The sequence below is a fragment of the Xyrauchen texanus genome, chromosome 41, assembly GCF_025860055.1.
Source record: "Xyrauchen texanus isolate HMW12.3.18 chromosome 41, RBS_HiC_50CHRs, whole genome shotgun sequence".
Taxonomy (NCBI): domain Eukaryota; kingdom Metazoa; phylum Chordata; class Actinopteri; order Cypriniformes; family Catostomidae; genus Xyrauchen; species Xyrauchen texanus.
In genome coordinates, this window is record NC_068316.1 from 11,978,537 (window position 1) to 12,099,521 (window position 120,985).

General features: G+C 38.1%; 7 protein-coding genes across 10 annotated transcripts; 4 read left to right on the top strand and 3 right to left on the bottom strand.

Annotated features, from left to right (window-relative positions):
* Window positions 1-1,466: 1,466 nt before the first annotated feature.
* Window positions 1,467-10,321, top strand: ptchd1 (patched domain containing 1). Its single transcript, XM_052114189.1, has 3 exons — window positions 1,467-1,960; window positions 4,466-5,129; window positions 7,810-10,321. The coding sequence occupies exons 1-3, from the start codon at window positions 1,535-1,537 to the stop codon at window positions 9,459-9,461; spliced, it is 2,742 nt and encodes a 913-aa protein (XP_051970149.1). The 5' UTR covers window positions 1,467-1,534; the 3' UTR covers window positions 9,462-10,321.
* A 7,492-nt stretch (window positions 10,322-17,813) lies between these two features.
* adgrg2a (adhesion G protein-coupled receptor G2a) lies at window positions 17,814-58,569 on the top strand. The gene is given in 36 exon segments (XM_052114026.1): window positions 17,814-18,035; window positions 25,807-25,907; window positions 29,155-29,744; window positions 31,372-31,428; window positions 33,196-33,243; window positions 33,498-33,554; window positions 35,127-35,576; window positions 35,777-35,824; window positions 35,916-35,983; window positions 39,110-39,202; window positions 39,286-39,323; window positions 39,421-39,551; window positions 39,786-39,903; window positions 40,035-40,099; window positions 40,302-40,346; window positions 40,548-40,615; window positions 41,341-41,384; window positions 47,511-47,553; window positions 47,674-47,708; window positions 47,787-47,914; window positions 48,044-48,158; window positions 49,219-51,125; window positions 51,429-51,651; window positions 51,760-51,916; window positions 52,326-52,487; window positions 52,599-52,721; window positions 52,808-52,853; window positions 52,985-53,091; window positions 53,244-53,368; window positions 54,084-54,355; window positions 54,456-54,555; window positions 56,108-56,322; window positions 56,325-56,390; window positions 56,665-56,766; window positions 56,900-57,034; window positions 57,318-58,569. Coding segments are annotated over 34 exon segments (5,646 nt in total). The 5' UTR covers window positions 17,814-18,035; window positions 25,807-25,907; window positions 29,155-29,593; the 3' UTR covers window positions 57,422-58,569.
* Window positions 58,570-58,592: 23 nt separating this feature from the next.
* LOC127634453 (gamma-aminobutyric acid receptor subunit rho-3) lies at window positions 58,593-69,952 on the bottom strand. The gene is made up of 9 exons (XM_052114027.1): window positions 68,358-69,952; window positions 64,918-65,030; window positions 62,827-62,894; window positions 62,320-62,543; window positions 61,523-61,605; window positions 60,109-60,246; window positions 59,826-59,978; window positions 59,229-59,422; window positions 58,593-58,902 (listed from the first exon to the last, which is right to left on the bottom strand). Exons 1-9 carry the CDS (start codon window positions 68,495-68,497, stop codon window positions 58,600-58,602), a joined length of 1,416 nt encoding a protein of 471 aa, XP_051969987.1. The 5' UTR covers window positions 68,498-69,952; the 3' UTR covers window positions 58,593-58,599.
* A 4,245-nt stretch (window positions 69,953-74,197) lies between these two features.
* hhla2b.1 (HERV-H LTR-associating 2b, tandem duplicate 1) lies at window positions 74,198-85,182 on the top strand. Of its 4 annotated transcripts, none has more exons than XM_052114300.1 (9): window positions 74,198-74,284; window positions 74,878-74,967; window positions 75,885-76,193; window positions 77,731-78,033; window positions 79,371-79,685; window positions 82,731-82,916; window positions 83,636-83,743; window positions 83,839-83,898; window positions 83,981-85,182. In XM_052114300.1, the coding sequence occupies exons 2-9, from the start codon at window positions 74,883-74,885 to the stop codon at window positions 84,052-84,054; spliced, it is 1,440 nt and encodes a 479-aa protein (XP_051970260.1). In that variant the 5' UTR covers window positions 74,198-74,284; window positions 74,878-74,882; the 3' UTR covers window positions 84,055-85,182. The 4 variants fall into 4 exon arrangements, with proteins under 4 accessions (XP_051970260.1, XP_051970261.1, XP_051970262.1 ...); XM_052114301.1 differs by having other exon boundaries at window positions 77,731-78,018; XM_052114302.1 differs by lacking the exon at window positions 82,731-82,916.
* Window positions 85,183-85,732: 550 nt separating this feature from the next.
* On the top strand, window positions 85,733-90,016 carry hhla2b.2 (HERV-H LTR-associating 2b, tandem duplicate 2). Its single transcript, XM_052114304.1, has 6 exons — window positions 85,733-86,097; window positions 86,698-87,003; window positions 87,580-87,846; window positions 88,113-88,385; window positions 88,570-88,673; window positions 88,869-90,016. The coding sequence occupies exons 1-6, from the start codon at window positions 86,037-86,039 to the stop codon at window positions 88,884-88,886; spliced, it is 1,029 nt and encodes a 342-aa protein (XP_051970264.1). The 5' UTR covers window positions 85,733-86,036; the 3' UTR covers window positions 88,887-90,016.
* A 1,030-nt stretch (window positions 90,017-91,046) lies between these two features.
* cip2a (cellular inhibitor of PP2A) lies at window positions 91,047-113,105 on the bottom strand. Its single transcript, XM_052114093.1, has 22 exons — window positions 113,052-113,105; window positions 112,710-112,838; window positions 111,943-112,090; window positions 109,944-110,056; window positions 108,533-108,627; window positions 107,842-107,938; window positions 107,504-107,626; window positions 107,200-107,345; window positions 107,044-107,119; window positions 106,485-106,712; window positions 105,935-106,094; window positions 100,955-101,096; window positions 100,494-100,593; window positions 100,255-100,373; window positions 98,033-98,213; window positions 97,693-97,767; window positions 97,499-97,609; window positions 93,181-93,377; window positions 92,956-93,069; window positions 92,713-92,795; window positions 92,440-92,558; window positions 91,047-92,046 (listed from the first exon to the last, which is right to left on the bottom strand). Exons 2-22 carry the CDS (start codon window positions 112,809-112,811, stop codon window positions 91,894-91,896), a joined length of 2,682 nt encoding a protein of 893 aa, XP_051970053.1. The 5' UTR covers window positions 112,812-112,838; window positions 113,052-113,105; the 3' UTR covers window positions 91,047-91,893.
* An 842-nt stretch (window positions 113,106-113,947) lies between these two features.
* On the bottom strand, window positions 113,948-118,142 carry si:ch73-264p11.1 (uncharacterized protein LOC100000923 homolog). The gene is made up of 4 exons (XM_052114292.1): window positions 117,833-118,142; window positions 115,854-115,917; window positions 115,311-115,491; window positions 113,948-115,092 (listed from the first exon to the last, which is right to left on the bottom strand). Exons 1-4 carry the CDS (start codon window positions 117,964-117,966, stop codon window positions 115,049-115,051), a joined length of 423 nt encoding a protein of 140 aa, XP_051970252.1. The 5' UTR covers window positions 117,967-118,142; the 3' UTR covers window positions 113,948-115,048.
* Between the last annotated feature and the right edge of the window lie 2,843 nt (window positions 118,143-120,985).

A 120,985-nucleotide genomic window follows, 5' to 3' on the forward strand; every position in this document is an offset into this window, starting at 1 on the left:
CCTAAAGCATTTCTGATTCACAATTCAATGCTATGCGTATATGCTGTGACGGTATTTTTGCATGTAGAAATCTACATATATTATTTGGAAACAGTGTCTATAACACTTCTTGTTTATAATAAGGTCATCTCTCTGTCTGTGTTGTATCTCCTACAGTATATGGTCTAACGTTAACAGACCAATCAGAAAAGCTTTCCTCTCGCCTTTTGACCACCCCATTCCCTTGGTGTAATGAGGATGGGAATGGGGAGGGGGTACCTGTGATCCGCACTCGTCCACCGCTCGCGCATAATTTAATAGAGCAACACTGCGCGAGGCGAGGCAGTATTCACAATCACCGGCTTGCTCTCCACGAAACTGGAACTTCAGAATCAGCGCAGTACCTAATTGACCAATTAAGTGCCGCATCGCCTACGATAGTGAATCTTTTATGTGGAGCGATCTTGTGTCTCCCAGGAGCAGAGGGTATATTAACGAATGCCTTAACACCTTGAAACAGCATACTTGACTAAATCGATAAGCAATGCCCACAAGTGGCCGAGCTGGAGCTGCGCGGAGCCGGCGGCACGCATTCTGCACCGCGGGTCGGTGGTGGAGATTCATGTTTCTCGAATGGTAACAGCGGACAGCTGTCGTGCAGGGCGCGGTGCTGAATTTACCCCGCAGATTATTATGGATCAATGACACGCACCTCGTAGATAATGGAATATACAAAACTGTATTTGCGCATTTGTAACTGTGCGCTATAGTAAGTGTGAAGCTGGGCGTGCATGACCAGTTCACTGTTTTTAATAAACCGGTTCGAATCAGTGCTGAAATGAACTTCATGCCTGGTTTCTTAAAACGGTACTCTGAAGATATCCAAAGCGTCAAAGTGATTTGGTTCTGTTAGGCGAACAGAGCATATGATTTCTGACCGCATTCGTGGAAATTGGCGGGTCTGTCAATCTCTCAGATGGCTTGAAACTGTAAAAACGTGACTGGTAATATTTAAGAACCATCCGCTTTTGTCATTCCCCGCTGCTTGTCTTTAAATGTAACCATACCGGATTAGCAAGGCAAGTATATTTAACACATTTCATAGCTACACAATGGTAATTGTAAGTGCTTTACATACAAATGATAAAGTGAATAAAGAACAATTGAGGAATAAAAAAATAAAATATATATATATATATATATATATATATATATATATATATATATATATATATATATATATATATATATATATATATATATATATATATATATATATATATATATATATATATATATATATATATATATATATATTTAAAAATATTTTTAAATGAATACAAATGTAAGAAAATGCATATAAAAAACATATGAGACAATTAAGTGAATATATTAAAAAGATAATGAAGCATTTTCATCCTGACTTATCTGTTTGGTACTTTGTAGAAAAGTAATTGTAGCGGAGCATGCATCTTAGGACCTGAGATTCGACGTAACGCTTCATTATTTCAGTGATCCAGCTGCGTGGGTTGAACATTGATGCTCGATTTCTCTGATGCTGGTGACCAGGCGGTGGGAGAGGCTCGCGACCCGCACATTGTTCCTCGCCCTTGCGCTGTTGCTGCATTCTAGGATGTTGCGACAAGTGTTGCACGAGGGGCTCAGGACGTCATTCCACAAACTGGGCCACTTTGTAGCCAATCACCCGGTGTTTTTCGCCTCCGCACCCGTGTTGATCTCCATCCTGCTCGGCGCGAGCTTCAGCAGATACCGCATAGAGGAAAACGTGGAGTACCTGTTGGCGCCCAAGCACAGCCTTGCGAAGATCGAGGGGAACTTGGTGGATAGTTTGTTCCCCGTGAACCGGTCCAAGCACACTCTCTACTCGGATTTGCAGACACCCGGGAGATATGGCCGGGTCATCGTGACCTCCCGGAGAGGGAGCGTGTTGGACCCTCACCACGTCAATACAGTCCTGAAGGTAAGCGAGATTTTACTGAGAGTAGTTAGTTGCATTGTTTCACTGCTTGAGTTGTTATAATAGTGTTGTCAGGGTTCCACAAATCAATATTTAGTTACTGTAATTTAGCTACTTTTCTGACAAGTGTTGTAACTTTGCAAAAAAGAAACATCCCTTTTTCAGGACACTGTATTTTAAATATAATTTTATAAAAATCCAAATAACTTTACAGATCTTTATTGTAAAGGGTTTAAACAATGATTTCCATGCTCATTTAATGAACCATAAATAATTAATGAACATGACACCTGTGGACACTAACAGCTTACAGATGGTAGGCAATTAAGGTCACAGTTATAAAAACTTAGGACACTAAAGAGTCATTTCTACTGACTCTGAAATTCACCAAAAGAAGTTGTAAGGCAGGCCCTTACCAGACATCACCGGCAACAACGTCACCTATGGGCACAAACCCACCTTCGCTGGACCTGAGAGGACTGGCAAAAAGTGCTCTTTACTGACGAGACACAGTTTTGTCTCACCAGGGGTGATGTCAGACTTCAGTTTATCGTCGAAGGAATGAGGGATACACCGAGTCCTGTACTCTGGAGCGGGATCGATTTGGATGTGGAGGGTCTGTCATGGTCTGGGGCGGTGTGTCACAGCATCATAAGTCTGAGCTTGTTGTCATTGCAGGCAATCTCAATGCTGTGTGTTACAGGGAAGACATCCTCCTCCCTCATGTGGTACCCTTCCTGCAGGCTCATCCTGACATGACCCTCAAGCATGACAATGCCACCAGCCATACTGCTCGTTCTGTGCGTGATTTCCTGCAAGACAGTAATGTCAGTGTTCTGCCATGGACAGCGAAGAGCCCAGATCTCAATCCCATTGAGATGAGCACGTCTGGGACCTGTTAGATCGGAGGGTGAGGGCTAGGGCCATTCCCCCCAGAAATGTCCGGGAACGTGCAAGTGCCTTGGTGGAAGAGTGGGGTAACATCACACAGCAAGAACTTGTGCAGTCCATGATGAGGAGATGCACTGCAGCATTTAATGCAGCTGGTGGTTACACCAGTTACTGACAGATTTTGCCCCCTTTGTTCAGGGACACATTATTCCATTTCTGTCACATGTCTGTGAAAGTTGTTCAGTCTATGTCTTAGTTGTTGAATCTTTTTATGTTCATACAAATAAATATTTCAGGAACAGTGCAGCTTAAGTATTAACATGTGGCCTACTTTATTCTCTTGTAACAGCTTTTCAAATCCAGCTCCAAACTTCACCTCACATATTACCCCAACCTTTCTGGGTGGGTTTCAAATGAAATATGATACTGACAACATGTTCTCATACTGGCTAGAAACCTTACTTTCAAGTGGACACTTCACCTTATTTTGTAGAATGTACATGACATTTTGCCTTCACATCATAGAGATGTTTTGCTGGCAAATTGACTATTTTTGTGAGAAAAGTACTCACTTGTGCTGCCTTCAAACGTATCTTTCTAACATGAAACATTCATTTCTATTTTCTTAAGCTGATTTAACTAAGCCTGAGACATGAGCACCATCCACATCTCATAGACTTCTTATTATTCATATGGCATTGTATTCTCCAGATATAGAAACTCGTTTGTATTCTCTTCGCATCATAACACAACAGGTCTTGGTATAACCTTGTACACTGTATCAAAGTAACAGACCACCTTTGAGAAAGGGTTTAGCTTTCCTCAGTGCTGAGGCATGATTTGATATCTGATCTGGTTCTGAAAAAAGGAAACATCATTGTTTAAAATGATTTTATTTGATTATTTGCAGCATTTCTATGCCTGTTGTTCCCTATGTGTAAAAAGCAGTCAGCCCATAGACACTATCTGTCTAGGTCAGAGACAGTAGGCATGCAGATGTCATGCTTCAGTAGCCAACCAAGGGTTAATTATCAAGCTTGAGCAATTAGAGGCCTGATTGGTGTTTGTCTGACATTTTGTTGCTGCTTGAGGAGGTTGGAGCACTGGAGGAGGCGACTGACTACAGCTTCCCTGGTAATCTGGGTCTGACACGGTCTAATCACTGGCATTAATAAAGTGAAGTGACTGACCTCCGAGGACGATCAATCTACCTCTGACTTAGCTCTAGAAAAAATTCTAAAAAGTTTTCTTTTGTTTTGTTTGCCTTAAAGTGTATTTAAACATGAAGTAAAACTGTTGGCCCACTCCTCCTGCAGTGACATGCTTTCTTGTTGCCTGGCAACAAGGCAGTTGCAACTAACTGCTTGGAAATGTTGACATAATAAAATGCTCAGTTTCAATACACTCAATTTGTGTGTCTGAATGTATTAAGGATATTTACTATTTGTAAAATTTCATGATGAATAAAACATGACACATTTATAACATTACCCAAATGCAATGGCATCCTATATAGCCATCTGTTCATTGAATAAAATGTAGCCTGTTATCCCTGTTAACTTATGTATACTTAATAGTATAATGTTTCTCTTTATCTCCCTACTCCTCAACCCCAAGCTACATAACACAATCACTCAGATCCAGGTCCCTATGCTGGGCTTCAACTACACCTTTGCTCACCTCTGCCTACTGGATGACAGCAAGAGCTGCATCGTAGATGACATCCTGCGTGTTCTGGAGGAGATGAGGTTAGCACGGGCTTCCAACCGGTCCATACCCACTCTGTATTACCCCATCACCAGACTCAAGGATGGGCGAGAAGCCTACATAGGCCACCAGCTGGGAGGTGTCCAGGCAGGTGGAGGGCTAAATGGTGTGCGTTCTGCTCGAGCCCTTCAGCTCACATACTACCTGCAAGTGGCCAGTCCACTGAATGAAGTGGTGGCAGCACGCTGGGAGCTGCTGTTTTGCAGAGAGCTGGATAACTTTGGAAAAGCTCATCCAGAGCTTGGCTTGTACCCCTTCACATCCTCTTCTCTGCAAAGGGACTTCCAAAGGACCAGCCGGGTGTCAGAGCGGCCGCTGCTCTTCAGCCTGGCTGTATGTCTCTCGCTGGCCATGCTGTGCTGCTCGATGCGGGACTGTGTGCGTACTAAGCCCTGGCTGGGTCTGCTGGCTCTGGTGACCGTCAGCCTGGCTACACTCACCTCTGCAGGCATCTTCAACCTTACTGGAGGAAAATACAATTCAACATACCTGGGCATCCCTTTTGTCATGTTGGGTAAGATTATATTTCTCCTTCCAGTCCTTGCCTGATGCATAAAAATTACAATCATTCTGGCAATGATTTATCTACCTGTGCTTTGTGTCTTTTCTTTCTACTCATTTATCGTCACTGTTGTTCTCATATTCATTCAATGTACATTAGCATTTGTGACTGTATTCCTAAAGCTCTGATCAGAGCTCTCAGGTTCAGTGATTGCACCTACTGACTGACCGCCTCAGCTGCACACTGCACTTTTGTCAAGCTATATCATTAAAAATGGAACGCTCCACATCAAAGATATTCCTAATAGAGTCCAACAGAGCAGCTTTAGAGGAATTCCATCTTCTTCTTTTGTGATCTGTTCCTGAGCCAGTCTGGATGAATCAGCTGTGTGAATGCAGAACAGATTCACACTAACAGATTTCTTGCGACTAATTACAAACACACTTGCAGGCATCCTGACATATAACATCCATCTCTCTTACATTCTCTTGGCCATCTCTTACACACAGTAATTAGTGCCATGTGTGGGAGGAGGGGTCTGTTGACTGGAGTACAAAGAGAAAATAACTGGCTGGGTGGAAAGATAGAAGAAATGAGAATAAAATAATGGATAGAGGGAAGGGGTGCTGGGAAAAATAGAACCATTGAAAGATGCATATTTTGTGAGCTGGGAGATAGCATGTTTAGATTGACCCACCTACTCAACACAAAATTACATTTCTATCTCTGACTCAGGCCGTCGTCTGTGTCCTTGTCAAAAAGCTTCTATGCTGTTCAATCTTGTCCTTGTCAATTGTGCCACTCCTCGTTTTAGCAATCCCAGAATTCTCCCCGCTGGTTTCCAATTGCAGCCAGAGAGAGACAGAATCTCCTTGCAGCTCTCCCGCAGAGCAGTTTCCTACAGGGTAAAAACAAAACTTGTTAAAGCCGCCAATGTTGTCACATATAAATGCCTTGCAGGCTACTCTTACAGGGTTGAATAGGGTTCAGAAAAAAGCAGGGATGTCATTCCAGAATTACAGATGTCTGACAAAATATTAGGTCTTATCTCTGTAATCCACCAGCCTCTTATTTAAAACAAATTCCATTACAAGGACATTAGCCCGCATCTAGGATCATGTGACAGTCCTCTGATGATGGTGGAAAGATGTAGGGAGGAGATATCATAGACCATAATTGAAAAGATTAATATAATGTTTATGAAGAGAGAAAGACTGTTGTGTTGTCTTGGGAGATGGGCAAAGATATTTAGGTGATGTGCATATTGAAAATATTTCAGTCTCTATAGAAGTTAAAAGTAGACCAAAATGGTTATTTTATTAAAGACAAAAAATACTGAGAGAGAGAGAGAGAGAGAGAGAGAGAGAGAGAGAATGCACACAGAGAAATTGTGTAAAAACAAAGTATACAAGAAAACTCAAAATAGGAATCTATTAATATATCTCTTTCCCTTTCTCCCTCTATTCATCTCTTTTATTCTTGTTTGTTCAGTTTAGAAGCAGCCTTCTCTTTCTGTCCATTAGTTTTACTTTGAGACCTGTAACCTGGACCAAAATCAGTACACTTGAGCCTAATCATGGAGGCCATGAACTCAGGTCAGCGCTGTCTGGTCATTCTGCTCATTATAGTGCTGGGCATAGTTCCCATGTAAGTGTGAGATGCAGTAGCAGCTACATTGGACCAAGGGAACCTCCATCATGAATGATGAGTCACTGATGCTGTGGCAACCCTGTAGGTGAGAGCCATCTGCTCATTCTGCATGCACAAGAGAGTGATGTGGAAAGTGCAAGAGGAAAAATCAAACTGAAAAAAGAGCAGAAAATGTGATTGCTCATATTCACTCAAATTCAAACAATTCAACATGTTAAAAATATACAGTATGTTGCTGTGTTAATAGTATTAACTCCATCTTCATTTGGACTTTATATTCAGTCGTGGACCCCAGCTCCCTTTATGTCAACCTCTGAAAGTAGGTTAATGTCTTGGGCTTTTGTGTTGTCCCAAGGCTACAGGGGCTGTCAGCTTTTCTCACAACTGTCCTTTCTCTTTTCGTCAGATCAATTTTACATGACATGTGGCTACTGTGTGTGTATGTGTAACTAAAATTTATTTAGCTACAAATTCATCAGCTGTGAAGATGGAGGGGGAGTGAGTAGGCTAGAGTTAGATCACGCTCTGTAAATAGAGGCGGTGTTGGCCAAGAGGCTTCTTTTGCTCTTTTTTCATGACTAGCTCCTTCCTTTATTTTGATTAATTTTCCAGTTAATTGGGCTGGTGATGTATTAGTCTGCTGGAGCTATAGATTAGGAATGGTGTTTTCCTATAGGCTGAAGATTTCAGTGAGTTTTATTAGAGTTGGATTTTAGTGGATGTACAAATGCTGCAGCGTACAGATGCACTAAACACACTCTATATCTAAGCTTATTTGAAACAAGCAGTGCCACAGAAGGATAAAGAGAGCATCTGTTGTTCCCTCACATTCATTGTCCCACATGCAGCTACAGAGCGACAGTCTTGTCACCACTTTATTTAATTATTTATGTTCCCCCTTTTTCCAGCAGCCTTTTGTGTAATTTGAAAGAGACGCCTGCCAAAATCATTCAAAGCTATGGTTAGATCATTTCACTTTACATTTTTCAATTTGGGTTAATAAATCACTGAAAAAAGTATTTTTTCTCATCATCTCTTACAGGTCATGGCTTGTTTGGCACATTTGAAATGCTGTCATCTTGGCGCCGGACTCGCGAGGACCAGCATGTGAAGGAGCGGGTTGCAGCAGTGTTCTCAGACTGTATGCTGCCCTTTACGGCCAGCACGGCCTTGCACGTGGTCACCTTCGGCATTGGGGCCAGTCCGTTCACCAACATCGAGGCTGTACGACTCTTTTGTCGAAATGCCTGTATCTCAGTCCTCTTCAACTACCTCTACATCCTCACCTTCTATGGCTCCAACCTAGTGTTTGCCGGCTACCTGGAAAACAACTACCGTCACAGTCTGTTTTGCAGGCGTGTACCGAAACCAGAGTTACTGCAACAGAAGCCGGCATGGTATCGGCTCCTCATGTACACACATTACAATGAAGAGGCCCCAGATGCTGGACCTCTGCATGCTTATGAAAGTCACCTGCTGTTAGCATTCATGAAGCGGTACTACTGTGACTGGATCACCAACACCTATGTTAAACCCTTTGTGGTTCTTTTTTACTTGGTGTATGTTTCCTTCGCCCTCATGGGCTACCTTCAGGTCAGTGAGGGTTCAGATCTTAGTAATGTGGTTGCCACAGAAACAAGTACTATAGCATATACCCGTGCCCAGCAGCGCTATTTCAGCAGTTACAGCCCTGTGATTGGCTTCTACATCTACGAGTCTATAGAGTACTGGAACACCAGCGTGCAAGAGGACCTACTGGAGTACACCAAAGGGTTTGAACGTATCTCCTGGTTTGAAAGTTACCTCAATTACCTTCATGGGCTGAACATCACTACTAGCCTGTCACGCAGCAATTTCACTGAACGACTGCGATCTGGCTTTTTGCTGCAACCACATTATGTGCACTTCTCGGATGATATCATATTTGCAAAACGTGTAGATGGGGAATTTGATGTGGTGGCTTCACGTATGTTTCTTGTGGCTAAGACAACAGAAAACAAAAGAGAGGAGATGTCAATCCTACTGGACACATTGAGGAAGTTGTCGCTGACCTCAAGGGTAAAGTTTATCATCTTTAATCCCTCCTTTGTGTATATGGACCGCTATGCCTCATCTGTTGGAGCACCGCTGAAGAACTCTTGCATTGCTGCATTGTTTCTGCTGTTTTTTTCAACCTTCTTGGCAGCTGACCCACTGGTAAATGCCTGGCTAACTGTGACAGTAACCTCTGTTGAGTTTGGTCTGGTAGGGTTCATGACTCTGTGGCAGGTAGAGTTGGATTGTGTCTCAGTACTATGTCTGATTTATGGGGTGAACTATGCCATAGATTCCAGTGCTCCTCTGGTGTCTGCATTTGCTCTTGGAAGAGAATCCACCCGTACGCGCTGGGTGAAACTGGCTCTGGAGCGACATGGAGTTCCTGCCCTTCAGAGCTACTTATGTTATGGGGCTGCACTGCTTCCCTTAGCGGCTGTGCCCTCTAACCTCACCCGCACGCTCTTCAGGTGCCTCTTTCTTACTGCCATCATTACCGCCTTCCACTGTTTGGCCATCCTCCCCGTCCTACTCACCTTCCTGCCTCCCTCCAAGAAAAAAAGGAGGGAGAGAAAGAATGCTGCAGAAAACAGTGAAGAGATTGAGTGTGTAGAGATGGTGGACAGCACACGTGTGGTTGATCAGATTACCACTGTCTGACCACATGACCAAAAGAGAGAGGCTGCCTGGAGAATATAATAGAGGGAAAAAAAACACCTCCAGGGGGTGGCAGAGGAAGGCCTGAGATATAAGAGATAAGAGAGCCTGAGTGCAGCTGGACTTCTAGTTTCCATATTTAAAAGCCTCTAGGCTTTGAGGTATGTTGTGGGCATACTTTAGCATAAACAAGTTTGAGCCCACTTTTTAAGTAAGGCTTTGTTGTGATGGTAAAAGCAGTAGATGAGTCTGAGGTTGAGCCATTAAAGCTAGGCCTTTTTTAATGGTAAAAGCCCTGTGCAGGATTTGTTGAAGCTCAATGTCCATCGCTCACAGTGAGGACAGAGAGCCAGATGAACCATGTTGCAGATTATCACAGAGAAGTCTCCTCTTGTCTGCAGTCTTACAGAAGTGGAGGAGATCTCTTGCTTTAACAAGGTATTGATGGAGACATACAATGTCTCTGGTACCATTGTAATGCCCCAGTACCATATCATACTAAGACTTTCATGGGGCACAAAGCTAAAGACCAAGCAACTATATTCATATTTGCTGTTAGCCTTGACTTTACGGCACCTGATATCATCTCTCCCCTGAGACTAGATGTGTTGTTGAAACCATATATTTGTCTCTAAGGATTTAGTGGTATTAAAAACGCACAATTCTTGAAAAGGTTAATATCTCAATCCATTCATTTTTCTCCACTCAAAATCACCTCCCCACCCTTGACCAAATACTGTATGTATCAGAGGCATTGAAGGCTGATCTTCTACAAAGGGATGTACAGTATGAAGGTCCCGGTATACTTCATACCAAACTGAAGAACAAATGGGTGTGATGTCATTTCAAACTAAATCTGGCTAAATAGAAGGTGTTTTTGAGTTTGTTTCAGTGGTTCATAACTTCTTATCTGTGACTTTTGTCTACAAAGTGAATAAAAGTTACTTAAATACTCTTTTTAAAAATTCACTCTGTTGTTTGATATGCTGCTTCACTCATGTGCCGTTTGCAGCCGAAAGCCATTCACACATCTGCCTAAAGTGAGATTTGCATTTTATCATCATTCTTTTGTCTGTATTCTGCCAATTAACACTGTTTTATGCACTCATTATTACAGTGGTATCAGTGTCATTAAAAAAACACTAACAGAGTGTAACCGGCACATATTATGGCCACAAACAGCATGTTAGCATATTAGCGGCATCAGGGCTAGACTGGTAATCTGGCATACCAGGCATTTTTCCAGTGGGCCGACACACTTTAGGGCCGATCGTGGGCGGACTGGCCATCGGGAGAACCGAGCATTCTGGTGGATCAGCCGCTAATCGTGCGTATATAAACGTGCACAATAAGTTAAAATGAGCCGATGCGTTATGCAAAACGAACCACAAAACGCCACCGCGATATGCAGAAAATGACAGCGAACACCGCGAACACCCCCTTCCCAAACAACAACTTTTGGGCAAGTTCCATCCATCCATCCATCGTCAACCGCTTATCCTGTGTACAGGGTCGCGGGGGGCTGGAGCCTATCCCAGCTAACATTGGGCGAAAGGCGGGGGACACCCTGGACAGGTTGCCAGTCTTTTGGGCAAGTTGCTATATAAAATCCTGGGCCGATTTCTCTACACAGTCCAGCCCTGAGCGCCATGAATGCAGAATGTAAACATGATAAATTACACATTATCTGCTGCATATATATTATTTTAAATCATCACTGAGTGGTTAAAACAGCTTCTTTTACTAATCTCATGTGAATTCTACTCAGAATAAGGCATGAAGTTATTGATAACACATTTTCATTTTAGTTATTATTTTACATGTACTGTAGTCTTGTGTGTCCTCGTAGATAAATGCTCCTCTTAAATGCCTCTCCCAGCGGCGTGGCCTGTGTCTGAATGTTTGCAGACAGTATACCATTACTCGACTATTTTGCACTTTTTTTTTGATTCTGAGCGAAGAACGAACTTCGCAGTGAGTATACCGGGGCCTTAAGAGAGAATAAAACATGTTAGGAAAGGATATGGTTGGTTAAGTGGTGGGTTTTGTTGTATTATAAAGAAGCAAGACTCTGCTGATAGGTTGGTATGCAGTTCAATGCTTCAACAGTAACCCTGGTCACAGTTTAGTTGCATTGTGTATGAATAATTTCCTACTCGCTCAAGTTCAATAAGAGCATTGGTTGCCAATTAAGTTACACTGCAGTGTAGAACATAATCTATTAAGGATTTGATCCTGCTGCTCCCTGCTTATTTTGTTTACCTCTAAAAATGCTGAAAATCACCTCATAACAGACAATGCTCCTCATCAATATGCATGAGACAGAGTCCCTTCATTTTCTCCTCCTTTACCCTCTGCGTATGAGAGGCTTAAAAAAAGACATATAGTGAGACCAAAAGCACAGGGGAGAAAGAGAGAATGAGAGCAAAGGAAAGGAGCATCTGGCCAATCAAATCCTTACTTTTCAAATTCTTCACAGTCCCAAGGCAACTGATGTCAAATCAGTCACGAGGTAAAATGGCATCCCTTTTAGCTTAGACTGTCACTGTATCTCTGCAGGTAGTTCTTCAGTGCAGATTGGAGGACTTTAGGTTACTTATGAATTTCTTAAATCTCTATCTGTCAAGCACATGTTTGAAGTTTGAAAGTCATGACTGAGACAATAAACATTTGTGATGTCTGTGGTGTGACTTATAGGAGCAAAATAGAAAGGGTCCATGGTTCCAGATAATATTTGTAAGGAAACGAAAGGGAAAAAGACAGATGATGAACATACAAATGATTGGACAGTTTTGTACAAAAGTGCATTCACACACACACACACACACACACACACACACACACACACACACACACACACACACACACACACACTCATGTTGGTCTACCTATCATTATGAGGACTTTCCATAGACATAATGACTTTTATACTGTACAAACTATAGATTCTATCCTCTAAACCTAACACAACCCCTAAACCTAACCCTCACAGAAAACCTTCTGCATTTTTACATTTTCAATAAAACACTGTTTAGTATGATTTTTAAGCGATTTGAATTATGGGGACACTAGAGATGTCCTCATAAATCACATTTATAGCATAATAACCTTGTAATTACCAGTTTGTAACTTACAAAATTGTCCTCGTAAATCACAAAAACACACACACACACACACACACACACACACACACACACACACACACACACACAAACAAACATGTTGTGTTTCCATGTTTTATGGGGACTTTCCATAGACATAATGGTTTTTATACTGTACAAACTTTATATTCTATCCCCTAAACCTAACCCTACCCCTAAACCTAACCCTCACAGAAAACTTTCTGCATTTTTACATTTTCAAAAAACATAATTTAGTATGATTTATAAGCTGTTTTCCTCATGGGGACCGACAAAATGTCCCCACAAGGTCAACAATTTCGGGTTTTACTATCCTTATGGGGACATTTGGTCCCCACAAAGTGATAAATACATGCTCACACACACACACACACACACACACACACACAGTGTGGCAATTGTACAAGAAGTCACTTTTTGATCAGTAACCACCTACTTGACCATTGGTCCTCAGCTCCTCCATTCTCCAGATCACTAGACAGCCAACGCACACATCTGGAGAAGCACTTTTTTAAAGGCTAAACACACACCTATAAGGCTAATTAAACCTGACCCTATATAGAATGCTGAAGTGTCCTAGTGCAGCAGGCAGTACTCAATACTCTTCTCACTAATCTAAGTGTAGTGCTCTGAATGATGCTTCCAAAGATGACTTTAGAGCGTTTTCCGATGTGATCTTAGACCAAGTAACCAGACTGCAGTTTCCGCTGATCTCAGATCAGTGCTTTAAACAGAGCTCTGACTGATATCAATATAGCAGTCTTAATGTAATCCAAATTCTTCAGTATCTATCAAGTTGGACAGCTTCCTTTATTTAGTAGGAACCAGCTTTGTTGTTTTACTATGGGTAAATCGACCCAGCAACAGTATATCTTTGTAATTAACTGTCCTTGAAAGTGTGTATGTATCCTTTAAGAGAATTGTCATGGACCTAGACAGATCTTCATTTAATAAATGAAACTTAGTAGTTCATGTCTTCATTCCAATCTCTGTCCACACTTTCTATCTTACGAATAATGCTGAACATGAACATTAAATGCAAAGTCATTCACATACATCTGCTTTCATACAGAGACACTCAGGCTTGCATCCTTTCAGTTTGTTTGTACCACTGTAGTCTCTCATTATAAACACTACAATTAGCTGTTACTGTAAGTGCTAGCTCTTTTTCTGTTTAATTCTGTCCAAAAATTATTGCTGTGAAGCAGTTTTGGCACTGGGTCCTTTGAAGATGTCAAAAGCCAGTGGGAAGACAAAAAAATGAATATATAACACCCACACTGGCTTGCGTTCTCACACAAACACACATGCACACACATTTATATTTACATTTATGCATTTGGCAGACGCTTTTATCCAAAGCGACTTACAGTGCACTTATTACAGGGACAATCCCCCCGGAGCAACCTGGAGTTAAGTGCCTTGCTCAAGGACAAAATGGTGGTGGCCGTGGGGTTCGAACCTGCGACCCTCTGATTAACAGCCCTGTGCTTTAGCCACTACGCAACCACCACTCCTTGCCTGCACGCCCCCCACACACACACACACACACACACACACACACACACACACACACACACACACACACACACACACACACACACACACACACACACACACACACACACACACACACACACACACACACACACACACACGTTGGTCTGCCTATCATTATGAGGACTTTCCATAGACATATGACTTTTATACTGTACAAACTATAGATTCTATCCTCTAAACCTAACACAACCCCTAAACCTAACCCTCACAGAAAACCTTCTGCATTTTTACATTTTCAGTAAAACATTGTTTTGTATGATTTTTAAGTGATTTGAATTATGGGGACACTAGAAATGTCCTCATAAATCACATTTATAGCATAATACCCTTGTAATTACTAATTTGTAACTTACAAAATTGTCCTCGTAAATCACAAACCGACACACACACACACACACACACACACACACACACACACACACACACACTCACATTCACTTATTATCCCTCTGGAGAAGTTGATTGTTGTTGTTGTTTTTTATCTGTTTCTATGAACTTCAGAAGAATAAAATGAAAAGAGGGTGAAACTAAAAGAGAACAGCTCTGTTTGTGTTGCATAATTTGTTTGTATTATTATAAAGCCTTTCATATTCTGTCAGTAAACAGTATAAATTGCTATTCTGTTCTTCAATCTTCAATCTTACAGCATGCTGCCATCTAGTGGTCAACTTTATGACATGAAAACGTGAAGTTGCAGATATTGTTACCTGGGGAGCAATGCATGACATTGAGCATGAAATTCGATGACACATTAAACCCTAATATAAGGATTAAGAGTGTTATAGTATAGCAAGAAGAACACACACACACACACACACACACACACACACACTAGAGGACTTCTAAAGTCTTGAGAACTGTGAAAATTGCTAGGTTGTCTTTACCATTAATAAAGGGTTTATTACTGCAGCACTGAGGGCCATCTGAGCAGAAGTACATTTGGTACGTGGGTATGTGTGCAAAAAGACACAAGAACTGCACAAAAATAAATATTACATAAACAGTATTGTATTTCTCATGACATATTTCCTTCTGTTTAATGCCACTGGCAGTCACGCAGATGCTGCAGTGAATCCCAACTGGATTCTAATCAGTACAGAGACTGATAATGAGCAGAGATCATACAAGAGAAAACCAATCTCGATGGGCGTGCCACTAAAACCACAGTAACTTAATACTGTATGGGAAGGTCAGTTATGAAAAGCTACTTTACAATTCCCATGAAATACAAGCCACAGTAGCTGTATAAAGAATGCATCAGATAAGAGAAACACACATTAGGCTAGATGGATACATGAAAAATAGCTCAATCACTCAAATGTAAAGATTTATCAGTGGAAAGATTAAATAATCGAGAGGACAGGGAGGTGTGGGAGAAGAAAAGTGCACCAGCACTCTTTCTGCTTTGCAATTTTTCAGGTGTGATCCGTAACTATAGAAACAAGACCTGTTGAAGAGACAATCTCCATAAGAAGTGATAAAAGGAACACATTTTTCAACATTTATGCCACTCTGGCAAGATACACTCACTGAGCACTTTATTAGGAATACCTGTACACCTACTTATTCATGTGATTATCTAATCAGCGAATCGTGTGGCAGGAGTGGAATGCATAAAATCATGCAGACACGGGACAGCAGCTTCAGTTAATGTTCACATCAACCACCAGAATGGGGAAAAATGTGATCTTAGTGATTTCGATCGTGGCATGATTAGCCAGACGGGCTAATTTGAGTATTTTTGTAACTGATGAATTTTGCTGGGATTTTCACACACAACAGTTTCTAGAGTTTACTCAGAATTGTGCCAAATACAAAGAACATCCATTGAGTTCTGCGGACGGAAATGCCTTGTTCATGAGAAAGGTCAATGGAGAATGGCCAGACTGGTTCAAGCTGACAGAAATTCTATGGTAACTCAGATAACAACTCTGTAGAATTGTAGTGAGCAGAATAGCATCTCAGAATGCACAACATGTCGAACATTGAGGCGGATGGGCTACAACAGCAAAAGACCCTGTTGGACACTTTATTAGGACCATTGTGTTCCTAATAAAGTGATAGGTGAGAGTATATACTAATCACTCTTATTGTAGTGATTATTTTGAAGTGTGCGAAATGTTTTGTCTTAAGCACTATTTCTTATTCTAATCATTAATTTCAAACTGTTTTATTTCTTTTTTTAAAAGCATCCTTTGTGCCAAATACACTAAATATAATTTTACTGCCAACAGTGTCAAATAGTATAAGAATACCACACTTATAGTGGTCAAAATAGTTTTAAAAAGACTTTTGGCCAATTGCTTATAACCCAGCAATGACAATTTGGATGGTATTTAAACAGACAACCCTGATCAATTTGGTTGTCAATTCAGTGTCAATAAAATAAAGTCTAGCACCTGTTAATTCTAAAAGTACATCACAATCCCATGTAAAACAGTTACTCTCAGAGTAGGGCTTATGTCAAGCTTGTTTTAAGAGAACTAGGTTGGAGAGAAAGTTCTCAAAAAGACCTTGGTTAGAGGCCAAGCAAGAAAATTAAATAAATAAATAATATAAAACCAATTATCTTAATCATATTTAGCATATTACACAAGAACACAAAAAGAAAGAGAGATAGAGGGCCCCAGGCACCCACACCCTGCACAAGAGAAAAGGTAATCCGCTGCATGTATGAAAGACATTTTCACAGGTTTCATTGTTTGTCTAATGTGTGTGAGCAGTAAAGAGTGGCGACAAGGAGAGAGATGCCAAACCGGTCTGAACTCCTCTGCACATCATTTATCTCTGTCGTTTTCTCCCACACAGACAAAAACACCATGTTCCTAACATTTCCAGGTCTTATTTTTTCTAACAACTCATATCACAACTCATTCACAGAGATTATGTGAGATGCCAAAGCATATTGAAACCAAAGCAAAAACATCTTTCATATTTGATGCAATCTTTATCCTAAAACTGCCCATGTTTGAAAGAGTTTCTTTCCAGAAAATGTGTGCCTTTACATATGACGCATTATAATCAATTGAAAGGCACACAAATTCATGGAATATTTATGCTGTCTGTGTGACGTTAACGTTGCTCTCAGCGATGAATCCTGAAAACAGCAAGCGTGTTTGACCTCAGAGAAAGCCTGAAAAACCTTAGAGGCCAACACAAGACATGCACAGATGGGTATGCTTTACCTCCGCTGACAGGCTCCTGAGGGTCCAGGAAATGCCTGAATCTGCATCCTGGACCCTGCTGTGTCTAAAAGAAAGACCAGGTGCCACCAGGTCCTTTTCATTGAGTAACCATGGTACTAAGTGAAAAGAGTGGTTATTTAAACACACTTAAAATATCTCCCAAACATTAAGACATTCTATCAAACGAATTCATTACAGTGAGGGCGATTACACTAACAAATACATAAAGAAAATAGTCATATTTAACGATTATTTATGTACATTTTGAAAATAGGCGCTTGGGCCACTTTATAGACTATAGCAGTATAGCGATATAATCTACAGTAGAAATAGATTTCACGTATTGTTTATGGCACAGTTTATGGTTCTTTCACAAAGTGCAGTGAAAGGCGTGTCGTCCTCTTGTTGCAGGCGCTAATGTACTTCGCACAATAATGGGAGTGACACAAAACATTTTTCTAAACCCCAGGAGCTGTCTCTTTTACTTTCTACAGATTTAAAACTTCGTTTGTTTGGTTATTTTCAATACCTGTTTGTGGCAGTTCTGAAAATCTGAAGCGCACCTTGGCTAGCACTCGTTAACGGTTAAAATTATTTAACCGGAGCGATCTAAATGGAGTTATGAGCGGGAAAAGAGCCGCGAATTTAGGATGACTTCACGCGCATCACGCAGCGCAGCGCGACAATACCAGGTGAGCGCGAGTCTTCATCAACATATTCAGACAGCTGCTTTTGCACAATTTAATAGTGTTAGATTTTTATATTTATGGATATTTTTAAATTCACGTGTGCTATCCAAAGTTGAAGCACAAAAGTACAACTGAAACACTTTCAAGTAAAGTTAGGAGTTAGGGAGCCATACTGATTAGTAGACGGACGGACGGACGGACGGACGGACGGACGGACGGACGGACGGACGATAGATAGATAGATAGATAGATAGATAGATAGATAGATAGATAGATAGATAGATAGATAGATAGATAGATTTACATCACTGTACAGTACAGATGTGTGGGTAGGCTATATCAGTACAGTGCCTCTCTAACCAATATAAACAGTTGAAATATGAAACGTCTAGTGCAGTTTTTTATTCTTCTATCAACTGCCTTTGAAGGAAGGAACAGATATTTGGCTGAAAAGTACAAGCATTTCTAAATCCTGTCCAGCCTGACTGCATTCCAAAAACGTCAATAACACAGTGTATTAATTTGACTTCAGTGGCATTCAGTTACATTTTATTCAGTCATTTGTATAAAGGGCTGTTCACCCCAAAATGAAAAATCGAATTTACTCAACTTAATTTTGATCCAAACCAGTGGGTTTGGCAACGGGGCTAAAGGAACATTTGATTTGATTTTCTCCTAAAACACTACAGAGAAACAAACAATAACACAGCACTTTCCTTAACACCTGTTTGTCATGATGCACTGCAAAAATGTTCCTGGTCCATGAGATCATTGCGGACAATGTCTTTAGTTTGAAATTTGGCAAATTTGTGTAGCCTATCTAATGAGAATCCCAGAAATTATTATTTTTTTTTGACAAAATACTTATTTATAATTTTCAGTTTTGTTCCAAGTTATTAATCAAAAGTTTTTTAGTAACTGTCTAATAAGTGAAATTATTTTAATTGGGGTTAAAAAAAAAAATCACTATTAAACGCATTGTTTGTATTAAGTGGTGGGTAGGCTATATATTTGTTTTGAAATTTTTTAAAAGTTGTCTCAACTTGACTGATCCAATTACAATGGAGTTTTATTTGTTTATAAAATACTTTGTATTGTATACTTTATATTTTAAATTATAATATTTGACTATTATATTTACATGATTTCACTTTAAGCCCCCTGTGGGCCTTTTACCCCATGTGGGAGACTTTTACCCCAAGAGTGGAATAATAGGCTCCCTCTCCTCCTTTGTTTTTTAAAATGAATTTTAATCAAAACAACCTTATATTATTATTTATTTTCACATAAATTATGTTTTTCCATCAATATTCAATAAAAAAAAATAATACAATTTTCAATCTTGATACACTTTGTGACTAGAAAAAAAAAAAGCAGATTTTCCTTAAGGTGTGCCTTTAGCCCCATTGTACCTTATCACTTAGTTTCCCCCATGGAACACTAAAGGAGAATTTAGGCAGAATATTAGCCTCAGTCACCTTTCACTTTCATTGTCTGGAGGAAAAAAAACATACAATATAATGAATGGATAATGAGGCTGAAGGTCTGCCAAACATCTCCTTGTGTGTTCCACAGAAGAAAGAAACAACATACAATAGGGTTGGAACAACATGACAGTGAGTAAATGATGACAGAATTATTATTTTTTGGTAAACTATCCCTTTAAGGAATATTTCTGGTTTCTGTGAGACACTTGTAATGAAATGGAATGTGGACAATTTTGTGAGTGTTAAAATGCAGAAATGTGAAGCATATAATTATATAAAAGCACTTACATTAATTCTTCTGTTAAAAATCATGTATTATTTGAGCTGTAAGCTGTTAGTTAGTGATTTTAGCACACTAAAATCATGTTAACATGTAAATTGTTTAGGCTACTTCTTGTGGCTATACTTTTGAAACTGAGTATTTTAACGTTAATGTTTTTTCAGAGTTTTGCTTTTTTTAAAGAACAAGAGGGGCAAGGTGAAATAATTTTTGTGGTACTCAACACTATGCCCAAAAGCTGTCAATTGAGCTTAATTGAACTCAGAATATTCCTTTAAGGCAAACAGGTTCCTTACTTTGATTTTTGACTTTCTTATTGTTTATATTCAAGAGATAAAGAATAGAAATATGTTCGAATTTTGGGGTAAATAAAGACCTGCTCTGAACCATGTAAACATAATGTGTGAATAGGTCAAATGTATTGGAATACAATGGGACACTTGTTTGCATTTTGTCCCCACAGAACTCTGAATATCCACAATCTAGGAATTGATATGCATTGACACGGTTTCTTCCACATAATTAACTTATTTAAACAAAATACTTGCATAATATTCATGCTATATACAGTACAGTGCATTCATACAAGTGTTGATGACTACCAAGAGACACACATAAAGCAACAGAGTAACTTTTAACTGATAACTTTGTTTGATTTGTTTGTTTTTATCTATGTGTAAGAGTTTGCAAGTAAGTGACTGGTTCTCACAAATCAGTGGAATATGAACACTGCCATTGAATCTTGATACTCTTTCATAACAATGAATGGAATTAAAGACATGACCTCATCGCATACAGAATTTGTGTAAAATACATTATGGATAAAACTCTAAAGATTAGCATTTTAGTTTTCCCATGACACACTTCCCAAAATGAAGCTCCATTGTCCCAAAAGCATGCACTGCCCTTTACAAAACCCAGGAATTAAAAACGCTCTCATCCAAAATGTTATTTCATCAATATATCAAACCATGCCTTCTGTAAAAACACAAAGGCCTTAAAATACATAGATATTATGGTGATTGATTATCGATTCACTTATCACAAACTCGGCTGAGAACTGCTTTGCAGTATTACTTTTAAATATTTTCTACATCATGTCTCCATTTAACATTACGTAAATTGCAGGTAATTTAATAAAACTAAACGGTAACACTTTACAATAAGTTTCCATTTGTTAACATTTGTCAACAGCCTACAGAAAACACTTAAACTACAGTGTCTAATTTCCTTAAATTGATTTTAAAGGTTATGTTAAAACTATAGAACATGAGTCCATCCACACGTGCAAATGTTTTAATTAATGGCACTTTTATTTAATTAAAATGCACTTGAGTCTTTGTCTTTGCCTCTTTTGTGTTTGTTTTGTGATTGTGTGATCTAATTTGTTCTGCTATCTTGGCCAGGTCTCTCTTTAAAAAGAGATTTTATATCTCAAAGTGACAAACCTGGCTAAATAAAGGTTAAATAAAAATAAATAAAAACAAATTTAGTTAACATGAACTACAATGAACAATACAGCATTTATTAATCTTAGTTAATGTTAATTTCAACATATACAAATACAATTTTATATCTAAAGTTGTATTTGTTAACATTAGTTAATGCACTATGTGTCAAGGATGAGAACAGTAATCCAAGTGCGGAGGCAAAGGTAACAGAATTTATTGATAACAATACACAGCTGAGCTGGAAATGTGTGTGGGAACCTGGCATTGACTGTAGAATGGAGATAGAGTGGTTTCAATAGGCTTGTGTGCGTTGTGGTAGTGTGGAGTGTATATCTGCGAGGAACCCTCTTTAGGAGAGGCGAGGTGGAGGTGGGACGGGTTTGGAGGGATCTAAATTGGACTGAATTACAGGTTTAATTCTGGAGAATTCAGGTGCCAGGTGCAATAGCACTGTTGAATAAAAGCATGTGCGGAAGGGACCTGGGCGTCGGGTTCTTGGGCAGGGAATAGAAGGGATTGGTAACCAAGGCAACCCTGGAAGGGTGATAGCCCCATATATGATGACGGTAAGGAATTGTGGGTATATTCGACCCAGACAAAATAAGAGCTCCAAGAATACAGATTACGGGAGGCGACGCAACTTAGGGTCTTTTCAAGCTCTTGATTGGCTCGTTCCGCCTGCCTATTCGTCTGGGGGATGAAACACAGAAGACAAATTCACAGTAGCCCCCAGCTGTCATAAGCCAAATCAACCGGGAGGCCATGAATGCGGAAGATGTGATTAATGACATCAACCACTGTCTCCTTTGCTGAAGGTAATTTGGGGAGGGTAATGAAATGAGCCACCTTCGATAACCGGTCCACCACGGTCACGACAACTGTGTTGCCATGGGACGGGGGATGACCAGTGAAAAAATCCATGGATATGGGGGACCAGGGTCTTGAAGAGACTGACAGTGGTTGGAGGAGCTTGGCTGACTGGAGGTCTTACTAGACACACAAATAGGGCAAGCGGACACGAACCAGCAAACATCCTCTACTAGCAAAGGTCACCAGAATCGCTGTCTAATGAATGCCTGGTTATGAGAAGCCCCTGGTTGGCAGGCAACGTTGGACGACTGGCCCCACCGGAGGACTTGTATCTGTACCGATCGCGGATGTGCTGGACATGGTACTTGATATTCTGGGAATATCATCCAAAAAGACAAACAAAAATCTGTTGACCATATCCTGAAGCACGTTATTCACGAGCCCCTGGAAGACAGTGTCTAAGTAAGCCATCCTTCTTCTGCATGAAGAACCCCACCCCTGCAGGAGAAGATGACGGACAGACGGGACCAGTTGCAAGAGAATCATTGAAGTATTTATTCATGGCAGAGAGCGAAAATAACTAGCCTTGTGGGGGGTGGGCAGCATATCAATAGCGCAATCATACAGGCGATGAAGAGGAAGGGTAATGGCGCGTGACCTGAACACCACCCTAAGATAATTAAATGCCACAGGTGCTCCGGAAAAATCTGCCAGTTCATTCTGAATTGAAACACAAGACTGGACAGGAGAGACACCAGAGTTAAGACAATGAGACAATGCGGACTCCAAGCAAGAACAGAATTGGTTGACCAGTCAATGTGAGGATTGTGGATTACCCACCATGGATGCCCTAACATCACTGGTGCTGATGGATACTGGACCAGGAGGAAGGACAGCGGTTCGGAGTGATTGCCAGAGACGAGGGTAAGCGACTTGGTGAAATGAGTAACTATGTCCGCTGATGGTATGAGCCACAATGGGCTCGTCCAACTTGACCACCAGAATCCACCATCTGTAAGCCGTTGTGACATCCAAGAAGTTCCCCTCTGCTTTGGAATCCACCAAAGCAGAGACAGCATGACTGGTCGGTCCATACTGCAGTCGGATCAGGAGAAGAGTCAATAGTGTGGGGGTTTTGCTCAGTGGAGTTGAGCTTGCACGTAACCCCCTTCCTACTGACGAATGTTGTATTTTGCTGGGCAGTTTGCGGAGCATGACTGGAGCCAGCACAGCAGAGGCAGAGTCCCTTGGTGATGGTCCGCTGCTTCTCCTCCTGATCTGCATGTTTTCTGCCTCGGACTGCAGTTCCAATGGCCCGGCAGCAGGAGTGGGGTGGATGTGATGGTCAGCCAGCTCGGGATGTGGGGAATGACGTCCGCTGCGTCGAAGCGCGAGACACCGGTCCACTCTAATGTTCAGATCCACCAGGTCATCAAAAAAGGGAGGCAAGTCCCAGAGCAAATGCTGGATGGTATCGGATAACCCATGCAGGAACTAATCCCACTGCGCTCAATCATTCCATTCGCAGGATGCAGCGATGGTGCGGAACTCGATGGCATAGTTTGCAACTGACCAGTTACCCTAGAACAAACCGGCCAGAACCCTCGCCGCCTCGCGGCCCTTGGAACAATCTTCCAAAGTGGGAGCAGTAATGTCCTCCGCTGGATCCATCCAGGCTAGATTGTTCGGTCAAGGATGAGACCAGAAATCCAAGTGTGGAGGCAAAGTTAACAGAATGTATTATTAATAATACACAGCTGAGCTGGCAATGTGGGTGGGAACCCGGCACACACTGCATTGTGGTGATGGAGAGTGTGTTCCTAGGCTTGTGTGCGTTGTGGTAGTGTGGAGCAAAGATCCACGAGGAACCCTCTGGTGAAGAGTGTGTTCGTACACTTGTGTGCATCATGGTAGTGTGGAGACCAGATCTGCGAGGAATCCTCTGGAAAAGTGTGAAAGTGTGTTCAATGGCGTGAGGGTGTCGTGGTAGTGTAGAGGGATAATCAATGAGGAATCCTCAGGTGAAGAGTTGAGGCGAGTGAAGAAACCAACAGAAGGGTAACCACAATCTGGGCACTACGGCAAAGACTGGCAACCGATAGAGAAAACAAAACTAGGGCAGAGACAGAGCGGTGAGTAACTACACACACACAACAACAAGCTAGCAATGAACATGAAACAGAGTTGGGTAAATACTGTATAGGCAGGCAACAAATAGCAGCACCTGAAACAGCGTAACATAAACACAATAGAATAAACCTGTGGGCTCACCGAGACCATAACACGATGAACTAACAGTGAACAATTGTATTTTTACAATTAAGATTAATAAATGCTGCAAAATATATATTGTTAATTGTTTGTTCATGACATCGAATAACTAATGAAAACAAATGGAACCTTAATGGAACTGTAAAGTGTTAACAAATAAACTATTCTATAATATTCTACTATATATACAACTGGAGGTTCTGGTGTGTGAAAATAAAATAGCTGATTACCATTGATTGGTTGCCTTGCTTTATGAGCTAATTTTTTTGTATGTAGAATTTATCAGAAAAGACTTGTCAAAGCATGCTTATGAGTACGTTATGAGTTTTTCTTTTGGTAGCTAATGTAATGATTGTTTTAGGATAATCATTTTCTCAAGTTTTAGTGAAAATTATAAAGCTTACTATTATCCTTCAAAGTTTTGAAACAGAAATAATGACTAGAGAGAGAGAGGGAGAGAGAGAGATTGTGGAAAGAATGAGAAAACAGACAGACAGATTTGATGAAAGGGACCCTTAACCCTCTACAGAAAACAGAATTACGGTTTCTCCCACACATTTAGTCATGGCGGTCTGCTTCTGTCTACTCAATAAACAAGGAACATTTCATCAGAATCTCTTTCAAACATACACACACAGTCATTCAGTAACCATCTGCACCATCTTATTACTGTAAGCCAACTGCAGATGTTCCATGACCCTCATGTTGTTCAAAAACCTTCCTTTAGTGGAACACAGAGAGATGTTAGGCATGTCAGCCTCAGTCACTATTAACTTTCATTGCATCTTTTTCCATTCAATGAAAGTGAATGGTGATTGAGGGTAATATTCTGTTAAACATCTCCTGTTGTGCCATGGAAGACCGAAAGTCATATGGGTTTCGAACAACATGAGGATGATTAAATAATAACAGATTATTCCTATAAACTATTCCTATGACGTTTTCTGTCCTTTCCATCTCTAAATAAAGTTGGGCCTCTTCTCCCTTGGTTTGTAGTCAGCATGCATGCTCTTACGTCATTATTGGGCTGTAAAAATATTTGCATGTGAATAACCTGAACATAATTTCATAACGAGAGAGAATCGATTACATACTTCTAGCAATAACAAATACTCTTAGACATTAGAGTAACAGGAAGTGTGTTACAATAATACAGTGCAGTATGATAACGTGAGTGTCAGATATTCTCTTTAAACCAAGAGCTGTCCTTTTGCTTTCTTCAGAGAGTTACCCACAAGTAATGCTAAAGAGGAAGTCAATTTCAATGGCTTGCATTCCAGTGGCACCTTTCTTGAAGTCTGTTGCAATGCTCACCATACTACCCTTACAATTTATGCATACTATGTTAGATGAGTTTAGTTAGAAGTTATATGACCTTTAGTAGTCAGGAACTACCTTCTGTAGTGCTCCTCGTTACATCCTGTAATTGTGTTAGCTTTTTATTTTTTTTACAAAATAGTTTTTTTTCTTTTAAGGATGCTTTACAAGCACAGCAAGCACATGAGTGGACGATACAAGAAGTCTGCTCATCACTTTGTCTGGATCCTCTGTCTTTGGGTTCACTTTCTGCCTCAAGGTTTGTATACTTTACAATATACTACAATTTTACCAGCTAAAACCAAACTTACTTTAGTTATACAACATACAGAATAGCAGGAGATAGAATGTGAGGCTGAGAGGCATTTGTGTTTGGCTTGTGATGTTAACATAGATAAATGCTAAGGTTTGTTTCATATACCTCCCCACTCTACATCATTATTCCTATACAGTATATTTGAGCAAAGAACAGAGTGTGAGAGTGATTTGAGAGACAATTTGCTTAATTGATTTGCCAGCACGCTCCTTACAAGTCAATAAAACTTCAAGTTGTAAAAATATTAATAGGAACACAGAAATGGAAATAGCCTTTAAATTATGAACAGGATGGACTGAATCAGCTGTGTTACTCTGAGTTACTCTGAGCAAAATGCAAACTGAGAACATTTGGATGATAAATCCAAATGGAATTCATAATCTCTGAGAACATCCTGATAAAAGAGAGAGAGAAAGGATATATGGAAGAAAAAAATTAGCAAGTGCTGGTGCTGGAGGATTCCAGTGAGCTGCAGCATGATTTCATTTCCCTGCTTTAATGGGAAATTAATTAGTGGTGAACTGAAAACAAAGAGATTTAATACATTTCACTCCTCACTGCCCCAGAGAAAACACCATCACCATGGAAATCACCATCAGCACAGACAAGATGAGAGAAAGAAAAAAGTGGGGATGTAAAGAAACAAAGAATGAAGGAAAGGGGAAGCGCTAGGTTGTTCTGAAATCTAGAGGAATGGGTATGAAATGTTTAGGCCAGGGATTCCCAACCCCTCTGACTTAAAATCCCCCTGAGATTTTAAGCAATGCTAACCTGTCAATAAATTAATTATACAACGTCTTCACATGCTTTCATGACCATTGACATTTAGATTGCAATCTCACAAACCCCTAGTGTTGGGGAAACCCTGGTTTAAATAGTTTACGCTGATAGCTTTAAAATTTTAAAATAGCTTTAGCATTTTTCACCCAATTTGGAATGTCCAGTTCCCAATGCACTCTAAGTTTTCATGGTGGCGTAGTAACTTGCCTCAATCCGGGTGATGGAGGACAAATCCCAGCTGCCTCCTCATCTGAGACCATCAACCCACGCATCTTATCATGTGGCTTGTTGAGCGCATTGCCATGGAGACATAGCGCGTGTGGAGGCTTCACGCCATCCAACGCGGCATCCAAGCTCAACTCACCATGCGGCCCACCGAGAATGAACCACATTATAGCAACCTCAAGGAAGTTACCCCATGTGAGTCTACCCTCCCTCTCAACCGGGCCAATTTTGGCTGCTTGGGAGACCTGGCTGGAGTCACTCAGCACCCCCTGGGATTCGAACTAGCGAACTTCAGGGGTGGTAGCAGCATCTTTTACCACTGAACTACCCAGGCCCCCCCCCCAGATTTAGTTGGTTTAAAAGTGTTTAAAAGAATGTACCTTAGGGTAGACACCATTTAATTTGATGCTAATGAAAATTAAGCTGTGAAGGATAGAAGTACAGTGCATTAATTTAGTTGACTAAACTTTGAAAATAAATCTTTCCAAAAAAAAAAAAAAGAGTTGACAGAAAAATAGAAAACATGATTATTAAAATTTAGATGAACTTAGATGGAATATAAACAACTATCCTTAACAGCCTCGTTTTCATTTGCATCAAATTTAAAATGGGGTCTACCCTAGCTAAGATCAATTACATAATAGCTTAGCACTTAATTACATTATTTTTAGTTTGGACTGTGACACAGTCAAGTGTACTTAACGCCTTTAAAAGCATTCATGGTATGTTTGACTAAAGCATAAACATAATATCAGTCACAGTGTTGTTCTATTCAGGACAAATCTGGGCCAGCCTGTTTTAGCTTGATGTACGTTTGTCAAATTATCATACATAAGGAATGGAAAATTGCGAGCTAAACTAGAGATGTTTTAGAGGATTAGTTGATGTAATGATGTGAAAAGATTTAACAGAGCAGAATAACTTTCAGAGTCTACAAGACAAAAGGAAACACTGTCTTTATACATTTGCTGTCATAGTTGTTAATAGATTACATACATGTCAGTGGCCATACAGATAATCATAGATTTTGACAGAAGCCTCTAGCCTTTTCTTAATAATAACTAATTTAAAGTCAACATGAAATCAAAAGGGAAAGTTCACCCAAAAATGAAAATCTCTCATCATTTACTCCACTTCATGCCATCCCAGATGTGTTTTGACTTTCTTCTCCTGACCACAAACAAAGATTTTTAGAAGAATAACTAAAAATGTGAATGGTGGACAGGATTTTGAAGATCCAAAAAGCACATTAAGGCCAATAAAATTCATCCACACGACTCCAGTGGTTAAATCCATGTCCTCTAAAGTACTATGACGGTATACTGTAGGGGTGGGTGAGAAATAGATTAATATTTAAGCCCTTTTCTACTGTAAATTCTCCTCCCTGCACAGTAGGTGACGATATCCATAAAGAATGCGAATCACCAAAACCAAAAGAAGTGAATGAAAAGTGAAAAGAAGAATGTGAAAGTGAAAATGGAGATTTATAGTAAAAAAAGGACTTAAATATTGATCTTTTTCTCACCCACACCTATCATGTGGTAGTAAGAAGATATGTATTTAACCAATGGAGTCTTATGGATTACTTTTACTTTTTTTGGACCTTCAAAATTATGTTACCATTCACTTTCATTGAATTTTTTTTTTTGTTAATCTTTGTTTGTGTTCGGCAGAGGAAAGAAAGTCATACACATCTGGGATGTCATGAGGGTAAATGTAGAGATTTTTAATTTTTGGGTGAACTATCCCTTTAATACCAATATTGCTGTTATTGTAAACAAATCATCAGTGCACTTATTTACAAATATAAGAAAAATATGAGGCTTTGTAATCTGTAATTATATTGTATTAACTTGCCCTGCCTTCTAAATTACTTTACTTATCAGATGACGTCACAAAGATCTTTTATTTTTCAACCCATCCCCTTCAACCATTTGTCATATAAAGACCACTTGTTATGGTCCAATTAATTCATGGTAGCCCTATTTGTTTTCATTTTTTTATCCAAATGTCTTGGAAACATCTCACATTACGGAAGTAAATGGAGTTGTGAATACTATTTCATGTTCACTTTAACACTGGTCATTATTTTCTTTTCCTTATTGTCCCCATGCTGTCAGCCTTAAGGACTGTCAGCTTTTTCATTTTTAAAATTAACAATCTTTTTATGACCTTCTCTCCAAAGTGGATGGCTACTTTATGTCTGACGCTAAGGCTGTCTTGCAAGGGTGTGAAGACCACTGGACTTTCCAACCTCAGGGGCATAGAATCCCTGTGCTCTTTCAGATGACGGTATGTGTGGACATACAAGTTTTATCCCTGGGTGAGTGGACTGCATTTAGCTACTTCTCGGCCCCTGCACCCCGCTATGAACTGGCCCTGCAGGGAGATGAAAACTCCCTGTATGCCTGGCTGTTGGGTGTGCGCCATCAGTTCCCTGTCCAGTTGACCCTTCGTCGCTGGTACCGATTATGTCTACGATGGGACGCCCCTCACAAAAGCTTCAGCCTGACGATAGGCGGTAGTTCAGAAGTATATCAGCGCACAGCCATCGCTCGTGCAATCCCCCCCTCTGGGCAACTTCTACTGGGCTGCCAGCCAAAGGCGTCCCTCCCGGGGTGAACATGGCCACGGTGGAGCTCTACCTGTTCCGCATATGGGACAACGTAGGGGAACATCGGGCTTGCGAGGATGGCACTGTGGTTGGCTGGGACTCGCGACTTTGGACCATCACACGAGCCCAGGCCAGAATCCAAGATTATAAGCTGCAATGTGGTAAGTACATGAAGAATGTGATAACCACAAAGATTAACAAGAACAGAGCCTGTTTAACCTGTAATGTATGACAGATGCTTAAAACAGCAGTGATACTTGCGTAATCACTTTGAGTGAGCCAGCGTCAGTCAGGTCAACTCAGTAAACCATAACTAGCCTGAAGCAAGTTCTCTCTAAAAATATGAAAATTATTTTTACGTGTAGTACCTTTAAAGATCTCTTGAGTGTAGTGTTGCTGACTGAGTCTTCCTTGTAAAGATGAATGTGTTTAACATGTTGTGCCTAATCTAAAATTGAACACTAAAAGTGTTGTTTATTTGCATGCACCCTCTGCTTTGTTTTAGCACCCGATTCCCTAACATAGTTCCACAAATCAGATAATGGTGCAATGAAATTGTAGATCAGTTCTAAGTATTTGTGATCCAGGCACCTGAATTGGCTTTTGAACTACACGTGTATACCCAGTTGTATGCCCAGTTACAACTTCTCTATCCATGAATTACTGCTGCTATGATCAACATAAAACATACACAAAACGTTTTTCTTTAAGCGCGCAGTACTAGTGCAATGTTAATGGTGCCAGGCATAGAGCACTGAGTTTTGTAAATAAAGCGCAATTTACAAAAAAAAGAGGCATGATTGTGCTGAAAAGTATGAAAATTATGAAATACTCCCATACTGCGTATTTAGAGCCTGGTTAAACTGGATTGCTGGTGATTAGTGATTAAGATGCTGTTTTTTGTGCTAAAATATGGCTCATAAAAAGTGGTGCGACTGTTTAGTGAATTCCTCCTTCTGTGTGTAATGTAGTCATATACATGCATGAAGATGCATGATGCTATTCATGTTGCTTCACTAATACATTTTTCAAGAAAACTCCTCACTTTTATTAAATGCATGTATGCTGTAGATGCCATGTCTGTTCCTTGCATCAAAAGTTTTCCAGCATCTAGTTGTACATTTTTAGTGTGATTTTAGTGGTAAGACGCATCTTTTATGATCAGATCTGGCTTTTTCACCCTTGAGCTGGAGGAGCTTTCTGCCTATAAATAAAAATAAAAAATGAGATCTCTGTAATTTCTCAATTGTTTCTCCAAGACAACAGTAAGATTACAAGTCTACTACTTTTCTCCTGAGAAAGAAAACCCCTAGTGATCTCAAATATATCTCCGCTAGGGTTTCAGAAAATCTCAACAGTGTGTCAAACTGTGCTCAGATTTGCCACAATATTTAAGTCTGCATACATTAATTTCTTAATTTTTACAGCTCTGTGCTCTTCTCATTTTTGTATTTTTATATTTAATTTTAGGAGAAACCTGTGGCATAAAGTTGATACTTGAAATGTAATCATTATGTGTCCTGAGCAGTAAAACAGCAACACCAAATGTGTGTTGCACATGGATTCATACTCCACAGGAAATTGATTCAAATCCATTTGAAATATCCTACAGGATATTTGAAGCATTTCAAAGCACATCCAGGTGCAGAGGGCTGATTGAAACCTTGAATGTCTTGATTAAAACATCATAATCAGGATATACAGATCAGATTTTGATGCAGGGAACAAGAAGGGCAGTAGTATTATAATTTGTGCATGGCTATTCTTTTTCTATATTCTATCTTTTAGGCCTAGGGCATCTGCGTATGAAACGCAATGCACACGGAAGTACAACCCCATCCAACAGTAAGTGCAAGTGTGGATTCACTTCACTGAATACAGTTGTAGTGTGGTGGTGGGTAACTCTGTGTACTGTGTGTGAGTGTGTGTACTGATGAGCGCAGTTCTCACATGTTTACCATATTACCTGGTAACTTCTTACAATATTTATATAATCTGTCAATATGATTGATGCATGAAACCAAGATATAACCTTATATGTGTGTGGTAACCTCATGGTAAAAGATCTGATCTCCAAAAGAAAAGATGAAGGTTTAATCCAAAGTGTAGGTGTTAAAAAAAACACAAAATAAATAATAAAATAAATAAATATAATAAAAATAAAAATGTGCTTTTATTGTTGTGCCCTTAAGGACAAATACAATCATAAAAGAATAACTTGATCAACTAATGATCATGTTGTTCAAACTATTTTTGTGTTGTTGTTTTTTTTCCATGTGGAACACAAAAGATGTTTAGCATAATGTTTATGCTGTTCTTTTAGGTACAACAAAATAAGCAAATATAAGAAAAGAGTATAATAAAAAAAAAGTATACTAAAATTGTCCAAACAACTTTGCACTATTTTCATTAATTTAAGGAAAAGAATATAACCTTTAAAGTGCCTCTCTTTCATGGTGGATAGGAGCAGCCAGGACATTCTGCTAAACATCTCGTGTTCCATGGAATAATAAAAAAAAAATGTTTCACAAAATTTGGGATGAACTATTCAACCAAATATGCACCAAAACCTGCATTTTGTTTTTGTTTTTAAAAAGAAGATAGTTTGATTCAGCAGCCTGACAAAAAAAAAATTAAATAAAAAAAAAAAAGGAGGGGGTGGGGGGGTTGAGTAAAAATGTCAAAACATCTAATAAAATGCTCCAAAGAGATGTTTTAGTCACCAAACCACCCAAGAAGAAATTGAGACCATTTAACTTCATAGAAAATGTGGATAGTTCCTAGGTATCATTATTGTTTTGCAAATGAAAGACACAGGTTATCTTTTATGCTACGCATTATTCTCACTCCTCTGCATAAGTCACACAAAAGGTACATTTGTTCCACAGTAAGTGTGTGACGCAAACAGATGATTTGAATAGCAGATGGGTTGGGTAAACTCACAATCATGTGTTGTTTTTTGTCATATTGGACTGGGTCACGGAGAATAAGGAATGCCTGGCATGAGTCTAAGGAAGGTGTATCTCTGCACATATATATCATCTTAAGAAACAAAGATTGAAAAAAGACATCTGGTTGAGTAAAATATTCAAGACATTCTCAGACAGCTCACAATTTAGATCAATTGACTAATGTGCTGTTTCATGTAGTAAGCAAGCCACAAAAATGTAACATCTCTGTAAACATGTAGTAAACGGTTCTTATCGAATTTTTTTGTTTTGTTTTGTTTTTTGAGGCAATTGCAGAATATACTTTTAAATTCAACAAACATAAAAAATTTGGCAAAGTATATGAAGGACATATTCGACATAACCCCTATATATATAAAGCAATTATTTCTTTTATTTTTTTTAAATGCAAATTATTAAATCAATAAAAGTAATAATTACACACACACACACAGATACATATATATATATATATATTCTGGGTAGGACTAGGGTTTTATATAAAACAATAGTCTATGATATGTCTCTGTTTATGCAGCCAAGTAAACGTATATGGATGACGGTGTCGAAAATTACACTAATGAGCAGACATGGCCTGCTAATTAGTGTAATTTTGGAATTTCAAGGTTTAAATGGTAAATTTGAATATTTTGTTCTCTTTCAGCTTCCCAAGGTGTAGCCGCTGGCCGAGATTTTTCCTTGACATCTCCAAGTAAGTATATGTACAGTACATGTTCCACGTACAGTACATAATGTCACCAACAGAAGCAGAGAACATTTTGTTATCATACACTGCTTCTGTAATTAAGCAGCCTGTAAACTGACATTTTTTATTCATGTGTATTTTAAGAATTAATTATCATATATTTGCATATTGTATTTACCTACAATTTGTTTACAGCTGGATTGAACAAAACATACCTTTTCTTTTATTCCCTTTTCTTCCTCCCTCTCTCCCTTACTAAGGTCCACTCTACTCCACTTTGAACTCCATTATTACCAATGCACAGAAACTCACCCAAGGTCAGTAAGTAGCTTTTAGATGCTGATGAATATCATGAGCTGGAGTGTATGTGAGGAGATGTGCCAGTAAAATAACCTTCATTCAGGGAGTCATTTACTGTGCATTGTATCAATTTTGAATCAGACTTGCAGAGGAATATGTCTTTTACTTTAGTGACTTTTTACTCACCTTAAGTCCAATAGTTAATCTGCAGTCTATGTCCATGTACACATTACAACGTTTTGGTAGTGACCACTTTCTTTGAATACTCAGTAGTATAGAAGACCTTAAGAATACTTATTTATGTTTATTTAAATAGAAATAGCCATTTGTAACATTCTAAATGTCTCTAAATCGTCTCTAAACTACATAATGTGCAATGTGACTCAAACACTTTCCTATATCAGGTTTATTTTCATTCATGTATGTCCAAATATTTTGGCTATTAAGTTAACATAATGTAAAAACTAATATAATGTCATGTAAATTTCCTCCTCTATGATATTTCCAGCAATTATCCAGATATGGAATAGGATTAATAAGCAAACCGAACTCCTACATGCCAAAGGAACAAAATAAGGCAAAAATAAACATGTGTTTAGTGAGAGATATGATTGATTCAAACACTAAAAGTGGATGTTCTGTATACGTATTAATATATTACAGTTGTAATAATAAAGTATTAATTAACATTATGGTTATTTAACATATTGTGATATTATTAAGTAAATTGTAGCATTTGATTATACTATGTTTTGTGATTTCTCAAACCTTCTTTATATAACATCCATCCCTTGCGCACTTTTGGCCTCTTGCGGGTGAGGCTTTTCAGACAGATAAACAGTAGCACTGGGCAGGGAAATACAGTACAGCACCATGAGCAGAACTGTTACCCGCTAGGATGGTTTATTTTGAACAAGAGGGGCGAACGGTTATGGAATTTAACACTGGAGTATAATACCGATCTGATGCGGATTGATAGATGGGTATAGCGATTGTGCGAAGAACCGGGCAGCAGGGGGGAAAATTACATTCAGTGAAAAGTCAAAAGAAGATTGCAATGAATGTAATTGTAACTATATCAGATATTATTCATAAAATAATAAAACACGGAAAATCATTGCATGGGCATTTTCCAGGAACCTCTGAAATAATTTCAGTGGGACCGCAGTCTTCTGTCTGAACGCCTTCAGACAGGCCAGCACCGACTGGGTGCGCTCGTATGTGAGGCGCACTGTCATCGAGACTAAGTCCAACTCCAGACCGAGAAAAGAGATGCTCTGAACCGGGAGGAGCTTGCTCTTTTCCCAGTTGACCCGAAGCCCTAGTCGGCTGAGGTGCGCGAGCACCAGGTCCCTGTGCGCACTAGGATTAGCCATTCGTCAAGGTAGTTGAGAATGCGTATGCATGCTTCCCTTAACGGGGCAAGGGCAGTATCTGCGACGTGAGTAAATGATTATAGATTTAAAAATGTTGTGTAAACTGTTCCTTTTTTCAGCAGAAGAAGAGTGACATCCATGTTTAGCTATAGTGTGTATGTGACCTACAGTAATTGGTGCAGTGATAAAATTCCTTTTGATTCTTTAACACAGGACCGGCCACAAATCCCTCTGGCAGCATGTCTGTTACAACCACCACCCTTCCACATCAGAGTCAGGTCTCAAGCATGACCTCTGCTTCAACCAGAACCATATCAAATTCTTCTTATAGCAGTATACCAAATATCATCACCACACGCCCTGCAGGACTCTCAACACATACTACACCATCAGTAAATCTCACTACACCAACCAAGGCTCCCCTCATAGTAATTACCACATCAAGTGCCACCATCACATCCTCTCCTCAAGCTTTGATTAGTTCAGCTATTACAACAACCAATGCATCTCACACTGGGGGATTGAAGATCTCAGTGCAGCCCACCTCTGAAATAACAGCCAATCACACAGCAGCAAGTTCTCCTGCTGCACCTACCATCATGAGTCAAGCAGCCAATCAGACTGCAGTTCTACTAACAAATACGTCCAATGTATTATTCACAGGTACAGCGACTATCACTGTTCTGATTAGGGTTTTTTTTCTCTTTTTTTGGAAAAAGACAAATGGCTTCTATTTCTGTTATAATTACACGATATTAAATTCCTTACCTTCATTCTCTCATTCTGCCACATATTACATAATTTATACATTATATAATTAATTCTAATGGGTTTTTTGCTTTAATATGCTGTTTCATTTTCAGACCCATTTGTGGTGCAGTGTAACTTTTCCCAGTACTGTGCAAATGAATGTAAGAAAACCTATTTTTTATTATTCTGTGACGTAATTTAGGTTCTATGTGGCGATTCCCAAGGATGTGTAAGATATTTTTGTTTTTACAGCATCATACTACTGGATGCTTGTGGAAGTACATGGCTCTAATATGACTGAGAAAGACATTCAAATTTGGGTATGAATAGTTTTCTTTTTATTATTATTATTATTATTATTATTATTATTAATACAGTGCTTGCACTGTTTTCACATTCCTGAAACATTCTATTAAAATTTCAATTTGTGGATAAAATGAGCATAATTTTTAACCTTAAGGGTTACAAAATCTTGTCACTGGGTTACTTTTTAAATGTATTCCACTACAGATTACAGATTACATGCTGTAAAATGTGATTTGTAACATATTCTGTTAGATTTCTCAAGGTTAGTAATGTATTCTTAATACTTTTGTTTACTTCAGCACTGGAATATTTCTTCACTTGTTTTGACTATAAAAACTCTGCCAGTACAATAAGACAAAATACACATGTTAAAAATACATTCTCTGACAACCCTAAATATCTTATGCAGTGTTGTTTTAAAAATAAGATACATTTAACTGATCTTGTTTTAATGATATTTAGATATTTTTACAGGAAACAATACAAACATTTTTAAGAATATGATTTTTGCCCAAATATTTAAGGTCTGATAAATGTTTTCCATCTGAAAGGACTACATTTTAAATGAAACAAATGACAATAAAATGCAAAGTAATCTCTTCAGTAATCAAAATACTTTTTTAATGTAACTGTATTCTAAATACCAATTATTTAAATTGTAACTGTAGTGGAATACAGTTACTTATATTTAGTATTTTAAATATGTAATCCCGTTACATGTACTTTGTTACTCCCCAACCCTGCCTCTAAGGTACTCCCACTGCACCCTTTATTTCAATCTGAGCTTATTTGTACCTCATCTGTCCCAAAATGGTACATATTAGTTCCTTAAGAGTCTTGTCTGTGCCTAAAGGGAATATATTAGTACTTAAACAATGTCAAAAAGTAGAGAGTGCTGCAAAAGTGGGGTATAAAGTTAAGATGCTCTAATGTCAATGGTTCATATTAGCCTCTCTCCTCCTCCTTTCCATTAAATCCCTTTACATAAGACTAAACCCTTATTTAATTCTGTTCTTTTGCAGACTTGCAAACCATGGCATTTCCTTCTGGAAATGTAAATCTTGTTTTAAGTGTTTTTCTTTTTCATTGTTCTGCATCCAAATAGTCATATGCATGATTAATTGCACAGTTCAGAGAACTATATGGAATGTGCATCTAGGCTAGCTATAGTATACAGTTTTTCCCATTAGCCTATTTATTAGAATAACTTCTGTGTTTGTTTACACTAATGCCTGCTTACACCAAACCAATTTTTTCAGAGCTATTGTTTGTTCTGAACGAGCTTTTGATTGGTAACAATGGATTCCGATGTCGCTATTCACTGTGGGTCTGACAAATCATCTGCCGAAAAGCCTAAGGTTTTTTTTGGACGGAGAGTGGTCAGATATTTTTCCTTCAGACAGCGATGAAAACTGTCTGACCAATGAGATAAGAGCTTTTAATATTTTTTCCAGAATTGCTGCAGCTGCTCAATCCAGCATGTTGGGTGCTCTAATCAACTGGCAAACACTGGCTTTGGACATGCAGCTGATACACACCACCTAAAATTGCATACTTAAAAATAAATAGTTGTTCATGAACCCTTTGTACTGCAAACATCAACCCGGTCTGTTTTTGAAAGACTGCTCATGGTGTTTTGTCTTAATGTACATTAATATGTATATCAATGTCGATGTATATTCTCATGACATTAAAATAGCAGCGAGGTTCGGCCATTTGTTTGCACTAAGCTCCTAGTCAAATAACCCATAATAAGATTCATTACACGCAATGTTTTGGACAAACAATTGCAGATCACACTGCTATTTGTATTGCAAGGACAATATAACAAAGTATTGAGTAACGCTCCTGTTCTATCTGCTCCGTACGGGACTCGAACCAGCGCCAGGCTACAGCCTCTAGCGTCAGTCGCTAGTGCACCTCTTGAGGTCAGAGAGAGTGAGGTTTATACACATTGCACAGCTATCTATCAGCTGGCTCCCATTACAATATGTTGGTCTACCTATCATTATGAGGACTTTCCATAGACATAATGATTTTTATACTGTACAAACTATAGATTCTATCCCCTAACCCTCACAGAAAACTATCTGCAATTTTACATTTTCAATAAAACATTGTTTAATATGTTTTTTAAGCTATTTAAATTATGGGGACACTAGAAATGTCCTCATAAACCACAATCATAGCATAATACCCTTGTAATTACCCATTGTAATTAATGCACGTTAAGATGAGTGAAAGAAGAAAGTTCCCATCCTGCATAAGTATTAATTGCTAATATAGCCTAATCCTTTTTATTTCATTTTGAAGCTTATGATATGTGTTCATGGAAAACAAATAATAATTTCCTTAGTTAAAAAAAAAAAACCCTCAGTGGGTAACTCAGTGAGAATTGACGAATTGATCCAGGGTGTGCTGAGTGACTCCAGCCAGGTCTCCTAAGCAACCAAATTGGCCCGGTTGCTAGGGAGGGTAGAGTTACCTGGGGTAACCTCCTCGTGGTCACTATAATGTATGGTTCTCGCTCTCAGTGCGGCACGTGGTGAGTTGTGAATGGATGCTGCAGAGAATAGCATCGGTCTCCACATGCGCCATGTCACCGCGGTAATGCGCTCAACAAGCCACGTGATAAGATGTGCAGATTGACAGTCTCAGACGCGGAGGCAACTGAGATTCGTCCTCTACCACCCAGATTGAGGCGAGTCACTACACCACCACAGGGACTTAGAGTGCATTAGGAATTGGGCATTACAAATTGGGGAGAAAAATAAATGTATTGATATTTTTGATACAACATCAGTATCGGAAGTATCGATACTTTAGGATCGATCCACCCATCCCTAGTGAAATAGTTTTAGTTAAAAAAAATTATGAATTCAGTGTGAACAGACCTTCCGTCAGAGGCTCGTCTCACAAAATTGTCACGGATTTTGTGTGAACTGGCCTTTAGACTCTTGAAATTACCATGGTTTAGATGGGATTCAAACCCAGATTTTTGCCAAAGAAAGGCAGTGTTGTTTTCCACTGTATTATGTATTATTTTCCACTTTGTATGTTCAAACATATTGCAACTGAGAAACTACCAAAATACTTAAAACTACTTAAATACTTTCTGATGCTTACCCCTCTTGTAACAGTTTTCAGATCATTTTAATAGGAATATCTGCTCTGCTGGAATTTCAATAACAGAAGTCAATAATACAACATGTCAATCCAGCATGGTTTATGTGGTAAGTGTAGTTTGTTTTTAAAAAATAGGTTAGGGCTAAACTTAGCATGGCATCATACTAAACTATATTTTCAAATAATGCAGACCGCAGAGGTTACCTGTCAAGCGAAGGAGAACACTAAGTAAGTCAACCCTAAATCTCAAAGCTACAAAAACAGCATGATAACAATGAAATCAACTCACCATCAACTAATGCTGCTACTGCCCTCTTTCTCTTAGGAGGACTAACTGCACTGTGCTGCTTCAGCTAAGCCAGCCGGTAAATAAATGCATCCTTCGCAGGCTGGTGGAAAATGCTGGTGGAGACCCATCAATCCAGATTTACCTTATGGGAGATATAGAGAGAGTGGGTGAGTGAGAACTTCTGACTTGATCATCACATAACTCTGCGTGGAGAAAATCTTTGAAATGTTGCACACTTTAAAGTCAAATTGACATGCAAATCACAATTCAGAACACTTAATTAGTTTGTTGGAATTATCTTTGTATTTGGAGACATCCTGGTAGAATTATCCAACCGTAGCATTAAAAAGATTATGCACAGTAAATTTTTTTAAGTTTTTCAGAATGGCTTGTGTTTGCAGGAAAAGGCCTATGTGAGGAGCATAATATTTCACCTGCTGGAGATGGCATTGTTCACTGCACATCCCCTATGTCTTATAATGACATCTGCCAGACTCTGGGAGCTGTCAATGTCACATGGTAGGACTTGACTTGCTGCTGAGAACGCTTGCCTTCAAAATAGTACTATGACATAAAATCCTGATGTTTTTTTGTGTTTGTTTAGGTAATAGCTCATCATTAATTTATTGATGTTTTCTCTCTTGCATTAGCTCTTATGTGGAGAAGGATTTTGTTCCAAATGATTTCAATGTGGTTTACAATCAATCCTGCAACGGTAAGTATTGTTTCAAATTATTACACTAAATATCACACCAAAACCTTTTTTAGCACAGCTAAAAAAATGGTTTCCACCAGCTAGCTATTTATGCTAGCTAGATAAACTCACTGTAATGAACCAAATACTATTATGTTGCTGTTTTCTCACTGATACTAGCATCATGTACCAAATGAGCTTTTTCTTTTCTGATTGTTTTTAGTTGAGAGCCAACAGCATTGCGAGTGTCACGTGTCTTACAACAACAGTAAGTATATCAGTAGCACTGCATCATTTATTCAACATCATCGTTCCAAACCTGTATTCTTTCTGAAGCACAAAGGAGTTATTTTAAGGAGTTAAGGAGAATGTTAGGGACTGACAGCCTTGGTCATCTTTTTTAACTTTCATTGTATATAAAAAAAAAAAAAAAGATGCAGTGTATGCATTTGTCTCAAATCTCTTTTAGAGACTTATTATGCTCTTCGTTTGAATATTACGAAGCCAGATGTGAATTTCACCTCTATCCAGAACACAGTGAGTTTGTCATAGAAAATGTTTTTGGGCCTGGTTAACATAAAAGACATGGAGATAAAAATATAGTTACAGTGACAAGAAAAAGTTTTTTTTTTTTTTTTTACCTTATTCAGCATTCTGCAGTGTGCCCTTTGAGTCATCTTGGCTGGACGGCCACTTCTAGGGAGAGTAGCCACAGTACTAAATCATCTGCATTTATAGAAAATTTGTCTAACTGTGGACAGATGAATATTTAAGATCTTCAAGATAACTTTGTATCCCTTTCCAGCTTTATGCATGGCAACAATTCTTGATCATAGGTCTTCTGAAATCTCTTTTTTTGCAAGGCATGGTCAAGGTCAGCAGATGCTTCTTGTGAATAGCTAGCTCAATATATTTGAGTGCTTTTTATAAGTCAAAGAAGCTCCAACCCACACCTCTAATTTCGTTTCATTAATTGGATGCCAGGTTTGCGAACTCCTGACTTCAATTCGATTTTTTCGTCATCTTTAGAGATTCACTTAATGTGAATATAATAATGTTTAATTGGATGTGTTAAATAAAGATATTAAAGATTATAATTGTTTGTTTGTTGTTAGATTAAGTACACTGTGCTTTTTCTATACTATAATGAAGATGAAAATGCGCCTGGTTAACATACTTTTTCTTGTCACGGTAACTCAGTAAGTGACACAATACACTATTGTGTCTGAGATATTTTCTTACTGTTTTTTCTTTCCCAATAGGTTTTACAGTTGAGCACCCCCTGCAAAAAATCTAGCATACCAGGGTATGTTTACTATACCCTATATATACACTACAATATACGTACACTTGTGGCCAAAAGTTTGGAATAATGTACAGATTTTGCTCTTATGGAAAGAAATTGGTACTTTTATTCACCAAAGTGCCATTCAACTGATCACAAAGTATAGTCAGGACAGTAATAATGTGAAAAAATACTATTACAATTTGAACTACTTCAATGAATTCTCATCAAAAAATCATCCACGTGCAGCAATGACAGCTTTGCAGATCCTTGCCATTCTAGCAGTCACTTTGTCCAGAAAATCAGGTGACATTTCATCCCACACTTCCTGTAGTATTTGCTGATCCCACAAACGCTCAATAGGGTTAAGATCCTCTTTTCCAATTATCTGTTGTCCAGTGTCTGTGTTTCTTTGCCCACTTTAACCTTTTCTTTTTGTTTTTCTGTTTCAAAAGTGGCTTTTTCTTTGTAATTCTTCCCATAAGGCCTTCCAATACTGAGGCACCATTTTTTGGCCTGATCTGCATAACGCAGCGGCTCATTTCAGCTTAGTCCCAGTTCTCCCGATGGCCAGTCCGCCCCGATCGGCCCCAAAGTGCATCGGCCAACCCGAAAAATGCCCACTATGCCAGATTACCAATCCAGCCCTGAGATGAGGTCATGTGAGGCATCTATTTCTCAAACTAGAGACTCTGATGTACTGATGTACTTATCCTCTTGTTTAGTTGTACATCTGGCCACATCTCTTTCTGTCCTTGTTAGACCCAACTGTCCTTTTTTATAGTATACAGCTTTGTATGAAATTTGACATTTTTGTCAATTTCAAGCATTGTATAGCCTTCATTCCTCAAAACAATGATTGACTGATGAGTTTCTAGAGAAAGCTCTTTTTTTGCCATTTTTGATCTAATATTGACCTTAAGACATGCCAGTCTATTGCTTCAGTGGCGTCCGCTTCACCTCAGTGCAGGGCAAATACGCCTCCACCCTGCATGCAGAGATTGCAACCCTTCTGTGCAAGGACGCAATAGAGCCTGTCCCTCCAGCTGAGATGGAGAAGGGATTCTACAGCCCTTACTTCATCGTACCCAAGAAAGGCGGCTGCTTACGACCGATCTTGGACTTGCGAGTTTTCAACTGGGCCTTGCACAAACTCCCGTTCAAAATGCTGATGCAGAAACGTATTCTGACATGTATCCGGCATCAAGATTGGTTCGCGGCGGTAAACATGAAGGACGCATACTTTCACATCTCAATATTACCCTGTCAGAGACCCTTTCTACGGTTCGCTTTCGACAGCCAGACATATCAGTACAAGGTCCTCCCCGTCGGTCAACTGGGAAAAGAGCACGCTCACCCAGTTCAGAGCATCTCTTTTCAAGTCAAGTCAAGTGGTTTTTATTGTTGTATCAGCAATATACAGTTAGTACAGTACACAGCGAAACGAGACAACGTTCCTCCAGGACCATGGTGCTACATAAAACAACATAGGGACAAACCCAGAACCACATGAGACTACACAGACTAAATAACATACCTATATAAAGTGCACTTGCAAATGTGTGCAAGAAGTACGGGACAGTACAATAAATTACTAACAATGAACAGGACAATAGACAGAGTAAGTGACAGTGCAGCACCAACCAGTACACAGTAGTGCAAAAGATGACAGTATCTAAAAATGCCAAACGTAAACACAACATACTATGAGATAGAATTCTATGCACATAGCAGTTATTGAGGTAGCAGCCAGTTATAAAGTGACAAAATTAAAGTGCAACTCAGGACATGTGTGTGTGTGTGTGTGTGTGTGTGTGTGTGTGTGTGTGTGTGTGTGTGTGTGTGTGTGTGTGTGTGTGTGTGTGTGTGTGTGTGTCAAACCAGTCTCTGAGTATTGAGGAGTCTGATGGCTTGGGGGAAGAAGCTGTTACACAGTCTGGCTGTGAGGGCCCGAATGCTTTGGTACCTTTTGCCAGACGGCAGGAGGGTGAAGAGTTTGTGTGAGGGGTCTGTGGGGTCGTCCACAATTCTGGTTGCTTTGCGGATGCAGTGTATTTTAGAAATGTCTTTGATGGAGGGAAGAGAGACCCCGATGATCTTCTCAGCTGTCCTCACTATCTTCTGCAGGGCTTTGCAGTCCGAAACGGTGCAAGTCCCAAACCAGGCAGTGATGCAGCTGCTCAGGATGCTCTCAATAGTCCCTCTATAGAATGTAGTGAGGATGGGGGGTGGGCGATGTGATTTCCTCAGCCTTCGAAGAAAGTAGAGAAGCTACTGGGCTTTCTTGGTAATAGAGCTGGTGTTGAGGGACCAGTTGAGGTTCTCCGCCAGGTGAACACCAAGGAATTTGGTGCTCCACAGAGGAGCCGTCGATGTTCAGTGGTCACTCTGTGCTCTCCTAAAGTCAACAACCATCTCTTTTGTTTTGTCGACATTCAGAGACAGGTTGTTGGCTCTACACCAGTCCGTTAGCCTCTGCACCTCCTCTCTTTATGCTGACTCATCGTTCTTGCTGATGAGTCCCGCCACGGTCGTGTCATCGGCAAACGTGATGATGTGATTTGAGCTGTGCATTGCTGCACAGTCGTGAGTCAGCAGAGTGAACAGCAGCGGACTGAGCACACAGCCCTGGGGGGCCGCAGTGCTCAGTGTGGTGGTGGTGGAGATGCTGTTCCCGATCCGGAATGACTGAGGTCTCCCAGTCAGGAAGTCCAGGATCCAGTTGCAGAGGGAGGTGTCTAGACCCAGCAGGTTCAGCTTTCCAATCAGGTGCTGGGGAATGATTGTGTTGAATGATGAGCTGAAGTCTATGAACAGCATTTGAACGTATGAGTCCTTTTTATCTAGGTGGGTGAGGGCCAGATGGAGGGTGGTGGCGATGGCATCATCTGTTGAACGGTTTGGACGATATGCAAACTGCAGTGGGTCTAGTGTGGGGGGCAGCTGGGTCTTAATGTGCCTCATGACAAGCCTCTCGAAGCACTTCATGATGATGGGTTTGAGTGCGACTGGACGATAGTCGTTGAGGCAGGACACTGAAGACTTCTTTGGCATGGGGACGATGGTGGTGGCCTTGAAGCACGTTGGAATGACGGCGCTGCTCAGAGAGATGTTGAAGATATCGGTAAAACATCTGCCAGCTGGTCTGCACATCCTCTGAGCACTCTGCCAGAAATGTTGTTTGGTCCAGCAGTCTTCCGTGGGTTGACTCTACGTAGAGTTTTCCTCACATCAGCCGTGGTAAGACAGAGCACCTGGTCGTTGGGAGGAGGGGTGGTCTTCCTCGCCACCACGTCGTTCTGCACTTCAAACCGAGCGGAGAAGTCATTCAGCGCATCGGGAAGGGAGGCATTTTTGTCACAGGCAACTGATGTTGTCCTGTAGTTGGTGATGGTCTGGATGCCCTGCCACATGCGCCGCTGTCCTGGAAGTGACTGTGGATTCTCTGGGCGTGTGGCATGCAGTTAGACTCGGTCTCAATGACAGCACGCCTCACAAGCAAGCACCCGAAGTCGGTGCTAAACTGCCTGAGTATGTTCAGACCAGGCACAGCGTTTCCTCTGAAACTATTTCAGAGGCTCCTGGGGTATATAGTATCCTCAGCGACGGTTGCGCTGCTCAGGTTGATGCATTTGAAACCGCTTCAGCACTGGCTTCAGACTTGAGTCCCGAGATGGCCGTGGCGCCACAGCACATACCGCGTGACCCTCACCCCTTCCTGCCGTCACTTATTCAGCCCTTGGACAGACCTCTGTTTTCTACAGGCAGTTGTCCCCCTACAGAAAGTGTTCAGACGTGTCACAGTTATTACAGATGCCTCCCAATCGAGCTGGGACACCGTGTGCAACAGGCATGCAGCCGCTGGCTGGGTTGGCACACCAACTGCCTATAGTTGCTGGTCTGCGGCAAGCACATGTTGATCAACACAGCGACAGTAGCGTATATAAATCTCCCCATTTGAGTCAGATGAACTGAAGGCCCTCTCCTTTAAGACAGCCCTCCTGGTTGCGCTCACTTCCATTACAAGGGTTGGGGACCTGCAAGGGGACCTGCAACAGCAACACTTGCCTGGAGTTTAGTGTGGCAGACTCTCACGTCATCCTGAGACCCCGACCGGGCTACGTGCCCAAGGTTCCTACGACCCCTTTCAGGGATCAGGTAGTGAACCTGCAAGTGCAGCCCCGGGAGGAGGCAGACCCAGCCTTAGTGTTGCTGTGTCCGGTGCATGCTTAGAGCACATATTTGGATCGCACGCAGAGCTTTAGACACTCTGAGCAGCTCTTTGTCTGCTTTGGTGGACAGCGGAAAGGGAACGCTGTCTCAAACAGAGGCTTACCCACTGGATCGTGGACGCCTTTGTGTTGGCCTACCAGACCCAGGCCGTGGCCGCCCACTTGCAGGTTCGAGCACAATCTACAAGGAGTGTGGCATCCTCATGGGCACTGGCCAATGGCACCTCTCTAGCAGACATCTGCAGAGCGGCGGACTGGGCAACACCCAATACCTTTGTGAGATTTTACAATCTCCGGGTTGAGCCGGTCTCGTCCCGTGTTTTGACAGGTCCGAACATGTAGAATTCGGTAATACGGAACAGCTGGCTGGATGTGTCACTTGCACATAGCACCTTTCCCCTCCCCTGATGTGAAGACGTGCGCTCTACTCCCCCAGTCAAGTCCACAAGTCACGGACCCTGTGTGTTCTTCCTCCCTAGACCTCTGGCTCCGAATTCAGTGGAGGAAGTTCACAGCCAGACACACCGCAGGCACTGACTTGTGTGTACCAGAACAGGTTCTCCACAGGTTCTGATTATTCCAATAATCTCCTGTGATGTATTTTCCACTGTATGGTCCCCCTGTTGGCAGGCCCATGTCTCCCTTGGGCAGAGTTCCCTCTGCCAACCGGTCGTTGTGTTTGTAGAGCTCCTCCCAGTCGAGGCAGGACCTACCACCACTCCACTTCCATTTGTGACTGGTAAGCCCATGTGACGTACTTTGCCACATGTTAACCTCCCCTTCTGGGCAGGATGTGGTCTCTGCGTGGTCTTTTCCCCCTGAAACAATAGGATAGGAAAAGAACACCTTCCCCAATGCGTGTTATAGTGTTAGATGGCCCCAGCCACTAACCCGCATCTAACACTCTATGGAGAGAAATCATAGAGAGAGAAAAGGCCGCGGCTGGCGTGGCCTGCTCCCATGCTGGTTACGTCGTTTCCCCCCTCTCAGGGATATGGGGAACTATATGACATCTTTTGGGGCATGGGGAAGGTTACGTGCAGTCTGATGCACCTGCTATTTTGCACGCAGCAGTTTGATTGCACCTGCATCAGCTGTCCATGTAACACAGTTCAGTATTGTGCCGTTTTTAGATAGGGACCCCTAGTATCACTACATCGACACAGTGAGTGACAGAAGGGGATCGTAACCTACGTTCCCTGATGGGGGAATGAGACGTTGTATCCCTCTTGCCACAACACTGTACTGGCCGCTGAAAGGGCCGGGACCTTACTCTCGGCTCCTCAGCATATAACCTGTCTGAACAGACGCACGCCTCCCTCCTTTTATACCCGTATGTCTGGGGGAGAGGCATGCAAATTCTGTTCGTCAATTCTCATTGGCCTGTTCTCAAAGATAAGAGGTAACCGAGGCTCTCAAGAGAGACCGCTAGTGTCACTACATCGACACAACGTTTCGTTCCCTCCATCAGGGAACGGAGGTTACGAAAGTAACCGAGATGATTTGATCAAATTGCCTTTTTTTCAAATTGTTATGGTGCTGTTTTTTTACATCAGTAATGTCCTGACTGTACTTTGTGATCAGTTGAATGCCACTTTGGTGAATTAAAGTACCAATTTCCTTCTAAAACAGCAAAATCTGTACATTATTCCTTTTGGCTGCCAGTGTGTGTGTATATATATATATATATATATATATATATATATATATATATATAATTTATTTTATTTAAAACAATGATTGAAATACAATTAAATTAGAAAGTACACAAACTAAATCTGCTCATTCTATTTCTAATACATTCCATAACGTGATATTCAATGATCTAAAAAACAAAGTTTATAGAAATGATAGTGCATTTATTTAATTTATAATAAACCTTTTCTCTATATTCTGTAATTTTCTATTCCCATAGGTCTCTGTGTAATACTTTTTCTGAAGTATCCCAGTTTTATCAGGTAAACATCCATTAATCTATTATTTTCCATCTTAAGGTCACTAATCTTGTTTATAGTTAAAAGCAGGTGAATTCTTATGTTTTCTGTGTCTGCTTTGAAAGACTGTTTCATTTTCTGCAGGGAATGCACTTGGAATGTTATGGTGAAGAAAAAAGGTAATGTGCACTTAGACATTTGTTTATGTATTTATGCACACACACGTGTGTAAGACTAACCAATCTATCATTCCCCAGGCTGTACACCTGTATGTTAGCTCTGCAGATGTCAAAACAGCTAGATGTGTGTACTGTTAGTACTGTTATGGCAGGTCTTTGGAAGGACAGTACCAGTGTCAGTTTTGATGGACCTCTCACTAGAATAGGTGAGTTTTGAACTGTATGTACCTATGTACATATTCTACATTTACAGCTTATCCATGTCCATTACATATATGTTCTCTTTGGTGTAAAAGTAATAATACAATATTTTTTTCTGTCTGTCTACTGTATAGCTATATGTCGTTTGTCCACTGATTCGGAGACCATTCTTTTTAACTCAACATTTACTTGGGCCTTTGTAGACCGTAGTGCCAGCCAAATTAACTCTATCACAGACCAGTTGACATGGTAAGTGGTTTATTCAGTCCAGATATACCATGTAGAGTATGCTTCACATTTACAGCTGACATATGTGTGTCTTATAGGCTGTGTTCACACTGGCCCTAATCAAATCAAACTGTGTTGCAAATATGATTTTATATTAGGTTTATGTTGTTAGAACAATACAAAACTACAGGGAATGTGTTTTTTACATATCTGTTTGTTTCTAATTCTGAAAATTCAAATTAAATTCATATTGAAATCTGGTCTCATGGTAAAATGTAACTATAACTACATGATTGAAAAATCACTTTTACATACCTTGTTCTACGTATTGCTGCAGTTTTCTGTAAAAACAAAAACTAGTGACGACACAACAGTAGTGAGTTTTATTCACTTTTACACAAAAGCCTGTTAGCATCTTTAAAAAATTACATAACCAACTACATATACAAGCTTACTCATGCATGACTAACTTGTGTGGTGGTGCAACTGATAGAGCGTTGGACCTAGAAAACTATCGTTCGAGACCAGCAAAGCATGACAGTTAACCTGAAATGTCATAGAAGCGCCACAGAATTACATAGCTGCTTCAGCTATTGCATTTTTATTGCATCTTCTCACAATTGCTTTTATAACATTGGTTAGGCTTAGGTGTTAGGTATGTCTGTTTTTATTCACCTCGCATTTGCTTTTATCACACTATTAGTGTGGTTTAGATGTAGCCTTTAAGGAAGGGACGTCAGTTTTGTTCATTTTAAAATAGAAAACAAATATTTCGCTTTTTATAACACTATTTGTTAGGTTTCTGTTAAAAGTATAGGTTAGCGAGGTTGGGTTTATTCATTTAAAACCCCATAGAGCATTAACCTTAAAAACCTAAACTTTCTGGGTGAACATTAAACTCACTTTTAGGGCCCCTTAGTGGTCCTTTCACCTTGAAAATGCAGCGATATGCATCGTGGAATGAACCACATAATATTATTTTGCAAAAATGTTGCCACTGTCAAGTAATTTTCATGAGATCAAGGTGTTTTCATCAGTCAATAAATAAAAAAATAATACAATCCCACTCTGTGTTTGACAGTGAACAGGGGCACACTTTTGCTGTTCTTTTAAATGAGAGCTGTGCCGTCTCACCTTCTGAATCCTACACAACTCCACCAGTCCCTCACAGCACAGAGAACAGTGCTACATACCCAAACATTACTTCTCCATCATTTACTACAGACTGGATGCTGAGCAACCAAACCAGCACTACAGGCAGACTGCAAAACACTTCAAAAACACCACTCAATACAACAGTCTCAATATCCAATATTAGCTTCATGTCCATTAACAGTACAGTCACACAAACAAGCACTACAAACCATACACAACTTGATCCAACTGTCACAACACTCAATGCAACAGACACAATGTTAAATACAACAGTTACACCACCCATCATAACAATTCCGCTGGTCAATACAACTGTTACACCACTCAATCCTACTGTCACAACATTCAATACAGCAGATGCATTGTTAAATACAACAGTCTTAACACTCAATATAACAACCCCACTTGTCAATACAACAACCATATCACTCAATACAACTATAACACCATCCATGTCTCTGCTCAATTCAATAAGTATGCCAGATAGACCATTTAATACCACAGTTACAACTGAAAGTTCACCCTTTACGGCACTCAACACAACTGTCGCACTACATCATACAACCGTCACACCATTCAATACTACCGTCACACCTCTATTATCCATATTCACAACTCAGATAAACTCAACTGGACCAGAAAACACAACAATATCAAAAGATGCAGCATTCACTTACCTCAATACAACAACTTCAATACAAAATAGTACACAGTTATCATTACTTAACACAACAGAATATTCTACACAAACTCTTCAGAATACAGCAGAATTGAGTACAACAGCGATTAAAAATAACATTGTGGCTCTCTCAACGAGAACAACACAAGCCAACACAACGGTATCAACCATAAACGTAACAGAATCAAACACTACACAAACTTTTCAGAATATAACAGATCTCAGTAAAGAAGCAATTCCATTCAACACAACCTTTTATACTATGGCACCCTCAGACAATACCATACAAGCCAACACAACAGCTTTAGCAATTAATTTAAAAGAATCAAACACAACACAACCTCTTGAGAATACAACAGAGTTCATTACGACATTGATTACATACAACTCTACACAACTTCTGAATAGTTCTACATTGGAGACCTCAGGTGCTGAAACTACTACCACTGAACTCACAACAACAGTCAATACCACTATGTATACACCTAATTTCAAAGCTTTAAATACATCAACGGATATTCCTGATTTAATGCATCCCAATGTAACATCCCCTCTCTTTAACACAACACAAAACAATGCAGCAGATTTTCCAATGAACACGACTCTGTTCAACACAATGGAAACGCCAGTGAATTTAACCACTCACAACAAGTCTGATACCAATAATATTATAAACATAACAGAGACATCCAACAGTACATCCGAATTAAATACAACCGCAAACCCTGTAATAGATACAACACAATTTAACACTACAAACACAATGCAGATACACACAACAACCTTCCCAGCAACAGAAAATATTACCAGTGGGCACATCACAACAGTTAGTCTCCTTAACACAACACAGTTAAATACCACATTAGAAAAAGCTTCCACTGATAATACAACAATGAATACAACCACAACAATCAATCCAATCAACATTCAACACAACACAACCATTACCAGCATTGTCACCAATAATAGTGCTGCTCCTACAACAGCTGTACCAGATATGCATCCAGGCTCTCCTCAGAGCAGTTACAATTCCACTGCAGCATCTCCAATTGTCCCTCAAATAACTCAAACGACCAGTAGAGGGAATACATTGGGAACTACTGCAAGACCTACTGTGCCAGCCACATCTGCCATCACTACAGCAATAACTTCAGGTCTGACCTATGAGTTTGCTTGTTTTTCAAAATTAACAATATATAAGGGTGATTCTTCAATAAGGCTTGAGATATTGAAAAAAAACTTCTTCAAATTGTACACATAAATAGTTTAGAGATAGTTTAAAGATATTACAGTTTCTTCTTTAAAGTTATACTTAGTAAAATGTGTTTATTTTCAACATCTAGCGGCATAGATGCAGCATTTACTTTTTCATACAAATGTAATTTAATGTCTATATAGGAAGACATGTTCACATGTTATTTTTAAAGTAATAGCTCATTTATTTTCTTATGTTTTAGTAATCGCTACAACTAAAACCCCTGGCTCGGTGGCAACGGATCTTCTAAATCAAACAAAGGATGCAAAAAATCTAAACTCATCCGAGGTGAATAAGTTGGTCAGCCAGCTTGAGAATCTGCTCTCTGCACCCAACATTAGTAAGGATCTGGGCACAATAGTGCTGTCAGTCATCAACAACATACTAAACTTCTCTAGTGATTCTCTGGCTAACTCCTCCAACCGGTGTGTATTATCAAAACATAAGTATTCATAACCTAAAAATTGTAGAGTAGCAATTGGTTAAAATATTGAGAATTTCATGCTATTTTTGTTGGGGTTGTTGCTTTTTAGTTTGATCAAAGCTGTGGATAGTCTAGGTCTAAAACTGTTGATTCAGAATCAGACCGAAAGCATTGCATTTGAATCACTCTCTTTGGCTGTGACCAAAGTCGATGGGACCAACTTTGGGACAACATCATTTTCAATGGCAAATCCCTTAAAACCAGAGGTAGTGACTTTTGTCTTGTGCTATACATTATCATTTTAAATGTTTTTGGAACTATTGAGTATGTATTACTTTTGGCTATTTGTAATGAAGTGGCAGACCTCAAAATTCAGTCCATGTCTGTAGAAGAAAGGCTGCAGTCAAACATCTTGTACTATCAATCTGGCATTCTGTAGTATTTTTTAAATTTTATAATTAATCTGGCCCTGGTTGTCCAAAGTTATGTGATTTTTAGTCTGTTTTTATTATCTTTATTTATGTTTTATTCTGTTGATCTACTCTGTTGATGTACTACTAATTAGTAAAATGAATACATTAAAAAATTCAGTTTTTTCTTTAATTATTGCTTTTGTATAATATTATATAAAATAATAATAAAAAAGACCTTGCTTTTGTGTTTCTGGTTATGCAGGTGACTAAAGAATTTCAAACAGAAATCAGGGCAGTGGAAAGCTCTTCTCCACTGGGCAAAATAACACTGCCTGCCTCACTGACAGAAAATCTCTCTCCAGAAGAACAAAAAATTGCCTCCAGAGTCCAGTTCACTTTTTTTCAGAAAAGCACTTTTTTTCAGGTAAAACTCAATCGATGGAATTCATTATTAGAGATGAAGTTGATACCAAACTTGACATGGCATGTATGCTTTAATTTATGAATTAATTATTTGATTTGCAACTCTCTGAAGGACCAAGCGTTGACCCAACAGACTCTAAACAGCCACATTTTGGGCTCTAGCGTGGCAAACCTGTCAATTTCAAACCTGAGGGAGAATGTGGAGTTTATTTTGAAGAATAAACAGCCAGTTGTGGTATGTGTGTGTATTCACATACTTGTTACTAGGTGTCATTTCCAGCTAAACCTGCTGATTTGTCTTTTATACTTCCTCTCCCACAGGGTAAAGGTGTAGCTTCCTGTGTATTCTGGGACTTTGGCATAAATGGTTAGTCTACACACCTCAGATATTGTCTAGAAACTTTTTATTAAAACTACCAAAATGTGTTTTCTGTGTGATTTTTTTTATTTTTTATGTGAAAGAAGTGGTGTAATCGTGATGTGTTGTGGCAATTTTAGATGGTTTAGGAGGCTGGAGTTCAAGTGGATGTTTTGTCAAGAACACCAGCACTCAGAACGAGACTGTTTGCAGCTGTAATCATCTGACCAGCTTTGCAGTGCTTTTGGTAAGCATGCCAATGTACATGACATTTTACAACAAATTTTATACAAAAACCATAGTCATACAAAAACACCAGTGGATTGTTAAATTTAGCTGCTATTAACGTTACACACATTTATTGAAATGGACTGAAACGTTTTTTGTTTTTTTTTAAAGGATGTAAGCCGGCAAGGGGTAACTGACCGTTTACAGGCCACCATCCTTACCTTCATCACTTTCATCGGATGTGGGGTCTCTGCCATCTTTCTCTCAGTTACTCTGCTCACTTACCTTGCATTCGAGTGAGTTACATCCTTCTCAATGTACTGAGAAATCATGAAGATCTTTTCAGTGTTTATAAAGCCTAATTTTTATCAGATTGTTTATTATTTTTCCAGGAGAGTTGGTTATTCATGTTTGAGACATTACAGACATTACATAAGAAAATAGCATAAATAATTCTGATTCAAAATAATGGCCAGCATCATCCAATCACTACCAACCAAGTTAAAATATACATTTGCACAATAAATTCTGTATCTATGTACTGATTATATGTTGAGTTGTGCAAACATCATCTGCAGCCTGAAACTGAACTTTTGACTGGATGTTAGGGGTGAATGCTGCATAGGAAAGATTTAGGATGCTCCTTTGCTCCCTAATTAGGGAAAGACTTACCTCCAGTGTGCTGTCTGCCTGCATTGGTCTCAGAACCGTTTGAAATGCACCTTATTTTTATCCTAACTCCGTATAGAGCCTCTGAAAGCAACATTTTCAAGCTTTTGGATAGGGTCTCCTGAACTGAGATCAGTCAGAATAAATTAAAGAAAATTATGAATAGCCTATATCGAAGTCAAAACGTAATGTCCACGCATGTGGAAGCGGGGTCTCAGGAGAATAAAGCAGTTGATTTCTGAGACTGGACAATGTAATTTAACTTTAAAATGGCACATTTAGCTTTAATATTTAGTTTCCTTCACATTCATTAACCTAGTTCTTCTCACTGTCTAACCTCAGTAAAATCCGACGTGACATCCCCTCCAAGATATTGATCCATTTGTGCTTTGGCCTGCTCTTGTTGAACCTGGTTTTCCTTTTGGACTCGTGGTTGGCACTTTACCCAAACGCTGTAGGCCTCTGCATTTCAACAGCTTTCTTCCTGCACTACTTCCTGTTGGTCTCCTTCACCTGGATGGGGCTAGAATCTCTGCATATGTACCTATCCATCGTCAAGGTCTTCAACAACTACATGTCCAGATACATGCTTAAGTTCTCCCTCACAGGCTGGGGTGAGTTCAGCTAAAAAATGAGTCTGTGTGATTTGTGGTTAAAGTGGTTGTAGTGGTAATGATGGTTGATTTAATTCTTTGATGTGTTGGTTTGTTGCAGGAGTCCCTTTGATTGTTGTCATTATTGTGATTGCTGTAAACAAGGACAACTATGGCCTTTTAAGTTATGGGAAATATTCGGATGGAACTACAGATGATTTGTAAGTATTTAACGTATGAATTTGTCTGAGAGTAAGTGGATAATTTTGAAAGTGAAATTTGCTTTGATTTACTTTGGTTAGACTGATTCAGTTTCAAACAATTGCTTGGGATTTCTAATTCTGCTTTCACTTTCTACACAAGTTGTAGTTTTTTATTATTATTATGACATTACTGTTTTTTTATAGTGGCAATTTAAACATACATGTCAGAATGCAAAGGGTCTTTGCAATATACAATATATATAATCATTACAAATCAAACAAATATATATTTAACCTCCTATGAATCAAATGTGACTGCTGTGTGCATTTTCCATTCCCTTTTTTGATTTGTAACTACTGTAGTAGCCCTTAAGGAACATGCAAAAAATATTATTTTATAGACCAAATTGTTTTCCTAAAAATGTATGTCCACATACAATATGTTTACAGTGGGACTACGTTGTGACATTTTAAATAATACCAAGCTATAGAAAGTCTATATCAATTAAACTTCTTTTATCAATTTGTTTGTTTCCAGGAGTGTTGGTTATTCACGTTTTTTAAACGTTTCAGACATTATATCAGAAATTAGCATAACTAATTCTCAATCAAAGTAATGGCCAGCATCATTCAATCACTGCCAGCCACGTAAAAATACCATTTGGTATGAAAAATTCTGAATCTATGTACTGATTACCATTGTCCAAACATCATTGCAGCCTGAAACTGAACGTTTGACCGGATGAGAGGAGTGAATTCCTGTGCATAGTGCACTTGGCTCTATAAGATATTTATAGGATGCTCCCTTGCTCGCTAATTAAGGAATGACTTAATTTCCAGTGTGCTCTCTGTCTGCACTGGTCTCAGAAAAGTTTGAAATTCACTTTATTTTCTTCCTAACTCCATATAAAGCCTCTGAAGGCAACATTTTCCAGCTTTTGGATGCACAGAGAATAGTCCACGTACATGGTCATTGTGTTTAACAGCGTGACGTTTTGCAATAAATCTGTGAAATGTTTTAAATGGTATATTGGATGAAATTAGAGACTATTCTTTTGACTCAAACAGGTTTTAATGTAAAAACTTAGTGAAGTTTCTTACCAAATCTAGTTTTGTTGCCGTTTCTCCTGGACAAACTCAGCTTAGATTGGTGCTATGTTGTTTTGTCACATGACTGTATGCCTTAAATGTTTAACTCTTTAATGACAGCGTAGATTCTGCTGAACTGAGATCAGTTGGTTTAAGTAAATTATGCATAGCCAACAGCGAAGACAAAATGTAATGTCCACACATGTGGGGTCTTAGGAGGTTTAATACATATTTCTAAAATTTTCCAAATTGCAGTGTTTCTAGGTTTTCTTTACACTTATTTGCAAATCTGAAAAGATCTGCATAATTAAAAATACTGTGTAAATTCTTGAAGAAAAATACCAGTATCCATACTCTTTCTTTGAGACAAATATAAGTTTCCTTCTGTTCACTTATAACAGCAAAATCTGTTTATATATGACACCTATATCACGCATTTTTATTACATTATTTCTAATGTTTTTACATTTCTCTCTTCCAGCTGTTGGCTCAAAAATGACATTGCATTCTACGTGGCCGTCGTGGCTTACTTCTGTATTATATTTATGTTAAACGTGGCCATGTTTGTGGTGGTGATGGTCCATTTGAGACGGATCAAGCGGCAGAACCCCCACAATAACCAGTATCGTAGTGGATTACATGAACTACGTAGCATTGCGGGACTCACTTTCCTGCTGGGTCTTACCTGGGGCTTTGCCTTTTTGCCTGGGGACCTGTCAACTTGGCCTTCATGTACCTGTTTTCCATCTTCAATTCCCTACAGGGTGAGAACATTTTCAAAAACAGCACTATGTATTGGTGTACTATGTAATACTGTGTTTCCTAATTACATTTAGAAGTGTAATTATGGGATAGGGTTGCATAGAGTAGCTCAACAGGTAGAGCCTGGGCCTAGCATCATCAAGGTCATGGGTTTGTTCTGAGGAAGCACACAAATGGTGTTCAACATTCATAGACAGAACATGACATGGGTCATCAAATGTTAGAGTCAGCATCATCTTTCAGTCATCTCTTTTTAAATTTCTTTCATTCTCTCAGGCTTTTTTATTTTTCTGTTCCACTGTGCTCTGAAGGAGAATGTCCGTAAACAGTGGAGAATGTACCTCTGCTGTGGCAGGTTACGATTGGCTGAAAATTCAGGTATCTCAAAATGTATTCCATCATTAACCAAACCAAAAACTAGCTTCATGTTACTGTTAATTTTGTATTATTTCTATGCATGTGTTTTAAATGTCACAATCTAAGCAAACACCTCTCATACATATGTCTGTAGAGTGGAGTCGGACAGCTACACAAAACAACACTAAGAAGACTTCAATTCTTACGACAAACTCTTCTAATTTAGGGAGAGAAAGTGCACAACGAAGTTCAGTGAGCAGCGATGAATCAATTCCATCCAATGGCATCGGTCAGTTCCACTCATTCCTGTCACTTCTCACCATATAAACCTGAAGTGTGTATATCCTGTGCCACTAAACAGAATTGCAAAAATACACATTGATCTCAAAGAAACTTTCCCGAATAATCCCCCAATCTGCTGTTGGTCAGACAAACAAATAGGAGAAAGTATTTTAACATCAAAACAGTTACACACTTCAGCTTTAAAATGTCTTAGTTCAAACCCCAAAACTGGCCATCAAAATGCATTCTATATAAGAATGTTTTTTTAGTTCTTTAACTTTACGTTACAGGCTCACCAATTGCCGATAATCTGATCATGTCGGAGGAAACAACTGATGATGTAGTTCTCAATGAGATGAACAGTCAACTCCGACCACGAATCAGATCTGTGTAGTTCTTGGGAAAGGATTAACACACCATTGAGGTGACACAAACCGGAAAAGAAACAGACCATTTAACATTCCGTTTCTCAGCAGACCTGAAAAAATGTGTTCCTGAGATAAGATGAGCTTGAATTTTGGCCAAAAACAAACTGGCACAAGAAAATTGTCTTCAATCATCACTCTTTCTTGTTATTTGTTATTGAGCCAGGCTGCTTGGAGTCGTCCATGGGAGAAATGGAAAGAAAGAGCCAACGCATAAAAATATCCCCTCTTACTGAGAAGTGAGGAATTGTTATATTACGGCTCACCTTTTCATCTTCAAGGTTTTTATTTTTGCAGGGTTTTAAACACCTATATGTTTTCAGTGACCAGTATTAATGCCTCCTCTTCTGTGATATACAATAAAACAAGGAAAGGTGAGCAAAGATGTTTGCAGTGGAAATGATGCATACAAAAAATAAGCATTTTAAACCAAAATGTATGAAGGACTACATTTTTCATTATGGGGAAAGTAGAAAAAAGAAAAGTTTTCAATAATACACTATAAGGGTATTTTTAGTCAAAGCATATTAATATGATTTATTACATTTTGCTACTTATTTTAGCCAATCACAAGTACATAGTTTCATGTTAAGAATATAACATTTGTGCATTTTAAGCAGAAGTAGGAATCTGAGACTCTAACATAATAAATTATTTATTATACATTATATTCATGAGTTTATTTTTTTGTGTATTCCCAGCAAACACTGAACATTCCCTTTTTGTTAGCATATAGTTCCCATTTGTTTAGTTTTTTTTAGCCCATTCCTAACATTGTAGGAATGTTCTTTTAAGGTTTTATTTTTTAATGAGCATAATCGTATGTTCCAAGAATGTTGCAGGTAGCTTTTCTTTTGAAAAACTAATACAAATAAATGAAATAAATTATACAGAACGATACCTAATGGTTATTATTAGGCTTTAGTTTTTATAATCAAAACCTAATGTTCCCAAAATGTTCCGGAAACCATTTCCGGGTCTATTTCATACGTCGTCCCAACTACACCGCTATCACTTTGACATGTAATCCTGCTTGAACATCGATCTAATTAACTAATGATTGAACTAATCAATCACAGTGTTTGAGAGAGACCCATATAAACACTGAGCTGCTCGGTTTTCTGTATGTTAGGCTGTTCTCTCTCAATCATGAGTAGATGCTCCAGTAGATGATATTGAAGAGAAAGTATGCCAAAGGAAAGAATATTCTGGAGTAGGAGTCAATCTTGTAACTATTGGTTATGATATGGTTTACACTTTGGCGGATAGAACGTCGCCGACGGAGGCGCGTACCCTTCACTGGAGGGAGGTCGGTCATTGTAGAGTTCAGGGAGGACATGCATGGGTCCGTGTTTTTATCGGACAGTGGAGGAAATGAGCTGAGCTCTATATCTGTATCGTGGAAACAGCCATCAAAGGCCATGGCTTGAGAGGCATCATATTCTGAGAGCTGTAAGAGAAAGAAATAATTCACTGTTTTGTTTTTCTTTTGGAAGCATGTAAGATATATTGTTTTGCATGTAATGGGTTTTTGAAGCACAATACTGTATGTCCTATGCACAGTGCAAACACACATTTTGAAAACCGGGAATTCAAAATCCCCAAATTAAATTGTTTAATGAGCCATTACAATATTCAACCAACAAGTGGCAAAATGTGAAGGAGAACGCTCAATATTTTCTTGCTGTTTTATCTCTTAATTTATAAAAGGGCATATGCAGAGAATCTATAATAAAACAATTGATGAACTGTGGACCTCAGGACTTCAGAACTGACCTTCAATTGCTTGAGTTTCTTCATCTCCTCCTTGGTGGTAAAGTAGTTGACAGCTGCATACTCAATGACGGAAAGAAACACGAACAGGAAGCTGGTCCACAAGTAGATGTCCACTGCTTTCACATATGACACCTGAGGCATGGACGCTGACACTCCCGTAATTATGGTGGACATTGTCAGCACTGTAGTGATGCCTATATTGAACACATATATAGACACATACATTTTCTATGCTTTCAACCATTAATTGCCCTTTGATATTAGGGTCAGGGTTAGTAATAGGGTTAGGTACTGCTTTTAGGTATTGGGCTGTTTAATCGGAACAACATTGGATATGTCTAAGAACATGTCGTATTTGGCTATATCTTGTTCTGTGGCTTGTTTCATTTCGTCTTGAGAAAAAACAAAATAGCAACTAAGAGTCTCCAAGCTCTGTACAACCTCCACTATACTGGGCTATAGTCCAACAAGGCTCAAAGTCATTAGCATAGACTGTGTAGACCCTGCAGAAGTGACCGAGAGCTACTTTTTGAGATGATGATTTCTACCAGTCTGAAATGTAAAATCGAATCTCAAGACTCGATATTATAGACTTACCAAGTGAGACACGGGCTGGTACTGCCCGCCTGTCAATCCAAAAAGACACCCAGGATAGCACCACCATTAACATTGTGGGAAAATATGTTTGCAGCATGAAGAAGAATATGTGTCTTCTGAGGATAAAGTTGATATACAGCCTGTTGTACCAGCCTGACAGAAAAATATATAAAGACAGTAATTATTCAATTACCTGCTAGCTAGGTGTTAACACATATGACAAAGAGATAAGTTATAGCCAGAATACACAGAAGGAGAAAGAGAGAATAAAATCATGCTGTACCTGTACTACTGTACAAAGCAAGACCATGGGAGGGTTGGAACTCCTCAATGAAGAACTGAGAGAGGGCGATCTCTTCTGTTCTTAAAGAATCATTGCCATTTTTCCAGTACAACATGAGGTCGTTCTCGTTATATGCATCTGAATGAGACAAAAGAGAGGGGACCATAAAATAAAGATGAAGAATGTGTCTGTTTAATTCATGTTTAAATATGTGGATAATATGAAGTGTGTTGTTATGGCTCTGTTTCATTAAAGGTAAATGTGCAATTTCTCTGAAGCTACATAGCATCAGCAAACAGAATAGCAAAAATAATATTGTTTTTCAAACATGTATCCCAAACACTCCCCCTTATCTGCCAGTGGTCGACCATTCAGATAGTCCCACCACAAACTCACGCTATTGTTTGAGCCAATTTTGCTGTGTCGGGCTGGTCAAGATGCTCAAGCAAACAGAGCAATCTTTTCATTGTACAAAAAAAACACATTTGAAATGTTTGGGTGGGAACCAACCTTTGAATATTATGAATCTGCATATTAAAGGGATAGTTCACCCAAAAATTCTCTCATCATTTACTCAACCTCATGCCAGATGTGTATGACTTTCTTTCTTCTGCTGAACATAAATAAAGATTTTTAGAAGAAAATCTCAGCTCTGTTGGCCCATACAATGTAAGTGAATGGGTACCAAAATTTGAAGCTTCAAAATGCATATAATGGTAGCATAAAAATAATCCGTAAGACTCCAGTGGTTAAATCCATATCTTCAGAAGTGATATAAGTGTGGGTGAGAAACAGATCAATATTTAAGTCCTTTTTTTTTTTACTATCAATCTTAGCTTCACTTTTTACTTTTCAACTTTTGTTTTTGCCGATTCATATTCTTCTTTCATATCGCCACCTATTGGGCAGGAAGGAACATTTATAGTAAAAAAGGATTTAAATATTGATATTTTTCTCTCCCACACCTGTCATATCGCTTCTGAAGATATAGATTTAACCACTGGAGTCATATGGATTACTTTTATGCTGCATGTATGTGCTTTTTTGAGATTCAGACCCATTCACTTGAATTGTGAGGACCTGCAGATCTGAAATACTCTTCTAAAAAATCTTAATTTGTGTTTGGAGGACGAAATAAAGTCATACACATCTGAAATGGCATTAGGGTGAGTAAATAATGTGATAATTGTAATTTTTGATAATTTAGTAACTTTAAGCAGGATAGGATAAATTATTTTACTGTCTAAGAAATAACACACTTCACTTTTAATGATTCACAATTCCAAAATCAGTGCCACATTTACCCAAACAGAAAACAAACATGGATTCTGAAATAAACCAAAACGCAATCTGGGTGGGGTCAACAAACAATTACACAAGAACTGACAATTGTGTTTCTAAGGTGGACACGCACAGCTCTCCAGTTCCAGGGAACAGTTCTGAGTGTCCAGAGGAAATCTACTGAAGTCCATTGAGCACAAAGCAGTAACTGTAATCCTACAACAGAATCAACATTCAATTATTAAAACATTACACCAGTCACAACATGCAGTTAAGCCCAAATAATTTGTACACGTACGCTAGAGTATGCGTACATGGAGAGTGACATAAAATGTGTCATATGCAGAATATGCAATCACTGTACACATGAGACCTACTTTCTAAACCTTATATACTCTGCAGTGTATGCATAGTCTGCTCATGTGCCCAACTTGGCATAGCTGCAGGCCAGAGATCTCCAAATGGAGGTGGAATCTCAAAAAAAGCACTGAGTTACTCCAGAAGGGGGTGAGGTTATTTCAAAAAGGGGTTGTGCAAACTCCAAAAGAGAATGTGACTTCCACACACGGTTAGGGTTAGAGACAGGGTTAGGTTAGGAGCTAACACAACAATAGTGGATGTGCACATCAAGAGTGCATGTGTGAGCAGGTCAGGATATACTGTACCTAACTTGAGTTTGAAAGACCATAAAGACATCTTTGTGGGTCGTAACTCCTGAAGAGAAATTGTCCAGTACCGCATTGCAGTCTGACCGCCTGTGTATATGCGCACGTTCAAATGGAGAATACTTTGAAAGGCTATAGCTTTCAAGTGTCGTAATATGCTAGAGTACTGCCTAAAAACTGAAGTACACTGTACTTTGGGCTTTACATATGTACATCTTACATGCATGAAAACTGTACACAGGTCAACAGAGTAAGAAGCGAGTACCTGACGCTGTAGAGGATGTTGCCATCAGGGTAAACCCTCAGCATGATGTTCTCCATGGTGGTGTCATGGATGAAGGAGCGTTTGGAATGGACGAAGAACACATCTGGCTTCCAGATCTTGTTCAACAGCCGGCCATCAAATGTTCGGCTGAGATTGTTACTTGAGGGAAAAGCCAACCGTTCATCCTTCCAATAATGCCTCAGGTACAGGGTCATTGTGAAGTCCTGAGAGAGACCTTTAGTGTTTACTGACCATGTTTTTTGGAGATGGTAATATCATAATACCATATTTTTTGGACACTGCCATGATAGTAAAAGTACCTTGGAGTACAAGTAAATTATGTGGTAATCATATAGTACCATATCTGTATATCAAAGATATATCAAAGCAGCATGGTATTGCCACCTGATATCATCATTGTACCATGGTATGACCACAGTACTTTTCTGTAAAGACAAACGTGATGCATTAGAGTTTGAGAATGCTATTTTGAATAATATATTTTACCATATTAACTTCAGAGATGCTATCTATGCTCTCCACCTGTACATCAATGCCCACAGGTATGGCAGAACCTGCAGAGCAGAAAAACACTTGCATTACGTTCAGGATAACAGCAATGCCTTTGAAATGAAGCCTCACTGTCCCTATGGAGAGAGCATATGGAGATCAAACAGTTTCCTCTAATCCTATTTGTCCCATCATTAATTAACAGTGATGTACTGAAGGACACCATTTAAAGTCCAATTCCAGCTCTACACCTTCTTACTGGATTCTGCTTCAACCAAGATATCCTAGATGCCAATAAACAACAATCTTTTCTAATTAACTTCTCTTCTTCGCCCTCTTGTTTCCTATTTTACAGTTTAAACACTGTCAGATTAAAGCGCCACCCTGCTGGTTGAATGGAACAAATACAATGATTGCATTTACAGTATGTACTGTATGTATTTGCCACTACACAGTGTGACTGTGTTTGGAAGGATGCGTCCTCCAGAGGTCGCATTTGTTTGCCGCATACATCATCGAGGCTGTATCGTTTCTTTCTCTTTCTCAGAATATTCCATTTTTATTTGTATTGCAAATGCAACTATGGGTAATAATCTGCATTCAACAAAAGCTACTGCAATGTTGTTTAACACTGTTCCCCTTCTGTCACTCACTCAACGTTGTGTCGATTGTAGTGACACAAGGGGTCTCTTCTGAGAGCCTTGCGTACCTCTGAACTTGAGAAAAGGCCAATGTCAAGTTGGCAGACAGAATTTGCAAGCCCCGCCCCCAGACATACGGGTATAAAAGGAAGTGGGCAAGCGAATGTCAGACAGATTTTTTTGTTCGGAGCCAAGCGGTTGTGCAACAGCAAAGCTGAGTTCACCACTGTTCCACTCACCTCTACTGGTAACTGCTGTTGGATCTATGGCGCATTCCAGCGGCTTTCGCCTCACTGCACGCTGTGCAGTCCACACCCCTGGGTGCTTGGACAGCGCTTTCATTGCAGAAAGAGTGTTTCCCCTCCAAAAAGAGTTTATTTCCTCTAAAAGAGTTCAAGTTTCCACTCATAAAAGAGCAATAACATGGCTCGGCAGTCACGTAACACGGGTAGTGCATGGTGTTTTGAAGTGGGACCCCTTGTTTCACTACAATCGACACAACGTCGAGTGAGTGTCATGGTTACTGTTGTAACCTCCGTTCCCCGATGGAAGGAACGAGACATTGTGTTTCCCTTGCCACGTCACTATCCCTACCACTGTAATGTGCTGTAACCGTATTCTCGGCTCCTCAGTGAAAACCTGTCTGGCATTCGCTCGCCCACTCCCTTTATACCCGTATGTCCGGGGGCGGGGCATGCAATTTCTGTCTGCCAACTTGACATTGGCCTTTTCTCAAGTTCAGAGGTACACAAGGCTCTCAGAAGAGACCCCTTGTGTCACTACAATCGACACAACGTCTCGTTCCTTCTATCGGGAAATGGAGGTTACAACTGTAACATGACGGTTTATGTTTCAATTCCAAAAGAGAGGTAAGGTTTAAGTAACATTAGCAATGAACATTCTCTGATATATGCATGTACTGTATGTGTTTGAAAGCAGATCAACATGTTGGTGTACATACTGTATGATGTGTGGTGAACAGTTTATGTACGTGTGTCTATACATACACATGTCTATATGTGACACGCACATCCTTGTTTGTACCCTTACATATAAGATTGCATGAGGGCGAGTAATTGAAGAGAGAATTTTCATTTTTGGGTGAACTATCCCTTTAACAGTCCTGGGATGTACTCCAGATTACTGTCCACCAAAGCACATCTGTGTCTCCAACACCCAGTATCTCATTTGAGTTTTGCACAATCTGGGTCATGTTTGAATTTACAAAAGGTCCACTTCAACAATTTCACAGTCACCTCTGTCATTTTCCCCAGGGACAGAGATGGTAGCGCCCGCCTCGCTCTACCCTCTGACACATAGAAATGTTACAGTACATCCCATCTTTACAGGTTTATTAAAAATACCATATAATGCCATTAATTAGTGATTTTCCTAATTTAAATAAAATGTTTTTGGAGGAAATAATTTAACTGGAGGGTATCCTGACCTCCAAATCCAGGCCTCATGGCAAAGTCACAATCTTCGATTTTTAGTAGCTGTTCACTTTTGATGAGAAGGGACTTGGTGCTGTCTTTTTTCTTTAATTTGTAGTCAATCCGTCTAAATGAATGAGACAAAGAAGGAAAGAATGAAGGTCATGCCATCAAGTATATGCCATTACTAGATTAAAACACACAGACACACATGCAACATGCAGTTATTTCCAGTCATTTTGTCATCAGATGGCTCTGTAATGTCAGGACCATCTGTGTGAAATACAAGCAGAATTCCCATGTGCAGGTCATTACTGCACATCAGTGTCATTACAGAGAAATAAAACTGTTGGATGTTTTGATCAGAGGCCACATAAGGCTGTTTCCATGTCAGACCATAACCCTACACATCTGCTTTGGTGCTCTAGAATTTGTATAATGCAAATAATTACTCATTCATTAGCGGAATGATTTATTAAAAGCAGCTTGTGGCACAGCAGCGGTCGTGTGTGCCAGGTTGTGAAAATGAACTACAGTTTGAAGTGGTTCCAGAAGCCAACAGAGCAAGCCTTCCTCCCTACCCTGAGAGGCGAGGTGTGAATCATGCCACAAAAAACACTGAGGTAACAAGTGAAAGTTGGTCATAAACATACTCAGTTTCCCCCAACATATCCTTTGCTTCTGTGCATTTTAATTGAAACACCAAACATACAGTACTGTGATGAGCTGTCAATTAGTCTGTTCTCATGAAATGGCAACGTTATTAGCACAATCAAGTGAATATACAGCATTAAACCTCAAACTAATTACAGAAATATGTAGTTTTAACCAATAAAACACAACCAATAACATACACTGATAAAGGCAAGTGCGAATTAATTCTATAACCAGCAAATCTTACCACAAAACACAGAAAAAAAAGAGCATATATATTATACAAATAAATGGCTGTAACATACACTGGGAAATTGCGGCAAACCATACCATTCATCACAATACAATAAAGGGTGTGTGTGAGAGGAGGTATGCAGGCAAAGTTAGTGTCTCCGCAAACAAGCACGCATATTGTGGTTTGTCTAAATGAGATGTTATGTAGGGTTAAAACATCACATATAATTACATCTAAATTGACCACAGAACAGAGAAATGACAATAAAAAATGTAATGTCCACATAATCTCAAAGTTCTAATTACTGACACTAAAAATGTTTTTTTAGAAAACACTGAAGGGGTTATTTTAGTGGCACATATGGCAGTTTGGTTGCTCCCCATTCTGTGCAATAACAGGACAAACCAGATGAGGGTGTCACAACGGTTATAATTACAGAATGAATTAAAGGGATTATTCAGCCAAAAAGGAAAATTCTCTCATCAACTCACACTCATTCCATGCCAGATGTGTATGACTTTCTTTCTTCTGCTGAACTCAAACAAAGATTTTTAGAAGAATATCTCGGCTCTGTAGGTCCGTACAATGCAAGTGAATGTTGACCAGAACTTTAAAGCTAAAAAAAACATATAAAGGTAGCCTAAAAGTAATCAATACTTTCAGAAGTAATTTGATTGGGGTGGGTGAGAAACAGGTCAATATTCTGTTTTACTATAAATCTCCATTTTCACTTTCACTCTCTTCTCTCCTAAGAGTTCTTCTTCTTTTGTTTTTGGTGATTCGCATTCTTAGTGCATATCACCACCTACAGGGCAGGAAGGAACAACTATAGTAAAAAAGAGAGTCTATTTCTCACCCACTCCTATAATATCACTTCCGAAGACATGGATTTAACCACTAAAGTTGTACAGATTGCCTTTGTGCTGCCTTTATGTACTTTATGGTGCTTCAAAGTTCTGATCACCATTCACTTGCATTGTATGGAGATTTTTAAAAGATATTCTCCTAAAAATCTTTATTTGTGTTCAGTAGAAGTAAGAAAGTTATACACATCTGGGATGGCATGAGTTTGAGTAAATTTGAGATTTTAGATTTTTTTTTGGTGAACTATCCCTTAAAACTGAATATGGGAACTCCTGAGGCTGTTTCTGACTCATATTTTGTTAACCTATAACCACCCACAACAAAATTAAACCACAATTTACAGAATGACGATAACGTACAGAGCTTATGCAACTTGTAATAATAATAGACAATAAATATCAAAGTACATTTTATTGCTTGTTGACAGGCACATGGAGAAAGAAATCTGCCAACGAAACCCTGTTTTCCAGGCAAACCACATGTTATCACACATATGACACATAAACCCTTCAAAACATTGCTTGGGTGTCCTTCACTCTAATTAAACTCTCTATTTACTCCTATCTAATTACTGCCCATCTGTTCACAGACTGAAACATGCTGGCTGATGACAAACTAGGAAAATGATTATGTAATAGTCATGCCATTGTTATCCACCTCAGGCCAGGGTGGCGCGAGTGGATAATTTTAAGTTGAATAGTGAACTGTAGAAAGAGAGAGAAATATCATAAAACGATAAGTGGGTGCAAGTTCTGACAGCGTTTAATTGAATCTGGCCAGCTCATGCAACACCCCTTATACTCCAGCGCAAAGCGCCCTCTACAGGAGACCATAACAATTTACACTCAAACCTCTTAATTCAACCCATACCTCTCTTAATACATCCTAAATGTTTTAATTGAACAACTGAACTTTGTTAGTTTAAAACGGTAATAAACAATACAAGAATAAAATTAAAAGGGGGGTATTTTCTTTTTTGGATATAATTTCCAGCCCTCTACACCATGCTATATTAGGTTAATTACAACTGAAAACATAAAATATTTCCAAATTTAGTGAAGACGAAACAGTGCAAAATAGTTTAATTTACCATTCCATCAAACATAATATAGAATGCACAAATAAGCTTAAGTGTTCATTTAAAATGTCTGTTAATATCCCCCAAATGTCTCACCCTCTTAATTTGAGTTTGGTCTGATGGCCCTGTCTCTGCAAATGTAGTATGTTTCATTTAAAGTGTTTCAGAACATTACATTTACATTAAAGGAATATTCCTGGTTCAATACAAGTTAAGCTCAATTGACATAATTTGTAGCATAATGGTGATTACCACAAAAATGATTTAGACTTTAAAATAAAATAACTCAAATCAGAGTGGATATACTTTTGAAACAATTCAAATTCAAACTAAATGTTCTAAAACAGAGAACAGCCTTTAAGGTAATTACAGAGGAATCCATAAAAATGTCTGCATTAGAAAATTCAATGTCTATGTAATGTCAGTATAAACCAATCTTTGTATCTAAAAACACATTTCACACAAAAATAAATAAATAAAATCTGAAATATTCCAAATGTTTTCTGCATTATCAAAACCCCTGCTGCTTCCATCTATACCCGAAAACTCTGGCAGATACTGACAGACACAATATAAAGCACAAATGTTTTCATCTAAATATTTGTTTATAAAAAATATCTCACCCTCTGAATTTGTGTTTGGCATGCTCAACCAAGTAAACATCCTTGTTCTTCTTACGGTCAGGGTAGCGGCTGTTTAACAAGGTTTCAGGCCAGAGGCAGGCGAGGCACAGCAACCTGAGGATCAGCAAGACCAGCTTCATGGCCTGGCTGGAATATGAAACACCTGTCTCTCTTTCTCTGGGTCTCTGTGTCCTGCAACAGTAGTCCAGAAATCTTCCATGGGGCCAATACAGGACTGCTCCTGAGTCCTGGCCATCCCCAGCACACCTCAGTTGAGAGGGCGTTGGGAAACGGCACGGCAATCCTTTTGACCCCTGTAGATCTTCACACGTTGGTGTCTCCGAACCTAATCATAAATCTTGAATCTTATATTATCACAAATCTTATATTGTGCATATCTGAGCATCTTAGAGCATATATCCTCAGTCAGTCACTGCATAATTCAGCTTCCTATTCCAATTGTGTGCATGTAAGTGAGGGCTTTTTTAACCCGTCAGGTTGTGTTTGATGAGCTCAGAACACATCCCTTACCATCCACATGCTCTGATGCTCTGCTTTGTCACCCAAACATAAATCGTTAGGAATTTATTCTTACAGTAATAAAAGAATGACATTAATTCCTCTCAAATCCTCTTATCTGTTGCTAGTAAAATCTTTCCATCTAAACTAACCTACACAGCGGGCTGGGACCACCTCTAATCAGGATTTCCACAGAGCAGGAGCTTTGTGCTATGTCTATTTAGAGAAGATAAACACTTCATACCTGTCCACTGGCCAAACCCACAACCATACACCTGATGAGGAAAGTTTGGATTCTGAAAGTGGAACATCTAAAAAACTCAAAGAAAATAAGATGAACATAAAGGTCACCGTGATATATTTTATGGACATAAGGTGATGTAATCCTGTCCGTGTCCTCTCGTTCACCTTATTTCGAGAATATTATAACATTTCAGTTTATGCATTTGACAGATGCTTTCATCCAAAGAGACTCACGGTGCATTCAGGGTATACATTTTCTCAGTCCATGCATTCGCTGTGAATCCAACTCATGACCTTGGCGATGCTAGTGCTATGCTTAAATAGTTGAGCTAAAGGAACATTACAACCGCTTGGGCATAACAGGTGTTTTGTAAATTATATCAAATTAGACATATGAGAATAAATATCATGCCAAGGGATCAACATTACACTGTTAAAAAAATATTTTATCATTATGTTATAATTGCATATTTGTTGTCATCCATTCAAGAAACTTCAAACATCTGATTAAGTCAAAATCATTTTTCAGCGTTTGAAACTTTTTTATGTGTAATAAAATTCAAAGTGGTTAAAAAAAACAGAACTGCAAGTTGTAACATTAGCACCTATTTGAATTCAACTAAGGAAGCAAATTTAAGTTTTAAATTATAGTTAGTTGAATTTTATGTTTTGCAAAAGAATTTTGTCATGCAATTGAATATTTTATGGCATAAGTCAGGGCTAAAAAATTGTCACAGATTGACAGGGCATTTTTAGCTCTGTCATCACCTGATGTCCTGTTCCATTTTCAGGCAGATTCCATCATTAGTTATTATTATAAAACGCTCATGGGCAATCAAATCACATTAACACAATCAATTACATTACTGAAGGGTCAAGTGAGTGGAGTGGGAGGATGGGGTTGGGTTGGGTGGAGGGGGAGAAAGATCATATGATGAAAAGATATGTAGATAGAAAATCATAAACCAATCACTGTCTCCCTGGGTCCAGTAATCCCAGTGCATTCCCTAATCTGGCGGATTACGGTCTGATCAGCGCCAGAGACAAGATACATCATCACATACAGTATACTGTATATCTGCCAGTCAAATCTTTCAAGAACCAAATAAATACATTAAAAAAACAACTCAATTATATATATTTATACAGTACTGTGCAAAAGTTTTAGGCACTTAAGATTCACAAAAGCATTTGTCTTAAAATGGTTATTTATATTTTCAGCTTTAGTGTGTCAAAAGGAAAAATACATTTTAGACTCCCAAACATTACATTTGCAAAAAGAAAAGATTAGAATAGAAGAACAGGGTGCTCTGCAAGTGATGGCATTGCCCCTTTAGAGAAGCCCACTGAACATCGTGACAGTCTGGGATTACATGAAGAGACAGAAGCAATTTAGACAGTCGAAATAGTTAGAAGAACTGTGGTGAATTCTCCAAGAAGCTTGGAACATCCTATCTGCCAAAAACCAAGAAAAGTGTCCAGGTGTACCTAGGAGAATTGGTGCTGTTTGCATTTTATTGTCATTTGTTTCATTTAATATTTAGTCCTTTAACATGGAAAACATTTATACATATATATGATGTGATCCTAAGTGAATTTGAACAGCAGTGAGCAGACAGAGAAGTAAGTTTGAAGTAAGTTTGGAGCAGAAGAAATAGATATATATCTTGTGTAAATTGTCAGCTTTATGCTAAGCTAAAATGCTATTTCCTGCCATTTTACATGCACATGTTACCAAGCATGATCATATTATTTTATCAAGAAAATTCACATTAGATCGTAAATTATTTTTTTCTAGTAAGACCTTTAGGGCAAAAATCGTATTCTAAATAGTAATTATTTTAAATAAATATATCTACAAATCCTTAAAACAAGATAAATTTGATTTATCTTGTTTTAGAAACAACACTGCATAAGATATTTAGTTTTTTTTAGAGAATGTATTTTACCTTGTGTATTTTGTCTTACTGTACTGGCAGTTTTTATAGTCAAAACAAGGTAAAAAATCTACCAGTGCTGAAGAAGTAATCCAAAGTATTTAGAATACATTACTGGTCAAAAGTAACCCTCCCAACCCTGCATATATATACATATACACCCACTCACAATCACGGGGCACTTTATTAGGAACACCTTTATACCTATTTATTCATGTGATTATCTAATCAGCCAATCATGTGGCAGCAGTGCAATGCATAAAATCAGGCAAATACAGGTCAAGAGCTTCATTTAATGTTCACATTGACCATCAGAATGGGGGGAAATGTGATCTCAGTGATTTGAGGCATGATTGTTGGTGAAAGTCGAGCTGGTTTGCGTATTTCTGTAACTGCAGATCTCCTTGGAGTTTAACGCACAACAGTCTAGAATTTACTCAGAATGGTGCCAAAAACAAAAACAAAAAAATCCTGTGAGAGACAGTTCTGCAGACGGAAATGCCCTGTCAATGAGAGGTCAATGGAGAATGGCCAGACATGTTCGAGCTGACAGAAAGGCTATAGTAACTCAGATAACTCGGTAACTCTGTAGAATTGTAGTGAGCAGAATAGCATCTCAGAATGCACAATATGTCAAACCTTGAAGCAGATGGGCAACAAAAGCTGAAGACCACATCAGGTTCTACTTTTGTCAGCCAAGAACAGAAAGCTGAGTCCCCAATAGGCACAGGGTCACCAAAACTGGACTGTTAAAGACTGGAAATACATAGCCTGGTCTCATGAATCTCGATATCTACTGAGGTAGACAGATGGTCGGCCCACTGCACCCTGAGCTTTCTGTTCTTGGCTGACAGAAGTGGAACCTGATGTGGTCTTCAGCTGTTGTAGCTCATTTGCCTCAAGGTTTGATGTGTTGTTCATTCTGAGATGCTATTCTGCTCACTACAATTCATACAGAGTAACCGTGTTATCTAAGTTACCACAGCCTTTCTGTCAGCTCGAATCAGTCTGGCCATTCTCCATTTACCTCTCTCATCAACAGCCCATCTGGTACCAACAATCATGTTCAAATCACTGAGATCACATTTTTACATCATTCTGATGGTTGATGTGAACATTAATTGAAACTCCTGACACATATCTGCATGATTTTATGCATTCCACTGCTGCCACACGATTAGCAAATTAGATAATCACATGAATAAGTAGGAGTACAGGTGTAATAAAGTGGTCATGAGTGTATATATATACACTCACCTAAAGGATTATTAGGAATACCATACTAATATTGTGTTTGACCCCCTTTCCCCTTCAGAACTGCCTTAATTCTACGTGGCATTGATTCAACAAGGTGCTGAAAGCATTCTTTAGAAATGTTGGCCCATATCGATAGGATAGCATCTTGCAGTTGATGGAGATTTGTGGGATGCACATCCAGGGCACGAAGCTCCCGTTCCACCACATCCCAAAGATGCTCTATTGGGTTGAGATCTGGTGACTGTGGGGGCCATTTTAGTACAGTGAACTCATTGTCATGTTCAAGAAACCAATTTGAAATGATTCGAGCTTTGTGACATGGTGCATTATCCTGCTGGAAGTAGCCATCAGAGGATGGGTACATGGTGGCCATAAAGGGATGGACATGGTCAGAAACAATGCTCAGGTAGGCCGTGGCATTTAAACGATGCCCAATTGGCACTAAGGGGCCTAAAGTGTGCCAAGAAAACATCCCCCACACCATTACACCACCACCACCAGCCTGCACAGTGGTAATAAGGCATGATGGATCCATGTTCTCATTCTGTTTACGCCAAATTCTGACTCTACCATCTGAATGTCTCAACAGAAATCGAGACTCATCAGACCAGGCAACATTTTTCCAGTCTTCAACTGTCCAATTTTGGTGAGCTCTTGCAAATTGTAGCCTCTTTTTCCTATTTGTAGTGGAGATGAATGGTACCCGTGGGGTCTTCTGCTGTTGTAGCCCATCCGCCTCAAGGTTGTGCGTGTTGTGGCTTCACAAATGCTTTGCTGCATACCTCGGTTGTAACGAGTGGTTATTGCAGGCAAAGTTGCTCTTCTATTAGCTTGAATCAGTCGGCCCATTCTCCTCTGACCTCTAGCATCAACAAGGCATTTTCGCCCACAGGACTGCTGCATACTGGATGTTTCCCTTTTCACACCATTCTTTGTAAACCCTAGAAATGTTTGTGCGTGAAAATCCCAGTAACTGAGCAGATCGTGAAATACTCAGACCGGCCCATCTGGCACCAACAACCATGCCACGCTCAAAATTACAGTTTGGAGTTCAGGAGATTGTCTTGACCAGGACCACACCCCTAAATGCATTGAAGCAACTGCCATGTGATTGGTTGATTAGATAATTGCATTAATGAGAAATTGAACAGGTGTTCCTAATAATCCTTTAGGTGAGTGTGTATATGTATATACATACAGGGTTGGGAGGATTACTTTTGAAATGTATTCCACTACAGGTTACAGAAAACATGCTGTAAAATGTAATTTGTAACATATTCCATTAGATTACTCAAGGTCAGTAATGTATTCTAAATACTTTGGATTACTTCTACAGCACTGGTAGATTTTTTCACTTGTTTTGACTATAAAAACTGCCAGTACTGTAAGACAAAATACACATAGTAAAATACATTCTCTCAAAAACCTAAATATCTTTAGTTGTTTCTAAAACAAGATAAATCAAACTGATCTTGTTTTAAGGATTCTTTGATAATTTTACAGGAAAACAATACAAAAATTATTATTAAGAATGCAATTTTTACCCTAATATCAAAGGACTTACTAGAAAAAAAGAAATGATGATCCAACGTATGATTGTACCTGGTAATATGTGCATGTAAAATGGCTAGAAATAGCATTTTAGCTTGGCATAAAGCTGACAATTTACATTTAAATGTGTATATATATATATATGTATACACACAGTATATATATAATTTTACTTGTAATCAGACTTTAATAGTAAGGAATAGACAGCAAGACACTGTCTATACTAAAGTTAAAAGGTGTGTTTACACTAAATAGAAATATTCTAAAACTCCACCCATTCCAAAGAAGGTGTGTGATGCATGAAACAGGCACTGTGACACTCATTCTATGGGAGTGTGTATTCCAAAATAAACTTGTCAGTCTAGTCACCATTCACAGTCAGAGAAGAGAGGCTTCCCTCCACAGTCAAAGCAGACACACGTGAGTCTGCCTTTTGCATCATATCCACCACAACAAAAAACAAAATAAGAGGTGTCTTAGGATTCAAGACAGTATAATGACATTACATTACTGTGCTAACTTTGTCTATGTTAGAGAGACCATATGACTGACACTGAGCCATTTAAAATGTATTATTTAAGCATTATTTATGCTTTTGTTAAAATTGTATTCTGTTAGAATGCCAGTTGGACCAAAACGTGCCTCTCTTAAAAAGGTCTAGTCATCTTACCTGAGGCTATGTTCTCTGAGTCAAACATCTGCGAAACTAATTCCCAAAGCAGTCAATTATTGTGACGTTTTAGCTTTTGAGTGAATGTTGCAATTATTTGGTTAATAATTAACAGTGTTAAACAGAACTTCAGAGACAATTCATTGATTATTGTTTGAACAGAGCTTTTCCATTTTGTTTTACAGATTAACTAGAGTTTGCCTTTAATGATTTGTACTCTTTTCTCTATAGTTCATCCTCTATATGTGTGTGTGTGTGTGTGTGTGTGTGTGTGTGTGTGTGTGTGTGTGTGTGTGTGTGTGTGTGTGTGTGTGTGTCTGTCTGTGTGTGTTTACTGTCTTAGAAAAAATGAAGCAAGAGATGACAGGAGCACATTTTTGGACTTGCTTATTATTGATGTGGATTCTGGATGACACAAATGGGAAAACTCCAGGTAAGACTGGTCTCCCTTATTCTTCACAAACAGATCCTCTAGTGATGAAAACAATACTTCACCTCTGTTAAACAACATTTCCAATTATCTATTGGTCTATGTGAACAAGTCAGAGTCTAAGAAAAGCTATGAACTAATTTCAAATGCACGAAAGTGAGTCCATTGGAGTCAAAGTACTGGATAAGAGAAATAGAGGAGTTTGCAGTATGAAAAACAACTAAAAGGAACACAAAGTGACAGTAAATGGGCAATAATCATCACCTCATTTGTTCTCATCAAGAACTTTAAAAGATTAAAAACGTTCAAGAAGATTATAATACAAGGATTCAATGGGGTGAGTTTCTCTATCTTTGTCTTAGGTTATATTACTTAAACTTTTAAAAGCAGCATTTAAGTGGCTGCATTTCCTAAGGCAAAGGCTGGAGCACTAATTCAGCACACATTAGGTCTTTATTACCTTGCATTACTGGTGCAGAATTCAAATAAGACAAGCTTAAAGGTGTTGTGAATTGTTTTCTGAGTATGTCTAGCACCCAAATCATTGACCCGTTTAATTGCCTGATGGTTATCGGTCACCTGGGAAACCAGCATTTCAGCCCTGTTGTCAATACTTTTTGACCTATGACCCAAATATTTGTCAATGTCAACTTTAAGATCTCAAGATGTTCTCAGAGATTGACTCAACACCAAAGAACAGGTTATGCCCTGTAATAGAAAAAACAGATTTAGATATTACTTTTGAGTTTGAAGTTTAGACAAGATGAGAAATATTTGACATTTAACTTCCTCATGAATTCAAATGATTCAGAGTGATTTTGTTCACCTATGCTGTAGGACAAATAAATGCCCTCAAAGCTTAAAAAAACACATCCTATTACAAGTAACACCTTAGAGCATTCTCTTTATCGCACCTTCAGATGTTGAAATAACCTGCATGTTCTCAGAAGACTGTGTCCTTCCCTGCCACTTTGAACCAGTTGGAGATGAGATCATATACTGGTACCGACAGAATGTTCAAATCCACAGTTATAAACAAGGAAGTGGCCTGATTGATCAGCCAGACCAAATCTACAAAGACAGAACATCACTATTCACTGACTTGACTTCCATTGGTAATGCTTCTCTTCATGTGCCGAAGTGCGGGCCAAAAGATAGAGGGAAGTACAAGTGCCTTGTCACCAGCGGTAATGAGAAGAGTGAGCACTTCTTCATAGTCAAAGTTGAAGGTGGGCTATCACAACTTACAGAGAGAATACTGCACAGTTATTCTTCAATGGCCCCAAAAAGTATTGAACAGTCAATACTGACCATCTAATTTGTCAAACATACCTACAGTGGCGAGGAAAAGTATGTGAACCCTTTGGAATTAGCTGGTTGCATTAATTGGTCTTAAAATGTAATCTCATCTTCATCAAAGTCACAAATATAGACAAACACAATGCGCTTAAACTAACATCATACTAACAATTATAATCTTTAATTTTTTTATTGAACACATCCCATTAAACATTCACAGTGCTGTGGAAAAAGTAAGTGAACCCTTTGATTTAATAACTGGTCAATCCTCCTTTGGCAGCAATAACTTCAAACAATAGCTGTGGATTAGACCTGCACAACATTCAGAAGACACTTTCTTAGGATGTCTGGTGTGAACGGCTCTCTTGAGGTCATTCCACATCATCTCTATTGGGTGAAGTTCTGGGCTCTGATTGGGTAACTCTAAAAGGTGGATTTTCTTATTTTTTTTAAGCTATTCTGTAGTGTATTTACTTCAGATTTTAAGTTATTGCCTTACTGCATCCTTTTTACACCATACACGGTGCTGCATGTTCTTCCCAAACAATTCAGCCTTAGTTTCATCAGTCCACAAAACATTTTTCCAGAAGCATTGGGGAAAGTCATGGTGGTCTTTGGCAAACTTCAGGTGCCCAGCAATGTTTTTGTTGGAAAGCAGTGGCTTCCTTGGTGGTACACTGCCATTGATACCATGCCTGTTTAATGTTTTCCATATAATAGACTCGAGAAAAGAGATGTTAACTAGTTCCAATGATTACATCAAGTCTTTAGCTGTCTCTCCAGGGATAATTCTTACCTCATTGAGCATTATGTATTGTGCTCTTTGAGTCACATTGGCTGGACGGCCACTTCTAGGGAGAGTAGCCATAGTACTAAAGCGGCTCAATTATAGACAGTCTATCTAATTGTGGACAGATGAACATCTAAGCTCTTCGTGATAACTTTGTAACCCTTTCCAGCTTTATACAAAGCAACCATTCTTGATCGTAGGTCTTCTGGGATCCCTTTTTTGCGAGGCATGGTCCACATCAGCAGATGCTTTTTGTGAAAAGCAAACTCAAAATGTTTGAGTGCTTTTTATAAGTCAAAATAGCTTTAACCCACACCTCCAATCTCATTTTGGATGGTAGGTTTGCCAACTCCTTGCACCCATTTTGTTGATGTCATCAGCCTAAGAGTTCACATGCTTTTTCCTAACCTAATGATGTATTCGATATGTACAAGAACAATACAATAATTTGTGTGTTATTAGTTAAACAGTACAGATTATTGTAATTTAGATGAAGATCAAACCAGATTTTAAGACAGATTTATACATAAATGCAGGTAATTCCAAAGAGTTCACAAACTTTTCTTGCCACTGTAATATCCACTTTAAAAAGTTGTTAATAAACAAAATTTGACAGTCATTGCAGATTATTTGAAAATCATAGCAACTCCAACAAAAATGCCTGTTTGTCATTCCAGCCACTATCAAGTCTGTTACCCTTGAAACGACACGTCTCAGTGGTTACGAGGAAGTTAAATGCTCAACGCGAGACGTCTATCCTGCTCCCCGTGTAACCTTGTTCACTGAGCCAGACATTCTGCCAGAAACCCTCCAACCTTCCACCCGCAAAGTGGCTGACACACAGGGCCTGTACTCAGTTGAAAGTAAGCTCAGGAAGTTGAAAGACCGAGATGATCTGACCTACATCTGCCTTGTCCAATCATTCTACAGGACTCAGATATGGAGGTCGTCGCTGCAGGAGAAAGGTTTTATCTCACAGAGTAAATTCATAAATGTCTGGACAAGTTACACTGAATTTCATCATCATTATTACATGGCATTGCATCACCAGAAACTACATTAACACCATTCATGTTTCACAGACTAAACAATTACATGCAGGCAGCAGGGTTGAGAAAACTACTTAAAAAAAACTGTAGCTCGCCAAGCTACCAGGTACTCATGAAGTAGTAAAACTACAGTAAATCTACTCTTTTGATAAACTATGTAAACATATAACTATAAACCTTCAGATTATATGATTTACAATTTAATGAGAACAGCATTTCTCATTTTTAAAATAAGTACATTTTAATTAGGGTGACAGCTTTAGGCCTACACACTTCACAGATACATTTATATTAATTACAAATAAAACAATAGAGTGCAACTGAGCCAAAAATGTAGTGACAAAGAGCTGCGTTTAATTAATATTTAGTTTTTTTAAAAAGATGCCAAATGCAGAACAAAGACTTAAAGGAATATTCGATGTTCAATACAAGTTAAGCTCAATCGACATTTGTGGCATAATGTTAATTACCACAAATAATGATTTCATCTCGTCCATCCTTTTCTTAAAAAAAAAAAAGTTACAATGAGGCACTTACAATATAAGTGAATGTAGCCAATTTTTCGAGGGTAAAAGGGCAGAAATGTGAAGCTTATCATTTTATAAAACCACTTACATTAATTCTTCTGTTAAAACTCATGTAATATTTTAGTTGTAAATCTGTTTAAATCATAATTTTTACAGTTGTTTTAGGGTTTTTTGACTACATCGTCATGGCAACAAAGTTGTAAAATTGGATATGACTACACAGAAAAGGTTAGAGTTGTGATTTTATCACACTAAAACCATGTCAACATGCATATTGTTTATGTCTTTTGGCTATATTTTGAAACAGTGAGTATTTTAACATTTACAGATTGGCCCCATTCACTTCATCTGTAAGTGCCTCACTGGAACCCAGATTTGTGATATTTTTTTTGTTTGTTTGTTTTTGTGGTAATTAATATTACGCCACAAATGCTGTAGATTTAACTTATCTAAGATCTTTGTATTGAACCCAGAATATTACTTTAATTGATTCTTCTTTTTTTTTATTAATTTTAATGAATTATACAAACAATCCGATTCAGATTTACTAAAACAAATCAGATCTGTCAAAGCTACACATGAGGAAAAGAACAGCTTCTACTGAAAATGTTGTTAAAGTTATAGTGTCGCTACTTTTAGTTTTTTACTCCCCAATATTGACAGGTAATTCAATTGTTTAAATCACCATTAACTTTAAATTAATTACCAGCTTAAACAATTCTCAACTTTAAATTTGGACAGAAATATACAGTGTTGAGGGTCAGGACCTTATCATCCCTTGCGAGGCCCCATGGAACATGCAGAACTTCACACTGACTTGGTCCTTCATCAAAGAACACAAGTCCTCAACCATCTTCACCTATGATAGTTTCACACAGCTGAGCTCCAGTGTGTGGGAGGAAAAGTTGCAACTATCATCCCACAGTGATGGGGACGGTTCACTACAGCTACGCAGCCCACTGAGACTGGAAAACACCGGCACATACAACTGCATCCTGTCTGCTTTCCAGACCAAACATGAAGTCCGTACAAAGCTCAACATCACTCCAATGACTGGTGAGAGCTCATTATATTCTGAAATGCACCATCATAAACTCCATATAGCCTTCAACATTTTTATTCACAGGCACGTCGGGCGGTGACTTAGTATGATATCGCTTTAGTGTATATGAAAATGAATAACCCCACATGGTGAAAACCAGACAGGAAGTTAATCTTAGTCTGAGGATGTGTACGAGTCATATAATACATAGTATAATTTAACCCCTTCTTACCAGAGGAAGCGAGGGAGGTTTTATTATTTTTATTGGAAGTGCTTGTGACTTCTAGTGGGAGTAAATTGGGTAGCGACCTACACAGGCGACTGTATTAAAATATAACATGTAGCCCACCCGTGATAAGGGGAGTTGGAATAGTAAATTCTGTAGACAGAGTGGACTCGTGAAGGGATGGACGCCATGTCTAGGTTGTAAAACCTTGCAAACGTGTTTTGCGAAGACCATCCTGCTGCAAGGCATATGTGCTGTAGGAATATACCATATACGTATTGTCCATACCCATGAAGAGGCCATGCCTCTAATTTAATGTGCTTTCACGCCAATAGGGCATTTCACACTCTGTGATTCATAAGCTAGGGCGATCGCATGAACAATACAGTGAGATTTTGTTTGGAAGTGAACATGTCTTTTGTGTGTCTTCCATAAAAAACTAAGAGCTGATCTGACCGTCTAAACTGACGAGTGCACTCCACATGCGTGTGCAATGCCCCCACCAGGCATAATAAATGCGCTAACTGCTCCTCATCCAAATTAGACGGCAGAGAACAGAAAGCTTGCTGGTGCACTATCTGAGCCCTAAGGGTGTGGAAAGCACCTTAGGCATATTGCCATTTATTTGGGGTTTTAAAAGCCCGGGACCGAATTCCAGACGTGAACTGTCAACCGACAGTGCATCTGTATTGCCAACCCATTTGAGTGCATCTTGTAGATGGTGCTTTAGCCTGCAAAAGGGTGTTTATCACAGACTGAGCCAATTCAGGCTTGTTTGTTACACTCGTTCAGGGGCCATAGATATAGGTTCCACAGCTCTGGCCCTGCGTTTGTGAGAGCAGATCCCTCCTCAGTGGTATTTCCCATGGAGGGCAGCTTAATATCTCCATCATTTCTGGAAACCATGGTTGGTTGGGCCATTTTGGTGCGGTTTCCTTGTCATCTCTGACTTTGCTGATGACAGCGTGGAGGAGACATATCAGGGGAAATGTATATTTGTTTGTTGTCAGCCACTTGTGGGCCAAGGAGTCAAGGAGGACATGGAGTACCAAAGAGGGCAGTAGGCTGTCTCTGTGGCAAACAGGTCGACTTCGCTTTGCCGAACAGTCCCCAAATCCTCATAACTGTTTGAGGATGCAGACTCCATTCATCAGCCATCTGCCCCTGGCACGACAGCATATCCGCTACACAGTTCAAAAAGCCTGGGACCTATGTCACGCAGGATAAGGAGATAGCGCACACTCCACATGTGAAGGCGTTGCCCCAGGCTAAATATTGGTAGCGACTGAGTGCAGCCCTCACGATTTATGAGCGCTACCACTGACATATTGTCTGAACAAATCAGAACGTGATGATTTACTATGTCGGAATGGAAATCTTTTACCACTAAGAAGATGGCTAGCATTTCCAAGCGACTTGCCATGCTGGTTTCCCACCTGTCTAAGTGCCAAAAGCCAGGCATCCATTGCACAGTGTGCCCCAACCCATGTTGGATGCATCCGTGGTCACCACTTTACATCTGAAAATCTGGCCCAGTCTCACTGCTGATAAAGGTTTGGAGCTGTCCATGGTGCTAGAGCAGCCAGGCAGTTGCGAGTCACGGTGACACACATGCACCCCTGACACCAAGCGTGACTCGGTACATGATGTTTGAGCCAGCACTGGAGAAGTCTCATGTTTAAAAGACAGAACGGTATGATGGACACCATAAAACCTAGCATTTTCTGAAAAAACTTCAGTGGAAATGTTTTCCCAGTTTGAATTTAGACAGACACTGGTGAATGGTTTGGACGTTCTCGCTCTTGAGGTGTGCATGCATGCTCATGGAGTCGAGTCGAACCCCCAAAAAGGAGATTTGTTGGCTGGGGGAAACTGTGCTATTTTCCCAGTTGACATTGACATCCAGGCTGTTCAAATGGTATAATGTCCATGTGTTCACATAGCAGTGCCTCTGATTGGGCCAGTAATAGCCAATCATCAATGTAATTTAGAATGTGCCACATCGACACATTTCATGAATGTGGACGGTGCAGAGATAATCCGAATGGAAGGACTTTGAATTGATATGTCATCACTTCGAACACAAAATCTCAAGAACAGCCTGTGGAGCAGTACAATCCGGATATTAAAGTACACGTTCTTTAGATCTATTGACGCAAACCTGTCCCATAGGTGGATGTGCGATAACATCTGTTTCTGAGTTAACATCTTGAATGGGTGTTTTGCCAGCACACGATTTAAGCATCTCAGATCTAGGATCAGCCAAAGCCCGCTCTTTTTCTTCAGAAAGAAAGGGTAGAAGCTGTAAAATCCTTTGTGGCTGTGGCAGCTCAGAACAACCTCTATCACATCTTTTGCGATGAGATTGTGAATTTCTGCATGTAATACAGACACGTCCATGACAAAACAGTCAAGGACAAAACGTTGTTGAAGCGAGACTGTCTGCATGTAAATTGGATCAAATACCCGTTTTCTATCATTTTTAGCACCCAATCTGTCATGCCCGTGAGCACCTGCCACACATTCACATAACGGGATAGCAGGTGCTTTAAATTTAACACTAATTGTGATAGCACACAGCTCACCATTGGAAAGCGGTTGTGCACAGTATGTAAAATGGGGAAGCAAGGCAAATTCTCAAGAATGGCCCGAACCAAAGTTAATAAGTACACTAAGGTATGGTTTATGAGCGTGCAAACATAGGAGAGAGAATTGTTTGTATGTGATCATTATGAACAGAGCTCAACTCAAATATCACAGGTGCAGGGACAGGGACATGCATCGGTATCATCGTCAGTCCCACCGATTATGACAACACTGTGCTCATTCATAGAGGGCTGGAAGTCGTCACAGGCATACTGCACTGGCAAAGACGCTGCGTGGGAGGATCGAGGGGATCGTGGGGCTTGCGCCAATGCAAGATCTTCCTCGGTTTCTTCCAGCTCTACCTCGAAGAACGTCCTGATGCATCTGCAGGGAATCCCGTCCGCTGATGTGTGTCCGTCAATGGCGAAGAGAGGCAAGACGAGAATATGTCGGTCTTGAAAAATGGTGTGTGAGCACCCGCTTATATAGGGCAAATGCGCACCTAAAATGGCGGGGCTCAAACACCATTGCAAATCATAACATTGCCGTTATGATACAAAGGTTCAACTAGGTTGTGGAAAAGGAATTCTCCAAAGTGTTCAGCAATGTCTCATGAACTGAATCGATAGGGAACTGTGGGTAGGCTAGGCCTAGTGTGCATCTCAATAGTTTACAAGTTCAGCAGTCAAGGCATTGATCAGGGAGTCAGCCATTTTTAGGGCTGTCTCATTTGCAAAATCATTCAAGTGCACTGAATTGTTCACTCCCTAAAAATTATGGAAATGTCATCAGGTCTTCTGAAGTCTCTCAAGTCATTAGAAGATGAGCACTAGTGTAACATTTTGAAGTACAAGCCTTGTTTTCTCTTTAAAAGAGATGCTGTTTGTAATGTCTTTCATTCATAATTACCATGAAAGTGGAACAATCTTTTAAATATTTGAGTTGTTAAATGGTTCATAATTTAGTCATAAGTGTCCCAATGTTCAGTGTTTCAGTACCCTTATACCAGTATTTCTGAATTTGTGTTCACAATATACTGATTCACGACATAGGGAGCTAGGGAGTTGATTAAGATACAGGGCTAATCATTTAGCAATAAATAAATAAATAAATAAATGTCACTTAACAAACGTGTTTGTTTCTGACCTCCAGCTTTAAGACTGCCTAAGAGCTTCCCCCAGTGGTGGATTCTTGCAGCTGTAATCACAGGTTTTGTAGTCACTGCAGTTGCAGCAGTCATAGGATATGTAAAATGTAAAGGTATGGATTATCAGAAAAACAAAACAAAAAACACACATTTATTCGGAAATTTTATCTTGATAATGTTTTCTCAATACGTTCTTCTTTTAAAACAGTTTCTTTGCCACAATCAAGTAAAACCCATGCAGAGGCTACAGAGATGCAACCAAGCATAGGTTTGTGCCCATGAATCTATGGTGGATGACACTTCATCTGAATTAACTGTATCAATTTTACAGATGTTTCTGCTCTTTACAGTGACTATTATAAACCATGAAGCTCCATCTGAGGAAAGCTGCTTAACAGAAGAGACATCCAACAGAAATACATGAGAAAACATGACAGGGGTTATAACAATCTGCAGGCCTAAAGCCTACAGTACAGACAATTCTTGATGGCTTAAATTAGAACTCCTTAAGTAGAGTTTACTTTGCAATACTCTGTTTCAATACTCATTTTTTGTACATGTTAGTCAAACAAAGTACCACTGAATTAAGCCATCCTTTTATAAGTGTACTGGTATTTTGTCCCTTCCACAGGGAAGCTTAATGCATGCTTTGTAGTCTATTAGACAACATCACCTTACTTTAATGGCTATAGAAAGAATACACAGAGCTGCACACACAGACACTTGTTGCATAAAGCACGATGACAGTAACCATCAACAGATTTTTATTTGTATTTTATTTGTAATCATAACCAGGTAATTCTGAGTAGAAAATTGGCTTCAGAATTCAAAAACCAAGAAGTTACCAAACATAACAATAAATTGGTGTAAATCAACTTGCAAACAGTGGAACTATCAAAGCTCATCAATTATTCAAGCCTGGTGCATTCTGGCAACACCGGCTTCGAAAAGTTAAATAACATTTACTCAAATTTGGAAATAAACATGACAAGGTTTTCCCTTTAAGATTCATACATAATGACGCATTGTAAAGATAACAAACAATCATAAATAACATTTACTTATAAGCTAGTTTACGCATTAATTTGTACATGTTTAAATTGAGCACAAATGTAGAATGTATTTAATATTTTCAAGTTCAATCTTGAACTTATACAAAGTAGAAAGTACTTTATCTTTTCTGCTACATATACTTCATCACAAAATATTTCTTTTTCAGTGTAATTTTCATTCCAATAAAAAATTAAATGTGGCACTACTGTGAATAAGGTCTATACTTTGACTGATCATGACACAACGACAGGAGGAGTGGTTGTGGCGTAGTGGGCTAAAGCACTAAACCGTTAAGCAGAAGGTTGTTGGTTCAATCCCCACAGCCACCACCATTGTGTCCTTGAGCAAGGCACTTAACTGCAGGTTGCTCCGGGGGGATTGTCCCTGTAATAAGGGCTCTGTAAGTCACTTTGTATAAAAGCGTCTGCCAAGTGCATAAATGTAAACAACAGCCATGTGTTGACTTTATTTTTTATTAAATTGCACTTGCATTAAAAAAGTTTTTCTCTGTTTGACACAACTTTCTGAATTGCATGCTTGCACTCTGTTGATCATGACAGTCTCACACATGAAAACTAAAGCAATTTTGTATGTCACTCTGGATAAGAACATCTTGCCGAATGCCTTAAATATAAGCGGGACATTCTCAGTTGGGACATTCTCTATGGAGAGCAAAGCATAACCCATATGAGGAAGATCTGGAAAAAGGAAGGAATTTAAAACAATAATATATTTGCAATTTGAACAATGTGCTTCTTCAAGACCTAGTGCCAAGTGCCTATTATTTTAAAACAAATCAACAAAACCAAAGGAAATCCTAACCTTTATTTTGTGTTTATCACAGGTTTATTGTGCAAAAATTACAGATATTCTGTTTTCAGTCATACAAATAAGAAAAATGTAAAGTATTATGCAGCATACCTGTCAATGTAATGCATTGCAATTGTAGTTTATCTCCTGTTAAGCCAGTAGGAGGCAGCAAATACAATTTATAATGTAACCTATTAAGTGTGCAAAGTCCATTTTTTTGTTGTATTTTAGTATTGCTAAAATGAATTATATCAAATACAACAATAGACAAATAGGGCAAATATAGCCATCACTGGTTTAAAAATGCTAATTCTTATAGAAAATGTATCACAAGTAAATTTAAGGAGATTTTCTGAGAGAAATACTGTTTGTGGGAGGTTCCTATGAACAACAACAGGAATGAACTTGAAAAGCAACTTTAGCTGGTTCACAATTGCAGAGGCTTTTACTATGATGAGAATGAAAGAAAAAAGAAAATAGAACGTACTTGGGCAAACAAACTACAGTTCAATTCCAAAAGGTTTTGTATTACTGTATGTGACAATGAAGCTGGTGATCAGGACTCTAACCTTGCTCTGGATTCTGCCTTTAACTTTGGGAGAAGGTAAGAAATATCTTTATCTACAGTCATATCAGCATTGCCTCTGTTACAATTAATTAACTGTTATACATAATCCATACATTTAAGTCATTTTATTGTACAATAATGGTATGGGTGGAACTGGGGAGTGTTTATATCATTTATAGAGACCAAAATGAAGGTATTTTTACCCATATTTCACTGTCTAAATTATCAAACAAAAATGTAAGAGCAACAGGTTTGGTGAGATCCCTCACCAAAAATTGCATGAGTGTAAAACTAATGGAAAATAATATTTTAGACCATTTATTTATCTATTAAATTCAAAATTAGTTAAAGGGTAACTAATAACAACATAGCCATATAAGAGTTTGCCCTTTGATACAAGTAAATTACTGCAGACCTTGTATGCAGTGTAGTCATAGATTAGTCACATGTTGTTTTGAATTCAAGGACAGCAGTATTTCTTCATTTCTCAATGTCTTTTTTTTTTTTCATTTAAAACAGGTCATCTAATGAACTCATTCAAAAGTAATATACTGTTTGTGGATAGGGGCGTCTTTAGACAGACAGCACTGCCAAGTGCAGTTTTTAAATCTTCACTGATATTTTGTTTGTCTACAGACATCCCTGTCACCTGTCTTTACTCTAGAGAGTGTGTATTACCCTGCAAATCCAAAATCCCAAATATCATTCACTGGTATAAAGGCCCCAATGCAGTGCACTCATTCTACAACAATGAAGACCAGCTGACGTATCAGAACGAGGCCTACAAGGGAAGAACATCGCTGTTCCCAGAAACCGAAATCCAAAATGGAAATGTATCACTTATACTGAAAAATATCAAGATCCAAGATGAAGGGAGATACAGGTGCTACAGCGCGAGTGAACAAACAAATGAGGAGACATATGTGGCCATGTCTGTATTAGGTGAGAATCTCACACTGAATGTTTCCTTTAAAGGGACAGTTCGCCCAACAAATATAATTCGGTCATTTACTCATCTTCATGTTGTTCCAAACCTGTACAACTTACTTTCTCACGAAAGATGTTTTGAAGAATGTCATACTGCTCTTTTCCATACAGTGAAAGTGGATGGCAAACAGGGGCTGTTGAGTTCCACAAAAAGACAAAAAAGCACCATAAAAATGGTCCATACAACTATATTCCAAGTCTGAAGCTACTGTGTTTAATAGCTTTGTGTGAGAAACAGACAGAAATGTATGTCTTTGCTCACTGTGAATCTGCTATGGTCATTGTTCACTTTCATTATTTGGAAAAGAGCAGCTGCATTTCACTATAAATATCACCTTTTGTGTTCCAAAAGAAGAAATTAAGTCATACAGACATTTCACAAGACATGAGGGTTAGTAAATGATGATAGAATTTTCATTTCGGAGTGAACTATTCCTTTAAACTCTTTCCATAATGATATGAAACTGTATTACATTCTCAGTGACACAGACTGGCTTGTAACAGTATTTCAATTTTTTCATTTTGTTTTAGCTCCAGTTAAATCAGTGGATATTTCATTAAGTGGTGACACAGTCATCTGCAACACCAGCGGAGTTTATCCAGAACCAAATGTGTCATGGTTCACGGATCCCTTAACAAAAGAACCATCGAACAATTACAACAAAACAGATGACAACCTGTTCACGGTGACCAGTGAAATTAAAAGAGGCTTAATCAACAATAACTACACATATAACTGCTCAATAACCAATAAAGACAGGACAAAGACACACTATTCAGTCAGTTTAATGCACCGAGGTAAGCTGGCAACTGCAAAATTCATACTGATATTTCAGTTGCAATGTTACAGAAGTAATAAGGTTAGCTGGGTAGTGAATAATAAATGAGGGGCTATTTAGTAAGATAATATCTTTTCAGATAGTGGTTAGGAATGGAATTGTTCCTAATCTCTCTTCAAAAGTTGGTTTCTTTCCCATGGCTCTGTATTTCAGTGGAAGAAATATTTGCAGAGGCAGACTCTATGTGAGAATTAAGATTACATATGGATATTTTTGTTGTTGCAGAAATCTCATTGCGAGATGAGGTGACTCTCCCATGTCGATTCACAAAGGACTTCAACTACATTCTCACTTTTAATTTTTCAATCGCTGTTCTGAAACATGACAGTCAAACCATTAGAAAAGAAATCTCTGACCAGTTTAAAGGCAAGGTTGACATTTTGCCAGATGGGACAGTCAAACTTCATAACCTGAACAAAAAAAAAGATTTAGGAACCTTCACCTGTGAGAGCAGTACTGCTGAATCTAGATGCATTGTACATACTGTAATCACACAAGGTAAACAACCATTTCTACCAATCTAAACCGCTTCAAATTCTTTTCATCTGTTCATCAAATCAATCTAAAGACTAAACTAAATGGAAATATAAATGGAAAACAGATAGAAATGTGCTAAACCTGGTCATAACACTTCATTCATCATCATTCAAATGGATTTAACATGCTTTTTTTTTCCACACAGGTGCAAGAGATCATACAGCCTCAATTGTCATCTCTGTCTTAGTAGTTATTATAATTGTCATTATCTTTACTTGTGTTGTAAAGTTTAGAAAAAAACTGTGCAAGGTGAGTTTACATTCTCGTCCATTTATCTATTATCTCATAATTCGATGAATAACATTGAAAGTAACTACAAAACATTTAGACAATAAAGATATCACCATTACTAAACACTTTAAACTTGTCATTCGAATGAATTTGCCCTCTTCTAATTTTACTTCCATACAATAACATGTCTATTATCACAATCATCTTCAACAGAAGGACACATCCATCTAAGGTACAAATACAAAGAAAGATGCGATGCAATACAGAGCAGGAACAAGCTCCCCTTAAATAACATTGTACTGTGGACCCTGGCTGTGACCACCTAAATGAAACAAGTGTAACCTACTGTATGGCATCTGATAAAGTCTAATGAAGATGGATGCACAAACCCCAATACTCTACATTAGAGAATTGCGATCGAGGAATGAAAAAGAATTCCAGCACATCATCTTGGATGAGTCAGCTTGGAGACAAATAAGAGGACTTTGAGGAACAAGCACGAGAATAAGACATTTTACTCTTTATGCGCTGACAGGTCCTGTGTACTTGATTGACATCCCAAGCTCTGCCTTCATTCTCAAACTGAAGATCTTACAGATGACTTTATTGACAAAGTCCAATGAACTACACTTTTCCTTGGTTTAATGAACCTTACAACCTCACTGTAAATTACTAACATTCAAGACGGGTTTTAAATAATATATATTTCTTGAACTTTTAGGGGCCTTTTTTCCAACATTCCATTTGACATATTTTATTTCTGTCAGAAATGGATAGCTCAGATTCTTATCAACATTCCTTTCTCATGTGACACGTCAAACAAGTCCAAGAACATTCATAAGCAGTCACATACCAAAACTATTAGATCTCTTCTTAAAGAGAACAAAAACAAAGATTGATAAAAACAGAGAACACAGAAACTACTGTATGACAACACTGAAACTAGGAAAAATAGCTTCAGATTTTTTGATTTTCCGGCCAAATATACTGTACATACACCTATGGTAATGCATTGAATAGATATGTACACGAATCAGAGCATAACCCGTCTTTCTCATGACAGATCATAGTCTGAGAAACCTAATTTCAGTCATAACTCTATTATGACATACTCATAGACAGGGGCAATCATTTTTCTGCTTTTCTTTTTGTTTGTTTCCATTAAGCTTTAAATTGTAAATTATTCTATTGCACATTTGTACACAAACTGAATGTTTTTGCACATAATACGGCTGTCTACAAACAAATTGAGAACTGCCTTATCACGAACAATTTGTCTTCTCAGTATTCTACACTTTTTTTTTTTATTGTGGGTCAATGAAGAATGTACATTAATGTAAAGGACATTAAATTAAATTAAATTAAAAAAAAAGGAAATGTTCCATCCTCATTCCATAACAAGGCTTGGTAAAGCCCTTTCAAGAAAAGAAACTCTGAGTCAGGTACAGTAGAGACAATGATTAAATGTCATAAAGTACCTTATACCTTTGACATGTAACTAAGTGACACACCTCCAGTTGTAAAACAACAAAAACATGGTTAACAACACAATCTTAAGATTATATTTCCAAATAATATCAGAATTAGATCATGGAAAATAATGATTCTCTGTTAAAAATGTTTAGTGGTCATTGCTGTCAGAAACAAGTATAGTAAATTGATGATCATTTTTTGTAGTCTTATTTCAGCCTGGAATCTGGTTTGTAGTAAATTATTCTAAAATCTTATGGACAGCTGGAGTGTAGTAGGTATGAAAATTCAGAACTAGTCTTACATGTTTTAATATGAATGAAAAGGAAAAGAAAGACAATTTAGAGATGTCACCTGATCTGTTTTGTAACATGAATGTGAATCTAGTGATTGTTTTTTGCTCAGAATACAGCTTCAACATAATTTAGATTATTTTAGATTAGATTTAACTACATTGCATTTCAGTCTATTTTAGGAGGTTAATAATTTATCATGAAGTGTGTCCCTGAAATTGAGTCACTTTGACAGACTGTGGAAATTGACACATGCTCAAACAGACGCAATGCCAAGTAAAGTAAAAGTGAGCAGGCGCCTCTTACTTGCCTAAAATTCTGTTTGTAACTCTGAAAAACAAAGTTCAAATGAAAACCAATGTGTAGTTTCTCTTCATACCCACAAACATGCAGTATGTGGATTATAGTGGCAGTCCTGATTAATCACCAAGGCCACATCCATACCATTGACTGACAAAAACTATTAAAAGTATGAAGTTTCTCAGGTTCTTCTAACAAAACAAAGACATGATGACAACAAAAGTCTCACCCCATTACAAATCTGAAACTAATGGATGAAATGTAATCTTGACATGACACTAAGAAATGAGTACCATGCCCTTAGATTATGACTGTGCCTATTTCCTGTAGCCTTATTATACTGATTTAAATGCCCATCATCATGCGGTCTACAAAAATGCCATGACAGCTTTTTTAATCATTGATCTATCTAGTTTGCGTAATACACCAATTACAAACAAGTCATCAGGGTATTAAATAAAGCTTAAAAGAGCCATAAAAGAGTGCAATCATGCAAGATTCATTTTGTCTATAAAGTAAAACAGAAACCAAAACCAGTCAAAGGCTTAAATGAACTTTTTTGTTCAAACTAATAAGTTTGTCACACTTTCGACACCTTCGGACCTTGTTAGCCTATCAAGCACAAAAAGGGGCACTGTTACATGACATGGTAAGAGTCATCCAAGTGGCTCCATGAGTTGTGCAAATAAGTTGCAAATTGCCCTTAAGTAACAGAAACATGTGTAAAGTTCATATTTCAAAACAATGATTTGTTCATCTTAAGATACATAATTAATCTTAGGGCAAGGACAACTGCTCTTGTTTATTGAAAAAGGCTATTAATAAAAAAAAAAAAGAGAAGCTTTTGAGGTAAATCGCAATCTTTACATAGTATTTATTGTGCCCTCTGCTGGCCAAAAGATGTAAAAGATTAACATATAAAATTCTACACAAATTACAACAAGAATTAAATGTTAAAACATTTCAAAAAATTCATGCAATACCAAATTTACATCCTTAATATCCTGTGTTATAGAGACATTTATTCATTGATTTTCTCTTAAGCCTATGAGAGTAAAAAAAAAAAACATTTAAAGTACTGTTAACACAGATAAAATAAGTTATTTCAGTTAAATACATCAAGTATTTCATGGCTTGAAAGCATGTACATGACTGATAGTGAGAGAATGTGTGTGTTACAAAGAAAGGTTGGCAGTGGCATCACCCTTAAGCTTGCCGCTGCTCAGACTGTGTATCATGGCGATCATGTGTGTGTGTTTGCCCAGCTCTTCCTCCAACTTCTCCAGCTTGGCCTCAATCTGTGACTTCTGCAGCTCCAGTGAAGAAGCCTGCAAAATTTGGTACAAATGGGATCATATGAAGCCTCGCTGACTGTTTTAACTCTAATTTACAAAGAGAATCAACATGCTAATGTTGATTGGCTTCCTTTTGGTGCAAACATGTTTTTTTTTTTTGCTCTTCTAAAGTAAATGAGTTTGATGCACTATGTACGCTTTCTTTAATATTCGCAACACAAAGCTCCCACCCCAGTAGAATAAGCTACAAAAATGGGTCATTAAGAAATGATGGTACTGACATCAAAACCCACTAGATGTCAGCACAACATTAAATAAGTACTAAGTGCACCTTTAAGAACCAGAAAACAGATAAATAATGGTGCAATATGACTTCAGTCCGTTGATAGGACTAGCAAATAGGTTTGAAGGATTATTGACTGGCACCTTGATGCTGGCGTCCTTCCTGGCTTGCTCTGTCTTGTTCAGTTCTTTCCTGAGGATGGTAATGTTCTCCTCCATCTCACAGATCTGCTCGTCCTGTTTAATTATGTCATTCTGAAGACCTGTTAAAGCACAGCAAGCCATGTCACTTTATAGTACACTTTACAGCATACAGACAGACATTTTATGACTGTGAGAGCACTTAAAGAGAACACAACCAATGTAAAACCCATGACAGTCAACTCATTCCACTGCTGTTCATGCGTTTCCTCTCACCTGATATATTTCTCTCTTTTTCCTGCACATCTGTCTTTAGGCCCTTTATCTGCTGTTCTTTGTCAGATAACTCTGCAAGAGTCCTAAAGAGTGAAGACCAAAGATCCAATCTTAATTTGAGACTAAACATTCACTAATTTACTGTGCTGTAGAGGAGAATGTTGTAGCTTCAAGCACACCACAGTATGATGTGAAAATGAGTGAAAAGGTCTATACGAATAAAAATGACCACTTCAAACTGACCTATCCAGTTGCAGTTTCAGTCCCTCATTGGTCTTTCTCAGCCCCTCAGCCTGCTGTGTAAGAGAAATATGGGCAGCCTGGAGTTCCTTCAGCATGCCTTCACTCTTGTCATACCTAAAAGAGGAAGAGGAATTGTATGAGTGAGAAGGTGGTTGCCTACCCAAAATAGAACATTGGACACATTCATTTCAACTCTATTTTGCAGAAAGAGGAAGAGATACTGACCTACTGAGCAGCTGGTTGTAGGTGCCCTTCAATTCCTGGTGTTGGTCAGCAACTGTCTGGAGACGTCTGTTGTGTTCTAGGAGCTGCTGGCTGTCAGACTTCAGTCTCTCCACCTCCAACAGCTGATCACTGAACACTGACTGCAGATCTTCTTTCCTCCGTTCTGTGTCTTTAAGTAGAGATCCCAACTTGCGTGCCTACAACACGGAAAGAGGAAGAGAGCAAGAGAGTCTAGAGTAAATTATATGTAGTTATCAATGTTGGTGGTAGCCAACTACATATATCAAAACTACTAACTTAACTAAATTTTTCAGTAGCTCAGCTGCTTTTAAAACAGATTAGCTTTTCCAGTAGCAAGCTACTTTTTCCAGCAAGTAGTGGTGTAGCGTGACCAAACGATACATCATGTTGGTCAGATTATAACTAATAGCCTTCCTTATTGCGTAGAAGCCAAACTTTTACTGGCAAAACATCTGATGATCAGGCAGCATATTTCTGTCTGCTGATCAGAATCAGGCACAGTCATCTTCTTTTGTAATGCCAGGTCACAAACAAAAATAATGGATTACTGTCATCTACTGAGGGCTTATTACAGCTCACTTGGATAAGAGATTGTCTGATGGTTATGTAAAGCGAGCAACCACAGTTTGTTTACTTTTACAAGACCTACAGGGGCAGGCAAATCTGAAAATGATAAAAACACTATTTTATTCTTCTATGTAACAAAGAATGTTTCAGACAATTTGTTATTAATAGATCACACAACAGCATATTACCTTTACTATTTTAAATAAAATAATTAAAAAGTTATTATTGGCTTTTGAGGGATTTTGTTTCTGTTCTAAATATGTTTATTTAGTTTCTCATCATCTGTGCATTATTGGAAGCAGCGAGTGAATTGTTATTATAATATATAAATATACAGTATATATTATTATAATAATTACTATCATGCAAAACTGTTTGATTTGTCCATGTCTTAGCATTTAATTAAGTATTATTTTCAACTAAATAAAATGATTGGTAAAATATATAATTTATGTTATGTATTATTATGCAACAATTTTTCAACTTTTTTCACTAAGGAAACAATTTTTACATTTTTGGTTGATGCATTTTTTCGAAAGAGCGCAAACAAATCATTTACTATTTTCAAAAACAAAGTTTTTCAATAAAATACATTTTTTATATTGCACATAGACTGTTAAAAAACAAACAAATATGCAAAAATGAATTGGTAACATTTTGCAATAAGGAATTGAGTAAACGTGTTTGTGTGGGTCTCCATAAAAATCATTTTACAATTGTTCATGAAAAATGTACTTCACTTTTGGGCTGACATGTAAAAAAATATTTTAATAATAATCGCATTTAAAATATTGTGATATCGATTATATGGTCAACTCCCAAGGTCAGTGAATATTTTTGCTTTTTGATTTTGCTTTAAAAATTACATACATTTATTGGAACACGGAAAACTTATAAGACATTTCTAACTTTAAATTGCACTTTAAACTAAACGAAAAAAGCAATTAAAATAAAGAAAGTGATTAAAAAATCTGCTATATAACCACCTCCCCAAATCCAAACATTTACCATATTTAACAGCCCCATTTGCCATCACGCAAGTATCATTACACAGCAACTGGTGCAAATTAAGAACTAAAGACAATTATAAATGTAAAGATAATTATAATAATCATCATAATAAATAAGCCTTATAAATTCATTTGTGTTCCCAAAAAATGCTGCTTAATGTGTGTTCTTATCGAATGTGTTTATATTGCGTTTGGTAATACGGTTTATCCTACCAAAAGAAAAGAAAACAGAAAAAAAAATGTAGCTTTAAGGTGAACGTGTCTTGCATTACTTTATGATTTAATCACTTTTGTCTTTGTTTCTTTAATACAAAGATACCTGTATATATTATTGAACCTGCAGAATTGCATTCACAATGTGGAAATAAAGCAAAACTCACAGCACCTCACGAGATGATCGGAGATCATTTGCAGCATTCCATAGATTACATTATTCTTCCAAACAGTTTTCAGTTGAATTAAACAAAGATTAAAGGAGTGAAAACTTTTTACATACGCTTGATCCACAAGACAGGGTCCCATTGCATGCCTCTGAACAGAGAATCAGACATGAGCATTTACGGCTTTTCTTTTGTCTGTTCTTAAAAATATAATAAAGTGTGTTTCTTCAAGCGCGTATTTTTGACTAACAGAATTTCTTGTCATGTGTCACTCCGAGACGTCTTACAGGTCACCCACCTGTTGCGGGTAGATGAGCAAAATTACTCGCGTATGAAATATATTTGGACGAGGAGCTTACTAACTTGATTGAGCCTCGTCGCATTTTGCGGGTGGCGGGTGCTAGTTTCACTCCCTGGGTGCACATAAAAAATAACAAACCTTCATACAATCGCTTGTAGAAAATGCTCTTAAATGCTAAGATCAATAGTTATTGGGAAACGAGGCCCAGAACTCTATGAATGTGCATGTCTTGGAGAAGCTTTCATTGCACTCAGAGCTCACACAGATCAAATCAGATGCGCATCAGCAGCTTTTCTTTAAATATAATCATGTTTAATCAAAAGCACATTTTGTGTATCATTTCTTGTAATCTATAACTCCAAGAAGTCTGCAAAATACTCTGCATGAAAAATCTGTATTTGGCACGTGTTCATTTCAAACCTACCAGGAGTAGGCTGTACGACAAAATCGGGAGAAAGGAAATCAAAACAGTGTCATTGACTTCAAGCTTTGCAATTATCGCACCCACACTTTCTGCAGGAAAATTATCTCTGGTAAGACAAGACCCGGCGAGCCACTTGATTTTTAGCAAAGAGCCACTTGTGGCTGACGAACCATAGGTTCCCGACACCCGATCTATGATGACTATCCGTCCATTTTTAAAACCTGAACACTGAAATCTGTATGTAACATGTAAAGCCGGCACTTGCATGTCATTGGCAAAAAAGTCAGAAAATACAATGAGCATGAACACAGGTGAGGTGAGAAACAAGCCCTGAGTCTTTATTCATATATTATCGAAACTAAATATTATGTGACAAGAACAGAATATGCCAGCCCAAGTAGAGTGTGTCATAAAAATTGGATCATTAGGGAAGTAGGCAACACCTTGCCACAACAGGACTGAAAAGTGTGAAGTATAGTTTAAAAAGGATTGTTTTCAATGGTGTCTGATCTTTTTATATATATATATATATATATATATATATATATATATATATATTATACACTGTTGTATTTTATTTTATGGACATTATTAACTGTATTAATGTTACTATTCATTAAATGTATTAAACACATTTATATATTTAAACACATTAAATGTATTTAATTAATACATTAATTAATAAAAGTAATGTGTACATTTTGTTATTGATATTATTGGTTTGATAGTAACATAAAAAAAATATTGCCTCATTAAGTAGCTTCAATGTAGCTAGCCACTTTTTGATAGTAACTTTGAAGGTACGTACACACTGCCAGCGACATCGCGCGCGACAGCGACTCAATACCATTCATTTTCAATGCGAGCACAGCGACTTCCGGCGATACAAGCTGTCGCGACCGTTGGCGCTAGATGTGGGCGTGTCCAGCGACGCGACAAAGTTGAGAAAAGTTCAACTTTGGAGCGACTAACGGAAGCGACAGCCAATAGGAGAGACGACGGGAGAGCTCACGTGATCCTTCTCTCTCTCTCAGCTCCTGCAGTAACGGAAAGATGGATGAAAGGCTAATTCTTGCTGTTAGAAATGTTCCAGTGCTCTATGATATGTCTCTTCCCACGTTCAAGGACATTTTAAAGAAAAATACTGTGTGGAAAGGTGTATCTGAGATCGCAGGGATTTTATGGACCCAGACAGACCGGCATTTGCATTTTCGCACGCAGATAAACAGCCGCTATGGCAAACAGCACGCTTTGTTTCTCATTCATCTTTGATATAAAGCATTTTATGTACTGATTCCATTTATATTTAGTCTTTTCCCTCCAAAATGTTTGTTTTTAGTGGCAAGAAAAGAGATTCGCTGTCAACAGCAATGGAATGGCATCCGTGAATGTCATTTATAAACGTTACTAGGCAACCAGTAGTGGGAACACCCACTAGCGACTTCACCGCCAGCCACTGGCGACCTGCAGCGATAAAGTCGCTGGCAGTGTGTACGCAGCTTGAGTGTAGCTAACTACTTTTTAAAAAGAGTAGCTTGACTGTAGCTTAACTACTTAAAATTATGAGTAGCTTGTAGCTTGTCAAACTAAATGTGTGTGTTTGTATGTGTGTGACCTCAGCTTCTGCTTGAGCTCTCTGGCAGCGGTATTGAGCAATGAGTCGATCAGCCTGTGAAAGAGCAAGCGCTTTGGCCTCCAAAAGATCCTGAAGACGGCTCTCTTTGCACTACAGATGCAAGAACACGCTATGAGTCACATATGCAAGAATAAAATTTACAGACATAGTTCCTAAATTAGTTGGTTACTTACCGCAAGAGCAGAGAGCTTCTGCTCGTACACATCAATGATCTCTGACATGTGAACATCTTTGACCTTCTCCTGAAACTTCAACACCACAATATCAGCGACTCACACAACTTTCTCAAAATGGCTGTCACAAAATCAACTGAGCTGCCTACTTATCATTTTTTGATATCAAAAAGGCATGCGTGAATGCTCAATCTGAACATTAGAAAATGCTGTTTATATCATTATTAAAGGTACTCATTGGTGAGATCATTATAGTCAATTCTTAAATACATGCAACCAAACCACTATTGACCATCTATGTATCATTGGGGCTTGCTGATGCCCAGATAAATGCACTCACCTCCACTCCATTCTGAAGTTTCTCGATGAGGCTGTCGATACTGTTGTAAGCAGAACCGGAGGGTTCGACATGGGCTATGGGAAAATTCTTCCCTATATCTTCACTAACAGAACTGCTCTGGACTGACAACTCAGTCTCCCTCTGATGGTATGCGTTATTAGCAGCAATGCTATCTCCCAGACTTAAAACAAAAGCAACACATAAAAATGTTTTCCAGAGTTAATCAATTTGGTGCCAATTTGTTTTTGTTTTTTTCAATTTAATGGTTAACCAAAAAAAACACTCTTTAACTTGATTTGTTAACATTTGAAAAAATAATTGTGAGTGGTGCAGCGAGTGCTAGAGTATTGTGGATGTTTGCCAGATTGTGGTTGCTAAGGTATTATGGGCTGGCTACTCACTGGCACAAGTGAAAAGAGCCCACACCCTAGTCTTTAATACTCTGGTCCCTAGATAAGGCTTGGGTCCCTACAAAGTAAGCCTTAGGGATGCACCGATTAATGGCCAAACATCGGTATCGGCCGATATTTGCCTTGTTAACTGCAATTGGCCTATCTGCAAATACAATGTCATTCACCGATGGCAGTGGCCGATGTTTATCTGTTTATATGCATTGGTTATTTGCGGTCGACTTGGACTACAATTGCCTAACCAGCTGAATATCCATCAGTGGTACTATAATACCAACACCAAAGCATTCAATTCTGGTGACTTTGAGATAAGCATTTATTTATTTTCTCAAGTACGAGTAGAATTCATGTAACTATTGGCTAAAGCATTTCTTCCAGTAACCGTTCAGACGTTTATATCAGTTGAAGAACTTTTTTTTTTTTACTTGACACGGCATCTAAAAATGCTGTGCTCCTTGAGAAATGATAAAAACACAGTAAAACGTGACACAGTTGTCAAAAGACGTCCATCTAGCGAATGTTTACATGGAAAACGATTGAAAACAACACGAGCGTATGCAAAAACATGTTCAGTTAGAACAGCCCTTTGTTCACATGACACAGCACTAGCTACCTCTAAAAAAAAGAAAGTCTTTTGATTCAGTAGTTAAATTTACAGTGTATCCAGCACTGTATTCATAAATATCCAGATGCTGTTTTACTGTGTGAAAAACCACTTCAAATGATTCAGTGAGAGAGCACTCTGAACTAAATGTATTGAATCACGAATCAATTCAGACCATTTTGCAAGCCCGTTTGGCCAATTCACTGAAAAGAACCAACTCAAAAGAATTATACATTCACAAATTGGGCATTGCTAGTTCATTTAAACAGCTAACAGAAATACGGGGCACATTTCATGATTGGTAAAATATTCTGAGAGTAACTATTTCTCAGGTCAGTCAGAGTGCTCATGGTACACACAGTGCGTATGGTAGCTGGTGCCACTGGGTGCTCACTTGCAAAAGTATGGGAAGGTATTTCATAAGAAGCCAATTTTTTTTTTGTAAAGACGCCATGTTCAACATACTGTAAGATTGTGCTTAAAGTAAACACAAGAACTTTGAATTCTGTATCAAAAACACAAGAGCTGAAAGATAGCCCTATTTTTCTTTGTATTTATTAATCATTTTTATTTTATAATTTATTGCTTTTCTTATCACTTTTACATTTAAATTTAATTCCATTTATGTTTCACAAAAATATTTTTTGTTGGGCTATGTACTGAAAAATTCTTCTCACTGAGTAGGCAATTATATAGCAGGATAAAAAGGCTCTTGAAAATGTAAATTTTCACAAAAAGAAAGAATCTTTGTCATGTGAAAGAATGTTATATTAAATGTTGTTTCATAAATTTGTATGATTGAAATCGAAGATTTCTTTGTTTCACTGGCACAAAAGGGGGATTAAATAATAACAAAAACAAAATAAACATAAAAAAATAAATAATCGGTATCCGCTTTCGGCCAAATTGTTATTCATCTCTAGTAAGTCTGTCTTGCCCGTTTTATTGTTCACCAGGCAAAAACCAAAAGTCCAGCCATAAGTAATAGCACACCTCTCCTTAACAAACTGCATTATTTGAGGAGTCATTCCATAGCATATTTGAGTGGGATGAGTTATGTGTAGAAATTTAACAAGTATCGTTTGATACAGACAGTTCTTATTATACTGTTGGTAGACAACATTTTGCTTAATGAACAACAACTTTTAGTCTGAATCCTTTAACACCTCTAACTAGAAGTTCACACTGTTCTGGTTCAGATTGCTCACATGATGGAGGGGAAGTCGGGGAGAGGGGCAGCTTCAAAGAGTATGTGCAATGCCATCTGCACATGCTCTCTGCAGTTAGAGGTCAGAGCCAGTGAGAGAGGCGTTACCATGCGCTGGTCCTGAAAAAATTAGAAAGGACAAAAAAACAAAACAAATAAGAGGTTAATAAAGTGTTACAAACACCCAACACAGGGGGCCTGATCGGAAACCTTGATGGATGGGCAGGATGGGTCTTGTACCTGTAAGATCCTGTAGAAAGATGTCTCCATGTCTGGCATGTGTTGTCTGAGGTGGCTCATCAGTTCTAGTGTTTTCAACACCACCTCAGAGCATACCTGACTGTAGACACATACTCAGGTTTAAACGACCATAAGACCAGCAGTGTAGTATGTTTAACAATATTAAAGTTCTTTGAACTGTCAGGCCATGTTTATACCAGGTATCTACATCTGTTTCGGGTTAACCAATCACAAGTAGTCAGTCAAAAATACAGTTCGCTGTTCATACTTGGTAACACAAATCTCTCCTGTGACCACTTGTGATTGTATTTTGAGTGGAGAAGGGAAAAGTAAGAATAAAATCGGTGCAGCTCTTATGAAAGTCCAGGACCAGATTTTCATAGAGCTATACAAATACAACCTAAAGACAGGTAAATGTCTGCAACTTCTCTAGTTGTATTATTCGCAGAACATTTCATTACCTGAGCTGGTAGTTAGAGGTGGTTCGAGTGGATCCAGTGAGATCTTGACTGTAGGAGAGCAGAAGTTCCACCTGAGAGACACACACTTCAGGTCTGAGCCGCTGGGACAACAGCATCCTCATTATGTCATCTCCACTTAGCAGTTAAAGAGTCAAGGACATCGTAAGTACATTTCTAAATATAGGAGAATCCGACAGCTACATCGAGATATATGATATTACACACAAAAAAGTGAGAACAACAAATACAAGCAAAAAAGCATACCAATTCATAGTTGACCAATATATCAGATACCGATTAAATGGAAGATATTTGGTATTTTATGATTATTGTATCGGCCAATAACTGTGGATGCTGAGCCAAAATGACAGAAGTTTCAGATTCCCTTTGTGTTGGTTCCAAAATCTAACAACCTGTCAACAGATAAAGTTGAAGAATCCTGATTTTACGTTCACATTTACACCTTTATGAAAAATAAATTACAATGCATTTAAGGTATACATTTAATCAATGTGTGTGTTCCCTGGGAACAGAACCCATGACCATGGTTTGCTAGTAAAATGTTGTACCAGTTTATTTAGAGGAACTATATTCTGTCCTGACTGCCCATTTTCTGTTTTAAAATATTTTTGAATGAATTTGGAGTAAATATTTTGTAAAATAAGTTTATTCTATATCAGACTATAATATAATATAACAGCTTAATTTTCTGATAATATTATGTACAATACACTGACTGAGCACTTTATTAGGAACACTATGGTCCCAATAAAGTGTCCGATGTGGTCTTCTGCTGTTGTAGCCCATCCGCCTCAATGTTCGACGTGTTGTGCATTCTGAGATGCTATTCTGCTCACTACAATTGTACAGTGATTATCTGCATTACTGTAGAATTTCTGTTAGCTCGAACTAGTCTAGCCATCCTCAGCTGACCTCTCTCATCAACAAGGCATTTCCAGGCCTGGGTAGCTCAGTAAGTATTGATGCTAACTACCAACTCTGGAGTCATGAGTTAAAATCCAGGGCATGCAGAGTGACACCAGCCAGGTCTCTTAAGCAACCAAAATTTGCCCGGTTGCAAAGGAAGCATGTCGCATGGGGTAACCTCCTCATAGTCGCTATATTGTATGGTTCTCGCACTCGATGGGGCACGTGGTGAGCTGTGCGTGGATGCCGCGGAGCATAGCATGGGTCTTCACATGCTCTACGTCTACGCGGTAACACGTTCTACAAGCCAAGCGATAATACGCCCAACAAGTGTAAAATTTAAGCAAAAACATGTGTCCATTTAAATCAAGCTTTTATTTTGCCGTTTCTGTGTGGTTTTGACAGAAGTTTCTCACCTCCAAATAAGCAGTATGCTCCATAACATAGCGTAGTTATTAATCCCCGTAAAGCAGTAATTTAATTAAATAAATACATAGTCTGTATGTGCTGTGATCTTCATAGTGCTCTGTCTATCATCTCAACACCGGAAGATGTTAAAACCGAATCATCATGCTACGAACCCAGTGTGAATTTTTTTTTTTTTTTTTCTTTTTAATCAGTGGTCTGACTGTCATCATTGTCTAAAGTTTACAACTCACAGGGATGAGACAATCACTAATCCTCAGACATGTTTTCTGGGGTTATTTTTTTAAAAGAATAAGCTATTTTAATGATTCAAGTATAGAAAATTATCTGCACAATTGTGAAGAATTAGCTGCAAAAATAAAGGGGATTTTGGTGTGACTTGCTTCTCTTTCAAAAATATGTTCATATTCAATAACACCATGTGACACATTTTTATTTTTTTGGGTTCCTGGGTAGTAAGTGTTATTTCCTTATTGCTTATGCATCAAAAGTATTGAAAATGGCTATTATTCCCCACAAATTTTGCTTTTGTGACCAGGACAGTAATATTTTGAAATCTACCTATTTTCCAGAACATTCCAGATAGAATCAGTGCCGAGTAAACTTGGAGTAACTTCTAGAAATTTCCAGTAATATAAATAGTAGTATAAATAGAGGGGCCTTAAGCCCACCAGTTCAGTTTAGTTACAGCTGCCTAAGTGGATAATCAAGACCTTGCTGGATGCCTTGAAGTATGATGAGAATGGCTGGGAGGTCATAGGAGACTTCAAAATGGTGGCATTCCTGATGGGTATCCAAGGCGGTTTTACCAAGTTTCCCTGCTATCTTTGTCTTTGGGACAGCAGGGACACCAAGGCACACTACCACAGACAAGACTGGCCACAACAGATCGAGTTCTCTGTGAGGAGGAGCAATGTCAAGTGAGAGCCACTGGTGGACCCCCGGAAGGTGCCGATGCCACTACTGCACATCAAAATTGGGCCTTATGAAACAATTAGTCAGAGCTCTAGATAAGGAGTCGGCAGCCTTCAAATACCTTCAAGACTTCTTCCCTAAGCTGTCGGAGGTAAAAGGTCAAAGCCGGTGTCTTCATCAGTCCACAGATAAAGAAGATTCTGAAGTGCAATGAATTCCCCAAGAAGTTCACTAGTAAGAAGAAAGCGGCTTGAAAGAGCTTTGTCACAGCGGTTCGGGGCTTCCTGGGCAATCACAAGGCTGAACACTATGTGGAGCTGGTTGAGACTCTGGTGAAGAACTACAGCACAATGGGCTGTAGGATGTCCCTAAAAGTCCATATTCTTGATGCTCATCTTGATAAATTCAAGGAGAACATGGGAAATAATTCGGAGGAGCAAGGCGAGCACTTCCATCGGGATATAACGGACTTTGAACGCCGCTACCAAGGACAGTATAACGAGAACATGATGGGAGACTACATTTGGGGGCTGATTTATGAAAGTGATTTACAGTATAATCGTAAATCTCAAAAAGCTACTCGCTTCTAAATCTTTTGTAGTCATTTTTGTATTACTTTAGTATAAATACATGCTAATTTGGATTCATATGTAGTTTTTTCTGACTTAACGTGAACAAAAAGACACCTTTGCCCGTTTTCTCATTGGAAATAGGAACATTTAAAAATATTTCTGTCCTGGTAACAAAAGCAAAGTTTGTGTGGAATAAAAGCCATTTTCTATACTTTTGAGGCATAAGCAATTACTCAAGGAAATAACACTTACTACCAGCAACAAAAATTGTGCTACATAGTGTAATTGATTAGTTCAGTGACCCCTTCTGGAGATGCCACTAGGTGGCAACAAATTAAATTCTATTGTGCTATGAGCATGCCATTGAATCATTTGAAATGCTCAAGACCAAAATCTACCAAGAGACTTTATAGTATTTAAGCATTATAATGATTAGCATGATTTTTCATCCAAAAAGACAACAATAGTCTAATAATAATAATGATAATGAGTATCAATAACGTCCTTTCCTTCAACAATATAAAAATTTGCATGTCAAATCTTCTGACTTCAGTAGAATGTTTAAGCATTATAAAAACAAAGCAGATGTACTGTATCATTTTCCTACAGTATTTAAACTGCTGAACATGACTTCTATCAGAAAAGACAACAATAATTTTGAGTTTCAATTATGTCCCTTCGTCATTGTAAAGTGCATGTCTCGAGTTGAGTCGAGGTGTCGAAGCTCTGCTAAACACCAGTGTCAAGCGCTGCTTTATCCTCCACATTAGGGTGCCTACACACTAGAGTTTATGCTGCGTCAGAGAATACTGCGAATGCATTGATTTCAAAGGGGATGGTACGTCGGAAGGACGAAGAGGGAAATTATGAGACATTCAACATCTCTTCATAAATTTCAACCATTTTAAAATATTTAATGTAGCTTTGTACTCTCAAAAGACATAATTAGTGAGGTAAAACGTGTGTGAAAAACACTTTGGTGTGAAGTTGGAGTCAAGGTTGTGCTGACTGTCACTTCATAGACTTCAATGTATTCTGCAGCAGTGACACGAGTCATGTGACATCTTTTCAATGTGCAGAAACAGCAGTCACTTTTACACATGAATTGCTCTTCCGCCCTTTTCTCTCCATGATGAACAAGGTATACTCACATGCCGATGCTGAAGTAAATGAACAACATGCCCCTCTCAGTCAGTCGGTCAGTACAAGTACCAGGTCATTCAGATTGTTTATCACGAATGCTGCTTCTTACTTTGCATAAGCTGCTGAAGCAAAGCAAGTGATTGGTCGTAGCTGTAAGCAATCAAGAGATCTGCCTCGATTGCAAAACTCACGACTGGCTGCTGCTGTAATCAATCATGAGGGTGTAAGCGCCCTTAACCGCTGATGTTGTTTCACAATGCGCAGCTGCCAGAAGTGAAAAAAATATACAAATTTGTGTATTTGACTCCTTTTCAAAGTGAGATTGTTAATATGTTTTTGTGCTTGTAACAGAAACCTTGCTAGCAACACTGTCAAATGGTTATATTAAAATTTTCCAGGCCAAATCATTATTTTTCCAGGACATTTAGGTAGTTTTCTAATTTTCCATGACTGGAAAACTGCATTGCAAATTTCCAGGTTTTCCAGGATGTGTGGGAACCCTGACAATGCCAACACAAGGATGTAGAGCGTATTGGGAATTGGGCATTCAAAATTGGGGAGATAAAAATATATATATATTTTTCTTTTAAAAAGCCATTTCCATACGCAGAACTGATGCTCACTAATTTCCGCTCAAACCACCCCATCTGACACCAACAATCATGCCATGGTAGAGTACTGAGACCACATTTTTTCCCCATTCTGATTGTTGATTTAAACTTTAACTGAAACTCCTGACCCATATCTGCATGATTTTATACATTGCACTGCTGCCACATGATTGGATAATGCATGAATAAGTAGATGCACAGGTGTTCCTAATAAAGAGCTCAGTGAGTGTATATCTGCCACCCTGCTTTCTAGATATTGTCACTAGCCATTGAAAAACCCATATCAGCTAACCACAAATGTTAACTGATCAAATATCCAACTGCTTGTCCTATAAGGTATTGTTTGGAAGTGTGGTTATATAGCTTTAGGAAATATGTGAGGATATCTAGAAGAAGGTCTACGACACGTCCTGCACGCAGACAGTGTTGCTTAAGCGTCTGCTCTCCTTCAGTGGATTCTGGAGACTGCAGCAAAACCAACACCTCCTGCAGAAGGAGCTCCACAAAAGGTTGAACTGGGGTGGACAGAGAGGAATCGATTGCCTCCTGGATGAACAGAAAGACAGATTTATTTATGAAAAGAGCAGAAAGTCATTCAAGAGATTGTTCACCGAGAAATTTAAATTCTGTCATTTACTTAACCTCATTTTCTTTCAAACCTGTATGACATTTATTCTTCAGTGGAACACAAAGGAAATTAGGCAGAATGCTAGCCTCAGTCTCAATTCACCTTTATAGAAAATTAAAAAAGATGCAATGAAAGTATATGGTGACTAAGTCTAACACTATGTTCTCCTTTTGTGTTCCACAAAGGAAGTCATCTGTGTTTGGAACAATAGGAGAGTGAGCAAATGATGACAGAATTTACCTTTTTTGGTGAACAAGCCCTTTAAATCAAACGCTATTGGAAACAGCTAACATGATACACTAGCATACTTCAAACAGCTCAGCCAGCAAAGATAGAGCCTGCATGTAGCACTGCTCTGGGCCGTCCAGCGGTGACGTGACCCAGTGGAGGAGTGCTAAGCTTGGCTCAGACCCTCTGGCCTGGACACCTTTCCTGGCACCGGGCTGCAGTCGAGGGGCAGGAGGTCGGAGCACCGTCTCACAGACGAGTTTGCGCAGGACAGGGATTGAGCACAGAGAAACTAGCAACTCCAGAACCTGTGCAGACATAAACAAATGACTATCTTTCTGCACACAGATTTACTCAATAGGCTCACTGCATGCTTTAATGGATAAATCTCACAAAAACATGTTCAGGTAATATTTCATCTCAAAATATTTATCTTTGATCGCCATTCTGATTCCTATTCTTACTGCAATACAGTGTGTTATTATTATGATTAATATGCTATACATTTTTATTAATAAAATTTTTTTAAAAAACAGTATATAATGTAATATAATATTTTTTTTGCTTTTGATATTGGGGTGAAATATGACCTGGAAATGTTTCTGACAGGTTTTGAGATGATTTGTGTAAATATTGCACCTTTGTTGCGGTGTCAGGGTCTTTGCTATGTAGTAGCCCAAGCACCTCAGAGAGACAGACAGAGAGGTGTTTATACCTAGGAAGAGAAAGAGCAGCTTAGTGAGCTCAAATATGTAACCGCTTCAAACACTGTTTCAAACCCCCATACAAACATACTTGGCTAAGTAATCTGCGATTTTTGCATTTTTCAGGAGATCCACCAATAAATCCACAGCATAATTTCTGGTTAAGGTGCCGTCTCCATTGACAGTGATATTAAAGATGAGTTGAAAGGTCTGATGGATATTCTTTGCATTAAACAACTGCAAAATAGTCACAAAGTTACCTCAATTACCACAAATGGAACATAAGTGCAAAGCTGTAGAAAGTTTCCAGCCACAACTAGCACAGACATAAAAAGTAGTAGTAGTAGTAAATACTTTTACAGTTGACACGTGAGGATATCAGCATATTTACATACCTTCTGTCCAACCTCTTCATTTAGAGTCAAACTAGATAAAATGGACAGCGCAAAGACGACCACGGTCAGACAGTTATGACCCAGGAAATTAATTAAGGCTCTGTAGAAAGCCTTCACATTACTCTGGAAAACATAGGGGTAGACATAATATTCTTCAGGTGGTAAACAAATGATTCTGATCAAAGGTTAAAAGAAATCACTGATATATTGAAGTAGTATCATCTAAAACAGTAGGCACAGCCTATGTGCTCTCTTTTTGCGATTCATAGTCATATTTGCTTGTAGTGAGAGTAAAGATCAGTAACCATTTAGAAGGGCTGAGTGAGGCAGGATCTCACCTGAGATTTTATGTGTGTCTGCACAGAGATGTCATGTCGACAAAGGTTGGCCATCAGGCCCAGGCAAGCCTTTATAATGTCATCATTATTAGACTGGCTATGATTTTTACAGAAAACAGTATTAGAAACATAAACCATAAAGTATTATATTTTGCAAAATACGTTGCTTTTACTCTCTAAATGACCTTTAGTAGCTACCTTTGAAGAGACTACATCAAAATATTTTTTTTTTCTTTTTTAGGATCAACACTGTTCTCCTAAGATCACATCCCCTTCATCTGAGTGCTGTTTAGGCACATAAATGTGCTAATGTATGGTCTCAATATTGTGTTCTGAGAATTTGCATAACAATAACTTCAGTATTTTACCCCCTGATTACCAGCTTAAACTGTGCCTTAGTTTACTGTTGTGGTTTTCCATTTGATCACCCTTATGCTCAGAGAGCTTTGTTTGATCTTAATGAGATCAGATGTAAGAACAGATGAATTGTAACACAAAACTCTGTTATCTTCTATTATATATGACCTTTTCATATAGCCTGGAAGATTACTTGGGGACTAATTTCATTACCTCTCTTATTCAGTTATTTACAGCATGTTTACCCTGAACATGAAGACACCTTAGTTAAAAATGGGTGGAGCCTCAACATAATTCAAACACAAAGTATAAAAGTGAATGTTGGGGGTCTTACGTGTGTTGCATTAGGAAGCCGATGAGTTCATGGATGTGAGAGGTGCAGCGCAGAGTCCTAACGTTGTAGGTGAGTCGCTGCAGTACATTAAGGCACTGTGGAGACAACAAGAGTTATTATTCACATGATCACATAAAATGATCCACATAATTTATTGCTTTCCATTTACAGTATAATCTTGTAAACATTATTAACATATTGTCTATCTATGCAATTAAATGCCATTAAATAAAGTGACATATTAAGTACATTTGCACTGTGCTTTATCCGGGCTCATCCATCACAAGGGCTGCAAGCTACGGTGACAGGATAGCGCACAAAAGTGATTAAATCGGGCTTCACTCGATATCGTGGCACGAGCAACACATTTGAATTCTAAATTACAATTTTCTATTCTATTCTATTTTAAAGCACTATGGAGCAATTCAATTAATTCAAATGACTAAACATCCACAATATTCTGAACACAGCTGACGAGGGAAAGAGAAAACATCTGCCCAGCCCCAACATCAATTACAAGACTTTTTCACATCTACACATAAACCCTTACTAACATTTATCACACTGTTACAGTGTAAATAACTGTATCAGAATTTTTCAATACAGCTGTGGAAGTTGTAGCCAAGAAAAACACGGAAAGCACATACTCTCCTGTCATGTAACTATTTTGATTGTTGTAGAGATGACAAATTGGCATTGTAGTGTTTACCTCATTCCACAAGGCAATGAGCTGTCATCAATCGATTTATGATCACATGTATGTGACTACTTTTTGTATTATTTATATGTCTGTAATATTTTTTTCAACAACTGAAATACCTTATTTTGTTGTGGATTTCCCAATCTGGATACCAGATTGGCAATTTTCAGAGAGCTCAATAAAATATTCAAATTATATTTTGGTTCCAATTGTGAGATAATAAAAGCAAATTTTTTTGTGTTAAATATAGCACAAAATATCGTAATATCGATTGCAGGCCCCTGAATCTAATCGAAATCGCATCGCGGTAGACTTTGAGGTATAGGCAAACATCGGATTGCTGACTAAGAGAATCAATATAAGCTCGAATCATGATGAAACATATGATTTACACCCCTAATGGTGACTGTAGATAACATTTAGCCTAACAATCAAAGGAGAGTAAAAGATGACAGAAATTACATTTTGGGGTGAACTACCCCTTTAAATGTAGAAAAGTTTGACCAGATATAAACATAGGAAGGTCAGGAAGCCACAAAGAACACATTGTCGGGAAAGTGCAATACTGAAATCACATTTCGCACATTTTCGTACTCCGTGTGTACGAGTTCTAGTCGGCCAAACATAGTTTCTGATCTTATTTCTCACCATTCCCATTGCCCATTATTTATAGTGCTTTATGGTTGTAATAGTGGGGTGTAGACCTCTTACCTGCAGTACAAGGGGCTCTTCTGGTGTGGTTCTGTTGCAGTGGATTATAGCTGCCAGTGTGCCGGTGAAGTTATAGCTACTGTGAAGAGCCTCTTTGGCTTCACCATCAGAAGCTGTTGGATAATGTACAAAAGGACATGGGTAAATCATGATTGCTGTGTTTGTTTTGATAATACACAGACAAAATGACTATATTACAGGGATAGTTCACCCAAAAATTCTCTCATCTTTTACTCATCTTTATGTCGTTTCAAACTCATATGACTTTCTTTCTTTTGCAGAACACAAATTAAGGTATTTTGATGGGGATATGACATCTGTTTGTCCATACAATGCAATCAATGGTGACCAAACGTTCAAGCCCCAAAATGGACATAAAGTCATAAAAGTAATCCACAAGACACCAATGTCTTAATGCAGGTGTACATTGATGGGCTCTTAAACAAGCCCTCATAATAAATCTCCAACTGATTGACAACTTCACTTGTGAAATGGATTGATGTGAACTGTTTGCCAATGATTGACTTATATCAATAATATGGTAGTAAACAATACATTGTATTCTAAAGCCGCTATTTGTATTGTCTTATCAATGATTAACTCTTCTGCTACAAGAATGTAATGCATTTTAATTATCTGAATAACTAATATATATATATATATATATATATATATATATATATATATATATATATATAATTTTTAATATTTAAAGATAACTATGTATAATTATATATTGATATAAATATTAATAAGCATTATATATTGAATTATTGTTATATGAGGGGCTTTCTCATCAAATATTTGTATATGCGATTAATTAATCGGACACTATATAATTAATTCGATAAAAATTTGTAATCGATTGACAGCCCTAATATATATATATATATATATATATATATATATATATATATATATATATATATATATATGTATATAAAATGTACTTACACTAAAAGTCAAAAGTTTTTAAACGCTTACTCATTCTTTATTATAATTTTTTTTTTTTCACATTTTAGAATAATAGTTAAGTCATCAAAACTATGGAATAACAGAAATGGAACTATGGGAATTATGTTGTGACTAAACAAAATCTAAAAATAAATCAAAACTGTGTTATATTTAGCATCTTCAAAGTATTCACCCTTGCCTAGAATATGCAGACATGTACTCTTGACATTTTTCTTAAGGTATTACCCTGGGATGCTTTTTAAACAGTATTGTAGGAGTTCCCATCTATGTTGGACACTTATTGGCTGCTTTTCTTTATTATTTGCTCCAAGTCATCAATTTCAAAAACTTTTTGTGTTTTATAATTAAATAAATTAATATGGTGGCACAATTATATTTTTTATATAATTGTGGTCAGCTAGACTGTAAGGTGCGTGAGAAATGCCCACCTAGACAGACACATCTATGGCAAGTGCTACAGGAAGTGTGTGGTGAAATGCCACTTGAGTATCTGGAAAAACTGACAGCTAGAACGCCATGGATCTGCAAAGCTGATATTGCTGCATGAGGAACATTTTTTCAAATTTGAATAGTAATTTTTCACATTATGAATGTCCTGACTATACATTGTGATCAGTTGAATGCCACTTTGGTGAATAAAAGTACCAATTTCTTTCCATAAGAGCAAAGTCTGTACATTATTCCACACTTCTTTTTTTTTTTTTCCACACCAGTGTGTATTTATAATGTATGTATATATATATATATATTTGTTGTTTACTGCAAGTATTAGAATTACATTCCTCTATTATTTAGAACTATACTCTTTAAATGTTCCATTTTTTGTTTATAATATATACATTTCTGTGCAAAGTTCTTTTAAACTGGAGCTGACATACAGAAAAATAATTTCAGTGCCTGTGCGTGCGTGTGTGTGCGTGCGTGCGTGTGTGTGCGCGCGCGCCGTGCGTGCGTTCATAGGGGTGTGTAAATGATAAGAGAATTGTAATTTTTATGTGAACTATTCCTTTAAAGGGTTGAGTACCAAACTGGGCCAAAAGAGATATGATGGTCCCTATCAGTGCGTGATTGGTGTTAGGATCTCCAGCCACTTCCATGAGTCCACTCAGACACTCGCTGGGCAGCACCTGACCTGAAAACAGCACTCCCTCACACTTCAGTCCTGAAACATCCTGTGGAATTAAAACAACCGCAATAAAGTTTTACAATTCTCTCTATAATCAGAGTCTTATTGCCACTTCTGACCTCACCGAGTTTGATGAACAATCACACAACTTTTGATCATTTAACTTCCATGTCAATTCAAGTTTTTCATGATTAGGGGACTGAGACTCTATCATCTCACAAAGAGCAATTTCTAGACAGTGAAGCATTTTAGAGCTGAACATAAAAAAAAAAAAGCATTATATTTACATAACTGTAAATGTACATAACTTTTAAAGATTTATTATTTGCTTTTGCTTTTCAACACATGGAAATGTAAATTATAAAATTCCCTGATAATTCCAGGTTTCCATGGCCATAGAACACTGGATTATCCCACTCAGAGAACAGAAAACGATTATCTCAATAACTGGGCAAATCAGTATAACAACCGTTTCTAGCCAGACAGATGGCATTTAAAATAAACAATAGAATACTGCCTGTGTACAATAAATGGACAGGCCAACCAAATAAACATACAGTGACCTGGAGCCCAGCCTCAACTGACCATTTTGAACTATCACATCCACAAGACATTTTCAATAAACTATTAAAAAAAAAAAATTAAGAGAACTTTTTCTCACTCACTTCAATGTGTTTCTGCAGCTGTGATGCGTGTAAAGGGCTTCTGTTATTTCTGTACTGACGGATGGTCAACAGAAGAGACTTCAAACAGGTCGACACATCCATTTTATATTCAAGAACTGTTAATGGAAGCTTTAAACAAAAATAATAGTAAATTGAAGTGATAAATGTGGAAACTGTATTAACGATTTTTGTAAACAAGCTATGCTAGTAAGTAATAGACGTTGTTCTCGATATTCTTATTATTTACGGGGTATATCGTATGCTCTCGCATGCATCTTCCTTTAAGTATGACAGTGACTTTAATTCAGTTTTATTATATAGGATATTTTCGGTTATATTTACAAATTATTCGATGATAAGGTCCACACTGTCCGCTGCAACGTCAACTTCCTCCCGCTAGTACTTCAAATCCCTGGAAGAGTTCATTATTCAAAAGGAGAGGGGGGAAATGCTGGCAAGATGCACAAACGTATGAGTATTTACGTAGAAAATAAAAGACAGACTATTTTGTGACAGTAAAAAAGCTTAACTGAAAAATCATTAAAAAATGAGCTAACGCTTTCATGATATTCCTATTTATTGTTCATAATGAAGCTTTAAAAATAAACCCTCCACGAAGAATGGTTGACATCCAAAAATCGATGACGCACCGACGTGCTTACGTCAATCTTCTTCAATTTATTGACGTTATGAAACATTTTTATAATCTGAAATGGCAATAAAAGTATTTAATACAGTGCATTCAATAAGGGAAAAAGTAAGATTATACTGTGAAGATGAGAAGAAGTGTATTTCAGATCCTCGTCCATTAAAAAAAAGACTAGAATTGCCACACCGTCAGTTAGAAAAATCTCATTGCCATTTCAGTTTCTGTACCACAATTAATTTAGTCTGTATTAATATCAAGAATAATTGATTTGTTATTATAGTAATAAACAATATAATATTCTGCTTATGCGTTCAAATTGGTCAGGAAAAAGTCGTTTGATCAGTTTCACACCCACACATTAAATGTTGTCCATGACGTCATGTAACAGACAAATAGTCACTAAACATGTTATCTGCCTTTAAAAAAAAAAAAGAAAAAAAAAAAAAAGTTAATTCCTTTAAAGAATCTTTACAATGTACTTTATGATATTTTAAGAAGCAGATAGAGAATTTTTATTTTTAGAATGACAACTCTGACAATGAGCATTAAACACACACACACACACACACACACACACACACACTACACACACACACACACACACACACACTATATTAAAAACACTATTCAAATTCAAATTCCTTGCAAAACTAGACCATAACATCAGTTGTCAAGATGGTCTGTCCCTGTCTGACAACTTGGAACACTACAATGGAAAATGAGTGTAATAGGTCCATCTATTTTTAGATGTGGTAACCAAATGTTTTCTATAATATCTCTAAATTTAAAAAATGCATTGCTGAACATTCATGTAGAATATTTATAGCATTAATTATGAACCCTGAATATATTTGACACATAATATATATTATAACCTGTACATGCTATTCATACTTAATATGTAATTTTTACATAATATACAGCTCAGTACTCAAATATCTTTTAACAAACAATAAAAAAAAAACATATTCACATTCAAAAATCTCTTGTGCTTTGAACTGTTAGCAGTTGATCTGCAAAAAGGAGCTACAAAATTTTACTTTACCATCCAGATTAGTATAACTATACAGCAAATCGACTATAAAGACGATGACGTCTTACTTTGAGGACATACTACCTCAGGAACAACTAATATATAGTTTAACATGCAGTACCAATCAAAAGTTTTGGACTTACCTATTCATTTTTTAGGATTACTAAAACTATGGAAATTATGTAGTGGCCAAAAGATTTCCAGATAATGCATTGATAACAGTTTTGCACAATCTCTGCATTTTTTCAACCAAATTCATGAGATTCATGAAAGATTTAAGTCATAATGTATGGGGACTTGTTAGCTTCTTTTCCTTCACTCTTAAATTAAGAGTTTTAGGTTTGCAAATTAATTCATACCATAGCAGAATTTGCGAATACTGACATGCAGATCTTACACCTTCATGATCTCTTCCTCCCCATTACAACATTAAAGTACATTCAAATCCCTGAAATGTCCCATTTCACAATAACAAATGCTAAAAATGTGATTCATGTCATGTGCACTTCCCATATTTAGGTAAAAAAGCACATCTGAAAATGTACTAAAATGTCAAAAAGGTGGGGATGAAAACAGAACATCCGAGTATTCCTTTCGAGATCTCTGTATCCTTATTGGTTGATCCTTTGTCACTCAGAATGTCATATTGTGGATAAGTCAGTCTGGCAGAACAACAACATATTCCCCCGAACTGTCGATATCTAAGAGAGAGTAAATAGAGAGTGAGAGCACAGTTAATTTGGGCATGAATGCAGTTTTGTTTCTTTTTTTTTTGGTTATTCTAAAAATATTTTATTTTAATTGTTTGCTGATGCGGAAAAGTATGTCTGATCCTTTTAATCATTGTCAATGCACTGTGATTGGTATTGTGCATCAATACTAATGATGGAATGTCGACAGTGTAAGAGTCCACACTTACTTTCATAGTCATTGTCCTCATCAAGCACAAGTGGCTCTGGACATGGCAAAGGATGTTCTTGCAACGTTTTTATTTTCAGTGAACGACGCAAGCGTGTTGCAAGTCCTTGATTCCTCTGCTTGTAATGGCGAATAAGATCCTTCAATGTATTGAAAAACTTCTCCTCTACACCAGAACTAGTCTGGTGAAACAAAATGTGTTGTGACATTCATTTATTTAGTTATTCAAATATGTATTTATTTATTAGTCATTGCTTGTTTATAGAAATCATTTAAAATATATACTTTTAATAATACCAACTGAAACAATGGACATAAAATGTACACAAATGCCATTAAATCTGTTTATTTCTGTTTCACTGCAATAATCAAAAGTTTAGATTAGTGAAACAGAAATAAACAGATTTTATGGCATGTGTATACATTTTATGTCAAAAGGTTCTAACTCTGTTTCAGTTGGTATTGATAAAAGTATAAAGTTTATCCTTTAGAAAGTTCTGTTTTCACAGTCAGTCTTAATAGTATCAGTAAAAGTGTATCCTACCTGTACAGTGAATTGTCCCATATGGGTTTGGAGAATTCTGTATGTATAGACCACGTTTTTCTTACTGTAAGAATAAAAACAAAAAACAATTAAGTTGACCGCTTGAGGACAAACATCAGCAAAAAGCAGTAAATAGTTAATGAAGTGCCCATTTTGAACATTAAACCAACTCAAATTAAAAATGAATGAATCATAATTGTAATTGGTGAAAGTCTCAAATTAAGAACATATTCCATGCTGCATGCACGTAAACAGAGGCAGGGGCTCTCAAAGATTTTTTGGGAATTCTAGTGTATTATATCACATTACACTACAATGATCTTAATTTCGCAAAAGCTTTCTTAACTTACAAAATATCTAATAACTGTTTGGTCAGAAGGAACTGTTAACTTAATACTTGATTTGTTTTTGAGGTAGACTTTTAAAGTGTTTGGAATAATGATCTGCCTGTCCTTGGGGTCCTTAGTAAACGTTGATGTAAAAAAAAAAACTAAAACACCAATGCAAGACTTTCTAATTTGTTGAATTCTATGCGGACACTTTCTTAGTAAAGCGATCTGAAAGATAGTTCAGACATTGTGGTTATTGGTATTCTTAGCATCATTTCTAGTTACCATTCTTTCATCAGTAACACATATTAATTACTGTTGTTTCCACATGATGCTGAATAAGTAAACCTTAAATAGTAAACCTTTAAAGATTGTCACCTTTTTTTTTTTTTTTAAAGGATGTGAAACCGGATTGTCTTATATTTGTTTGTTTAACAACAACATTGTTTTTTTATGACCATTGCATTATCCAGAGTACATATGCGTTCTCAAATATGTATGATTGGGCCCATTGCCTGAAAAGTATCAGTAAAATTAATAGAAAGAAACAAATGTAAGGCTACTTCTACCATCACTGATAATTACAGTAATATGCACTTCTGTGTTCTGAACATATATTCAAAGATATCAAGATCAGTGGTTGCCTCCGCGTTGTTGCAGACCTAGACAAACTCACCCTTGCAGTATTCATTTGGACCATTTTTATTTTGTTTTTGTGTGTGTGTCTGACTAAGGCAATTATTTTTTCATTTTATTTCAATCTAGATTACTACCACATGTTTTTTTAAACATTCAGAATATACTAGTTTAGAAAATGTAAAAATTGGATTATTGACTTGCAGCGCACAAATTTGCCTGTCTATGCATTTTCAGTACTTGTCGCTCCAGACTCACTAGCAAATTGCTTATTCGAACTTGCTTATTTGTACAGTACATTTTACATACATACCACCACTTTCAGCATTTTGCCTTTTTGTAAGTGTCCAAATCTTGCACGTCTAGTCTTTAGGGGAACTATATATATTGCTATATTGTAAAATGCCAATAAAGTGAACATGATCATCAAAGTGAATATAATTCAATTTATCACCACCATTTATTGTATAAGAAACATATTGAACTCCAGTTCTCCAGTTCTCAAATGTTTCATCATAAAGCTTACAACAACATAATTTAGCAAACTAGACATTTTTTTAATTAAAAATTGTTTACACCCTGCCAAATCTTTTTCGAAAAATAAAATGTATAAGTAACATTGAGTTTTTTTATTTTATTATATTTTAGAACCTTTTAGAACCAAGAAGTTAAGTACACTTTTGTACAGGATAATTTGTGTAATTTTACTGTGTACGTGTTATTTTATCTTGTGGAGCATATGTAAAAATATATGTTTTGATGAATAGCTTTATTAAGAACTGAATTTAAAAAATGTTTATTATACATAATAATAATAATATATTAATAATAACACTAATAATAATAATAATAATAATAATAATATATATATATATATATATATATATATATATATATATATATATATATATATATATATATATATATATATATATTTCTGGTGATGAGAAACTTCTTAGGAATTAAAAAACTGACAGCTCCTGAAAAAAGTAAGAAAAAATATAGGCTACTCACTACACACAGAGGCAGAGAGCTCCCTGGATGGTTTCACTGTCTCGAATAAGGTATGTTCCATCCTTTCCTTTTTTGCCAAGCAGCTCCTCACACCTTTGTTTGCTAATGGGTCCATGATACGCTGGATGGTCCATTTTTCATATCGCACATGTGAGGAACGTGCTGCCACTGCAAGTCCCTGCTGTCAACTCCTCTTCCGCAAGTCCACAATTTACATTTAATAGTTTTTTTAGTGAGAGAATTTCCTAGAGCCCACTCAGAAATTGTGATTCAGCCTGGCATCTTTTCCATCTCAGAGTAGGCAACAGCAGTCAAGGCTCGTGTCTACTAACTTTACACAGGAAGTGCATTTTCATCCGTTCGTAAGTTCGTCTACTAGTAGTGGTCAAAGGAAGTGTAAACATGTCAAAAGCCATGTATGTACGACATATCACAACTGAAGCGCTGCAAAGCTGCAACATTACACTTGTAAGATATAACTAGTGTTTATGCAAACTCTTTATCATTTGGTATTCAAATAATACCCAAGGAAGGGATTAAACACAAACAAATAAATTTAAACTAACTAAATTATGTATAGTTATTTCTGTACGTATGCATGCACATTAAAAATGTTTCCGGCCATGTTGCAGACTGCGATCAACCCAGCCTCCACTTTTTAGTTGTGCCTAGTTTGGAAGGATGCGTCTTGCGGAGGTCGCGTCTTTTTGAAGGCTGCTGTATACCGAGTGTCCTTCTTGAAACAAGCCTCGTTTAAACGAGACGGCCTTTGTAGGACAAACGGAAACGGAACGTATCAAGGTTGCTATGACAGCACGCCACTCTTTAATGCACTTTGAGTGAGAAGGGAACAAAGTCTCTTTGGAAGGGAATGTATTAGGTACATTTTAGGAGTGTTTTAATGATGTAGCTAAAGAGAAAAGAGAATAGATTTTACAGGTGTACTATTTGTCTAATACTTTATAATATTTTAATTATATATGAATATAATCATAAATATTATATACTCTGCACCCTTCTACTGAGGTACTTCAACTTGGGAACTAACATTCCTTGCGTTTGAACGTCATATTTACGGGCAAATTGGAGTGTTTTTTTTAGTTAACACAAATTTATAATCCAGTGGTCAAACTCGCGCGAGCAATGTGAGGCAAACATTTTCTTTTCGTTGTATGTGAATGCACCATAAGAACTGATTTAAAAATAAAAGCGGCATTTCAGTGAACGTCATTTCACATTCATTCAGTGAGTCAGTCTGTCAATAATGAAGGAAAAATAAATAAATGAATAAAAATACATAAATAACTACATAAAAATAAATGAATAAATATAAAAAATAATACTATTTAAATAAAAAAAATAATGCCTGCAAACTTAATAATAAATGTATAATAGGGGTCTCTCAGCAAGTAAAGATGCTGACTACCACAACTGGAGTCACAAGTTTGAATCCAGGGCATGCTGAGTTACTCCAGCTTCCTAAGCAACCAAGGGTGGGTAGAGTCACGTTGGGTTAAGCTCATCGTGGTCGCCATAATGTGGTTACCGCCAGGGACCTGCACAGACATTTTGAGGGGCAGGGGCTCAAGTGAAAAAAAGGGCACTTCTCATAATTACGTTTTTTTTTTTTTTTTACTTTTTTTTAAACAAAAAAGTATATATATTAACACAACTCTGACTTCCTTTTTAAAAGATTAATTTAATCTTGTGTACTTTTGTTCATTAAGAAAAAGCCGACAGCTAAAGCAGTATACTATCCTTGTCAGGTGAATACTCCAACCATGGCCTATTTTCATGCATGTCTTCTGAAATGATCGGCCTTCAGTATTTTTGGGAAATCTGAGAACAGGTTGGCATGGTCCTCTATCAACACACATTTTCACATAACTGGCATTACACTGGAGATCAAAAGCTTTGTTGTGTGCGGGATCTGTTGGATACTTTAAGGATGCAATTTTTGATATGGCCCCTTCTACACTACCAACAGTTTCCTCAACCTCATCATCTTCTAATGCTTCCTCAAACTCAACATTATCCACCGTTTCCCCCTCTCTTCCTCTTCACCACGAACAGTGATTTCCTGATCATCTTTGTAATCTCTGTCAGTCGATGCCTCTATAACCTCCTTTTGTCTTTCAGTTGTCGTTTTAGCAGGTGTAACACTTTCAACATCTGAGTTATCTGTTCTCTCTTGGGTTTTGCTTCTGATCTGGTTTTAACCACGCATTTAGCGATTTGCTACTCTTGGCTGTTTCCTGGCGCTCCTTCTCCTTCCTTTTCTGTCTCCTTTCTTTTTTTGGCATTATGCTGCCTGCAGGCATGATTAAAATTAATTGTTTAAATACTTTTTGTTTCACAAGCAAAATAACTTTTTAGCTTCACACAACCAAGCATCAGAATACTGAATTGCCAGAATGTTTTAATCAAATACATAATATGTCATAATATATTATACAAAAATGTAATATTATTATTGCTATGCATGTACACACACACACATACACAATAACTGATGGTGACATGGACTTAGTTTCACATTTGAGGGAGGACTGTATCATCATCATCAAATAAAACCTTGAAAATCCACATTTAGATGGAGTTTGTTTTAAACCTACTATCCTCCATCTGTTTGCATCTGTAGATTTCTTCTAAATTCACAAATTTAGATTTCTAAATTTCAGGGGGAAAGACTCTTGATGTATGTAAGTCATTAACTGGGGACGTTCTGTGGTGATATGCTTTGTATGTCAATTAGATGCAAATATGCGCATTTTAACTAGTTGACGCCTAATTTGCATATCAGTTTATCGATTGTGATGATGTTATTAGACACACACACTGTATTCACCTGTAGGGTCCCCATTTAGTACAGTAGCACTGTATGGCCATTATATATTTGCCTTAGCTAAACTGTAGCTAACTTATTACATTAGCTAGTAGCTCATGAGGCATGCATGCTAGCAAGACACAGGTTAACTATATTTGTCTTTGGCTAATCAGCAGTAAATTCGAGGAACTGGTAGTTTAATCTTTTTTTCATCGCCACCCACCTCAACACAAGCCAAGAAAAACACTGCGGTGAGGGGCCGCTGCTGCCTCGTGTGTGTGTGTGTGTGTGTGTGTGTGTGTGTGTGTGTGTGTGTGTGTGTGTGT

Coding starts and splice junctions, on each gene's coding strand:
- hhla2b.2 (XM_052114304.1), top strand. CDS start 86,037: ATGAAGCTGGTGATCAGGACTCTAACCTTGCTCTGGATTCTGCCTTTA. Junction 86,098..86,697: donor GCCTTTAACTTTGGGAGAAG/GTAAGAAATATC, acceptor GTTTGTCTACAG/ACATCCCTGTCACCTGTCTT. Junction 87,004..87,579: donor TGTGGCCATGTCTGTATTAG/GTGAGAATCTCA, acceptor ATTTTGTTTTAG/CTCCAGTTAAATCAGTGGAT.
- hhla2b.1 (XM_052114300.1), top strand. CDS start 74,883: ATGAAGCAAGAGATGACAGGAGCACATTTTTGGACTTGCTTATTATTG. Junction 83,744..83,838: donor AGGATATGTAAAATGTAAAG/GTATGGATTATC, acceptor CTTTTAAAACAG/TTTCTTTGCCACAATCAAGT. Junction 83,899..83,980: donor AGAGATGCAACCAAGCATAG/GTTTGTGCCCAT, acceptor TGCTCTTTACAG/TGACTATTATAAACCATGAA.
- LOC127634453 (XM_052114027.1), bottom strand. CDS start 68,497: ATGAAGCTGGTCTTGCTGATCCTCAGGTTGCTGTGCCTCGCCTGCCTC. Junction 62,544..62,826: donor GCATCTCTGAAGTTAATATG/GTAAAATATATT, acceptor GGTCTCTCTCAG/GACTTCACAATGACCCTGTA. Junction 58,903..59,228: donor AGAAACTCAAGCAATTGAAG/GTCAGTTCTGAA, acceptor TTTCTCTTACAG/CTCTCAGAATATGATGCCTC.
- cip2a (XM_052114093.1), bottom strand. CDS start 112,811: ATGGATGTGTCGACCTGTTTGAAGTCTCTTCTGTTGACCATCCGTCAG. Junction 112,091..112,709: donor AGCTGCAGAAACACATTGAA/GTGAGTGAGAAA, acceptor TTAATTCCACAG/GATGTTTCAGGACTGAAGTG. Junction 92,559..92,712: donor AAAAGAGAGAAATATATCAG/GTGAGAGGAAAC, acceptor GTGCTTTAACAG/GTCTTCAGAATGACATAATT.
- ptchd1 (XM_052114189.1), top strand. CDS start 1,535: ATGCTGGTGACCAGGCGGTGGGAGAGGCTCGCGACCCGCACATTGTTC. Junction 1,961..4,465: donor ACGTCAATACAGTCCTGAAG/GTAAGCGAGATT, acceptor CTCAACCCCAAG/CTACATAACACAATCACTCA. Junction 5,130..7,809: donor CATCCCTTTTGTCATGTTGG/GTAAGATTATAT, acceptor CATCTCTTACAG/GTCATGGCTTGTTTGGCACA.
- si:ch73-264p11.1 (XM_052114292.1), bottom strand. CDS start 117,966: ATGGACCATCCAGCGTATCATGGACCCATTAGCAAACAAAGGTGTGAG. Junction 115,918..117,832: donor GCTCTCTGCCTCTGTGTGTA/GTGAGTAGCCTA, acceptor TTATTCTTACAG/TAAGAAAAACGTGGTCTATA. Junction 115,492..115,853: donor TGGGACAATTCACTGTACAG/GTAGGATACACT, acceptor TTGTTTCACCAG/ACTAGTTCTGGTGTAGAGGA.